Genomic DNA, 144,179 nt, shown 5'->3' on the forward strand with positions numbered 1-144,179 from the left:
GAGCTCTTCACTCTGAGGGATGTGACTCTTTGGAATTCTCGACCTCGGAGGGTTGTGGATGCTCAGTCAGTGAGCATATTCTGAGGTTGATAGATTTTTAGACAATAAGGGAATCAAGGGATAAGATGGGCAAGTAGATTTGACCTGGTAGATCTAGCACGCTCTTAACAAACGGTGGAGCAGGTTTGGGGTGTGATGTGGCCTACTGCTACTCCAAGCTTCCCATGTTGGAAGATATTTGCAGTCACAGTGGAGATAATCCCAGGGGGCCCTCGCCCTGACATTTGTATACCATAAGACATAGGAGTAGAAGCAGGCCCATTCAGCCCATCTAGCCTGCTCAAGCATTTGATGAGATCATGACTGATCTGAAGCGATAATCCTCGACCCCACTTCATTTCTGATGAGCAACCTGGGGCGGAATTCTCCGCAATCGGCGCGATGTCCGCTGACCGGTGCCAAAAATGGCGCGAATCAGTCCGGCATCGCGCCGCCCCAAAGGTGCGGAATCCTCCTCATCTTGAGCGGCCGAGCCCTAACCTTGAGGGGCTAGGCCCGCGCCGGACTGATTTCCGCCCCGCCAACTGGCGGGAAAGGCCTTTGGTGCCCCGCCAGCTGGCGCAAAACTGACTTTGCCGGGCGGCGCATGCGCGGGAGCGTTAGTGGCCGCTCACAGCATCCCCGCGCATGCGCAGTAGAGGGGGTCTCTTCCGCCTCCGCTATGGTGGAGACCATGGCGAAGGCGGAAGGAAAAGAGTGTCCCCACGGCACAGGCCCACCCGCGGATCGGTGGGCCCCGATCGCGGGCCAGGCCACCGTGGGGGCACCCCCCTGGGCCAGATCGCCCCGCGCCCCCCCCCCCCCCCCCCCCCCCAGGACCCCGGAGCCCGCCCGCGCCGCCATGTCCCGCCGGTAAGAGAGGTGGTTTAATCCACGCCGGCAGGACAGGCATTCCAGCAGCGGGACTTCGGCCCATCCGGGCCGGAGAATCGCCGGGGGGGCCCGCCAACCGGCACGTTGCGATTCCCGCCCCCGCCGAATATCCGGTGCCGGAGAATTCGGCAACCAGCGGGGGCGGGATTCACGCCGGCCCCCGCCGATTCTCCGACCCGGCGGGGGGTCGGAGAATCCCGCCCCTGTATCCAGTTCCTGGTTTCAACTCAAAAAGATCACTTGGATCTTGGTAGGCCTCCATTTTAATCTTACACCTGGACGCACCCACCGCCTGTCATCGTTTTCATTATAATTGACAATGCCTGTGTTTACAATGGAAGTGCCTAAGGTACATACTACTGACAGCACAGAAACAGACCACTTAGTCCAATAGATCCATGCTACCGTTCATGCTCCAGCTGAACTCATTCTACACCTCAGTCTATCAGTATATCCATGTCCACATTGACTCTTATCAATTTTTACAGATGCACCATAGAAAGCATCCTATCAGGCTGCATCACAGCCTGGTATGGCAACTGCTCGGCCCAGGACCGCAAGAAACTTCAGAGAGTCGTGAATACAGCCCAGTCCATCACGTGAACCCGCCTCCCATCCATCGACTCCATTTACACCTCCCGCTGCCTGGGGAAAGTGGGCAGCATAATCAGACTCCCCTCCCACCCAGGTTACTCACTCTTCCAACTTCTTCCATCGGGCAGGAGATACAGAAGTCTGAGAACACGCACGAACAGACTCAAAAACAGCTTCTTCCCCGCTGTCACCAGACTCCTAAACGACTGAACTGATCTCTTCACACATCTTCTCTGCTGAGTAGCAGTACACTCCTGCATGCTTCACCTGATACCTGTGTCTTTGAACTTACATTGTATATTTATGTACGTCCTATGTTTTTTTTTCATGTACGGAATGATGTGGCTGGACTGTACACAGAACAATACTTTTCACTGTACCTCGGTACATGTGACTAAAATAAATCCCAATCCTTCTACTGGTTTAGTTCAGTTGGCTGGTCAGCTGGTCTGTGCGAGGTCGACAGAGTGGGTTCAATTCCTGCACCGGATGAGGTTATTCATCAACCTGGCCCCCCCGCCTGAGGTGTGGTGACCCTCGCGTTAAACGGCCACCAGTCTGCTCTCCGCCTCAAAGGGGAAAGTAGCCTATGGTCACCTGGGACTGTGATGAATTTACTTAGCTAGCTTTCCCACACATGCGTCTAAGCTGCTCCATGTGGTGGGGCATTCCACTTTCTAAACACTCTCCATCATGCTAGGGTGGTCCCCTTGTTCTGCTGAGGTGCTGCTGTGCCCCCACTACCAGAAGGTGTAATTACAGAATGCAGTTCCCATGGTAAATGCGGACATGGAATTAATAACGGCAGAATGCATGACAGTATAATGACAAAGGTATTATGGGGGGGTGGCACGGTAGCACGGCGCCGGGGGGGGCGGCACGGTGGCACAGCGCCAGGGACCCGGGTTCGATTCTGGCTTTGGGTGACTGCGTCTGGGTGGATTTCCTCCGGTTTCCTCCCACAGTCCAAAGATGTGCAGGTTAGGTGGATTGGCCATGATAAGTTCCTCCTTAGTGTCCAAAGATGTGTAGGTTAGGTTAAGGGGTTATTGGGATAGGGCAGGGGAGTGTGTTTGGGTGGAGTGCTCTTTCAGAGGGTTGGCGCAGACTTGATGGGCCGAATGGCCTCCTTCTGCCCTGTAGGGATTCTATGTTAGCGCACCATGGTTGCATTGGGTGGGATTCTCCCCTACCCGGCGGGGCGGGCCTTACCGGCGCCGAGGAGTGGCGTGAACCACTCCGGCGTCGGGCCGCCCGGAAGGTGCGGAATCCGCGCCAGCCAGCGTCAAAGGGCTTGGCGCCGAAGGACCTCTGCTGGCCGACGCGAGTTGGCGCATGCGCGGGAGCAGAGCCAGGTCCCGCCGGTACGGACCTGGTGTATTTTACGCCGGCGGGACCCGCCGAAAACGGGCGGCCACTCGGCCCATCGCGGGCCGGAGAATCGCCGGGGAGGCCGCCGGCAACGGCCCCCAACCGGCACGGCGCGATTCCCACCCCCGCAGAAAAAACGGCGCTGGAGAATCCGGCAGTTGGGACGGCGGGGCGGGATTCACGCCGCACCCCCAGCAATTCTCCGGCCCGGGGGGTGGGCGGGGGGGGTGTCAGAGAATCCCGCCCATTATCTCCCTCCCAACATCCCCCAAGGCCTCTTACCTGAAGACTGCAGACGGCCTTAGCTCCCGGTGTACAAGAGCGAGCAGAGACATACATGACCCGAAACATTAACTCTGTTTCCCTCTCCACAGAGGCTGCCAGACCTGCTGAGTATTTCCAGCACTTTCCCTTTATATTTCAGATTTCCAGCAGCCACGGTATTTAGCTTTTATTTGTGTACTGCAGTATGGTTTTTAGTTCAACTTCAACAATAGTTATTTGGCTGGTGTTTCTCTATACTGTTATGCTAAAGAGGCTGTTATTTTAATTTAAGTGGTTTGAAGTAGTTTTGTAGTTCGAGCACATAAACAATAATGGGCCTTATTCACCTTTCCAAATGCTAATCTGTTAATTGCTTGTCTAACTGGGTCACTTTAACAGCTCATTTATTCACAGACTTCTTGTAAATGTCACACTTTGAAATTCTTTAAGTTGCCATAAACTACTTCATTCAGCTTGGAAGAAAGATGGGATTCCGAAGCCAACGTTGCTGCATTCATGCTCTGCCTCTTGAGTCAAGGCACAGCCTGATTAGAGCTGGAGCCGCTCTTTGTGGAGAGTTTTCTTGGTGGTGGAGTGGGGGCGGAAATAGGGCTCGGGGGGCGCGGGGAGTGCGCAAAGCACTTGGAGTACAAACATCAGCTGCCATGAGCAGGAAGTGCTCACGAGGCAGTCCCGAGACAATTAGACAAATGGCAGAGATGCGGAGAATCACAATTGATTGCCACATGTGAGTGCGCACACGCGTGTATGCGTGTAGTGAGAATGTATGTGGGATGGTTCATGCGTTTGTGCATGCGTGGGTGAGTAGGTATAGACACGGTTGCTGCCAGTCCTCTGCAACAGGTCGCATGCTCCTGCCGTCCATACACTCATGTCTTCCCCTCCTCCCACCCCATGCTAAGGCTTATATAGGGTTCAAATCCAGCAATGGGCGGATCAGAGAGGGGAACAATACCACAAAGACAAAAAGGCCCACTCCATTAGTTCTGGTGCTAGTGGTTAATAATAATAATCTTAAGAATCTTCATTAGTGTCACAAGTAGGCTTACATTAACACTGCAATGAAGTTACTGCAAAATTCCCCTAGTCGCCACACTCCGGCCCCTGTTCGGGTACACAGAGGGAGAATTCAGAATGTCCAATTCACCTAACAAGCACGTCTTTCGGGACTTGTGGGAGGAAACCGGAGCACCCGGAGGAAACCCACGCAGACACGGGGAGAACGTGCAGACTCCGCACAGACAGTGTCCCAGGCCGGAAATCGAACCCGGGACCCTGGCGCTGTGAAGCAACAGTGCTAACCACTGTGCTACCTCACTGCTGCCTCACAGCAACAGGAACCCGGGTTCAATTCCGACCTTGGGTGACCGTCAATGAGGAGCTTGCACGTTCTCCCCGTGTCTGCGTGGGTTTCCTCCGGGTGCTCCGGTTTCCTCCCACAGTCCAAAGATATACAGGCTAGCTGGATTGGCCATCCTACATTGCCCCTTTGTGTCCAAAGATGTGCAGGTTAGGTGGGATTAGGCGTATAGGCCGGAGAGTGGGCCTAGGTGGGGTGTTCTTTCAGCCGGTCGGTGCAGACCTGATGGGCCGAATGGCCTCCTTCTGCACTGTAGCACTTTTATGATTCCATGGTGCCTTCACAGGAGCGGGTCTGGTACCTCGACGCCTGACACTGTATCCTGGGATTAGTTAGCATCTGCAACGGGAAGAAAGTAAAAAAAGTTGATATATTTCAGTTCTCTGAACTCACATCCCCTCTTCTTGATGTTTCTGGTCACTTATGAGATGTGGACATCACTGGCAAGGTGGGCAGTTATTGCCCACGGGTAGGCTACGGTGAGGCACCATCTAGAATACAACCGAGCGGCCTGAAATTTCACAGGGCAGTTAAGAGTCAATCACATTGCTGTGGGTCTGGAGTCACATGCAGGCCAGACTGGGTAAGAATGGCAGATTTCCTTCCATTGCACGGCGAGGGGGTTGGTGATGATCATCATAATTGCGTAGACTCTGCAGGGGCACGGGACCTGTAAATTGTATGTTTATTTTTGTAAAAATTAATTTAGAGCGCCCAATTCATTTTTTCCGATTAAGGGGCAATTTAGCGTGGTTAATCCACCTACCCTGCACATCTTTGTGTTGTGGGGGCGAAACCCACACAGACATGCAAACAAAATTACTTTTTATTAATAACATGAGATTTTCAGAAAACATAATTAGTTAACTATTATCTAATTCCATGTTCCCTATTTTAACTTGCCCCCCCCCCACCCTCTACCTATATACGCACACACACAAGACAGAGGGGAGGAATGGGGTAAAAAAAAATCTTAAGTAAAAGGGAAAAAGGGTCTTTCTTCCAGATGGTGTTTTTTTTAGCACCTTTCTCCTCTTCAAACTTTGTTTTCAGTTCAAGGTTTCACTGTAGATTCCTTTGGGTCTCTGTGGTTTCAGAAATACAGCACTCACAGACTTTCTGGAGGGAGAGAGACAGCAGGTTCTTGTCTTTGTTTTCACCTGTAATGGTGTCCCTGTAGATTTGTTCAGTCATTCGGGTTCTTTGCAGCTTCAGGAATACAGCACTCACAGCCTTTCTGGAGAGGGACAGAAAGCAGGTCCTTGTCTTTCTGTGACCAGGACTCAACAGCTCCCTCAGGTCTCTGAGAACCATCCCTCTGGAATAGGATCCACTCACCGCCTGTTACCAGGCAGAGTGTGGCTTTTAGACCAATTCCTTGGCCACCAGCCGATCAATCAAGCCAACTCCCACCCCTACCTCTCTCTGTGGTGCCGAAAAGTCTGAAGCTTCTGTTCAAACCAGCAGAGTGTTCTCTCCTGTAACTTCTGAATTCCTCATTCACTCTCTGCCACTTGATTTAAAGACAAATGTCTATTAATCACCCATGGATCAAAAATGATAACGGCACAATAAAAGAAAGAGGACATAAGGGAATAAACAGGAAGAACCCTTACATGATTTATGGGTTTTGGGCAAGTCCAGCAATTATTTTCCATCCCTAATTGCTCTTGAGAAATGGTGATGAACCGTCTTCTAAAATCGCTGCATCATTGTGGTGTAGGTACATCCACTGTGCTATTCGGAAGGACATTCCAGGATTTTGCTCCAGCGACATTGAAGGAACAGGAATATAGTTCCGCACAAAAGATCACATGGGTTAGGGGCAATTTATTATCTTGGATACGGTAGCACAGTGGGTAGCACTGTTGCTTCACAGCGCCAGTGTCCCAGGTTCGATTCCCGGCTTGGCTCACTGTCTGTGCGGAGTCTGCACGTTCTCTCCGTGTCTGCGTCGGTTTCCTCCGGGCGCTCCGGTTTCCTCCCACAAGTCCCGAAAGAAATGCTTGTTAGGTGAATTGGACATTCTGAATTCTCCCTCCGTGTGCCCGAACAGGTGCCAGAATGTGGCGACTCGGGGCTTTTCACAGTAACTTCATTGTGGTGTTAATGTGAGCCTACTTGTGACAATAAAGATTATTATTATAAGACTGGCTAACTGAGAGAAGGCGGGGAGTCGGGATAAATGGGTCTTTTTCGGTTTGTAAGATGTAATTAGTGGTGTGTCACAGGGTTCGGTCCTCAGGCCCCAACTATTTACAATCTATATTAACGATTTGGATGCAGGGATCAAAGGTACACTACCAAATTTGAAGATGACACTAAAATATGTGGGACAGTAAATTGAAATAAGGAAATAAGAAATTTACAAATGGATACAGATAGGTTAGGTGAGTGGGCCAAAATCTGGCAGATGGAGTCTAACATGGATAAGTGTGAGGTCATCCATTTTGGTTGGAAAATAGAAAGGCAACTATTACCTGAATGGAGAGACACTTCCGAGTGCTTCGGTGCAGATTGGTCTGGGTGTCCTGGTGCATTAATCACAGAAAACTAGTATGCAGTTACAGCATGTAATAACAAGGAAGGCAAATGGAATTTTGGCCTTTATAGCTAAAGGAATAGAGTGCAAAAGCAGGGAAGTGTTTCTACAACTGCACAAGGCATTGGTGAGATCGTACCTGGAGTACTGTGCACAGTTTTGGACCCCTTATTTGAGTAGGGGTGTAGTTGCTTTGGAGGCAGTTCAGAGGAGGTTCCCTAGATTGATTCCAGTGGGTTTGTCTTAAGAAGAGGGATTGAGCAGCTTATACCTACACTCTTGGGCAACACGTAGCACAGTGGTTAGCACTGTGGCTTCATAGCGCCAGGGTCCCAGCTTCCATTCCCTGCAGGCCACTGTCTGTGCGGAGTCTGCACATTCTCCCAGTGTCTGCGTGGGTTTCCTCCGGGTGCTCCGATTTCCTCCCACAGTCCAAAGATGTGCAGGTTAGGTGGATTGGCCATGCTAAATTGCCCTTAGTGTCCCAAATTGCCCTTAGTGTTGGGTGGGGTTGCTGGGTTATGGGGATAGGGTGGAGGTGTGGACTTGGGTAGGGTGCTCTTTCCAAGAGCCGGTGCAGACTCGATGGGCCGACTGGCCTCCTTCTGCACTGAAAATTCTATACACAGATTTCTAATTAGTAATGGGCTGTAGGGTTCTGGAGAATGGGCTGGAAAGCCGGGAACAGATCAACCATGATCGTATTGAATGGCGGAGCGGGATTGAGGGGCCAATTTGTCTAATCCTGCTCCTAGTCCTTATGTTCTTAAGTTAGGATGGTGTATGGCTTGGAGGAACACCCTGTGGTGGTGTTCCCATGTGCCCGCTGTCCTTATTCTTCTAGGTGGTGGAGTTGTGAATTTCGGAAGTGTGGCTGCCACTGTGCACCAGCGGTGGAGGGAGTGAATTTTTAAGGTGGTAGATGGGGTGTTGATGAAGCGGATGTTGTGTTATGTACTCTGAGATAACACAGGCTGCAACTCGATGCAGCTTTGACCAAAAGATACTCCAGACTTTGAAGTAAGTTCAATGTGATTTATTGAACCATTAGCACAGTTCTCTATGAGTTCGACACTCCTGCTAATCTTGCTATAGTAACTCAATCTAACTAACCAGTCTGCTCTAAGCCACGTGGTGGGTGTGATGCTTCTGATCTGCCCCTGTCCTACTCTCGAAGTGTCACCTGTGGAAAGAGACAGAGCATGTGCGCCCTGTCCTTGTATATGGGTTGTGTAATGCCCCCTTGTGGTAGTGTCACCTCTGGGTGTCTTGACTGCCCATTGGTCGTGTCCTACTCTATCTGTTCATTAGCTGTATGTCTGCATGTCATGACATCTCCGGTGCTCCCTCTAGTGTTTACTTAGTTGTAGTGTATTTACATGAACCCCTTGTGTATTTACAGTGATGCATATCACCACAGTGGGCTGCTTTGTCCTGGATGGGGTTGAGCGTCTTGAGTGTTATTGGAGCTGCACCCACCCAGGCAAGTGGAGAGTATTCCATCACACTCCTGGGGCGAAATTCTCCAGAAACGGCGCGATGTCCGCCGACTGGCGCCCAAAACGGCGCAAATCAGACGGGCATCGTGTCGCCCCAAAGGTGCGGAATGCTCCGCATCTTTGGGGGCCGAGCCCCAACATTGAGGGGCTAGGCCCGCGCTGGACGAATTTCCACCCCGCCAGCTGGCGGAAAAGGCCTTTCGTGCCCCGCCAGCTGGCGCGGAAATTACATCTCCGGGCGGCGCATGCGTGGGAGCGTCAGCGGCCGCTGACAGTTTCCCGCGCATGCGCAGTGGAGGGAGTCTCTTCCGCCTCCGCCATGGTGGAGGCCGTGGCGGAGGCGGAAGGGAAAGAGTGCCCCCACGGCACAGGCCCGCCCCCGGATTGGTGGGCCCCGATCGCGGCCCAGGCCACCGTGGGGGCACCCCCTGGGGCCAGATCGCCCCGCGCCCCCCAGGACCCCGGAGCCCGCCCGCGCTGCCTTGTCCCGCCGGTAAGGTAGGTGGTTCAATTTATGCCGGCGGGACAGGCATTTCGGCGGCGGGACTTCGGCCCATCTGGGCCGGAGAATCGAGCGGGGGGGCCCGCCAACCGACGCGGCGCGATTTCCGCCCCCGCCAAATCTCCGGTGCCGGAGACTTCGGCAACCGGCGGAGGCGGGATTCACGCCAGCCCCCGGCGATTCTCCGACCCGGCGGGGGGTCGGAGAATTTCGCCCCTGACTCGTGCCTTGTAGACGCTGGACAGGCTTTGGGGAATCCGGAGGGGGGTTATCCCCTGCAGAATTCCCAGATTCTGATCCCAGCTGTACTGTCATGAGGGTTAGACGGAGACAGAGACGGAGGCTCGCTCAGATGGAAGGAAACAGCAAGGGAATCTACTCCAGTGGCAGGTCCCTTCACGCACCTCTCAATGAGTGGTGTATACACTGAGAGCAGCCACCTGCCTTTCACCCACTGACACTATAAATAAATATTGAACCAGAAATTTGTCACAGACTGCGGGGTGAATTAGTCTTCAAAAGGACAGGGCAGAGCCTCTGTACATGTACGGTAATATAACATTAGCTCAGTACAAATCTCTGACAAGCTCAAGTTCACTACAAGCAGCCCAATTGAATCTGGATAAACCTACAACTCATTTATTGTAACTCCCCAAGCTTCATTGAATGCAGTATTTCCCTCCAATAAATCCAGGCACATTTCCTGAGACTCCTTTAGTCAGCTTTGACCTTGAACTGGAAGAGTTAAAGGAGCTAGGTGCATATTCCTTTCATAGATTGTTGGCGGGGGAGGGTGTAAATTAGAGAATTGTTAACGCTGTGACGTATATTAGAAAATCAAAGAGTGATAGGGTAACGAAGGTCATTCAGTCCCATTATGCCTATGTTGGAGGCATTCAACAATCTCTCCTGTGCTCGCTGACCTACACTGGCTCCCGTTCTGGCAATGTTTCGACTCTCCAATTCTCACCCTTGTTTTCGACCCCAGCCTCTACCCTACCTCTGCAATCTCCTTCAATCCTTCTACCCTTCGAAAACTGTGTGCTCTTCCAACTATGGCCTCTCTGGTGTCTCCAACCTTATCCATGCCTCCACTCTAGATGCCTCTTATCTAGATTTTTGAAAGACCTTTGGAAATGTGCTACCTAATAAATAAGGGGAGGCAGTGACATGTTGGTGTTGTCACTGGACTATTCCAGAGACCCAGGCTGGTGCTCTGGGGACTTGAGTTCAAATCCCACCACGGCGTGAATTTATTGAATTCGATAAAAATCTGGAATTACAAGTTGAATGATGACCATTGTCGTAGATAGCCATCTGGTTCACTAATGTTCTTCAGGGAAGGAAATCTGCCATCCTTACCTGGTCTGGCTGACAGGTGACTCCAGATTCGGAACTGCCCTCTGAAATAGCCTAGCAAGCCATTCAGTTGAAGAATGGTCAATAAATGCTGGCCAGGCCCCAGACGCCCGCACCAATGTGTGGCTTTATATATCAGGATTAGCCAGGTCTCTTTTCTCTTGAAAACAAAAGGTTGGAGTTGTGACCTAATAGAAGTTTTTAAATTATGAAAGGTTGTGACAGAACAGAGACAGAGAAGAGCGTAACTGGAGCCCGTCCGATATAACGTAGTCACCGAGAAATCAGATTGGCCCAAAGAATGTGGAGCTCACTACCACAGGGAGTGGTTGAGGTGAATAGTACAGACGTATATAAGGGGAAACTCGACGAGCATTTGAGTGAGAAAGGAATGGAGGGTTATGATGGTAGATTTAGATGAGAAAAGATGGAGCATAAATGTGGAGCATGGTCTGGTTGGGCCGAATGGCCTGTTTCTGTGCCACATACCCTCAGTCCCTCAAGCAAATCACCCAGAATTTCTGGGAGAATTAATACCTCGAGTCCTTGACTCCAGGCGCATGCAGCATATGGCGACTTCATAACCCATCACACTCAAGTCTCATGTTAATGTGAGGTGCAATAGTACTAATTTTTGTTTTAATTACATACGATTCACATGTAATTCACTGTAACCATCTCTGCCCCCAATTCCTGTTCAATTGCCTTTATCTCTCCCTCCTGACAAGCATTGTGATGCAGCCCGGGGTATTTCCCGATGGAAGGTTTTGCCACTTTGACACACAAAGAATTGACAGGTCCATGTGACAATCAATCAATCAAGCGGCAGATGCAACCTCACCAACACTGGCTGCCCTGCAGCCATTTCACTCTCAGTTGAGCCGCTAGTTGGCTGAGGGTGAGACTTCCGCACCCATTTGTGGAGGGGGACTCCCGCCTTAGAGAGCAACCGGTCAATCTGATTGGCCGGCAGGTTCGAGTGCTGGCCACTGCTGGGGGTACAGGCTGTCCCCCAAGAAGAGAGGAGCGCTGGACTGGGGGTCAGTCCAGGGTAATGGTGGAGCCTGGCTGGTAGGCCCCAGAGATGGGTGAGGTGAGGGCAGGTGTTGTGGGAGTGGGCTGTTTTTGAGTGGGGGGAGGGGGAGGGGGGGGGCGGGTGGTTGTGGGAGGGGTCCCTCCGATGGGTACAGGGGATCCCAAAGGAGGTCCCCACCTTGCCTGACACCAGCGCGCCCAGTAAAAGCTGCCAGACTGCTCACCTGGCAAGGGCTCCACCTGGCATGGTTAAAATAACGATGGGGACAGCAGGACGAGGGAATGAATTGACCAATTAAGGGCTTCAATAAGCCCAAGGTTGGACAGGTTGCCTGGCGCCCCACCCTGCGTCCCCTGCATTTTATGAGAGCTCCCCCCCACCATCAAACCCGCTGGTGGGAGGCCATAAAGATTAAAGGCCCCATATTAAAAGCATTGTTGTAGTTCAGAAGTCGACCTTTCCCAATTTGACCAGCAAAAAAATGTTCCCCAATCTCCTTCTGTGGTGCTGAGGAGTCAGATAAAAGAGTTGCACACAGCAAACTCCAGTGTATTCAACTCAGTTGCAACACGGATATTTTGTGTCCGTATCAGCAGTTCTTGGAGACAGCTCGCATTTAACAAAGCAAACGCAATTCATACACCTCGAGCAATTTACTCACTCACCAATGCCAATATGGCCTAAATTTAAATACTGCCCAATAAGCACAAAATAAGATGTCTTGCAGAAAACTAGCCGAGTGCAAAAGACAAGTCAGACAACAGAGAACAAGTCTAATGGGGAAAGGCAGTCGCTTTCATCATTTAACACAAAGCATATTCAAGCTAGCCTTATTCTGCTGAGAGCATGAAGAGGAGATTTAATACAGGTGTGTAAAATCGGGAAGGGTTTCGATGAAATTAATGCAGAGAAAGCAATGGCTGAAGGGTCGATAACGCAGAAGGAATAGACTGAAGGTAAGAGCCAGAAGCAACATGAGGAAAAGTTGTTTTATCCGATGGATGGTTAAATGGGACTTGGATCTGACATGTTAGCTACAAGGTGCTGGATGCAAATTCAATAGTGCCCTTCAAAAGAGAATTGCATAAATACTTGAAGGAGAATAAAATGCAGCAATAGTTTTTAAAAATTCTTTTATGGGACGTGGGTGTCCCCGGCAAGGCCAGCATATTATAATAATAATCTTTATTGTCACAAGTAGGCTTACATTAACACTGCAATGAAGTTACTGCGAAAAGCCCCTCGTCGCCACACTGCGGCGCCTGTTCGGGTACACAGAGGGAGAATTCAGAATGCCCAATACACCTAACAACACGTCTTTCGAGACTCGTGGGAGGAAACCGGAGCACCCGGAGGAAACCCACGCAGACAAGGGGAGAACGTGCAGACTCCGCACAGACAGTGACCCAAGCCGGGAATTGAACCTGGGACCCTAGCGCTGTGAAGCGATAGTGCAAACCACTGTGCTACCATGCCACCAAACCCTAATTTCCCTTGAACTGAGTGGCTCGCTAGGCCATTTCAGATGGGCAGTTAAGAGTCAACTACGTTGCTGTGGGTCTGGAGTCACATGTAGGCCGGACCGGGTAAGGACGGCAGATTTCCTTCCCTCAAGGACATCAGCGAACCAGGTGGGCTTTTACAACAATCGGCAACGGTCACCATTAGATTCTCAATTCCAGATTTTTGTTGGATTTTAATTCCGCCATCTGCCTTGGTCCGCCAGTCCAGTGAGGTGGGGAAAGGCCAGGGCGTGCGACTAACCAGGTTGCCCTTTGAAAGTGCTGGCAGAGTCTCGATGGGCAGGGCGGCCTCCTTCTCTGCCCTACCATTCTGCGGTGCTATTATTAAGCTGCCTGGACTTGGTTTAATGTGGATGAGTGGACGGGACATGTTTTAACTCGCAGTTGCTCACGTGCTGGGATGTGGGTCGTGTTTGTTTACAACCACCCTTTGCACTAATTGTGTATAAATGAAATAAATGAATGCAACCTTCTTCTGTGACCTAATTAAATGTAGTGTTTGCAGAGAATCCGAAAACCCTATTAATCTTTAATCGCCAGGAGTGAGCTCCTGGGCAGCAGAAATCCTACAGATCTATTGATTATCTTGGTTTAAATTAATTAACGTGATTGTAGCTCACTGTAATATGTCAGCTTCACAAACCCCGGGCAGCCTTCCTCCTTAATTATGAGGTTTCGTGGCTTCAGCCGTAACTACTATTTTCACAATTCAAAATCGTTCTTTATTAATTGAGGATTGCAATTTGCTGAAACATAATTAACCCTCTAAGTGCCGGATGGCATTGTGTCGAATCCAGCTTTGCCCAGCAACGCAGCGTTAATTTCCACCCACTCTCATCCCACTCATTCCCCACCCCCTCCCTCAACATTCCCTTCCTCTCCTGGAGGCCCCCACCTCATCGGCGAAATCACCAGCTCAAAAGGAGCCAAATTAGAAACATTTGGGACCACCGCGTGGGTAAAAATAGGGGGGACGATTCAGGTTGGTGACCGTCAGTGTTCCCATCGCCAGCATCTGTCCAGCCCTGGTGGGCGGCCACTCTCCTGGAACATTGGACTAAGAGTTACTGGGGTCTTTGGCACCCTGGTACTGGGCTGAAAGGTGGGTCATGTGCCTGGCCATGCTGCAGTGGCCACTCTGCATGGAGTCCCGCCACTCCCCCATGGAGTCCAGAAGCCTGGCCATTTGGCATCCACAAATTGAGGAGCAGGACTTGTTGTGTTATGTACTCTGGGATAACACAGGCTGCAACTCGATGCAGCCTTGACCAAAAGATACTCCAGACTTTGAAGTAAGTTCAATGTGATTTATTGAACCATTAGCACAGTTCTCTATGGGTTCGACTCTCCTGCTAATCTTGCTGTAGTAACTCAGTCTAACTAACCAGTCTGCTCTAAGCCACGTGGTGGGTGTGATGCTTCTGATCTGCCCCTGTCCTACTCTCGAAGTGTCGCCTGTGGAAAGAGACAGAGCATGTGTGTCCTGTCCTTATATATGGGTTGTGTAATGCCCCCTTGTGGTAGTGTCACCTCTGGTTGTCTTGACTGCCCATTGGTCGTGTCCTAGTCTATGTGTTCATTAGCTGTATGTCTGCATGTCATGACGTCTCTGGTGCTCCCTCTAGTGTTTACTTAGTCGTAGTGTATTTACATTAACTCCTTGCGTATTTACAGTAATGCATATCACCACAGGACTCTGCTGCCATCTTCCTGGCTTGACTGGGAGTGACCGCTGAGGGAGTGTTTAAAAGCAGCTTAGTTGTAAACAGATACCTGGGGACTTGGGCATGGCGGGATTCATGTGGGGGGGGCTCACCTTTTGCACTTAGTGGGGGTGAATAGTGATCTGGATCGCGCCCATACACCGGACATACCTTCGGGAGAATCGCTCCCACTATTCCCTCCGAGGGGGTGGTCCAGAATAAGGGGGCAGGGAAATCAAGCCTTGAAATTCGGGCTAGGCCTTTCAGGGGTAATGCCATGAATATCTCTTTCCCACAAAGTTGTTGAGGCTGGGGATGACTTGTGCATTTTCAAACTGACCGCTTTGCCAGGCAAGGGGGTATTAAGTATTCTGGGACCAAGGTGAATAAATGGAGTTAAGATACGGCCCTGCCACGTGCTAACTGAAAGGCAGAACAGGCTCGAGGGGCTGAATGGCCTCCTCCTGTTCCCATGTTTCCAGGAGTCAGCACCTTCAGCAGAAAACTTCGGAAAGCCGAGGGAAGAAAACCGAGAGAATTTCTAGATCAAAACTTTGGGATGGCGGTGGGAAAAGTAATTGCCATTTCTCATTTTACTCTGGGAGATTAAAATCCTCCCTCAGTAATCTTGAAGATAAACGTCATGGTAACGGTTCTGCACGGGTTGAGCTGCCGTGAGCAGCTGCTGACTGCGTCACCTTCACTAGAAGTCACCTCTGCTGGGTCCTTTAGTTGCACATTTCGGCTGAAATTGTGCAGATTTGCAGAGTTAAACTGCTCATTTGTCATCGGTACCCAACTGCCCCTCGCACAGCTTCCACAACCTCTCCCCCCACCCCTCCACAGAATCTGTGCTATTCCTCTCCCCCCCACCCCTCCACAGAATCTGTGCTATTCCATCACCTAACACCCGCAGACAGCATTCGATGTACGGCGCTGCCTGAATTCTTCTGGTTTGGGCCAGGCCTCTTGAAGGCGGGAGACTGGCTTTGGGTTGTGATCCCGGGGGCGGTTGGGCACCGGGCACTGCCCCGTCCTGGTCGCCGTGCTGTGACGGCACCCAGGGGTTATGGCTGATGTTGACTTGCGCTCCACCTGTCGTAAACGGCTGTTGGGGACAGTGCTGGTGGATAACTTAACCCTCTGGATAGAATTCTGCTGGCTCTGTGGGGCAGTTCTAAAGGGGGTGCAGGAGCAGAGGGGGCAGAGGGACTTGGCTGTATGTGTACGTAAGTCATTGAAGGTGGCGTCGAAGATGGCACGGCAAGTTGACAGCGCGGTTAATGAAGATTGAGGGGTGCGGGCTTTCTCGATAGAGTGCAAGGGCAAGGTGGTTAAACACTAGCTCACTCTATACTGGAATATCGTGTCTAGTTCTGGGTGCCACATTTAAGGGACGATGTGAAGGCGTTGGAGAGCATGCTGAAAAGATTCCTAAGAATGGTCCCCGGGATGAGGAACTTCAATGATGAAGAAAGATTGGAGAAGTTGGTGTTTCCTTGCTTTGAGAGGAGAAGGTTGAGAGGAGGTTTGATGGAGGTATTCAAAATCATGAGGCCCGGACCGAGTACAGAGGGAGAAATCCTTCCCATTGGGCTCCGGGCACAGATTTAAGATAAATAAAAGTTAGATGCTGGAAATCTGAAATAAAAACAGAGAGCGTTAGATAGATTCAGCAGGTCGACAGCACTGTCCTGTAGAAAGGTCATATTGGACGCTGAACTTGAACTCCGTTCCCCACTCCACAGATGCTGTTGAGTTTATCCAGCATTTTCCGTTTTTGTGATAGATTTAAGGTAATTGGTGAACATAGAACATAGAACATTACAGCGCAGAACAGGCCCTTCGGCCCTCGATGTTGAGCCGACCTGTGAAGCCACTCTAAATCCCATCTACACTATTCCCTTATTGTCCATATGTCTATCCAATGACCATTTGAATGCCCTTAGTGTTGGCGAGTCCACTACTGTTGCAGGCAGGGCATTCCACACCCTTACTACTCTCTGAGTAAAGAACCTACCTCTGACATCTGTCTTATATCTATCTCCCCTCAATTTAAAGGTATGTCCCCTCGTGCTAGACATCACCATCCGAGGAAAAAGGCTCTCACTGTCCACCCTATCCAATCCTCTGATCATCTTGTATGCCTCAATTAAGTCACCTCTTAACCTTCTTCTCTCGAACAAAAACAGCCTCAAGTCCCGCAGCCTTTCCTCATAAGATCTTCCCTCCATACCAGGCAACATTCTGGTAAAGAAGCAATGGAGGCAGTGAGTGGCCAAGATGTGGAATGCTCTGTGTGTGGTGGAGGGAGGTTCACCCGAGGCACTGAGGAGAGATTATTACCTGAAAAAGGGAGGGTTATGGGGAGAAGGCTGGGGACTGACAGTAAGGCTGGGGACTGACAGTAAGTGCATTGCTCATTTGGGGAAACCCACAGACCTGATGGGCCAAATGGCCTCATTCTGCCGTGTAACCATTCTGTCTGGTAGTGGGTTGGAGGTTTGGCGGGACGGGGTGGGTGTTGGGGGGCTAGGAAAGTAGAGGGAATAAGCTGCCTTGGGATGATTTCCTGCTACATTCCCACCACTGGGCAGCTTTCCAAGAGGAGGCGTGTGTCATAATATACGCATCAGTATATGATGGTGCAGAGACACACACTGACTGACACACTGCAAGACCAATCAACACACACAACACAGCAGCCAATCACCAGTTAGGGCACGGTCACTATAAAGACAGAGGGCACTAGTTTTCCCGCTCATTCGGGGTGCAGCCTCTGAGACAGACAGAGCCCGCAGTCAGTAGCACAAACATCCACCATGTGCCAGCAGTATAGGCTGGTCAGGTTAGGCATAGGTCTTCAGTCAATCTAACATAGTGTCGACCCACAGTGCAAGTATGTTTAACAGCTCTTAGTTAAATAAAATAGAGTTGTACTATTACAAGTGTTGGTAGCCTGTCTATGTTACTGCTAAGGTAAACACAGTCTCCACGGATCCGGAGCACCCAACACATCAGCGTGAAATGCACATTGGCTGTCGCTGCCGCGAAGGCAGACAGCCATTTACATAACCAAGGTTCCGATTAGAGCCAATTTCCGGCCTTGCCGATGTTCAGCCACCAGCAGTGGACAGACGCCCTAGCGGCATATGGAGGCCACCAGTTTAATGGAGGACCCTCCCGGAGAAGTCCAGAGGAGTTATCAAAGTTGTACCCTCCACTCCCCAAAGAGGGGGGAGCCAAACGCAGGAGTGGCATCCCCAACAGGTCCAACTGGACTCTCCTGGTCCACGGCACCAGCTGCCTTCCTCCCCTCTAAAATAATTGTTCTTCACTCCTCCAAGCCTGCCTCCAGTTGGAGGTGCCCCTAGGTCTCCTAGCTGCAGCGCCTACCTCTCCGGTTGTTGAGGCTACAGACCAGCCACCCCGAGGATTGGGAGCAACACTGGTGTAATAATCCACAGGAGGCAGGGGTACTGTCACCACACCAGTATTTATTTGCAATAACTATATACAAGAGCAGCTCCAAATAGTGCTGCTAGCATTCCAGTCAACTTAAGACTGCCTCACAAAGCCTACACAGGTGCTTAAATGGGCCCCCTCAATGAGCTATCATTGAGGGAGCTCATACTCCAATTGGCCAACCAATAATGCCAATTGGAGGTCTTTACACCCCTCCCCCCCCAAGTCCGAGGAATTCCTGCCAGCTGGCATTCTTCTGAGCTTCTTCCTGCTCCTCATGTCCGGGTCTGTCACCTCTGTGTCGTCCGCCGGGGCGTTCTCCGACGTGGGTGGGTGTACCTTATAGGTGCCCGTCTTTCATTATCTCATTAGCCTGGGAGAAGTAACACATTCTCTCCACATACTGGGACCAGTCCTCAATATCTGGGTCGAATGCATCTAACTTCCCAAAAAACGGCATTTTTGAAATAGCAAGGCTTACCCTCCGAGTGCGGCAGCTGGTCTCCGCAAGGTCCTTTGTTTACCTCGTCGCCACTGTAATAATCCACAGGAGGCAGGGGTACTGTCACCACACCAGTATTTATTTGCAATAACTATATCCAAGAGCAGCTTCAAACAGTGCTGCTAGCATTCCAGTCAACTTAAGACTGCCTCACAAAGCCTACGCAGGTGCTTATATGGGCCCCCCTCAATGAGCTATCATTGAGGGAGCTCATACTCCAATTGGCCAACCAATAATGCCAATTGGAGGTCATTACAACTGGGATCCCGCCCGCTGTCCTTAATAGGAAAGCGAGCACGGAGCCGATCAATTAGGAGGCCACCTCCTGGATAATAGCTCTGCCGGTCTGGCTCTGGCAAGTGGGAGTATCGGGTTCCCGTTTGACTCTGGGTTGGGGTCCCGAAGCCCACAGAAAAAAAACCCTGTCCCTTGGTGCTCTTGCTGCCGCCATCTTGGTAAAATCTCACAAATTCGAAGACGGGTGCAGGTTGGTCTCTTGTTAAAAATTGACGGAACTTTAAATGTTGCCTCCTTTTTTTGCCCATCAGTCCTATCAGAGATGCAGACGTGAAACCTGCCCCCCAAGTCTCTGCCCGTCCAAATGGCAATGGCGGTGGCGTAAACCGGATTAGGGTGAGGGCGACGACAAGGTCACAGAGAGGAGGGAGGGAGGATACTGTTGATTTGGAGGCGAAGAAGCCATTGCGACAGATTTGTTTACAGCAAGGGCTCAATCAGAATCTAAATTTGCATTTGCAAGTTATTGTTATCATTATTAATAACCTCCCACTTACCTATTGAATTAATCTCAGGGGCTCTCCCTGCCCCTCACTGCCTTGGAGCACCATTGCCAGTGCTCATGACGTCCTTGGCGAGATTTTCTTTTGCAGGTCTGAACCTCCGTGAAGGCCCGAGCCATTCGCGGTTGGAAGAATGCCAGCCAGAGGGATTAGCCAGGGCAGCGGCCCAACATGTCCAACGTGCATCCGTGCCCACAAGCTCCCAAATTATTTTGTGATTGGCAGCAAAACTGATCATTCACAGGGTAGACTATGCAGCGACGGCTTGCTGTTGGCAAAATGGCTGACCGCTAGGAAAGCATGTCAATGAACAGTCTGAATTTGTGACCGGCGAGCAGGGTATAACCCCCTCGGGGGTGGGGCAGGGGGTGGGTGGTTAGTGGGGGGTGTGAATTTCCTTGGAACTTCAGCCATTCCGCGAATGTGATTTCGTCGCAAGTGTGGTGGAAGTGCCGTTTTGTGTGGGCAAATTGTCTTGGGCCACACCTCTGCCAGCGACATGGCAGCAATACGACAGCACTTACTGAACAATCCCGAATGTGCTAAGAATTACACTAACAACCAAGTGAAGATTATCGTTCGAGCTTGCCATGTGACTCAGTTACGCTTTCTGGAGGCTGCACAAATTCAAATGCAACGCCCTGTCACCTGCAAGCAGAAAGAGCATGTCCACGTATCGTGTCTTTTTACAATGAAACAAAGGCATGGGGGCAACTGTTCCCTGGCGCATTCTCCATGGCAACGCCTTGACTAATCAGAGTCAACTTGACAACAAATCATCCCCCTTTTTCTCATGCGGTATAAATTGTTGTTCCCTTTGCAATGTGGCACTCTTGCATCTGTCCTGTTGAGTGCAAGGCGGAAAGCTTCAACAGCATGTCACTTTTTTTTAGAGCAAGGCTCAACAATATGGGCTAAGATGAGAGGGAATTCACTCTCCAGCCGACGACAAGGAAATTTCAGCAGGGGAACAATCTGTGGGTTCTGGATAGAACTAGGAAAGCATTCCAGTTTCACTCTCACCACTCTGAACCTCTCCTGACCTCCTCACTAGGCTTTAGAGAGGGTGCAGAAGAGATTTACCAGGCTGTTGCCTGGTATGGAGGGCATTAGCTATGAGGAGCGGTTGAATAAACTCGGTTTGTTCTCACTGGAATGACGGAGGTTGAGGGGCGACCTGATAGAGGTCTACAAAATTATGAGGGGCATAGACAGAGTGGATAGTCAGAGGCTTTTTCCCAGGGTAGAGGGGTCAATTACTAGGGGGCATAGGTTTAAGGTGAGAGGGGCAAGGTTTCGAGTAGATGTACGAGGCAAGTTTTTTACACAGACGGTATTGGGTGCCTAGAACTCGCTGCCGGAGGATGTGGTGGCAGCAGGGACAATAGCAACAGTAGTGGACTCGCCAACATTAAGGGCATTTAAATGGTCATTGGATAAACATATGGATGATAATGGAATAGTGTAGCTGGGCTTTAGGTTGGTTTCACAGGACGGGGCAACATCGCGGGCCGAAGGGCCTGTACTGCGCTGTAATGTTCTATGTTCTAAGGGCATCTTGACAAATACATGAATAGGATGGGAATAGAGGGATACGGACCCCAGAAGTGTAGAAGTTTTTAGTTCAGGCGGGCAGCATGGTCGGCACGGGCTTCGAGGCCTGTTCCTGTGCTGTACTTTTCTTTGTTTTTGTTCCTCCCCCCCCCCCATGATTGAGGGATGGGCCACCTTGCTCCCTCGAGCAGTTCCTTCCTTCGCTCTGTGCCAGTTTGATATTGATCCAGTAGAGGGGCATTGGCTTCAGTGAATGCTAATATGACAAAAAATATTAATCGTGTCATTATGAATTAGAAATCTCGATAAATCATTTCACCACCAGGGATCAGTCAGGAGGGAGCATTAGTGACGCAAGACGAGCTCCTATTCAGCCATGGCACTTTTAGCAGCTGTGTCCTCCGTCCAGCCTCGTGCAGTTAGTCCATTAATAATGTCATCGACAATCACAAAACCAACCTTGTCAGCCACTCAGAATTGCCCAATTATAGTGGAGAACAGACCATCAGCAGGAAGGGGCCATGATTTAAAGTTAAAATTGCTTTCTGTGCAACTGTTCCAGATCCTTTCCCATTCCCGGAATAAGTGCACAAACGGGGTCAGACTCGTAGTTTGACCCGTCCACCCCCAGGCTCAGTCAGATTTTTCTCTTTCGTGTCCGGCTTCATCCATTTTTCAACTGATTTTGAGCCCGATCATCCACTTCAATTAACTGTGCCGGCAATAGAGGCCTTCATTGAATAGCGCTCACCAGGCCACGCTCCTAAACAGCTCAGGTCCGGTTTTGTACAATGTCCATGGCATCACCTCCCTCAGGTCTGAACCCAAAGCCCCCCACTGCACCCGAGTGGGAATCCGACACACTGTCACACTGAGGTACTGCACCCGAGTGGGAATCCGACACACTGTCACACTGAGGTACTGCACCCGAGTGGGAATCCGACACACTGTCACACTGAGATACTGCACCCGAGTGGGAATCCGACACACTGTCACACTGAGGTACTGCACCCGAGTGGGAATCCGACACACTGTCACACTGAGGTACTGCACCCGAGTGGGAATCCGACACACTGTCACACTGAGATACTGCACCCGAGTGGGAATCCGACACACTGTCACACTGAGGTACTGCACCCGAGTGGGAATCCGACACACTGTCACACTGAGGTACTGCACCCGAGTGGGAATCCGACACACTGTCACACTGAGATACTGCACCCGAGTGGGAATCCGACACACTGTCACACTGAGGTACTGCACCCCCTTTTTAATTCCTGCTTGCATCAATCAACTCGTCGACAAACCACGTGGAGTCCATGGATTGTGTTTGTTCCTAAAACCACAAGGAGCTTGTTCCAGTTCTGCGTTGCCCTCCCTTTTTCAAGTGACGAAGGACAAAGCCAAAAAGCAAAGGAAGGTGATAAAATTAAGTAATTTAGTCACCACCTGTTGTATACTTTATCGTCATGGAATCCATAGAAGCCCGGCAGTGCAGAAAGAGGAATTCCGGCCCATCGAGTGTGCACCGACCCTCTGAAAGAGCACCCTACCTAGGTCCAACCCTTCCCCCGTCCTATCCCCATAACCCCACCTAACCTGTACATCCATGGACACTAAGGGCCAATTTATCATGGCCAATCCACCTAACCTGCGCATCTTTGGACTGTGGGAGGGAACCGGAGCACCCGGAGGAAACCCACGCACACACGGGGAGGACGTGCAGACTCCGCACAGTCAGTGACCCAAGCCGGGAATCGAACCCAGGCCCCCGGAGCTGTGAAGCAACAGTGCCAACCACTGCGCCACCGTGCCGCCCATCGACCTCAGAGCAATGTAGGGATGACACTAGTTTTTGAGACCGGGATTTTCCAGACCCTCCCACAGTGGGTTTACCGGCGGCAGAGGCGGCTCACCATTGACCGCCAGCCGGGTCTTCCAGTGCCGCTGAAGTCAATGGCCATTGGCGTTGCTTGCTAGCCACGTTGCTGGGGAACCAGCTGCAGGGGTTTGCCTTCAGCAAGACCCGAAGATCTCACCCTGCGGAAGGATCGGAAAATCCCCGTCCTAACTGTACAATAGATTTATTTATAAGTTTTAAAATATCTCTGCAATCGCAAAACGTGTGCACTCGTGCTTATAGCTCAGCTCCTAGTAGCTCAGCTCCTAGTAGCTCAGCTCCTAGTAGCTCAGCTCCTAGTAGCTCAGCTCCTAGTAGCTCAGCTCCTAGTAGCTCAGCTCCTAGTAGCTCAGCTCCGCTCCTAGTAGCTCAGCTCCTAGTAGCTCAGCTCCTAGTAGCTGAGTGCTGTCTGTTTACTTTGGTCTGAGTCCACACCCAGACTTAACCAATCAAGGACGGTGAACATAGATCCGTTATCAGACTAACATAATCAAACACAGAGCCGCAAAACATTACACCGCCCATTCCAGTGCACACTGGTGAATGGAACTACTGTTAATTCACCAGTGCATTGTGATATCATGTGACTGCTGTATCGTGTTACGTTATGTGTTTAACCCTGTGGGCTCCACCTATGGGCTCCACCTATGGGCCATTGTACGGCTTCACCCACAGGGGGATATGTCGGGGCATGTACGGGCTCGCCCATGGCTCCACCCCTTACAGGAAGTATAAAGGCAGCTGACCTGCGGGGCCGCATTCATTGTTGTACCGGTCACAGGCAGGCTCAGTTGTGAGCTGATTAAAACCACGGTTTACTTCTCAACGTGTCTCTCAGTGAATTGATGGTCACATCACACACTCCAGTACCCACCAGTGGTGTAGGCCTCCAGCATACCTGGCGGCCCAGTGAATTGCATCTCCAGAGCCACCTGGGTGCAGGCGAGTCCACAGAAGAGAGGCCGGGCAGCCAGAGGAACCATAGCCCGGTGGCCCATGTGCAACCTGGGCCTGTGGCCGGGCACAGGGGCACACCTCAGATTGGTTCGCCCGCCCAGCTCCGCACCGTGTGGCCGGAGAGCAGGAATGCGGGAGTGGTGTGGAGCCAGTGGTTAAGGGGCAGGACTGCTTCAAATGGTGGAAGAGGGGCTGGGACCTGTCACAGAAACCAACCCATGGAACGAGGCCTCGTCAAGGTCACGGAAATTGCAAGCGGGGCCTGAGAGTTGGCGAAAGGAATGAAAACTGTTTGGTGGAACTGTTTTATGCCGTGCTCTCATCCAGATCCCCAGTCGCGAAGGGGAGGACTCCTGCACGCCACCCCTCCCCCCGGAACCCCAACTCGGCAGGACAGCATGGAATATGTGGAAAATGGCCGACTACATTTCTAGGCCCCAAGCCCTTGAATCCTGATCATGTTTTTCTTTGAGTTGGTTAGCTGAGTGTCTATTGGCAGAATGTCAGTGATATATTAATATCATAGCTGATGTGTTGGGTGCTCTGGATCCGTGGAACACATACAGGCCACCAACACTTAAAATAATGCAACACTATTTTATTAAGTTAGAAGCTGTTGAACATACTTTCACTGTGGGTTAACACGATGTTAGATTAAACTAAAGACCTATGCCTGTCCGAACCAGTCTATGCACTCAGCACATGGTGAAGATCTGTGCTGTAAACTGTAAGCTCTGTCCTTCTGAGAAGCTGCATCCCGAATGAGTGGGAACTCTGATGCCCTCTGTCTATATAGTGAGTGTGCTATAACAGGTGATTGGCTGCGGTGTTGTGTGTGTTGATTGGTCTTGCTGTGTGTCCATCAGTGTGTGTGTCTGCACCATGATATACTGGTGTAAATTGTGACATCCCCCCTTTTATAAAAGAATGTATGTGTGTGGCAATAAATAATGTGTGGTGAGAATGTTCCTAACTATGTATGGGGTGCGAAGACATATTTACAGGACTACGTACATGAGAACTAAACTATTTACATGGGAAGGTGCCTGGTACAGAGAAGATGTATGCAACAAGAGTAACGAGATCAACACTATATACAAACCAAGGAAACAATCAAACAAAGCAAAGAACCAATTCAGAGAGTCCATAAATTTGAAAAGTTCATAAATTTGGTCTCTGAGGTGGGTGACGAATTCTGGTTGACCGCCTCAAGGGTGAGTCGAGAGCCGCTGGTTCAGGAGCGGGCTGGACTGCGTCAAAGTCAGGGGGATGCAGAGTGACAGGGAGCTCTGCATAGTCCGTGGCAGGGTCAGCAGGAGGGCGAGGCGACACTGGAGGATCACGTGGCGAGCGTGGAACGAGACGAAGGGCGCGTCGATTGCGGCGCAGAATAGAGCCACCCGGTAGAAGAACCAGGAACGAGCGGGGGGGCACCTGCTGAAGGACAACAGCGGTTCCAGACCAACCACCATCCGGAAGATGGACGTGGACGTTGTCATCTGGAGCCAGAGCAGGGAGATCAGCTGCACGGGAGTCATGAGGTGCCTTGTGCTGTGCACGAGACAGCTGCATCCGGCAAAGGACCGGAACGTGGTCGAGGTCTGGGACATGGATGGATGGCACCGTCGTCCTCAGGGTGCGACTCATGAGTAACTGGGCTGGCGACAGGCCAGTGGACAGTGGGGCGGAGCGATAGGCCAGCAAGGCAAGGTAGAAATCGGACCCAGCATCGGCAGCCTTGCATAGGAGCCGTTTGACGATATGTACTCCCTTCTCTGCTTTGCCGTTGGATTGGGGGTACAGGGGACTGGACGTCACATGGGCAAAATTGTACCGCCTGGCAAAGTTGGACCATTCTTGACTGGCGAAGCAGGAGCCATTGTCCGACATAACCGTGAGCGGGATGACGTGTCGAGCAAAGGTTTCTTTCCATGCACAAATGACTGCAGACGAGGTGATGTCGTGCAACCGTAGCACCTCTGGGTAATTCGAAAAGTAGTCCACGATCAGGGCATAGTCTCATCCCAGCGCGTGGAACAGGTCGATGCCCACCTTGGTCCAAGGTGACGTGACCAACTCATGGGGCTGCAGGGTCTCACGTGGTTGGGCTGGCTGGAAGCGCTGACAAGTGGGGCAGTTGAGCACTGTGTTGGCGATGTCCTCATTAATGCCGGGCCAGTACACTGCCTCTCGGGCCTGTCGGCGGCACTTTTCCACGCCAAGGTGGCCCTCGTGTAGTTGTTCCAGGATAAGCTGGCGCATGCTATGCGGGATGGCAATACGGTCCAGTTTTAGAAGAACCCCGTCTACTACCGCCAGATCATCGCTGACATTATAGAACTGAGGGCATTGGCCCTTGAGCCACCCGTCCGTTAGGTGGCGCATGACACGCTGTAGCAAGGGGTCAGCCGCCGTCTCGCGGCAAATTTGGACGAGGCGTTCATCTGAGTCAGGTAGATTGGAGGCCGCGAATGCCACATGAGGCCTCATCATGTTGGAGGAGCACTGCCCCGATGCCGGATTGACTGGCATCGGTCGGAATTTTGGTCTCCTTTGCTGGATCAAAGAAAGCTAATGATGTGTTGGGTGTTCTGGATCACATACAGGTCACTAACACTTGAAATAGTGCAACACTATTTTATTGAAACTTTAACTATTTAAACATACTCAGACTGTGGGTTAATACGATGCTAGCTTTAACTAAAGACCTTTGCCTTGTCCTAACCAGTCAATGCACTCAGCACATGGTGAATGTCTGTGCTGCAGGCTGTGAGCTCTGTGCTCCTAGCTAGCTGCAGCTCAAATGAGCGGGAACTCTGATGTCCCCTGTCTTTATAGTGCGTGTGCATTACGTTCTTCAACGTCACCGTCCCCTCGTTTGGTGCGTACAAGTGCGGGAGTCCGCGAAAAACGCACGGAATGGCCGCCCTCATCCAGGCTGAGGCCCTGGAGGTGCTCAATCACTTGGACCCGTTTCGCCTGTGGGGACCTTGCCGCGCCGTTTCAGCCGCTTGGATGTGGGAATACCGCCTCGTGGCGTTTTCATGTAGGACACAGGTCTCGATGGCGGTCGCTAGGGTGAGTTGCTTCACTTTGAGGAGTTGCTGACGTAGGGGGTCTGACTGAACACCAAAAACGATCTGGCCGCGTATCATGTAGTCGGAGGTGGGCCCGTAGCTGCAAGATTGCGCAAGGATGGGGAGGTGCATTAGAAAGGATTGGAAAGGTTCATCCTTACCCTGCAAACGCTGCTGGAACACGTAGCGTTCGAAACTGTCATTCACCTCTACGCTGCAGTGAGTGTCAAACTTGAAGAGAACCGTCTTGAACTTCGTCTTATCTTCGTCATCCGCAAAGGTGAGATGGTTGAAAATGTGGATGGCATGTTCCCCGGCCGTGGAGAGAAGAGCATTCTTTCTGGTGTCCGAGAGAGTGAACTCTCTGAACTAGGTTCAACAGCTTGCATGCCTGCGCGCCAAGCAGGGAGGCTTCGAGGAGCCCACAATTTAAAAGGGAAGGATGGCTTTGCGTGACCTGTGCATCACTTCAAGTTGGCATGAGCCGCTGGCATCAATGGCATTGCCATTGTAATCCAATAGCTGGCAGGCTGATGGGAGGATGGCTGGTTTGACACAAAGGCTTTGGAGGTCAGACCGCGCAATGAGATTGGCGGAGGCACCAGTGTCCAGGCGGAATCATATTTGGGACCGGTTGACCGTAAGGGTGGCACACCACTCATCGTCTGGATCGATGCTGTATACCGATAGAGGCTGGATTCTTTGCTTCGGGGGACACCCTGTTTTTTGTAATGATACCGACTCGAAAAGGCGCCTTCGGGTCCTCGGTGTCAATATCGGGTAGCAGGTCCGAATCGGGCTCGGTGACCATGGGTTGAATGGCCCGGACATTCCTGCGAGTCTGGCCGGAGCGATACGAATTGGCAGGTCGAGCTGATCTGCATAAAGCAGCATAGTGGCCAAGTTTGCCACATCGCAGGCATCGTCGGGATTTGGCAGGACATTGCCGCTTTAAGTGGGCGGAGCCACAGTTGCTGCGCGTTGTAGCGTCAGTACATTCGCTGCGCCACCGCGCATGTGCGGTGCGGTCGTACGTGGCGCGCGCCTGTGCAGTACGTTCGTAGACGTCGCCGCCCCCTCGTTCGGTGCGCACAAGCACGGGAGTCCCTGAAAAGTGCACGAAATGGCCGCCCTCATCCAGGCTGAGGCCCTGGCGTTGCTCGATTGCTTGGACCTGTTCTGCCTCATGGGGACCTTGCCGCTTCAGCCGCTTGGATGTGGGAATACCGCCTCGTGGCGTATTCGTGTAGCACGCAGGTCTCGATGGCGGTCGCTAGGGTGAGCTGCTTTACCTTGAGGAGCTGCTGGCGTAGGGGGTCCGACTGAACCCCGAAAACGATCTGGTCGCGTATCATGGAGTCGGAGGTGGGCCCGTAATTACAGGACTGCGCAAGGATGCGGAGGTGGGTGAGAAAGGACTGGAAAGGTTCATCCTTACCCTGCAAACACTGTTGGAATACAAAGCGCTCGAAACTTTCATTCACCTCGATGTCGCAGTGACTGTCAAACATAAGGAGGCCCGTCTTGAATTTTGATTTATCTTCACCATCAGCAAAGGTGAGAGAATTGAAAATGTGGATGGCATGTTCCCCGGCCGTGGATAGGAAGAGAGCGATCTTCCTGGTGTCTGAGGCATCCTCCCGGTCTGTGGCTTCCAGGTAGAGCTGGAAGCGTTGTTTGAATATCTTCCAGTTGACCCCTAGGTTGCCGGTGATGCGGAGCGGCGGCGACGGGCAGACGCTGTCCATTTTGCAGGATGGCTGTATGCTGGTGGAAGGCAGATCACTTGCAGGTAGGTCCAAGAAGTTCTAACATCCCTCAACTACTGGTACCATGATGTGTTGGGTGCTCTGGATCCGTGGAACACATACAGGCCACCAACACTTAAAATAGTACAACACTATTTTATTAAGTTAGAAACTGTTGAACATACTTTCACTGTGGGTTAACACGATGTTAGATTAAACTAAAGACCTATGCCTGTCCGAACCAGTCTATGCACTCAGCGCATGGTGAGGATCTGTGCTGCAGGCTGTGAGCTCTGTCCTACTAGGAGGCTGTAGCTCGAATGAGAGGGAACTCTGATGCCCCCTGTCTTTATAGTGAGTGTGCTCTAACTGGTGATTGGCTGCGGTGTTGTGTGTGTTGATTGGTCTTGCTGTGTGTCCATCAGTGTGTATGGCTGCACCATGATATACTGGTGTATATTATGACAATTGCCAGTTCCATTGTGGCACAAAATGTCAGAAACTGTCGGTTTGATGAATCCAATCCGTTGGAGTATCTGCTCGCATTTTTATCACTCATTTATGTACATAAATCACCAATCCCCGTTAGCCAATCAAATTCACACGATGTTACCTGATAGACCGTCTCTCCGGTTGGTATCAACCCCTCAATTGACCAGTGATCAAACTATCCTTCCCAGCAGGAGATCGCAGCGTGGCTGAATTGAAGATGTCGCCACATTGTCTCCTTGCCAACATCGCCCCAAAGGCAGACCGGTAGCACAGTGGTTAGCACTGTGGCTTCACAGCGCCAGAGTCCCAGGTTCGATTCCCGGCTTGGGTCACTGTCCGTGCGGAGTCTGCACGTTCTCCCCGTGTCTGCGTGGGTTTCCTCCGGGTGCTCCGGTTTCCTCCCACAAGTCCCGAAAGATGCGCTGGTTAGGTGGACTGGCCGTGATAAATTGCCCTTGGTGTCCAAAAAGGTTAGGAGAGGTTATTGGGTTACGGGGATAAGGTGGAAGTGAGGGCATGAAGTGGGTTGGTGCAGACTTGATGGGCCGAATGGCCTCCTTCTGCACTGTCTGTTCTATGTTTCCGTCTTTTGTTTCTATTAGTGGTACAAATGGGCTCTAATTCCAATGGTTTGGGAGTTTGTTAAAACGGGTCCACCTTGCCCTCTTAAGCAAATGCACAAATGTGCAGCCAAAAGCACATACAAAATTAGTTACAGGTCAAACAGACTCATTTGGCTAAATGGTTGCAGTGTGATGCAGAATAATGCCAACACGACTGGTTCCCACCGATACCAATGTGTTAGTTCGTGGAGGCCTGCCTTCTCGCCTTGTCCCATACTTGATGTGGATCGGAGCTGGTATAACCGATTGGTTCTTTCTGATGGAGGGGAATGTCAGTAGTCCTTCATGGACTATGGTTAATTAGCTATCAATGTACACAGAAGTGCTCCAAGCCTCTCACCTTGCTTCACCTTAACTTAGCAACATGTCCTTCCAATCATTTCTCCTTCAAGTGTTTACCGAGGTTCTCCTTAAATACGTCGAGTACCTATCATAGATTATCATAGAATTTACAGTGCAGAAGGAGGCCATTTGGCCCATCGAGTCTGCACCGGCTCTTGGAAAGAGCACCCTACCCAAGGTCAACACCTCCACCCTATCCCCATAACCCAGTAACCCCACCCAACACTAAGGGCAATTTTGGACACTAAGGGCAATTTAGCGTGGCCAATCCACCTAACCTGCACATCTTTGGACTGTGGGAGGAAACCGGAGCACCCAGAGGAAACCCACGCACACACGGGGAGGATGTGCAGACTCCGCAAAGACAGTGACCCAAGCCGGAATCGAACCTGGGACCCTGGAGCTGTGAAGCAATTGTGCTATCCACAATGCTACCTGCATCAGGTCTGAACGCTGACCAAAGGTACAACACATGGGCTGGCATTAGGGGCTGGTTTAGCACAGTGGGCTAAACAGCTGGCTTGTGATGCAGAACAAGGCCAGCAGCGCGGATTCAATTCCCGTACCGGCCTCCCCGAATAGGCACCGGAATGTGGCGACTAGGGGCCTTTCGCAACAACTTCATTAAAGTCTACTTGTGACAACAAGCGAATATTATTATTATTATTTTCAAAGAGATGCTGAGTTGGGACCAGGTGTGGGCAGGCTTTGAAAACCATGATCCCGGATGCTGTTTCGGGTTTCCAACACTTCTAGGAGATTTACCTGCTCATTAAGGCGCCTGTCTGTTGGAGTTTGGTTTAACCCCGCGGAGCCTGAACAGTCTTGTGCTGGTTACCGCATCTATCTAAATCAATTCAAAAAATTATCCTTTCAAAGGATGGGGGTGTCGCCGCCTAAACTGGAATTTATTGACATGTGTTATGGGTCCGGGTTTACAGAACCCCAAAGTGTTTCATGGAGTTCAACCGACCCACAACTTGTAATAGATTGTGGTGTGGGAAGCACACGGCCCACTCTCCAGGTGTGATACAGCAGAAATGGACAAATGTTTTTTCAAACAAAACAATGTTTATTCTATGAACTCAAGTTAACCTTTTAAAAACAAACATTGAATATCTTAACACCCATTACTTCAAAGATAACCTCAAAAGACTACAACACTAAATAATCCTTCAAACTGTTCCTTTAAACATCCAAAAGACTTGAAACCTTCAAAAATAAAAACACATTAGGTTACAGTCAATATATTTATAGTCTTCTGATTGCAGACACCAACAGACCAGCTCTGTGTTTCTTCCTGCAGCTCACAGCAAAACACAGACACTCCCAGCTGCCTTCTTAAACTGAAACGCAAAAAAGCAGAAGTGAGCTCAGCTTCCCCCCCCCACCCTCTGACATCACTTCAGTAATATGATCAGCTCCATTTCTTAAAGGTACATTGCTTAAACATCCATTTCTTAAAGGTACTCTCACATGACTCATGGGTGTCACCGACTAGACTGGAATTTATAGACATGGGTGTCACCGACTAGACTGGAATTTATAGACATGGGTGTCACCGACTAGACTGGAATTTATTGAGCATTTTTCCGTAACATATCATCCATGGCTCCTCTCAACCTCCTGTTCTTCCAATGTGCTGCCTTCTCTTATCAGCAAGGAGGTGCCAGCTCACATTATGCCACCCTTTGCCGCTGGCACGAGGCGGACAACCCTTGTCTCTCCTTGGGTGCTGTGCTCTCATGCTGCCCAAAGAGGGCAAATTTTAAAATAGCATCACGCCATCAATGCGGCTCGTGTGCGTGATCATGCCTTGGAATTCATCAGGGAAAGCAGTCTCCAAAAATGGGTCTATGCCCCTACGCCAGCGTACAAACATTGGAGTTTTACTCTGGAGATTCCTTAAAAATATGAGCAGCTATTCTCCTACCTGCAGGGGGCTGGCTGGGCCCCGGAGTGCTTCTCGCAACTTGCGGATACGGGTCCCCCCACTTCCGGTTCCAAGTCCGTTTCTCCGTCCCCGCGCCAAACGCGATTTCGCCTCGGGTCTGCGGAGAATCCCGCCCCAGGTGTCAGATTCCCGAACAGGTGCTTAAAATCTGACCAATGCAAGTCCGACATCCTTTTCATCCTCACCCGGGTTTGAAAACCCGTTATACTCTTACGGAAGGGAATGTTAATGGAAGAGTAAAGTGTCATCTTATCCAGGCAGTGTTGTGCAAGGTTCTATATTGCGGTTAATGAAAGGAAAGGAGATGACAGCAGGCCTCACCTCAGGCTGTGTCAAAGGTCAGGATTTTTAGGATGGAGGGGTTCACCTTCCCGCTCTCCGAGGAGTTAGTGGAGAACACATTCCCACCAATAGACCCTGCCTTGCAGCCACTGAAAGCTCTAACAAGCGTTAATTAGCTGGAGGTGGGCCTTCAGTCCCTCACTCGAGAGGAATTCAGCCTCAGAGAGCTTCCGGTCTATCTGACTGCCCAGCAGCTCTCTAGTCCCTAGTGGTGCCAGAAGCTATGGTGGACGGCATTGGTACTGCAAGCAGGCCCCAGAGCTGGACCAGACAGGTTTTGAATGTCTCAGGGTGGGGTGGGGAAGATGAGTACCGGGGGTGGGGCAGAGAGAGGCAGAGATGTTGGTGGAGAAGCCAAGTGTTCAGAGGGAGGACCTGTAGGGCCCAATGCTTTTGAGTGGGGGTGCTTTAAAACTAAAAGGAGGCCGTTGATGGGGGTAGGACACCACAGTGACCCAGGGCCGGGATTCGAACCCGGGTCCTCAGCGCCGCCGTCCCAGTGCTAACCACTGCGCCGCATGCCGCCCGCTCACAAACCCATTTCTGGCCAAGGAGACTAAGCATGGTCACATTTTGGCCTTCCACCTGCCCCTGAACTCCTCCCACCAGCCTGCTGAGGATGGGCAGGAAACAGTCCTTGAGTGGTCAATAATTGGCCACTCAAGGGCCTCAACTGGGCAAGGGCGGGCGGGCAGGCGGCCTAGGCCTTGCCCCTCCCATTGTAAAATCGAGGCTGGTAGGAGCCCAAAGGAAAGACCATCCGACACATTTTCGGAGTAACGGAGGAACGTGAATTTCTGCCCAAATCTCTTTAGGATCAGAACTTCCTACTCTTGTGGGAGGGCCAGTTATCACAAAATTAATGCACTCATAGCTGGAGATTGGCGATCCATAAACGGACAATGGAGAAGCTCGGGAAGATGTAGCCTCTTTGCCCAAGGAATGGGACATTTGGAGATTCTGAAATGGTGGACTCCAGCCCAGTACGTGTGGTGGCAGCGTGGGTTTCTTCAGAGATGGCAAGCCAAGTGACTTTGAGGCAAGGGACTCTTTCTCAGAAGGTTAAGGGGCGATACGATGGAAGTTTTCACAATATCAAAGGGACCAGAAAGAGGTGATTGGGAAAAACAAACTCTACTCCTGCTGTTTGCCGGGGTTCCTTCCCCACGAAATCTCGCAAATGGCAATATTGTGAAAGGGTAACATGCTTTTGACTAGGACTCAACTTGCTAGGTTCCAGCATGCAAGGGGAACGTTGGTATGGGCAGCATTGTCATGCAGTACCTGTATACAACAGATGGGGGAGCCTCTGGGCAATATGTTGGTGAAGATGTTACCAGTCAATTTAGCTCAAGGTCCTAACCTCCGTACATTATGTTCCTGACGTGCCCACCCAGAATTTTCATGGGAGGCCCTCCATATCGGCAGCACCTAAGGGGTTGGGTGGGAAAAAGAGTGGGTGCCTCAACATGAAGAAGCGACGATAACCGAACATTGCTAATGCCTGATCAATTGTAAATTGCAAAACTGAGGTTGACAGATGAGGTATCAAAGGACAAGGTGAAAAGGTACCTTTATAAGTTCATAAGATCTAGGTGCAGAATTAGGCCATTCGGCCCATTGAGACTGCTCCGCCGTTCTATTATGGCTGATAGGTTCCTCATCTGCTATCTACAAGAGCTGGATTGCGAAAACAGCCAGAGCATCATGTCCCTGGAACACATGTCCTAAGGTCAGGAGTCGGCAATTTAGCCGCCCGAGCCTAACACCCTTAATGTGATCATGGCTGATCCCATCCTGGCCTCAACTCCACCGTCCTGCCCGTTCTCCATAACCCTTCAACCCAGTACCAATTAAATATCTGTCTAACTCCTCCTTAAATTTACCCACTGTCCCAGCACCCACTGCACTCTGGAGTAGCGAATTCCACAGAGTCACAACCCTTTGGGAGAAGTAGTTTTTCCTCAAACCTGCTTAACATTTGCGACCTCCTATTCTAAGATTACGACCTCTCGTTTTAGAATGCCGCACAAGAGGAAGCATCCGCTCCGCGTCGACTTTATCCAGACCTGTATGGAGTTAGGTTGTACATCAGCCATGGTTTCATTGAATGGTAGCAGAACTGTCTCAAGGACCAGTGGCCTACTCTTGTTCCAAAGCTCCTACACTCAATGTCTGGAGGATTCCAATTCAAAGCCCATGGAAGGAATTGTTCCTCACCACGATTCCTCGCCCTGAGCCACTTGTAGACAGCTGGCAATCACAGCAAAGCCACCAGATACAGTATGTAATTAATAACAATCTTTATTGTTACAAGGAGGCTTACATTAACACGGCAATGAAGTTACTATGAAAAACCCCTAGTCGCCACACTCCAGCGCCTGTTCGGGTACACAGAGGGAGAATTCAGAATGTCCAATTCATCCAACAGACGTCTTTCGGGATTTGTGGGAGGAAACCGGAGCGCCCGGAGGAAACCCACGCAGACGCGGGGAGAACGTGCAGACTCCGCACAGACAGTGACCCAAGCCGCGAATCGGACCCGGGACCCTGGTGCTGTGAAGCAACGGTGCTAACCACTGTGCTACCTTATGCTGTGGAGTTCAGGATCAATTGGTGCTGTTTTAACTTTACGTTAGCTATCAATTCCCACGACCAACTGATCGCAGAGTGACATTGAGGGAGGTCAGTGTCCCATCTTCCTTGGGTGACAGAAAGGAACAGCAGGATATAAAGCAGAGGTGAGCAAAAGCACGAGCATCATAATAATATACTTGGCGCACAGCTATCTTATTAACAGGACACGCACTCTGCATGTACAGCGAAGTACTCCAAACCCCGACAGTGTAGGACATGTCCCTGCACTGAACAGGTTAAACTGATTGGAGAAGGCTGAGAGGGGCTCATCAAATCTAATAACTGAAGCAATAACACACTTTCTATTCAGAGTGTCTTAAGGAGTACACTCAAGCACCCTCTGCTGACTACCAAAGACTGTTGCACATAATCATTCATTATTCCAAGGTCAGCCGTCTCCTCCTGAAGGTGACAGGACAATCTCTCTCTCTCTCTTTCTCTCTCTGTGCTATTCCCCTTTGCCACCTCCACACTGTGCCCTGGGCCAGACTGTACTGCCCAAATCAGACCCGCATTCAGTTCAATCCTTTTTGTGAACAACTTGGGGGTGGGTGAGGATTGGCATTTTGTCCTTCCTACCAATTTCCCCCTCCTCCTGCTCCCCTCCGGGAGGGGTTGAGTCCTCGGCGCAGCACTCGAGACCCTTGGCAGTGAGTGCCGGCCCCCACTCCCCCTCCTGGAACAACTCAGCCGGACCCGGTTCCATTCTTAGCGGGGGGGGGGGGGCCTGGCACCCGACGGAGGGTAGGCTGTGGGCCCACGCCCCACTCCAGCGCCCTGACCGCAACAATCTGAGCACATTACTGAGGGAGTGCTACACTGTTGTCAGCACTGCTTTTTGGAAATGACGTTAAAGCAAGGCCCCGCCTAGCCTCTCTGGTGGGTGGAAACGATGCCAAGATGCCATTTTGAAGACGAGCAGGGGAGTTCTCCCAGGTTGTCCCGGCCAGCTGATTATCCCTCAACCAACATCACGGAAACATATCACCCGGCCATGATCACATTGCTATTTATGGGATCTTGCAGAGCACAAATCAGCTGCAGTGTTTGCTTTGAATCATCATTGTTTATACTTCAAAAGTTAATCATTGCCTCTCCTATATATCTCTCCTATCCGAGTGCACCCATCAGGTGAATACACTGGCAAATGACTGTCTCCCAGGCCCATCGTGAAGGGGATGCTTGATGCTGCTACTGGGTGCAAACAGCAGCTGAAAAACTGGCGTTTGGGTGGGCAAAACGGACATGTGCTTGGAGGTCTGTAGCATGGGCGGGTTGTGATGTCAGCCAGTGTGTAATGCCGATTTGATGCCGAAGGTCTAGCTGACCTCCAACCCTTAACCTCACACAGTTGGACATTCATCAGAAGAAGGAAGGAACCAAAAGAAAAAGAACAAGCGCTATTAACTTAACACTGTGATTTTGTAAGTAATTATACTTTAAGCCAAAATTCCAAAATTCTCCGTTCTATTTTTAATTTTAATCAAGAACCTCACTTTACTTTTGAGCTTCTCTTTTTTAAATTTAGAGTACCCAATTCATTTTTTTTTTCCAATTAAGGGGCAATTTAGAGTGGCCAATCCACCTACCCTGAACATCTTTGGGTTGTGGGGGGTGAGAACCACGCAGACACGGGTCACTTTTGAGCTTTTTGAACGCTCACTTGATTTTCCTGGAACCAAACCAATGAGTGTCTCAGCTCCCTGAAATTCACTGTGGTTTTCCTTTACCCCCCACCCCCAGTTATCTTCCAAGGTGAGGAGCTTCTTGGGAATTCTCCCATTCATTAGCATCCAGCTAGGCGAATCTTCCAGCCCTACTTCAGCACTTCGCAAGTGTTCATTTTCCCGGCCCGAGAACGGGCCTCATTTGCATCCTTGCATAGACCAGATATCCTGGTCCCTGATGACCTTCTTTGTCTTGGTCATTGGCAGCTTCACTTCCTGCTTTCTCCAAGATACCCTGACCAATACAGCCAAGACATATCAAAACGAAAGAACACCTTTCTTACCCTCACGGCCCATCTCCTGTTCCCAGATAGAAATGATAATTCATTATATTCAAAGAAGTGCAGGTTAGGTGGTTTGGCCATGCTAAATTGCCCCTTAGAGTCCAAAGATGCGCAGGTTAGGTGGGGTTATGGGTTTACAGGGATTAGGCCGGGGAGTGGGCCTAGGTATGGTACTCTTTTGGTGGGTCAGTTCGGGTTCTGCACTGTAGGAATTCTATGGTCCTTCCTAACTTTAAGCTGCTCTTTTGATCTTCCTTTGTTTCCCAGGTGCATTCAAAGATTTATTTGATATGGGGAAATCACATGAATAATTTACACCCCCTGGTTTACATCTCACCTTCAAACTCACTCCCAAGATGCCTCCAGACAGATCATCTGCTCATGAGATATTCAGACTGGCCGTTATAATCCTAGGTATGAATATCTCTCACCTTCATCTCAACAACACAACTGGCCTTCCAACTTGATTTATACCTCCAGGCCTATCTGATACACAATCCGGATCAAGCTATAGAGTCATAGAGTCACACAGCACAGAAAAGGCTTTTGGCCCATCGCGTCTGCATTTGTCAAAAATAATCACCTAACTATTCTAATCCCATTCTCCAGCACTTGGCCATAGCCTTGTCTGCCCTGGTATCGCAAGTGCACATCTAAATACTTCTTAAATGTTACGAGGGTCTCTGCCTCCACCCCCCCCCCCCTTTCAGACAGCGAGTTCCAGACTCCCACCCCCCTCTGTGTGAAAAGGTTCCTCACATTCCCTTTAAAACCTCCCGCCCCTTACCTTAAATCTATGTCCTCTGGTCATTGATCCCTGCACCATGGGGGAAAGGTTTCTTCCTGTCTGCTCTATCTATGCCCCTCATAATTTTATACATCTCAATCCTGTCCCCCCTCAGTCTCCTCTGCGCCAAGGAAAACAACCCTAGTTTATCCAATCTCTCTTCATAGCTAACACTCTCCAGCCCGGGCAACATCCTGGTAAATCTCCTCTGCACCTTTCCAATGCTATCTCATCCCTTCTATAATGTGGATTCCAGGACTGCACACAATACTTTAGCTGTGGGCTAACCAACGTTTTATACAGTTCCAGCACAACCTCCCTGCTCTTCAACTCTATGCCTCGGCTAATGAAGTGACATCGAAACAAACCTGTTGGACTTTAACCTGGTGTTGTAAAACTTCTTACTGTGCTCACCCCAGTCCAATGCCGGCATCTCCACATCTTGGCTCATAAAGGCAAGTATACCACATGTCTTTCTTTCATCTATCTCCCGAGCCAGAATAAACCAAAAATTGCACTCCTAAAACATAATCTCAAATTATTTTGCATTTGTAACATGGTTCATTGGTAAGGAAGTGACATGTAGCATTGACTGACCTTTGCCACTTGTACAAGGTCATTAACCTCTTTTTGGCGTTGAATCCGGCCTCTTGGAGCTGGTCTGCTCGCACTGACCGCAATAGGTACCTGCTCCTGCTGGCTTCTTAGTTCCTGCCTGGAGGACGGCCTGGTCCTTTGGAGAAGTGGCTCTTTCTGTGCCTGCGACCTCCTGCACCACGGCCTCCTCACACACAATCTTGCAGAGCAGAAGGAGGCCATCCGGCCCATTGTGTCAGTACTGGCTCTTTGAATGAGCTGTCCAATAAGGGCCCGCAACCGGGCTCTTTGACAGTGCTGCACTGAAGAACCTGCCTGATTTATTTTAGCTCCCACAGCCAAGGTTCTTCCTGCCTGCTAGCTCCTCTTTCTCCAGCCCCCTTGCTTTCAAAAGGTGCGGTCTTGGTTTTACAGAGTACCCGCCTTGCGTCTTGCATGAACCTGGATGCCCATCGCTGAGGAGTGCAGGGCACAATGGCGCACCTGCGTATGGACTGAATTCCAGCACCGTTACAACTAGCAGGCAGCGTGAACCGCGGCTTTCATTGAATGGCCGCAGGTTAATCCCGCGTCGCGATCCTTGCACCCATTTTTGGACGGCATCACAACTGATCTTCCAACGAGTGGCAGCTAAGCGCCAGACCTCAGGAGGCACACTTTTAAACTGGAGGAAAGCGAAATGAGATCCATTTTGTTATCTAATCCACACGGAGAGGATCCGGAGATTGGAAAAACAACGCGAAAGGCCAAAACGGCAGAGCAAGTCAGCCAGCCTGAGGTTGGTTAATATTCCACGAAACTGCCTGGTTGAAGTGATGATCCGCACTTTTTCATTTCAAGTCATCAGCCCTTTCACTTTCGCTTTCTGCTGCAGATGTGATAGCAGCATGTAGGAGTAGGCCATTCAGCCCCTCAAGCCTCCTCCGTCATTCAGTTGGAACACTGCTCTTCCGTATCCGAACTTCATCGGCCGGAAGATTGAAGTATCCTTCAGGCTGGTCCCACATATGGACGTGCGTGTCACTTCACTCCATCACCTGTATCGTTCTGACAAAAAGCCCCAGCATTACCCTTGATGCTTGCGTTAAGAACAAAAGAACAAAGAACAAAGAAAAGCATGGTCCTGTCAGGCAGAAAGTACATTAATAAGCCACTAAGGGCAGTCCAGCACAGGAACAGGCCCTTCGGCCCTCCAAGCCCGTGCCGACCATGCTGCCTGACTAAACTACAATCTTCTACACTTCCTGGGTCCGTATCCCTCTATTCCCATCCTATTCATGTATTTGTCACGATGCCCCTTAAATGTCCCTATCGTCCCTGCTTCCACCACCTCCTCCGGTAGCGAGTTCCAGGCACCCACTACTCTCTGTGTAAACAAACTTGCCTCGTACATCTGCTCTAAACCTTGCCTCTTGCACCTTAAACCTATGCCCCCCTAGTAATTGACCCCTCTACCCTGGGGAAAAGCCTCTGACTATCCACTCTGTCTATGCCCCTCATAATTATGTAGACCGCTATCAGGTCGCCCCTCAACCTCCGTCGTTCCAGTGAGAACAAACCGAGTTTATTCAACCGCTCCTCATAGCTAATGCCCTCCATACCAGGCAGCATTCTGGTAAATCTCTTGTGCACCCTCTCTAAAGCCTCCACATCCTTCTGGTAGTGTGGCGACCAGAATTGAACACTATACTCCAAGTGTGGCCTAACTAAAGTTCTATACAGCTGCAACATGACTTGCCAATTCTGAATCTCAATTTCTCGGCCAATGAAGGCAAGCATGCCGTATGCCTTCTTGACTACCTTCTCCACCTGTGTTGCCCCTTTCAGTGACCTGTGGACCTGTACACCTAGATCTCTCTGACTTTCAATACTCTTGAGGGATCTACCATTCACTGTATATTCCCTACCTGCATTAGACCTTCCAAAATGCATTACCTCACATTTGTCCGGATTAAACTCCATCTGCCATCTCTCCGCCCAAGTCTCCAAACAATCTAAATCCTGCTGTATCCTCAGACAGTCCTCATCGCTATCCGCAATTCCACCAACCTTTGTGTCGTCTGCAAACATATTAATCAGACCAGTTACATTTTCCTCCAAATCATTTATATATACTACAAAGAGCAAAGGTCCCAGCACTGATCCCTGCGGAACAGTTACCAGCCAACGTAGGTTCTGCACCCTCTCTGGGGGATTTGGGGGAGGGTGGGATGGGGGCGGGGGGTGCGAGGTGGGGTGGGGTGGCGGTCTCTGTCTCAGGGTAAGGAGTCATCCACTCAGGACTGAGACAAGGAGAAACCTCTACATGCAGATTGCGATCCTGTCAGATCCTCTCCCTGTGAATTCTCAGTTGCTGAGTATATCCCAGACTGAGATCAATCGATTGTTTTTGGCTAGAAGGGAATCAGGGGCTAGGGGAATTGGGCGGGAAAATAGAGTTAAGGTAGAAATGTGGACAGTCAGCCATGATCTTATTGAATGTTGGAAGAGGCTTCTTGTGTGATTGATAAGATGATTGATGCAGGTAGGGCAGTAGATGTTGTCTATATGGACTTCAGTAAGGCCTTTGACAAGGTCCCTCATGGTAGACTAGTACAAAAGGTGAAGTCACACGGGATCAGGGGTGAACTGGCAAGGTGGATACAGAACTGGCTAGGCCATAGAAGGCAGAGGGTAGCAATGGAGGGATGCTTTTCTAATTGGAGGGCTGTGACCAGTGGTGTTCCACAGGGATCAGTGCTGGGACCTTTGCTCTTTGTAGTATATATAAATGATTTGGAGGAAAATGTGACTGGTCTGATTAGTAAGTTTGCAGACGACACAAAGGTTGGTGGAATTGCGGATAGCGATGAGGACTGTCTGAGGATACAGCAGGATTTAGATTGTCTGGAGACTTGGGCGGAGAGATGGCAGATGGAGTTTAATCCGGACAAATGTGAGGTAATGCATTTTGGAAGGTCTAATGCAGGTAGGGAATATACAGTGAATGGTAGAACCCTCAAGAGTATTGAAAGTCAAAGAGATCTAGGAGTACAGGTCCACAGGTCATTGAAAGGGGCAACACAGGTGGAGAAGGTAGTCAAGAAGGCATACGGCATGCTTGCCTTCATTGGCCGGGGCATTGAGTATAAGAATTAGCAAGTCATGTTGCAGCTGTATAGAACCTTAGTTAGGCCACACTTGGAGTATAGTGTTCAATTCTGGTCGCCACACTACCAGAAGGATGTGGAGGCTTTAGAGAGGGTGCAGAAGAGATTTACCAGAATGTTGCCTGGTATGGAGGGCATAAGCTATGAGGAGCGGTTGAATAAACTCGGTTTGTTCTCACTGGAACGAAGGAGGTTGAGGGGCGACCTGATAGAGGTATACAAAATTATGAGGGGCATAGACAGAGTGGATAGTCAGAGGCTTTTCCCCAGGGTAGAGGGGTCAATTACTAGGGGGCATAGGTTTAAGGTGAGAGGGGCAAGGTTTAGAGTAGATGTACGAGGCAAGTTTTTTACGCAGAGGGTAGTGGGTACCTGGAACTCGCTACCGGAGGAGGTAGTGGAAGCAGGGACGATAGGGACATTTAAGGGGCATCTTGACAAATATATGAATAGGATGGGAATAGAAGGATACGGACCCAGGAAGTGTAGAAGATTGTAGTTTAGTCGGCAGTATGGTCGGCACGGGCTTGGAGGGCCGAAGGGCCTGTTCCTGTGCTGTACATTTCTTTGTTCTTTGTTCTTTGTTTGTTCTGCTGCCCAGTTTTGCAACTGAGGTATCAGGGGCTGGTTTAGCACAGTGGGCTAAACAGCTGGCTTGCAATGCAGAACAAGGCCAGCAGCGCGGGTTCAATTCCCATACCGGCCTCCCCGAACGGGCGCCGGAATGTGGCGACTAGGGGCTTTTCACAGTAACTTCAATGAACACCTACTTGTGACAATAAGCGATTATCATTATTAAGGTTTTATATAGGTTCACCATTCCCTCTCAGCTTTCTTATTCTTTACCACTTGTGATAAAGTTCAGAATTCCATTAGCTTTCTTTCTACAAGTCTTGTGAGCGAAATTAAAGCCCCACAATTGAATCCTGTGGGACGACGTGACCCACTTTCAGCCACTCTGGGAGGCTGCCCCTAACTCTTACTAATTGTTAATCACGTTTGCTAATCTTCTCCTGATTTCATTGCCTTTAATTTCCTCCAGTAATCTCCAGCGTGGCATGTTGTCTGAGGCTTTCTCTAAAATCCATCCAGCTCTCTGCCTATCGACAGCGCCTCACCTGTATCTACCAAGTCCCTCTCCTCCTCGGGGAATTCCGAGATTTATCATCGCGTTTAAAACCCGAGCTGGCTCCTTCCAATCATTCAGCTCAATGTGTGGTCATTTCCACCATAATTAGGGACTCCAGAATTTTCCCTCTCGCAGATGTTAAACTAACTGGCCTGTAATTACCCAGATGAACTGTCTCCCTTTTCAAAAGTGTTTGCCACATTGATCACTCTCCAAATCCTCTGGCATACATCCACGCTCAATAGAACCTTGACTATAATTTCTGGGGCCCGTGCAGTTTGCACCTTGAGATTATTAGGACAGCATTTCTGGTGCACCCCAGGAGTGTTTTACAGTCGCAGAGGCGACCCCGCTTTTGGTTGATGTTAACGGGGTTTCCCATTATTCACAGTATCCACCGCCGGGGGGAGGGGGGGGGGGGGGGGGAATCGCCAATGGCCGACTGGAAGATCCCGCCAGCAGAAATGTCTGGAATCTTCTGTCCACAGATCTACCCCATTAGGGCCTGCTGTATTACTTGCAGTAATATATGTTACTCATTTGCTTTATATCAACATGCTCTTAAACTCGATGTTGATAAACACTCTTTCGTGGCCCAATGAAAGCAAATAATTTATTGAGTAACTAAACCATTAACTTGTGAGTTCGATTCTTCAATACTTTTACCAGCTATTAAATTAAACAAGATAGAATAAGAATAAACTATGATTGACTACACTTGCACTCTGAACTGACTCACTACACCTCTAGTCTCTAGTCACAATACAAACAAAAAGGCGGGAAAGCAGATTGAGTCTGTTTTTATACCCTTTGCTAGTGCTGCCCTCTAGTGATCATTTAACTGTATTGACGATACACAAATCCCTTATGTATGTACAGATACACAGATCACTACAGGCCCTTTAGCCTAACAACAGTAACCAGCATTTAGATAGCACCCTTCAAACAATAAAGGTGACTCACAGGTTTCAAACGGATTTCGATGCTGAGCTACGTAAGACTATTACGCTCAGTCAAATAAATATGTTTGCAGGAGGACTGACACTTAAAATTTTGATTTTATTCGTCACAATGTCACCCTCAATCACTTCGGGCCTGGCTTCCTGGCTGTGATCCTTCCATTTGGAAAGGACCAATGCAAAGTACTCTGCTCGCTGACCGACACGGGTTCCCACTCCGCCAATGCTTCAATAATTCCCATCCTTATTTTTAAATCCCCCCATGGCCTTGCCCCCTGGCTAACTGTATAATCTCCTCGGGGCGATTCTCCGAGCCCTGCACCGGGCCGGAGAATCGCCGCAACCGCGCCACGACGCCCCAACCCGTTTGGCATGGCGCCGGCCACGGGCCGCTGGAATCGGCGGGTCCGCCGATTCTCCGGCCCGGATGGGCCGAGCGGCCGCGCGGATACGACAGAGTCTCACCGGCGCCGTTCACCCCTGGTCGCTGCCGGTGGGAACTCTGCGCGAATGGTCGGGGAGCGGCCTGTGTGTGGGGGGGGGGGGCTCCTTCACCGGGGTGGGGGGCCTCCGATGGGGTCTGGCCCGTGACCGGGGCCCACTGATCAGCGGGCCGGCCTCTCCCCGCCCGGGTCTACCTCCCTGCGCGGCTGGCCCCCGAACACCGACGCCATGTTGAGTCGGGGCCGGCACGCTAAAGAAGTCCCCTGCGCATGATGTGTTGGGTAGGCTGGGTCGATGTGGACTGCACTTGATGCAGTGTAGCGAGAGACAGACCTCCAACACTTGATAAGATGCAACACGATTTTATTTAACATCTAAACTATCATACATGTTCAACTGTGGGTTGACACTATGCTGACTTGACTGGAGGCCTGATACTAGCCTCACCAGACTTACCAGCTACCACATGGTGTTTGCACTGGCCAGCTCTCGAACTCTGACTGTCTCAGAGGCTGGGTCCCGAAAGAGTGGGAAAACTGGTGCCCTCCGGCTTTATAGTGGTCGTGTCCTGTCTGGTGATTGGCTGCTCTGTTCTGTGTGCTTAATGGTCATCCTGTGTGTCAATCACTGCCTGCCTGAACAAAGAGCAAAGAACAAAGAAAAGACAGCACAGGAGCAGGCCCTTCGGCCCTCCAAGCCCGTGCCGACCATGCTGCCCGTCTAAACTACAATCTTCTACACTTCCTGGGCCCGTATCCCTCTATTCCCATCCTATTCATATATTTGTCAAGATGCCCCTTAAATGTCACTATCGTCCCTGCTTCCACCACCTCCCTCTGTAAAAAACTTACCTCGTACATCTACTCTAAACCCCTCGCACCTTAAACCTATGCCCCCTAGTAACTGACACCTCTACCCTGGGGAAAAGCCTCTGACTATCCACTCTATCTATGCCCCTCATAATTTTGTAGACCTCTATCAGGTCGCCCCTCAACCTCCGTCGTTCCAGTGAGAACAAACCGAGTTTATTCAACCGCTCCTCAGCAGGGCCACTGGCTACTGGCAATTCCACCGGCTACTGGCCCTCTGAGAGAAGCAATTTCTCCTCATCCCTGTCTTAGACACCATTTTTAAACTTTCCTTGCAGTTGCAGATTCCCGGTTGAGGAGAAACATCCTTTCAGCACCTGTCAAGCACCCTCGGAATACTTTCTGCTGCTGTAGGAGTCTGCACTCCATTATATACATAGCTCTATATTATGACATCCCCCCCATTTAAAAATTAAAAAAAAAAATTGTTTGTGTCTAGATAATAAATATTAAAGTGCATGTGCGTGTGGAGGTGTATATGTGCGTGACTACATACAGAATGTGTAAAATGAACTTATGTATATAGGAATGTGTCTCTAATGCAGATATAGGGCAGATGAAACGGTAAAAACGATATTTACAGAGGTCAGAACGATAAGGTAACAAAATTGTGCAAAAGTTCAGTCTATAAGTTTACGTCTCTGCAGCGGGCGACGAATTCTGGTTGTCCGCCTCAAGGGTGGATCAGGGGCCGCCTGCACTTGGGTAGGCGGGACCGCCGCCAATGCGGTGGTCGCAGAGGTCGGCAGGATTGCTGGTAGATCGGTGGCCTCGTGATAGGGCACGTCCGGAGGAAGCATTGTGTGAGGCGGGACATCATGGTTAAGTGGCGGGCGTGGAACTCTGCGCAGCGCCCGTCTGTTGTGTCGTAGGAAGGAGCCATCAGCCATGCGGACGAGGAACGATCTCGGGGCCACTTGCTTGACCACCACAGCTGTGGCGGACCAGCCGCCGTCAGGCAACTGCACACGAACACGATCAGTTGGGACCAGCTCGGGTAGATCCGTGGCATGAGCGTCGTACGCTGATTTCTGTCGGGCCCGAGACTGCTGCATCTTTTGTATGACCGTGAGGTGGTCAAAGTCTGGAACATGGATGGCTGGAACCGTGGTTCGCAGAGTGCGATTCATGAGCATCTGCGCGGGAGACACCCCAGTGGACAGCGGGGATGCTCTGTATGCCAGCAGCACCAGGTTGAAGTCAGAGCCTGAGTCTGCAGCCTTGCATAGTAATCTCTTGACGATATGGGCCCCTTTTTCGGCCTTCCCGTTTAACTGCGGGTAGTGGGGGCTGGAGGTTACGTGACGGAAGTTGTATAGGCGGGCAAAATCAGACCATTCCTGACTGTAAAAACAGGGACCGTTGTCACTCATCACCCTGAGCGGTATCCCATGCCTGGCAAACGTTTCTTTGCATGCTTTAATCACCGCCTTCGACGTGAGGTCGGACAGTTTCACCACTTCAGGGTAATTGGAGAAGTAGTCGACCAGGCGGACATAGTCACGCCCCTTGGCGTGGAAAAGGTCGACACCGACTTTGGGCCATGGGGAGGTCACTATCTCATGTTGCTGCAGAGTTTCTTTGGGTTGAGTTGACTGAAATTTCTGACATGTGGGGCAGTTGAGGACCGTGTTGGCAACGTCCTAGCTGATGCCCGGCCAATAGACTGCCTCTCGAGCTCTGCATAGACATTTCTCGACCCCCAGGTAACCCTCATGGAGTTGGCCGAGCAGCATAGCTCGCATGCTCTGCGGAATCACAATCCTATCGAGCTTCATGAGGATGCCGTCCACCACCATCAGGTCGTCCTTGACGTTGTAAAACTGGGGACACTGTTCCTTATGCCAGCCATTCGTGAGGTGCTGCATCACACGCTGTAGCAGAGGATCCTTGGCCGTTTCCTCACGAAATTGGATGACCCTCTCATCAGAGGCCGGAAGGTTGGAGGCACACAATTGCACCTGCGCATCGATTTGGCAGACAAAGTCAATTTGTTCACACGGTGTGGTGATAGACCTGGACAGGGCATCTGCAACAATGAGTTCTTTGCCTGGTGTGTAGACAAGCTCAAAGTCGTAGTGGCGTAGCTTGAGAAGGATTCATTGTAACCGAGACATCATGTCATTTAAATCCTTCTGGATTATGTGGACTAATGGCCTGTGGTCCGTCTCAACCGTGAATTTTGGGAGGCCATACACATAGTCGTGAAATTTGTCGATTCCCGTTAGGAGGCCCAGGCATTCCTTCTCGATCTGAGCGTACCGTTGCTCAGTGGGCGTCATGGCTCTGGAGGCATACGCAACTGGGGCCCATGAGGAGGAGTCATCCCGTTGTTGGAGGAGCACCGCCCCAGTGCCGTCCTGGCTCGCGTCAGTGGATATTTTGGTCTCCTAGGGTCGAAGAATGCCAGAACCGGGGCTGTGGTGAGTTTTGCCCTGAGCTCACGCCATTCGTTCTCATGAGCGGGCAGCCAGTGGAATTCCATCGATGTTTTGACGAGATGGCGGAGGGCTGTGGTGTGGGACGCCATGTTGGGAATGAACATCCCGAGGAAGTTGACCATCCCTAGAAAGCGGAGGACTGTCTTCTTGTCCTCTGGGGTCTTCATGGCGTTGATCGCCGAGACTTTGTCAGCATCTGGCTGCACGCCTTGCTGCGAGATGTGGTCACCAAGGAATTTGATTTCTGATTGACCGAACGCACACTTGGCTCTGTTGAGTCGGAGGCCATGCTCATGGATTCTGTGGTATACCTGCTTGAGGTGTTCGAACTGTTCTTGAGGAGTTGTGGACCAGATTATGACATCGTCAACATACACGCGCACCCCCTCGATACCCTCCATCATCTGTTCCATGATGCGGTGAAATACCTCTGAGGCAGAGATGATGCCAAAAGGCATCCGGTTGTAGCAGTAGCGACCGAACGGGGTATTGAATGTGCACAGTTTGCGACTGGATGCATCCAGCTGTATTTGCCAGAACTCCTTGGAGGCGTCCAGCTTTGTAAAGAATTTGGCATGAGCCATCTCGCTGGTCAACTCCTCTCGTTTTGGTATCGGGTAATGTTCCGTCATGATGCTGCGATTTAGATTCTTAAGGTCGATGCAGATTCAAAGCTCCTCTTTCGGCTTCTTGACGCAGACCATGGAGCTGACCCAGACCGTGGGTTCTGTGACCTTTGATATGATGCCCTGGTCCTGGAGGTCCTGTAACTGCTGCTTGAGGCGGTCCTTGAGGGGTGCCGGCCCCCGACGTGGTGCGTGGATCACAGGGGTGGTGTTTGATTTGAGCAGGATTTTGTATCGGTATGGGAGTGTGCCCATTCCGTCGAACACACTGTGGTACCGCGTGGTGATGTCATCAATTTCAGCCTGGAAGTTCTCATCAGGTGAGGCCGTCGCCTGTGAGGATGACATGGTGTGGACTCGCTGAACCAAGTTCAGGAGTTTGCAGGCCCGAGCACCGAGCAGGGATGCTCTGTCAGGTCCCACGATCTCAAATCGCTGTGTCGCTTTAAATGACTTATTGGAAACTCCGAGTTGGCATGAGCCACTGGCAGCTATGGCATTGCCATTGTAGTCAAGGAGCTGGCAGGCCGGTGGAAGAATGCTTGGTCTGACGCGGATGGTGTCGAGATCGGATTTGGAGATGAGGTTCGCCAATGCGCCGGTGTCCAGTTTCAACCAGATACGAGCCTTGTTGACTGTGAGGACAGCACACCACTTGTCGTCGGGATCCACGCTGAGGATCGGGAGGTGCTTCGCTGTCTTGGAGAAAGGCAGCGCATGCTTCGTAATGATGCCCACCCGGTATGGAGATTTGGGGCACAGGATCTGTTGGGCTGTCGGGGTCGGAGTCTGGCATGGCCTGCTGTATTTGTCGGACGCTTCTGCGCCGCGTCTGGGATCGCTGGATGCTGGGCAGTGGAGCATATCTGCAAAGGGCTGCGTAGTGGCCAAGCTTGCCACACTGTAGACACCGTCGTGATTTTGCTGGACATTGCTGCTTTAAATGGGCGGAGCCACAATTCGGACACGTCATGACGCCAACGTCAGCGCGTTCCGTGCACCATCGCGCATGCGCAGTGCGGTCGAATGACGTACGCACCTGCGCAGTCTGGTCGTCGGTCTCTCCGTCCTCTCGGTCATGGCGCGCATGCGCAGGGGCCCGGGAAAAACGCGCAGAAATGGCCACTCTCGTCGATACTTAGGCCCTGCATTTGTGCGATGGCCTGCACCCGTTCCGCCTCGTGGGAAGTTAGCTTTGCCGTTTCTGCCGCCCTGATGTGGGAGTACCGATTGTTAGCATGTTCGTGGAGAGCGCACGTTTCGATGGCGATGGTGAGGGTGAGCTGCGTGACTTTCAGGAGCTGCTGGCGAAGGGAATCGGAGTGGACCCCGAAAACGATCTGATCCCGGATCATGGAATCAGTGCGCGAGTCATAGTTACATGACTGCGCGAGGATGAGGAGGTGAGTCAGAAAGGATTGAAAAGCTTCATCCTTACCCTGAAGCCTCTGCTGGAAAACGTACCGTTCAAAGCTCTCATTCACCTCAATGTCGCAGTGGCTGTCAAACTGTTTTAAATTTCACCTTGTCTTCGCCTTCAGCGAATGTAAGGGAGTTGTAGATGTGGATGGCGTGGTCCCCGGCTGTGGGGAGGAATAGTGCGATCTTCCTGGTGTCCGATGCGGCCTCGAGGTTGGTGGCTTGGAGAAAGTGTTGGAACTTTTGTTTGAAGATCTTCCAATTTGCACCGAGGTTGCCGGCGATGCGGAGCTGCGGAGGAGGGCGGATGTTTTCCATGTCACCGGATGGCTGTTTGCTGGTCAACGCTGACTCACTCAAGGTAGGTCTGTCAATCACTGGTATCATGATGTGTTGGGTAGGCTGGGTCGATGTGGACTGCACTTGATGCAGTGTAGCAAGAGACAGATCTCCAACACTTGATAAGATGCAACACAATTTTATTTAAGATCTAAACTATTATACATGTTTAACTGTGGGTTGACACTATGCTGACTTGACTGGAGACCTGATACTAGCCTAACCAGACTTACTAGCTACCACATGGTGTTTGCACTGGCCAGCTCACGAACTCTGACTGTCTCAGAGGCTGGGTCCCGAGAGAGCGGGAGAATTGGTGCCCTCCGGCTTTATAGTGGTCGTGTCCTGTCTGGTGATTGGCTACTCTGTTCTGTGTTCTTACTGGTCATCCTGTGTGTCAATCACTGCCTGTCTGCACTCCATTATATACATAGATGTATATTATCACAGCGCATGCGCAGGTTGGCGCAGCACAACTGCGCATGCGTGGGTCTGCGCGCCGCCCATTTGGCGCCGGGAATGGAGGCTGGAGCGGCGTGAACCACTCCAGCGCCGTGCTGGCCCCCAGTGGGGGACAGAATAGATCATACCCGGGCCCGGTTCGCGCCGTCGTGAAACGCAACGGCGTTCAAAACGGCGCGAACACTTGGGCTCCATTTTGGAGAATCGCCCCCCCTTCCAGTCTTACAAACCTTCAGGATCATTGCATCTCTTCACTTCGAATCTCTTTCAATCACTTTAACACAAGGAGCCATGTCTTCAGCTATCTAGGCCCACTTGAAATTCCCTCTCTGAACCTCCTATCAGACACTAGTCCTTTGATCCAGCATTTACCATTCGACCTAATATACGCCTCAGTGTTGTTTAAAAAAATTATTTGATGGGAGGTGAGATTTGCTGGCTCAGCCCACGTTTGCAACCCTCCCGAGCTGCCCTTGAGAAGGTGGTGGTGGTGAGCTGCCTTCTTGAACCACTGCAGTTGTGTGGTGTAGGTACACCCACCGTGCTGTTAGGGAGGGAGTTCCAGGATTTTGTCCCAGCGACGGGGAAGAGACGGCGATATATTTCCAAGTCAGGGTGGTGTGTTGCTTGGAGGGGAACCTCCAGGTGGTGGGGTTCCCAGGTATCTGTTGCCCTCGTCCTTCTGGCGAACCTCAGTGAGTTGCTGCAGTACAACTTGTAAATGGCACAAACTACAGCCACTGTGGGCTAATGGTGGAGGGAGTGACTATTGAAGGGGATGGATGGGGCGCTGACCAAATGAGGCTGCTTTGTCCTGGATGGTGTCGAGCTTCTTGAGTGTTATCAGAGCTGCGCTCATCCAGGCAAGTGGGGAGTATTCCAGCACGCTCCTGACTTGTGCCTTGTAGATGTTGGACAGGCTTTGGGGAGTCAGGAGGTGAGTTACTCGCCACAGAATTCCCAGCCTCTCTGACTTGCTCTTGTAGCCACAGTGGCCGGAATTCTCCGTCAGTTGGGATTCTCTTTCCTCGCTGGCAGCGCACCCCCACCCATGGGTTTCCTGGCAGCGGGGGGTGGCTTGACTGGGAAATCCCGCTGCGAAGCGGCGGACACAGAGAACCCCACCATCTGTGAACAGCACGCTGCCCAGTAACACACGGGGGGGGGGGAAGGAGTAACCCGCGCAGTATTTATACGACTCGTCCAGTTCAGTTTCTTAAGTTTCTATTTGTTTGATAATATTCCTGTGAAATATCTTTGGGATATTTTACTGAAGGCACGCTATAAATGCCAGCTGCTGAGGTTTGTCATGAAATAACTCCTCCATTTTTAAATGAATATTCCTCTCCACTCTGAAATTTCACTTCAATTTAAAAATATTCCTTGACACGTTACTGTCATGATATTCAGGTAAACATCATGGTGCAAACATACATACATACTGATGGACCGATCAACGGACCAATCAATACACACACAACACCACAGTCAATCACAGGCAAGAGCATACACACTATAAAACGGGGAACACGACACTTCCCGCAGATTCCAGCAGGAGACAGCTCAGGGCACAGTGCTCACAGCAAGCCACTCAGACATCCACCATGTGCTGAGTGCCTCTCCAAGATAGTGGTAGGGATAGGTCCACAGATTCAAGGGTAATGAATATTCCTTGGATTTCCCCCAGCGTTACTATATCCTTTATTATATCAGGTAAGGGGACCAATACTGTATGCCGTCTTCCAGTTGACCTTTGCTGGCAGATTTACTTCCTCCCTCTGCCAGCTTATGCACTTATATTAATTGATGTGACATATTGGCTGCCATTCCTCCCAGTGAAGCAAAGAAAAAAAAAACCACAGTCGGCCTTTTATATCTTTTCGTTCCCATACGTTAGAAATAGACTCGAAATGCTGGAGTTCCGTCGAGTGTATTTCATCCTGCTCTCTGCTGATAAGCTGACACATTATTACTTTGCACATGGCTACAGAGCGACAGTAAAATGTGGCACCCCAGGATATATATTTACATAACAATTAGTTCCTATAGCTCATTACGAATAATATAAGAGTATAACAATATAACAAGGCCCCAGTCTACGTGTCACTCTGGCTGGATAATAATTAGTTATTTAGAAGTGCTTAAACAGCAATGATGACTGGAATGCACATTAACCAAACGACCTTTCCCTTTTTGAAACATACGGCTGGAAATAATTTTAGAGGATTTTACAATTGTCACTTCAAATGTCATTAAACATTAACCCCCCTTCACCTGCAAAATTAAAAAGCAGAATCTAAAAAAGAAGTGGGAAGGAAGTGACATAAAGGGCATCTGTGTATTAACTGCGTTCTCGAAATGCATCCATCATTTTAAACAAACAGTCCCCCCACCCCCCGCCATCCCCCACTTCTCTCTGTTTTGTCTTAATGATAACCAATCAAATAATTCCCAGCTTCTAACTCGAGTGCTGTTTGAATTGATATGAGGAGCGGGATGCTGCATTTGGAATCATGACCCAGGAGATCTACCAATCCAAACCAAATCTGTGGATTCTCTGCCGGCGGGATCCTCCGTTTCACCGCCGGCGAATTTCCCGACGGCGTGGGGGTTGCCCATAATGGGAAACCCCCATTGGTCAGCAGGCGGGCTGGCGGGGGCATGCGCCACACCAGAAAACTGGTGCGGCGTGACGGAGAATCCCGCCCCTCGAAGTTTCACAAGTGCTCCCCTCTGCCATCCCTTCCCACTCCTGCTCCCAAGGCATTGACTCCTGCTGTACCACGAGTCCACAGCAACAGGCCTCCTCCAGGAGTAAGTCCATATTGTAGGGGAGTCTTGAATGCTGACAGGCCGTTGAGTCGTGGTGGGCATCATGGTCAAGCCCGTAGAACGGAAAAGCCGGGGAGTTATCCTAAACCTATATCAACCACTGGTTAGGACACACTGTGATACGTTCTGGTCGCAATATTGTAGAAAAAGGATTTAGAAGTATGGGGGAGGATATTTACAAGGACGATACCAGAAATATGTGGGCTTACACGTCAGGAAAAGATTGACAACCTGGGCCTTGTTCATCGTGAAAAAAGAAGGAGGACGGATAACCTAATTGAGTCTTTAAAATTCATGGGGAGAACGTGCAAACCCTCACACAGACAGTCACCCGGTTACAACCTGAGTTGTGGTACAATCTGGTTAATCAGTCCCCTTTAGGGAGGGAAATCTGCTGTCCTTACCCTGCCTGACCTACCTGTGACTCTGGACCCACAGCAGACTTTTGACTGCTCCTCTGAAATGGCCCTAGCAAGACACTCAAGTTCAAGGGAAATTAGGGATGGGCAATAAATGCTGGTGATGCCCACATGCCATGAAAGAATAAAGTGAAACGTATTGTGGCATCCTTCAGAAGGGATGTCAAACTGCAGCCCCATGTGTCGGTTCCCAAGCATTTTAAATATTTTAAATATTGGCAACCAACTTGTGCACAGGTAGCTGACGCAGGTGTGATGTGACAACGACCAAATAATTTATTTTTGTGATGTTGGTTGAGGGATAAATATTGGTGAGGACACTGGGGAGTAACTCCCTTGTTTTTCTTTGAAATAGTACCATACCAGCTTAAAGGGCAGATGCTTGGTTTAGCATCTAGTACTAAAGACAGTGGCCGAAATTTTCCATTTGCCAGCCTATGTTCTCCCACCGGAGATGAATCATCTCTGATTTGCACTCTCTGCTCTTGGACCACATCAAAGACAGTTAAGTGCTCTCATTTCCTCTTTTTCTCTGCAGAAATCACTCAACTATCTTTGATGTGGTCCAGGAGCTGCCAGTCATAGCCAGATGTTTAAAAACCTTGCGGTTATTTTCACAGCTGGCTACTTGAAATCCACTCAAACGTGAAGGGAAATGAGATGAAACAAACAGACAGCTGGCTGTGTGTAGAAGCTGTCACACACAGTAGTAAAATCAATTTCACATTGATGTGAATGAAAATCTTGCATATCCAAGATCCGAGGGGGTTTAAACCCAACTAATGCGGTTTTCTTTTTCTAGGAATTTACAGGTGCTGCTTCCTCTGTCTGAGCCAGCACAGGTGAGTTTTAAAGCAGTGATCCTTTTCACTGTCTCCATCTGGACTGTTCTCTAGCTTCCAGGCAGGGGTCTCTGAAATGGGGGGCTTACAGCAGGGGTCTCTCTTATGGCCGGTTTCCAGGTCGCTGTCTCGCTTCTGGGGTGCTTCCAATAATAATAATAATCTTTTAAAAAAATAATTTAAATAATTTCTTTTCCAATTAAGGGGCAATTTAGCGTGGCCAATCCACCTAGCCTGCACATCTTGGGGTTGTGGAGGCGAAACCCACACAGACACAGGGAGAATGTGCAAACTCCACACGGACAGTGACCCAGAGCCGGGATCGAACCTGGGACCTCAGCGCCGTGAGGCAGCACTGCTACCCACTGCGCCATCATACTGCCCCCATAATAATAATCTTTATTGTCACAAGTAGGCTTACATTTACACTGCAATGAAGTTACTGTGAAAAGTTCCTAGTCGCCACATTCCGGCGCCTGTTCGGGGACACGGAGGGAGAATTCAGAATGTCCAATTCACCTAACAAGCATGTCTTTTGGGACTTGTGGCAGGAAACCAGAGCACCCGGAGGAAACCCACGCAGACACGGGGAGAACATGCAGACTCGGCACAGACAGTGACCCAAGCCGGGAACTGAACCTGGGACCCTGGCGCTGTGAAGCAACAGTGCTAACCACTGTGCTACCATGCCACCCCCAATCTGGGCCCCCAATCCACCCTCGATCTGGAGTCACATGTAGGCCAGACCAGGTAAGTAGGGCAGATTTCCATTAGTGAATCAGATGGGTTTTCAAAACAATCGACAATGGTTTAATGGCCAACATTTGGCTTCATGGGGATCCTGGACCAGACTCCAAAATTGGCTAGGATACCAGACAGGAATCCCAATACCTCTTTAAATTTATAAAACTGAGAGAGAAGGATACTTCCCTCCAAGAATGATTCCACACACAAATGGGGGTACGGTGTATTAAAACAAGCTTTATTATTACCACAAACCCACCTTAACTTCACAGAAATAAAGCTCAATATTACTCGTTAACAATGCTTAACAATAAAAGGAAACACTAATTTCTAATTGCTATCTCATTTATCTCCAATCAAGCAAAACCCATCACATGTCAAAAATCACTTCTAAATAAAGTTAGCAAACACAGGTTTACTTGCCGTTCTCTGGATAGAGAGTTATTTGAAAGGCGGTTTGATGAGAGAGAGAAAGATGCTTTCAGTAAACAGCCTGCAGATCCCTGTCTGACAGATTAATGCTGAACCTAACGGCCTTCTCCAAAATCTCCTGTCCAGCCTACAGCTTCCAGAACCTAACTAAAACTGCCTGCTACAGACCTGGATCCTCCCATTAATAACATCATCTTTATCCCACTGAAATCCCATGACCTACTTGCTGTCTCTAATTATTGACTCCCCAGGAAGTCCCCAGAAATCATAACAAAATCCCATCAGGCCTCTTTTTGTAAACATAAACATGGTTGGAAAGAAAATTGAAAAACTTTTAATACATTTTTTAAAATGTTTGGAAAGAATGATGATCCCATTTTACAACATCTTAATTGCACCTTTTGCTGCCACAAAGTCTGTCTCTCTTTTAAACCAGGATTGTTAAACATATTACTGCAGCTGATATATACACATCCTAACTCAGGCTTTTTAAAACATTACTGCACCAGATACTTATAATACGTTATATATACCAATCTCCGACATTCATCAAAACTTCTAATCGCTGGTGCAATTTTTAATACTGGCACTGCCAGTATTTGTGAAGGGCAGAGTGGCCATGGTGGTAATTGTTGGTGCGAATACCCCGCCTTTCATAAAGATTAATGGGAGGAATGCTGTGAGAGAGTGAGAGGGAGAGAGAGAGAATCCATCTGGCACCTAAAAGATGCAGTCATTGCTCACGCACCTACACAGGACAAATCTAATCAGATGGAAGCAATAACGTAAACTGTATTACACGCGACTGGAATCAAATTGAGTGATGACAACGGAGGAAATCTCATTAATCTACAAGCTGTTCTATGTGTATAAAAGAGTCTCAAACTAATGATGTTGCCGCAATATTGTTACTGTCAGTCTTATCAGTCTAGGTGCAATTCAGTCATTAAAAAAAATTCTGAGCCCCTTTTAACTCTTGCAGCTGTCCTAGTCTTGTGCCAATGTATACACGCCCGGCGTTCCTGTGTCATAAACATCACCCCCTGCATCCCCTCCCCTTTTGTCTTTTCCTCTCTCTAACCACCCCCCCCCCCACCCACCCCCCCACCCCCACCCCACCACCTCACAGTGGGAGTGTATCCAAACAATGCAAAGGACTCTTTTGGTTCCCGCTGCCCCACCACCACAACGCCAATTCCATTCCCTCAAACGCTCCTCGCTGCTTTCACCCTTCCTCTCCCTATTACCGCCGATAGTCTCGCCGAACCAAACCCGCCCCTGGAAGGAGGCATTTTAAAAAAATATATATTTTTGTTCTCCATTTTCACATTTTCTTCAGAATTTACACCCCTCCAACAAACAGTAAACGGTAACGAATACAATGTCAATCCCCTTATCAACGACAACGATCCCAGTCTCCCACCACCCCAAACAACGGCCCACCTGACAATATAAGCCTCGAATAAAACAAACCCTCCCAAGGTGGAAAAAAAAGGAAAAAAGAAAAAGGAATCAGGAATCGTCTTTGGTAACCATTGACATATACAGTCCACCCCCCCAACCCCCCCCCCACTAATATTCAATGACATCCAATCCCCGAAAGAGTACCATGAATGACACCCATGAATTGTAGACACTGCCCCCACCCCAAGCCCCCCTCCCAGACTCCTCCCCATCACTTCCTCTTGTAAACTCCTCCCCGCAACCTCAGCTCCTTCCCCCAACTTTACACCCCGGCTAGACTCACCGGAACCTGTTGTACCGGCTCTGATGGCCACAGCCCCTCCCCCCACCTCACTCCCGTTCACTGGCCGGCTTAAACCGGCCAGCATGGAGGCCCCCGCCCGGGTCTCTTTCCCACTTGCCAGGTCCCAGGAAAACCAAGAAATCCCCTTCAGCACACAACCCCAGCATACACACCCAAGCCCCAAAGAACCATCATTGCAAGTGAAAGTCCCATCTCTTCCCTTGTCCAAATATATACAGCGTCGACTCATTTAGAACATACACCAACACGCAGTGAAAAAATAAAGTTACATGAGGCTACATCGGTACACGACCAATTCTCAATTCTTCCACAGTCCTTCTGCCTTCGCAAACTCCTCCGCTGCTTCCGCTGTCCCAAAATAAAAGTCCTTTGAATTGTAGGTCACCCTCAACTTAGCTGGATATACTATACCGCACTGTGCCAGTGCCTTCTTCACCCGACTGAAGGCAGCTCGCCTCCTCGCCGGCTCCACCGTAAAGTCCTGGTGTATACGTATACCAGCTCCAGCCCACTGCATCTCCTGCTTCTCCTTCACGCTATACCTATGGAAGCACAGAGTTACTACTCTTGGCGGCTCACTCGCCTTTGGTATAGGTCTCCACGACCGATGAGCCCGATCCAGTTCATATCGGGAGGGATCACCCCCCTTCCCCAATAGTTTCGCCAACATCGTGGCAAAATACTCCATCGACCTCGGGCCTTCCACCCCTTCGGGCAGACCCACAATCCTCAGATTCTGTCGCCTGGATCTGTTTTCCAGGTCTTCCATTTTGGCTCGCAGACCCTTGTTGGTCTCTGTCACCCTCCGCAGCTCCTTCCCCATCGAGGTGAGTTGATCACTGTGCTGCGATAATGCCTCTTCCACTTCCTTCAGTGTCTCACCTTGCTCCCGCACCTCCGCCGCTGCGCTTGATAACCACCGCCCTCACCGGGGCAATCGCCTCCTCCACCAGCACTTTCAATACCGCCCCCATCTCCTTCTTCATCGCTTCCATGTGTTTTGTGAACTGTTCCACAGCCATCACCGTGGTCATTTCTTCTGCTGTGAGCGATGCGGCCCCCCTGGTGCTCCAGCCTCCGCTTTCCTTACAGTTCCTGCGCTGACTTCTTCACTCACCGGCAGACTTCCGTTAACCCCCTTTTTCGCGGCCGTTTTTCTCCCAAACTTGGACATTTCTCCTCCCTGTGTGGAAGGAGACATTTAATCAGGTCCCGAACCGTTTGCCCTGCATAAAATCAACCAAATAATTAAATGGCTGGGTTTCAAATTCAAGGGAAGAGCGGAGGATTCTGCCAGTGTCTCGGCCAACATTCCACCCTCAGCCTACGTCACCAGAGAACAGATGGACTGGTCAGTGCCGCGTTGCAGTTAGTGCGATCTTGCTTTTGTGTTGTATGGCTCTGAGGATGTTATTTTTACCTCCGTTCAAGGGCTGTGGATATTGCTGGCAAGGCCGGATTTATTGCCTATCTCTAATTGCCCTTGAGATGGTAGCAGTGAGCCTGCTCGGTGAATAACTGAGTGATCTAGAACGTAGAAAATAGAACATACAGTGCAGATGGAGGCCATTTGGCCCATCAAGTCTGCACCGACCCACTTAAGCCCTCACTTCCACCCTCTCCCCGTAACCCAATAGCCCCTCCTATCCGTTTTGAACACTAAGGGCAATTTAGCGCGGCCAATCCACCTAACCTGCACATCTTTGGACTGTGGGAGGAAACCGGAGCACCCGGAGGAAACCCACGCAGACACGGGGAGAACTTGCAGACTCCGCACAGACAGCGACCCAGCGGGGAATCGAACCTGGGACCCTGGCGCTGTGAAGCCACGGTGCTAACCACTCCGCTGCCCAAATCTGCTCGACCATTTCTGAGGGCAAGTTAACAATGGGTGTATCTAAAGATCAGACTTGGTAAGGATGGCAGACAACCTTCCGTAAAGGGTATGAGGGAATGAGTTTCAACAACATGCTCACCATTACGGATTCCTCTATTTGATTCAAAGTCTGCAGCTACCATGGTGGGATGTTTCCAGATCATTCGTCCAGCCTCATCGATTACTCACCCCTCGGCCTCAGTTCCCCTATGGTGAGGTGGCAAGTAAACAAAGTAAGCATTTTTGCTTCGACCAAACCCGGCGTGGGCTCTTTGTTGTCCTTTCCAAATGGTTCAATGGGATGTAACCAGTATTCTCAGCAGATAGTCGGAGCAAGTGTTTTGTATTTAATTATCACTGAGTACTCAAAGGAGAGAATAAGGATAAAGACCGCTGTCCACTGCCGCCTTGAGGAAATTGTGGGAATCCTAGAATCGTAGAAGGAGGCCATTCAGCCCATTGTGCGTATCCTGTTCTGGTTCTTTCAAAGAGCTATCCAATTGGTTTCACTCCCCTTTGCTTTGTCCCGAGCCCTGCTGCAATTTTCTCCCCTTCCGGTTTTTCTGCCAATGTCTTTTGAAGGTTAATATTGAATCAGCCTCCACCAACCTTTCAACAGTTCCTTCCAGCTCACAACAAATCAATACACAAAGCAAATTCTCCCTCACCTTGCTTCCGGTTCTTGTGCCAATTGCCTTAAATTTGTATCCTCTGGCCACTGACCCTTCCGTTTCCCCTTACTCACCTCATCAAGACACTTTATCGCTTTGAACTCTTCTGTTAAATCTTCCCTTAATCTCTCTGCACTGAGCAGAGCAAGTCCAGAGTCGCTAGGGAGACCCGGTACCCTATTGAGTGGGAAGAATGGTCACTTGACACTTGCACATGAGAAATGGTTGTCTGGATGGGGCACTGGAGGGCTGCCTATGTGCAGTACAGTGTTCAATGGTTTAATTCTGTGTATTAATTGTCTTCATCTGGTAATTGATCTATGTGCTCTTGATTTGCTAAGCCTGGGTGTGGACTCAGAGCAAAGTAAACAGACACCACAGAAACTACTAGAAGCTGAACTGTAGGCGGGAGTGCAGGCATTTTGTAAGTGCAGAGGTATTTTGAAAGTCTTGCAAATAAACCCGTTGCACACACTTAGAAACTAGCGTTACAGTTTAAGGTAGTGCGCAGGGCCAATATGATACGGGCTCGTATGAGCAGGTACTTCCCTGAGGCGGAGGACAAATGGGAGAGGTGCGCAAGGGGGACTGCGGATCATGTCCATATGCTTTGGTCCTGCCCAAAGCTGGGAGGGGAGGGGGGATGATTCTGGGCATCGATTTTCCAGACACTGTTGGAGATTGTGGGGGTGAGGATGTTGCCGTGCCCATTGGTGGCGATTTATGGTGCTTCGGCGCTGCCGGAGCTACTGGGAGGTGAATTAGGGGGTGGGGGTGGGGGGGGGGGGGGCGGGGGGGGGGGGGTGCTGTATCCTTCCCCACTCTGATTGCCCGGCGGTGACCTCGACTGGGTCGGGGGTCAGCGTCGCCGCCGTGGGTGTCGGCGGGGTTGGGGATATGGCGGAGTTCTTACAATTGGAGGAGGTTAAGTTTGCTCTTAGAGGGTCGGAAGAAAGATTTTATATAAGACGATGCACTTTCTGCCAGTTTGTTGCCAGTGGGGGCGGTGGGTGGGGGTGGGGTGGGGTGGGGGGGGGGGGTTTGTGTTAGTTGAGGGGAGAAAAATGTCAAACCATTTGTAACACGGCCGTACCTTTTGTCGATTGATTGATTTATTGATTGTGATTGGAATAATATATATTAAACACAAGAAACGAGTGTCATCTCTACATAGCTCCGAGATATAAAATCCATAACGAACCGGAAAATCTACAATGTTCAGGGAACCCCAGCAAGGTGGCAGATCTTTCGGGGATAAAACCCTGGGGTTGGGAGGCGAGGAAGGACCCCCCCCCCCCCCCCACCCCCAGAAAACATCCAAAGTCTTTTGTTTTTCGAATATTCTCCCTTCCAGTCTGTTTCTCAAACTGTGCCACTTTGAGTGAAGCTGGCCTGCACAGCAGGATGTGCAGGTTTACCACTGAGATGTTGAAGAGCTGTCTGATGGACTGACTGCACTGCTATAAATAAGAAAAATCCGTAGCCGTGTTTGATTAATAAGGTCAGAGAGCTAAGCATTTGGCATTCTGTTGGTACCGAACACTTTAAACAATGTCAGTGTTAATTAAAGGTTTCCAGTCTAATCCTCTTGCTGTTTCCAATATACTCACCTCGTCTCAAGTAACTCCCAGTGACTGTGCACTGCTACTGCTATAAGATTATTAATCTCTTTTCTTTACATCGGGGGCCTGGTGTCATTGGATCAATTGCCGTTTCTATTTAAGTGCTGGGGTTTCCTGACTTCTTTTGTCCAAAGCTCTTTCAGAATAGCATCCAATTCCCCCTTCATTCCCCTCCTGATTTGCTCGCTGGCACAGCTCCAAGGACACTGGGGATTAATCCTGTCGAGTTCCGTAGACCCGCAGCACGGGGGTTAGCACTGTTGCCTTCACAGCCGCCAGGGTCCCAGATTCGACTCCAGGCTTGGGTCACTGTCTGTGCCGACTCTCCACAAGGGGTGATTGGGTTAGGGGGATAGGGTGGAAGTGAGGGCTTAAGTGGTCGGTGCAGACTCAATGGGCCGAATGGCCTCCTTCTGTACTGTATGGTTCGATGTGTCTGCGTGGGTTTCCTCCGGGCGCTCCGGTTTCCTCCCACAAGTCCCGAAAGACGTGCTGTTAGGTGAATTGGACATTTTGAATTCTCCCTCGTGTACCCGAACAGGCGCCGGACTGTGGCAACTAGGGGATTTTCACAGTAACTTCTTTGCAGTTAATGTAAGCCTGCTTGTGACAATAAAGATTATTATTATATTATTATTATTAATGGGCCATTCTCCATTCATGAACTTTGTGTTATTGATAGAGAAATACATTTAAATGCATATAGATAAACAGATAGATGGATGGAGGGAGGGAGGGACGGAAAGATCGATATAAAGATAGAGAGAAGGACGGATGGACAAATAGGCAGACAGATGGACAGATAAGACAGGTAGATAGGTAGGTGCCATTTTCTGCTCACGTTGACATCTTTTGGGGAAGATTTCAAATCCATTGAGCTCACCAATGGATGGTTGACCTCCAGTTGAAGACTAGTGAACTGAATTTCCCTGAAACAGCAGACGTCCTGTTACAGGGACAACCAACCAAGGACGGCGGCCCACCCCGAAGAGCTGCTAGCCCAATCAGAGTGCCAGCACTGGCCTCAGCAGCGCCACTGCCAGCGGTGGCCATTGTTGAAAATGCAGCTGCATGAGAGAGGGCATTTCAATGGGGAGGGGTAAATAGTTTCGGGGCGAGTCGGGGGCAGGCAGAGATGACCCAGTGATTGGGAGTGGGGGGGGGGGGGTGGCAGTGTGTGTGTGTGTGTGTGTGGGGGGGGGGGCGTATGCAGGGGCTTGTGCCGTTGGGGCAGAGTTCGGCACTGTCACAAGTGTGTAATTACGATATCACAGATTTTAAGGACAAAAGGTATGGGACAGACAGCATGGCAGCTTTCTGTGTTAGTTCAAACCCTGTCAGACCCATACTTCTAGAGCTGGTTACAAGAGTGAAAGAATCCTTAGAGACACCCATTGCAACCTCCAAGAAGGTGTGAAAATCCTCTTGGCTTCTGAAAGAACAGGAGCTGGGGAGGGATTTCAAAAGGACCACAACTTCATGAACGTCTTTGCCCGGTGAAACAATCCTTGAAAATTAACATAGCGGCTATTTGGTGTTTAGTGAACATCGTAAAGGAGGTTGTAAGATTGCATATTGCACGGCGGTGCCAGAGACAATAGCCATACAGAGCCCCTGGCTGAAACAGCCAGGAACCCCCAAGAGACACATCTGAGGGGGTTTCCCTCCCACTGGGAGTCAAAGATATCAACTGCTGTCCCGCCGCAAGAGTCCAAGAAATCTTCATGTGGCGGAACCCCAGAACTAATGAGGAACAAGAACCCTTCTTCCTCTCCCAGAACCTGCCTGGCCTGCTGCGTCCCCCTGACAAAGGTTCACATGGATTAGCCAACTGCAGAAGGCATCGCAGCTGCTGAAACCCAACCTCAAGTTCCAAACCCTTCACTTCGGGAAGGTGGAATTCAAGCAATGCGTTCGCAACGCTATCTGACAGGGACTGATTTGAAAGCTTGGGCGAGGTTCCCTGATCTCTCAGCCGTGGGAGACGGCGCGCTGTTTTCTGCCAACGGGACTCACTGCTCTCGCCGCTGCCAGTGGGAACTCGCCTCGGAAACCACCCCGCGCTGCCGGGTAACCAGCGGGTGGGGGGTGCACTGCCAGGGGGCCCAGAGAACCCCGCCGCCACTGAACGGCTGGAGAGAATTCCGGTGCCGGACCGGATTCACTGATTTGGAGGTTTACGTGCCGATGACGGCGTAGGAACTGTGTCGTTTTATTTAAGATATAACTGTGAATATATTGAAGAAAATAAAAGAAGGGTTCTAGACTCCAAGGCATCAAGGGGTGGGGAGAGAGCGGGGGAGGCGACAGAGGATCAGCCATGATCATCCTGAATGGCGGAGCAGGCTTAAAGGGCCGAATGGCTTACTCCTGCTGCTATTTTCATAATTCTTTGTTTCCATGTTTCATCACACTCCATCAACATATCCTTCCATCCCTTTCTCCGTCATGCATTCATCTAGCCTCCCCATGTGTCTCAAGTGCTCCTTGAGGGCAGGGGCTGTTTAGCACAGGGCTAAATCGCTGCAGACCAAGGCAGGCCAGCAGCACGGTTTCAATCCCGTAACAGCCTCCCCGAACAGGCGCCGGAATGTGGCGACTAGGGGCTTTTCACAGTAACTTCATTTGAAGCCTACTTGTGACAATAAGCGATTTTCATTTCATTGAGGTAGCGAGTTCCACATTCTCTGAGGAGAGGGATTTTTCCTGAATTCCCTCTTGGATTTATTCGGGGCCAGCTTATGTTTAATGGCTCCTGCTCCCCAACGGAGAGTGAGATTGGGCGTGGTGGGCCACCAACAATGCACCCAGGTCCTGTCGGTTTTGCAATGGGCATGTTGAGCTGAAGTTGCCCGTCGCTCCGCCAACCGATGTGCTGGCGAAGGCTGCCAACCTCACAGCGGCCGAGAGCCAGGGCAAAAGCACTTCGCGATGTCGACGGGCGGGCCCTTTAAGAGGACGTGCTTGCTGTTTTCCGGGCCGCCCGATGTTCACAACAATCTCCCGGCTCTTCCGCGACTCTGTCACCCTTTTATTCACGCTGTTCCGGGACCCTTTGACCTTCGTGTCAAATCAACTGCACTCATTCTGTGAACCACATTAGAGCTGGTAATCCCTGGAGTCAAACGCCTATACTTCAGAAGAAATGGAAGCTATCAGGACATTGAGAGACTTAAGGCACTTCGACAAAAGACTGTCAGCTGAAGAGCTGAGTGCAATTTAGTCATCTTTCAAACCACCCTGTCAACAGCAGCAAGCAACTCCTCACCTTGGGCAACTCGGCCATCACCATGGCAACTGGAAGAAGCACAAACAAAGTACAGCAAGCATTAAACTATTTATGGAGGAGTGAATGCTCTATCCCTTCGACACATAAAGACAGCTGGTTTGACTGCTTCAGAAAACAATTATCTTTGCGCCTGAACTGGGCTGACATTTGTATCCGATTCGAAGCTTTGTAATCGGGACTTTAAAGTGAATTATTTTCAAGCCCTCGGTTGCCAAAGCTGGTAAAAAAATCTGAAAAGACTGCAAATGGCTGTGGCTCCACACTGCGCAAAGCCCGATACGGGAGAAGTAATTCTTGACCCAGCTGGAACTCCTTGCCAGGAATGATAGATATCCTGAAATGATAAAACTGTGAACGGACCAAATGGTCTCTATTCACCAAAACCGAAACAGACTACGCCGGCTTCTGCAAATCTGAAGTAAACCACCCCCCCCCTAGAAAATGCTGGAAATAATTAGCAGGCCAGGCAGTATCCATGGAGAGAAACAAGAGTCAACAAAACAATGTGAGGGGTGGGGAATTCAATTTCTTTTGCACCCTTTAATGACCAGGGAGCCAGCGATAGGAAGAACATACGGCGGGATTCTCTGTTGGCCGACGTCGAAATCGAGGCGTGTGATCGGGCGGAGAATAACTCCCTACACCGAGATTGCGGCAGGCCGCGGCTTGATGCCTTATCGCAATGCTCCGCCTCCTCGAGAACAGCGTTATTGCGACGCACGCCGCGCGTACTCTAATCACTGTTCGCATATCATTAGTGGGCCGACCCGCGATCCTCTGCCTCCGATGGGCCGAGTTCCCGACGCCGCGGTCCACGTGAGTTCTCACAGATCGTGAACCTGGCGTGGTGGTTGCTGAGAGAGAGAGAGAGAGAGGGCATATGGACAGTGTCCGGCACCGCCATACTTCGCCAACAGCTGTGCCGCTAGCCAGGGGGGGGATGTATTGTTTACGCGCGGCTGCAGCTTGTCAGCCCTGCGAGTGTCCATCACGGACCCGGCGATTCCCGCACCGTTTTTCCTGCGATCCGATGGTGTTCCATGCGGCTCCGATGCTAGCCCCTCACCGGTAACGGAATCGGTGCGGTTTTGGTCCTGATTTTTCAGTTGAGAAATTCCACGGATTCTCCGTTGGCGTCAACACTTAGGGCGGGATTCTCCGTTTCCCACTGCCGATTTCGTCATAATCGGTGATCGGGCGGAGAATCCATTTTTACGACCAAATTGGGGGCGGTGCCTGTTTGACTCAGGTTGCGCATGCTCCGCCTCCCCTCCAAAACGGCACGCGCCGCACGCCTTTGGGACAGCCTCAGCGCGTCACCTGAATGCCCTCCCCCGATGCTCCGCTCCCAATGGGTCGGGAACCCGGCGTGGCGGCTGCAGACTGTGTCCCGTGGCACCACAGTTGGGCGGGAGCCGTGCTGCTGGGCGGGGGGGGGGGGGGGGTTGCGGTGCTATCTGGCAATTCGGGCCCGCGCATGGCCGGCACCGTGTTGTATGGCTCAGCCGCTGCAGGTCATCGCCGTGCTGATGCGCGGCCCCGGACCCGGCAATTCTCCGGCATTGGTGCTGGGGCGTCACCGATCTTTCCACGTAAAACGCCACAAATCCTCCAGACATAGGGCTGGATTGTCCAATTCTGAGGCTATGTGCAGAGCATGTGTCTAGTCTTACAACCAAAATGTCAGCGCCGCCCCCGCACCAATCCCCATCTTGGGGGGGGCGGGGGGCTAGCAGCCGCGCCACAGCCGGCTTTACCTGCAGATACGGAGGGAGAATTGCCGGGACCATGGGCGTGCATTCGCACGGCGACGACCTGCAGTACAGCATGGCACCGACCGCACGCGGACCCAGCCTGCCAGGTAGTGGCGCCCCCTGTAACCCCCTCACCACCCCCAGACCACCCCAAACAGGGACTGGCATGTCGGTTGTCCCAACGGGACTGTGTGATTTAAATAGTTGCATGACCAAGTTCCAATCTCCTTTTGAGATCAAAGATATTCCGTCGTCTTCCCTTATGTCGCTGTGCGTGTTGATGGGTGACGGGGCAGCTTGTCGACCTTCTTCTTCATCAGGATGTGAGCAGTAAGCCCAGGTTCCGATGGGCCTTTCTCCCCAAGGAAATGACGTAAGAAGTCATCGCAGTCCCAGATGACCATCGGCTGCTTTCCCCTTCGAGGGGGAGAGCGGACTGGTGGCGATGTGACCTGGGGATCACCACACCTCAGGCGAGGGACAGGGTTGAGAAGGCGGGGTCTTCACGGATCACCTCAGCTGGTAGATAGTCAGAAACGTTTCCACTTAGCAGAGGGGTCAATAACCAGGGGCATAGATTTAAGGTAAGCAGAGGGAGATTTCGAGGGGATTTAAGGTAAGGCTTTTTCATGCAGAGGGTGCTGGGAATCTGGAACTCGCTGCCTGAAAGGGTGGCAGAGGTGGGAACACTCACAACATTTAAGCAGCATTTAAATGAACATTTGAAATGCCAGAGCACATGAGGCTACGGACCGTGTGCGATGGGCCGAAGGGCCTCTTTTTGTGCTGTAAAACTCTATGGACTATGATTCTATGAAAGGTGCTATGTAAATGTAAGTCTTCCCTTATTAAGGGGCTGGATTTAGTGTCCCCAATGTGGTTCCTTCAGTGGGGGCACTTAAAGAGCCAACATCGGGTCTTCCCTGGGGTTTCGGACCCCAGTAGCTGAAATTATCCAAACTAGGATCTTTATTAAATCACAAGTGGCAAGATAGTGATCTGTTGCAGAGCATGTTATCATGGAGTTTTTTTGTGCTCCCCTGGAACTACCCTTAGGCACGACTATCCTCTTGCCCGTCTTATAACCATCTGCCGATCACCAGATATGGCCGCACTTATACCTGAGTGCCTTGTAACATGACCCCTGTCTCGAGACCGCATGGTGGGTCTGCACCGCCACCTGCTAGTTGGAGGTCGCTCCACCAGCTATCTACAATATTGCTTACAGGCATATCACCACACCAGGCAGCAGGTGACCGAGGGTATCGTCCGACCTGACTGTGTGCCCCTCTACCGCGACCACATTCGCGGTCGAATGTCCCCGGAGAGGGAGTTTTGTTTTTGTTTTTGTTCTAGGCAGTATCCCATAAGGGCCTGCCCCTTTAATTTGACCCTCAATGCATCTGATTCAGTTTAATCGGTTTTGTACAAATTAATGGTCCCCCACATCAGTCCATTCCCACTGCTGGCTTGTGATGGGGAGGGGAGCCGGGGGGGGGGGGGGGGGGGTTTAGTTTTCCCGTCAGCGGGAATGGGATGCGCCACTATCCCTGTGGGGATGGGGGCTGGGTACCACCCAGCCTGCTCTGGCAGACTCTATTAAATCCAGCCCTATGATTCAGAAGTGCTTGATTAATTGTAAAGATGTGCAGGTTAGGTGGGTTGGCCATGCTAAATTGCCCTTAGTGTCCAAAATTGCCCTTCGTGTTGGGTGGGGTTACTGGGTTATGGGGATAGGGTGGAGGTGTGGGCTTGGGTAGGGTGCTCTTTCACAAGCACCCGGTGCAGACTCGATGGGCCGAATGGCCTCCTTCTGCACTGTAAATTCTATGATAATTCTATGATAAAGAACTTTCAATGTGCTGAGATTCTGAACAGTGAGATTCTGAACGGTGCTCTCTCTCTCTCTCTATATATATATATATAAATATATATATTATACGCGCCTAGTCTTTCTTATTCTTCCAGGATTAAGGCCCTTGCAGACTGCAAAGAGAAGAGACATTTGGACAACTGAACCCAGATCCTGAGAGTCAATTTCCTTTAACAGTATGATTGGAAACAAGAAGAAGCTGATTACTTTTCCCAAATAGAAACATTTTGAACAAACATCACTAAGGTTTCGCTGATTACCTCCTGGCAATGTTGATTGTTTGATTGGCGAAGGCCCTTTTTGTCAATTTAAAAAGACTACGTTCCAAATCAGCCCCTTGATCGTTTTGATTGCTGGAATCAATCCTTGATCCGACATGAACTGATTGAACTTTAAGGCAGGTGTTCCTGTCCTTCAGGAATGAAATCAGCCCAATTGTGAAGGAGGCATACTGCTGCCTGCGTGAGAAGGGCCTGCAACACTCCGAGCAGGGAGCAATGGTCCAATCAGCAATGGCCAGTCCTTCTACCGTGTCGCCATTGGTACAAATCCTTTACATCACAGCATTAATTGCTGACTGTGATGAATGGTTACTGTATCCTTAACACCATGTAGGTGATGCCCCTTTAAGACCGGGATTGGAACCCTGGGGGACTCCGCCTCCGGCTCCGCCCACCAGGGAGCCGTATATAAGGTGACGGCCTGTAGGCGGCACCCATTAAGCGCACGTCTTGGCAGCAGGCTAGTTCTCTGCTTATTAAAGCCTTCATTTACCATACCACACTCTTGTGTCGTTATTGAGGGTACTACACTGACAAAATACTCATGGTGAATATCCCCCGGCAACTGGCATGGTGGCTCACCCACCAAATACCTGGAGCAAGCTCTCAATAGGATGCGACATCCCCGAGAAAGAGAAATGTCAGGAGGTATGATTTAGCATTTTGGACCGAGTGCTATATTTGTGAGCTTTCTGAAAGATTGAAGAGGAAGATTCTGGTATAGAATTGGCTGAATCAGTGGAGCCTTCCACCGATCGCACGGCTGTGTGATCAACAACAGATAATAATAATAATCTTTCTTGTCACAAGCAGGCTTACATTAACACTGCAATGAAGTTATGGTGAAAAGCCCTATCGCCATAAGAGGACAAAGTCTGCCATGCGGCTGACTTCGCCTCTCTTGTGTGTAGCAGTGAGGCTTGGATCACCGGCCTGAGGCACCTGTGGGTGCGAGGGAGCTTCCACCAGCATTGCGTCCGCAGGATACTCAAAGTCAAGTAGGAGGACGGGTGAACAAACTCCAGCCTTCTTACCCAAAGTCAATTCTTCCAAGCATCACAATCCTCTAGTGAAAAGGGGACCAATTGACACCGGCCTATGGGAAGAACTTGCTGCAAATTATGGTGGTGTCTCCTCTAGTAGGGCGCCATATAATCGGGAACTGACTGACTAAAAGCGAGGGAGGTGGAGGGAGGGAGGGACAGCAGAACTCTGGCTCGGAAAGATTCCTTCCCCTCTCTGTCCAAAGACCCGTGGCTCCGGGATTGGAATGCCGAGTCACTGGAGGACACTCGAATCATCAGGCCTGGCAGACACCATCCTCGTTTTGAGGGACTAGTGGCAAATGGTGTTGAAATCGGCCATTGTCGGTCACCCACAAGGGCAACAGCACATCGACAACTGTTAAGACAGCAATTATCAAGTCGGCAGCTCCCAATTTGTGTCATCATTCGTGCTTTGCAGTCAATGAAGTGGCTCAGAAATGTAATTGCTGCTGGACACACAGCAGTCAATTCACACACAGGAAGGCCCCGCAAACAGGCGATACGAACTTGGTTTGGAGGCCCCACTGGGCCCACAGTCAGAAGCAGTTAAAGAAGTCATACATAGGCCAAACTGGGAGAGGACGGAAGATTTCCTTCTCTGCATAGGGACATTTAGTGAACCAGATGATAATGACAGCGACTATCAGGTAATAGTTTTATTGTCACCGTCACTGATACTAGCTTTCAATTCCAGATTTATTTTACTAGCTGTCATGGTGGGATTTGAACCCATGTCCCCAGAAGGTTAGTCTGGACCCCTGGGCCAGTGTCATTACCAATAAGCCATCATCTTCCCTCCCTAAAGGGTAATGCCCTGAATTCGACACAAACTCCAGCTGAGGCTGAATCAGTGATTTATAAAGATTTGCTTTTCATTCTATTTATAAAGCCCAGTGTCCCATTATTAACCATTTTCTCAGCCTGTTCTGCCATCTCAAAGAATTGTTCACATACACACTCTGCTCCCTCTGCACCTGCACCCCCTTTAGAATTGCTTCCTTTATTTTACATTGCTATCAATTAAAAAAAATATATTTAGAGTGCCCAATTCTTGGGCGGTCGCCGTGCACAGTTGTGGCCGCACAGTCTGGCTAGCAAGGCCCCGCCGGCAGTCAGCGCTGTGGGACGTAAGCCGGGGTTCAGCCAGCCCCCTGGAAAACAAAGAATCATCCTGGATTTTCGAGGAAAAATTCGGGAGTGATTCTCGCCCGTTTTCCGGCGGGCGTGCGGACTTCGTCCCCAAAAGGGAGAATCCCGGCCCTTTTTTTTCCCAATTAAGGGTCAATATAGCGCGGCCAATCCACCTACCCTGCACATCTTTGGGTTGTGGGGGTGAGACCCACGCAGCCACAGGGAGAATGTGCAAACTCCACACGGACAGTGACCCAGGGCCGGGATTCGAACCCAGGTCCTCAGTGCCGCAGCCCCAGTGCTAACCACTGCGCCACGTGCCGCCCTGGTCTTTTTGTGATTCATGTGCAAAGACACCCAGATCCCTCTGCACTGCCGCACTCGGCAGTCTCTCTCCATTTAAATAATATTCTGTTTTTCTATTCTTCTTTCCGAGTCGACAATCTCACATTTTCCCACATTGTACTCCATCCGCCAAATTTTTGCCTGTTTTAGTCTTTCCTATTATTCCTGGTACCATTCACTGCCTCCCTTTCCAAGGACAGCGGAAAGGACGACTATTAGTATCCTTGGCTAGACCACACTTTGAGTAATGTGAGCAGTCCTTGGAATGAGCACCCTACTTAAACTTATGTTCCACCCTATCCCCATAACCCAGTAACCCCACCTAGCCTTTGGGCACTATGGGACAATTTATCATGGCCAATCGACCTAAACTGCACATCTTTGGACTGTGGGAGGCAACCGGAGCACCCAGAGGAAACCCACGCAGACACGTGGAGAACGTACAAGCGCCACAGTCACCCAAGGCCAGAATTGAACCCAGGTCCCTTGTGCTGTGAGGCAGCAGTGCTAACCACTGTGCCACCATGCCGCTGCCGTGAGTTGTGCGTGAGTAGTTGGAGAGAGAATGTTTCCAACTAAACTATTGGCTATCAATGTAAGATACCGTCAACAAGATCCAGTAGGAAATTCAGAAGAAACTTTACAGAGATTAAGGTTGACAACTGTGACTAAATGTTTTCCTTGAGGTCTCCTCACATGACTTGCACCCCCACCCCCCCCCCCCTCCCACCCCCGTCGGCCAACACATCCATCTGTTGCTGATTTATCTCTACTACTAGGTCTTTTCTGTGGCTCTGTTCCAATTAGGGCAATCAGTGAATTTGCCTTCTTTCTATATTGTCTATGTCCAAATGCTTAGAGTCGCCAGGTATCGAATGATACCACCACAAGTTTAAACCGGCTATTGATCAAAGAGCCAAACACCAGTTAGCTAGTTCATGGTCAAGGGTACTTTATTTATTTTTTAATAAATGTTTTATTAAAGTTTTTCCAATCAGCGTTTTTACAAAACAAAAATAGAAATACAGATAGTAATAAAAAATAACAATAAACATAGCTCAAAGTTTACAATAAAACTTCTTACAAAACAGAACAAGGTGGGTTTTGTCTCCATGCTCAACTCACATTATATTAACAGTACCCCCCCCCCCCCCCCACCTGACACCCCCCCCTCCCCCCCAGGATGCTGCTGCTGCTGACACTTACTGCTCCCCTAGAAAGTCAAGCACAGGTTGCCACCGCCGGGAGAACCCCATCAAGGACCCTCTCAAGGCGAACTTTATTCGCTCCAGGCTGAGGAACCCCGCCATATTGCTAACCCAGGTCTCCACACTCGGGGGTTTCGAGTCCCTCCACATTAACTTATTGAAACATATAAAATTATGAAGGGAATAGATAGGATAGATGCGGGCAGGTTGTTTCCACTGGTCGGGGAAAGCAGAACTAGGGGGCATAGCCTCAAAATAAGGGGAAGTAGATTTGGACCGAGTTTAGGAGGAACTTCTTCACCCAAAGGTTGTGAATCTCTGGAATTCCTTGCCCAGTGAAGCAGTTGAGGGTCCTTCTTTAAACGTTTTTAAGAAAAAGATAGATGCCTTTCTAAAGAATAAAGGGATTCGGGGATATGGTGTACGGGCCGGAGAGTGGAGCTGAGTCATCAAGATCAGCCATGATCTCATTGAATGGTGGAGCAGGCTCGAGGGGCCAGATGGCCTACTCCTGTTCCTAGTTCTTATGTTCTTAACAGAATCAGTCTCCGGGCTACTAGGGAGGCAAAGGCCAGGACCTCCGCCTCTTTCGCTTGCTGCACTCCCGGATCCTCCGCCACCCCAAATATCGCTACCGCTGGACTCGCCTTCACCCGAGCGTCCAAAACCCGAGACATCACCCTCGCAAACCCCTGCCAGAATCCTTTAAGCGCCGGGCATGCCCAAAACATCTGGGCATGATTCGCCGGACTCCCTGCACACCTCGGGCACCTGTCCTCCACCCCAAAAAACCTACTCATTCTTGCCGCCGTTATATGCGCCCGATGCACCACCTTAAACTGGATTAATCCGAGCCTGGCACATGATGAGGACGAGTTCACCCTGCCCAGAGCATCGGCCCACAGGCCCTCATCCAGCTCCTCACCCAGCTCCTCCTCCCACTTATCCTTCACCTCCCCCACTGAGACTTCCTCTACCTCCTGCAGCTCCTGATACATGTCCGACACCTTACCCTCCCCTACCCAGACACCAGACACCACCCTGTCCTGGATCCTTCGTGGGGGCAGCCACGGGAATGTCCCCACCTGTTTTCTAAGGAAGTCCCGAACCTGAAGGTACCTGAACGCATTCCCCGGGGGCAGGCCGAACCTCTCCTCCTGCGCCTGCATGCTGGGGAAAACCCCGTCTATAAACAGGTCCCCCATCCTCCTATTACCTGCCCTATACCAGCCTTGGTATCCCCCATCCAACCTACCCGGAGCAAATCTGTGGTTATTCTGTATCGGGGTCCACACCGAGGCCCCCTCCTCTCCCCTGTGTCTCCTCCACTGCCCCCAGATCCTCAGTGCCGCCGTCACCACCGGACTAGTGGTGTATCGCGCCGGTGAGAACGTCAGCGGAGCCGTGACAAGTGCCCCTAGACTGGTGCCTCTACACGATGCCGTCTCCAGCCGCCCCCATGCCCATTTCCTGATCATGGCCACATTGGCCGTCCAGTAATAACTGCAGAATTTCAGCAGAGCCAGTACCCCCCCCCACCCCCCCACCCCCCCACCCCCGTCCCCCGAGGGCTACGCTCCAAGAACATCCTTTTCACGGGGTTTTATTTGCCCACACAAATCCCGTAACAATCCCATTCACCCGCTTAAAGAAAGACTTGGGGATGAAAATGGGGAGGCACTGAAATACGAAGAGGAACCTGGGTCATCTTCACAGTCTGCACCCGTCCCGCCAAGGAAAATGGGCGCATATCCCACCTTTTAAACTCTCCCTCCATCTGCTCCACGAGCCGGGTTAAGTTGAGCCTGTGCAGGGCATCCCAGTTCCTGGCCACTTGTATCCCCAAGTACCGAAAGCTCCTCTCCACTATCCTGAGCGGGAGCTCCCTCAGTCTCTCCTCCTGGCCCCTACCGTGGACCACGAACTGCTCACTCTTCCCCACATTCAACTTATACCCCGAGAACATCCCAAAGCCCCCCAGGATCCGCATGACCTCCCCCATCCCCTCCGACGGGTCCGAAATATACAACAGCAGGTCATCCGCGTGGAGGGAGACCCGGCGCTCCTCCCCTCCGCGCAGCAGCCCCCTCCAATCCCCCGAAGTCCTGAGCGCAGTGGCCAGCAGCTCAATTGCCAGGGCAACAGTAACGGGGATAGGGGACACCCCTGTCTCGTCCCCCGGTGCAGCCTGAAATATTCCGACCTTAGCCTGTTTGTGGACACACTCGCTACAGGGGCCTGGTACAGTAGTTCAAGGGTACTTTATTTATGGGCAGCACGGTGGCACAGTGGTTAGCATTGCTGCCTACGGCACTGAGGACCCGGGTTCGAATCCCGGCTCTGGGTCACCGTCTGTGTGGAGTTTGTACATTCTCCCCGTGTCTGCATGGGTTTTGCCCCCACAACCCAAAGATGAGCAGGGTAGGTGGATTGGCCACGTTAAATTGCCCTTAATTGGAAAAAATAATTGGGTACTCTAAATTTAATTTAAAAAAAGGATACTTTATTTACACACAATTAGGCATGCAACATAAACACTACTAGTTAACTGCACCTATCGACTAAGACAACCTGTACTTAACTTCGGGCACCCGGCTTAGGTCAGAAAACAGTGGCCGCTGTTCAATTCTGGATCTATCGGGTTCGAAGGAGTAGCTGCTGCTCAGCTGGGCTCATCCGTCTGGTAGTGGGCGTTGAAGTCGAACTTGCCTCTGGTGTTGCTGCAGTTGGCAATGGCCGTGACCGGGGTACCAAGGCCAAAAGAGAGCGAGCATATGGCAAACTCTTCCTTTATACTGGGGGGGGGGTTTCGCGCTCTTTTGGGCGGTCTTTGATTTGGGCCTTACTAATTGGATGATCCCTGATCACTCCTTTCGATTCCTTAGCCAATAAATGGGCGGGGATCTGGATGACTGGGCGTGTCCCAAGCGGTCACTGACCCCGTTGTTTCTGTTTCCCTTGGACTGGGAGTGGCGCCGAAATGTCTGGGACTGTCCCGGCTGCTGGAGTACCAGTCCTTTGTGTTGGGGGAGATGGACCATCACCTGCTTATCGGCCTGATTAACATGCTAATGGGACGGAGTTTCGATGCCGTCTGGACTTTGCTGACAAATATGCATTCCAGGCTCAGAACCTGCCTGAATCTTGGCTTGTCCATTTTACCCATCAGTCTTTGCGAGTTGCTCTGTGCTCAGTTGGAAGTGGCCATCCCAGATGGCTGCACTTCCTTGTGATGCACGGCCATTTGGAAAGCCAAAAGATTCGCGACTCAATTGGATGATGCTTGTCCGTCAGCCAGGCAGCTTTTATTCTCCCCCGTTTTCAATAGTTTTTTCTGGTGAAGAGGGGTGTCCAGAGAAAATGACAAAAGAATCGCAGAATTGTTGCAGCACAGAATGAGGTAATTCGGCCCATTGAGTCTGCACCAGCTCTCCAAACGAGCCTCATGATTCGTGCCATTCTCCTTACTGTTCCCCGTCCACCTGCATATTATTTGTTTCTATTCAAATAATCATCTGATCCCCCTCTTGAATGCTTCGATTGAACCTGGCTCCACCACACACTCAGACAGTGCATTCCAGACAGGAACCGCTCACTGTGTTTTTTTCCCCCCATCACATTTGTTTCTTTAAATCACCTTCAATCTTGCGCCCTCTCGTTCTCGATCCTTTTACGAGCGGGAGCAGTTTCTCCCTCTCTACTCTGTCCAACCCCCCCGCCCCCTCATGATTCTGAACATCTCTATCAAATCTCTTCTGTCTTCTTTTCTCCAGGGATAACAGTCCCAACCTCTCCAATCTATCCTCATCACTGAAGTTTCTCATCCTTGGAAACATTCCTGAAACTTGACGATTTTTCTAGGAACGTAGGAAATAGGAGCAGGAGGGGGGGGGCATTGGGCCCATCGAGCCTGCTCCGCCATTCGTGGGTGATCATCCACCATTTTTCCATTGTCGAGAATGTGGGATTCGCGACGGCAGGGTGTAGAATCCAGCGAATGGCCCTTTAAGTGGAGGCGGCTGAAGCACGAGGGATTGAGGAGTGGGGTGTCCCGCTGGTAGGCCTCGACGAGAAAGGATGGGAGGGAGGTTTGAGTGGAGCAAATATACTGCCATGGACTGGGTGGGCCGAATGGCCTGTTTCCGCGGCACGAATTGCAGTTCGTTTTGAACAACACTTTTTAACAGGCTGAAAGTAGTTCAGGCCCCCAAAGATGGCTGGAATGACTCCTGTTACACCCTGCACCGTCACAGCAAGAACAGGCCTGCATGAGCAATGGATCCACAATGCAAAGCGGCAAACCGTTCGTGCCAATCTCAGCACCATTTCTATTTCAAAATTGTAAAATAAACCAAATTGCAAATATGAGCGGTAAAAACCCAGAATCTAAGAACAGGTTTCACTGTAAGAAAAATAATTGGCCCATTCTGAGGCACTTGTCCTGAAATGAGATGCGTTTGTCTGCCTCACCCCACGCCCATTTGTGGGTAGTGAATTCCGCAGGTTCACCACCTGCTGAGTGAAGACATTTTTTGCTCATCTCAGTCCTAAATGGCCTGCCCCGTATCCTGAGGCTGTCCCCCCTAGTTCTCGATTCCCCAACTGGTGGTGGGGGGGGGGGGGGGGGGGGGGGGGGGGCGGGGGGGGGGGGGGGTGAAGGAAACATCCCAGAAGGGAAAGGATTGGCAGGGCTGCGGCTGAAGGGCGAGGAATTGAACCAGCAGCAGAGAGGCTCTTGCGGAGAGCTGGCAAAGGCCTGATGGGTCGAATGGCCTCCTGGTGTGTGGGAACTGTCCGATGATTTTTACCTTCCCATTTCAAACAATCCGGAGCCCGCAGCAGGTCCTGTTCCAGGGAATCCCAGAGCCTTGCAACACAGATGGAGGCCATTAAACCCTTCATGATCCTGCTGACCCTTTGAAAGAGCCATCCAATTAGCCCCAACACCATGGTCCTGAATTTCTCTCTCTTTCGAGCACTTGTCCAACTCTCTTTGGAAAGTTACAACTGAATCTTCCCTTCAGGCAGATCTCAACAGCTCACTTCAAAAAAAAATTCGCATCTCCCCACTGGTCCCTCTGCCAATTACCTGTTGTTCGCTGGGAAAATAAATCTGTCAGAACTCAGTCGGAGCTGCCAATGGGTTTTCCTTTCAAATTACTTTCTCTTTTTTTTCTAGCCTTCTGCTTTAACGCATTTTCATGTCTCAATTGTGTGCCTGGGCCCCGGTGTGGGAACAGGCTCCACGCTGAGTGACGCGCTCTCCATTTCCTGCCCCGGCCCGTGGCCTCGCTGAGCCAGGTTGCAGGTGGAATGTTCGAATGGGCCCCGGCTTCCCTGCTGTCGATCCACGCTCACCAGGACCTGTGATTGCTCAGATTCCTTGCACCGAGAGCTGCCTTTTCACACCCATCAATCCCGGCTGAATGTGAAGCCAGCTCCCCCAGAGATGAAAGAGCAATTGTGTCTCCTCTCTCCACCCAGGGCTGAATGGCCCCCAAGCTGACCTTGGAGATGGGCTCAATAGAATTGAGACTGTAATTGTTATTATCTCCCTGCTCAGTGGGTACTCAACGCTGGAGCTCATTAGCAAGGCACCACCTACCCAGTGATAAGCTTAAATCTCGATCAGCTTCAGCAGGTATCCGCTTGAGCAACCTGCTAGAGTTGGAAGTCAAGTTTCTCGCGTTGGATTCTTGTATCTTCCCTCCCTCTTCCTATTCTGGAACCGTGTACAGCGCGGGGTATTGCGTTCCAAGCTGTAGGAAGGACCATAACTAAAGGCGTGGTTTACTGGGTACTCCAGTATGCTTCGGAGACATGGATAGCATATAGCCGAGACCTCAAAGCACTGGGGAAGTATCACCAGCGGAGCCTTCGCAAGATCCTCAGAATCCAGTGGTAAGAAGGTGGTTCAAAAGCCATCTCCATTCCCAAGACAACATGCTCGCCAGCGAGGTGCCGATCAATCAAAGCCAACTCCGCAGGGTGGGATACATCGATCGTGTGTCTGACACCAGAATCGCAAAGTAACTGCGCTACTCGGTTGGGGTAGGAGACTCTAGAGGACATAGGAAACTCTTTAGGGATGCCCCTCAAAGCAACTCCCAAGAGATCAAACATACCTGTCAACTCCTAGGGGATCTTGGCCTGTGATGGACCAAATGGAGAAGGTTCGTTCAGGAAGGCACCGAACCCTTCGAGGGACTTTGTCAGTAACGCGCGGCGATGAAGTCGCCAGAGAGAGCGCACAAACCTCCAAACAACTCAGCTAGCCCAACCCTTCAAGCAGCAACTGCCCTCCCCCATGTGGCAGAGTCTGTGGATTGTGAGTTGGACTCACCAACCTCCTCAGAACCCATCAGATTGGAGTGGGAACAGGTCATCTTCAACCCTGAAGGCCTACCCAAGAGATAGGAAAGCTATGGATGCTTTAAAGTTGGTCTCTTGTGGATTTGTTAAGAAGTTGCCTGGAGGGCAGCACGGTGGCGCAGTGGTTAGCACTACTGCCACACGGCGCTGAGGTCCCGGGTTCGATTCCGGCCCCGGGTCACTGTCCGTGTGGAGTTTGCACATTCTCCCCGTGCCTGCATGGGTTTCGCCCCCACAGCCCAAAGATGTGCAGAGTAGGTGGATTGGCCACGCTAAATTGCCCCTTAATTGGAAAAATATATAATTGGGTACTCTAAATTTATTTAAAAAAAGAAGTTGCCTGGAATGAGGAAATGTGAGGAAAGGTTTGAAAAGTTGGGGCTTTTTGTTAAAACAACACAGATTATGGAGGAATATAAGAACTTGGAATGATGGAACGGATGGGTCAGCTGCCAATCGGGTGGCAATTTTCCCACACCTCCATCACAAAGCTGTGAGTTCAAGTCCTACTTCAGACCCTACTTCAGAACCCCTCCCCCCAGTGTCCTGGCCAATATTTATCCCTCAATCAGTATCACTGAACCAAAACAGATTATCTGGGTCATTGCCACACTGCTATCTGTGGGAGCTTGCTATGCACCCATTAACGGCTGGCTGTAAAGCGCTTTGGGGGTGCTCTTAGGTTGTGCGAAAGGCTCTATGCAAATGAAAATTGTTTGAGGAGGAAGCAGTCTGTTTCCGGTGGGCGATGGGGCAAAGGAGGAAATGTTAATGCCGGAGAAAAGAAATGAAGGGAGGAGTTGCATTTGTACAGCGCCTTTCCCAATCTTGGGATGATCCAAAGTACTTGACAACCAATGAAGCGCTTTTTGAAGTGTAGTCACTGTTGTAATGTAGGAAACGTGACGGCCACACCGCGGACTGCAAGTTCCCAGTGACAGCAATTAAATAATCCTTTAGATTTTGGCTAATTGGACATAAAAGATCCCACGGCCAAAAAAGCGGGTGGAGCATTTCGCCCATACTCCGGGTCAGTAATTATCTGTCACTGGAGCCCGCCATTCGGTGTTTAACATTTTGCAGTTTGCGGGATTGCGCTCTCACAAACTGACTGCGGCCTTTCTTACTTTGCAACAGCGGCTACCCTTCAGAAAATAACAAACAGGCTGGACGCTGCTTTGGGCGACTCGGAGATTGTGGAAGGTGCTACATTAATCCCGGTACTCCAGTTTGTCTTCTGAAGGTTGGGAAGCAGGGTCCTCGCAGGTACTCCCCCAGCACTCGCTGCGCTCAAATGGAACTTTGGTCGCAAAAATAGGAAGGCAGATCATTATTTCAATGGGTGTAAATTGAGAGAGGTGGATACTCAGCGAGACCTTGGTGTCCTCGTGCATCAGTCGTTGAGAGTAAGCGCGCAGGTACAGCAGGCAGTAAAGAAGGCAAATAGTATGTTGACCTGAATAGCGAGGGGATTTGAGTACAGGGATTGAAGTGTTGGGTACTCTGCTACACAGACAAACCAACACGGTTGCGAATGGTACAACTCAGTTTTATTTCAAACATCTATTTACAGTTGTATACTGTTTACTGAGGTTCGATCATAACCCTTGAATCTGTGGACCTATTCCTAATTCTATCTTGTAGCGGCACTCAGCACATGGTGGATGTCTGAGTGGCTTGCTCTGAGCTCTGTGCCCTGAGCTGTCTCGTCCTTGAGTGCCCAGGAAGTGTCGCGTTCCCTGTTTTGTACTGTGTATGCTCTTGCCTGTGATTGGCTGTCGTGTTGTGTGTGTGTTGATTGGTCCGTTGATCTGTCCATCAGTATGTATGTATGTATGTGCTATGATGTATACCTGTATATCATGACAGGGATGTGTTACTGCAATTGTATACGTCATTGGTAAGGCCATATCTGAGTATTGTGCACAGTTTTGGTGTGGTTATCTGAGGAAGGATGTCCTTGCTATGGAGGGAATGCAGCGAAGGTTTACCAGGCTGATTCCTGGGATGGTGGGACTGTCATATGAGGAGAGACTAAATCAGTTAGGATTATATTCATTGGAGTTCAGAAGAGTGAGAGGGGACCTCATAGAAACTTACAAAATTCTAACAGGATTAGACAGGGTAGATTCAGAAAGAACGTTCCCGATAGTGGGAGGAGTCCAGAACTAGGGGCCATAGTTTAAGGATAAGGGGAAAACCTTTTAGGACTGATGTGAGGAGAAATTTCTTCACCCAGAGAGCAGTGAATCTGTGGAATTCACTCCCACAGAAAGTAGTTGAGGCCAAAACATTGTGTAATTTCAAGAAAGAATTAGATATAGCTCTTAGGGCTAAAGGGATCAAGAGATATTGGAGGCTGCTGGGGAGTTGGGATCAGGGTACTGAACTTGATGATCAGCCATGGTCACAATGAATGGCGGAGCAGGCTCGAAGGGCTGAATGGCCTCCCCTGCTTCTATTTTCTATGTATGTTTCTATGTATGAACTGAATATAGCCCAGAAATGATTTTCGGCAACAGTAACAGACAAAACACCACCATCTTCAGCCCTTAACTGCTTAGCATGGTAATGCAGTGGCTAGCACTGTTGCTTCACAGCGCCAGGGTCTCAGGTTCGATTCCCGGCTTGGGTCACTGAGTGTGCGGTGCATGCACGTTCTCTCTGTGTCTGCGTGGGTTTCCTCCGGCTGCTCCCACAAGTCCCGAAAGACGGGTTTGTTAGGTGAACTGGACATTCTGAATTCTCCCTCCGTGTACCCGAATGGCGCCGGAGTGTGGCGACGAGGGGATTTTCACAGAAACTTCATTGCAGTGTTAATGTAAGCCTACTTGTGACAATAATAAAGACTATTATTGTTATACTCTACTCCAATACATGTCATGGCTCATTTCGAATAACAGATCTGAGCCAACATATTGAGGAGCTTGTTTGCTGACGATTGTTTCCAATGACATGCTCAGGTGTTACGTGGCGGGGAAATCTCGCGTCGCTTTAGCTGGGCGGCCATCGCGGTGAAGGTGAAACATTCAGCTGCGCTCACTGTTCCACACTCTCAGCACCGAGCGTCAAGCTCGCATCAAGCGTCATTAATCATCCTTGCCAAAGGCCGAGCCCCATCGCACATTTCTCATTAATCAGCGAACTGATCGGAGCTGCAGTCAACTTCAGCCAGATTTGCTTTGTCTTGTTTGCATCTTTCAATAGAGATAAGATTATCGTGACATCCATGACACTGGTTCAACAACGATGTGGCTTCCTCGAGAGGAGGATGTGGGGGGGGGGGGGGGGGATGGGCGAGAGATGTGTTTCATTGAGTTGGCCTTTTTTTGACAGCATGTCTTCCGCTGTCACAATATGCCCTTTTCTCTGGGCATTCAGCTTTTAAAATTCAATTCTGTCAGGTAAAGCGAATCTTTAAGAATCTCCGTGTGCCCTTAAAAGCTTTTTTTTTTACTTTATCAAATGATGACTCAGAATGCTTTACCCTTTGACTGAAAGCATCTTAAAATGTTAAACACCTCTACATCAATTCACCATGGCCAAAGTGGCAAGGTATTGTAGAAGTCTTTAAAAACAATAAAAGGACCCAGAACTGACAAATCTCTCCAGCTTTCCATTAGATCTCTCAATATCATTGATCATCATTACAATAATAAGCCTGCTTCAGAGGATTCGCTCCCAATTAATTTTTACCCTATATGGTCCATTTAAATTCAAAGTGCATATGTATTTAAATTCCCTCTCTCTCTAGTTCCTTAAAGGAATGGGGGGGGGGGGGGGGGCTCGTCATAAAGCTCGTGGCAAAGCTTGTATTAATGTGAGGTGGGTGTTCCGTTGTCACTACCACCCGGTTCTGGCTGACCAGGAACTCTCCCGCACTTATCGCTTGCCTGAGGGGCAAATTTACAGCCCAATCACCTTAGGGAGGCGGTGGCCTGGTGCCCTTGTCAATGGATTGTCAATAATACAGCGACCCAGAGCCATGTTCCAGGAACCTGGGCTCGAATCCCACCACAGCGGATGGTGGAATTTGAATGTAATAAAAATCTGGAATTAAAAGTCAAATGGATCCATTGTTGTTAAAAAAAAACCTCCCACTTGGCAGCACGGTGGCGCAGTGGTTAGCACTGCTGCCTCACGACGCCGAGGTCCCAGGTTCGATCCCGGCTCTGGGTCACTGTCCGTGTGGAGTTTGCACATTCTCCCCGTTTTGCCCCCACAACCCAAAGATGTGCAGAGTAGGTGGATTGGCCACGCTAAATTGCCCCTTAATTGGAAAAAAAGAATTGGGTACTCTAAATGTATTTTAAAAAAAAAACATTCTTGTAATAACCTGTCCACTGATGTCCCTTTAGGGAGGGAAATCTGCCGTCTTCGCCTGGCCTACATGTGACTCCAGACCCACAGCAATGTGGTTATCTATTCAATGCCCTCATAAATGGCCTAGGTTCAAGGACAATGAGGGATGGGCAATGAATGCTGACCCAGACAGCGACGCCCATATCCCCATGAATATATACATTTGTTTGTAAAATCTGGTGCTAACAAACACAACATCTGTGACAATGAAGTCCTGAAGTGGGGCTTGAACTCAGGGCTTCTGACTGGGAGGTTGGGACGTCACTCACTGCGGGACAAGACCTCCGCATTTAAATACACAGAGGGTTGAAGCTTCGTGGGTGTGAATGGTGCTTGTCGTTAACTACAGTTCAGATTGGACCGGGAAGAGTGGGGAAAAGGAGCGGGGAGGGGAATGACAGGAGGGGTGTGATGCACGATCAATTACACAAAGACGAGAGTTGAATGCAACTGAGGCTTTATTGGCGAAATGGCTGCTGTATGGGGAGCACACATATTTATACTCCGCCTACTGGGCGCAGCCAGCAGGTAGGGAACTACCCCCGTACCTGTAGTACAGGGCCTTACCACAAATCACCTAATATATACATCAGTGGTGACTAACACAGGGAGGGGAAGAATAAAGGGTGGCGGGGGGGTGGGGGGGGGGGGCGGTGGCTGTACAGGAGAGGGGAGTGACAGAAGGTGAGGGGAATGACAGGAGGGGAGGGGAAGGAGAAGGGGTGGTGGGGTGAGGGGGTGTACAGGTGAATGGAGGGGAGAGAGGAGGAAGGAGGCAAGGTGAAGAGGGGCAGACAAGGGGAATGGGACGTTCAGTGGTTCGAGTACACTATCGAGCCAGAGCTGATGGCTGAGATTTTAACTCATTTGACCCCACCCCCTTGCAGAGCTAAAGTCGGGCCTGGCAGAAGCTGGACATCTGAACTGAAAGTTGGCAATTTTGGAAATACTCCACAGGCGAGGATGTGAGGGGAGAAAAACATTTTTAGGTGGGTGACGATTCGTCAGAACTTTTATGTAACGTTGGAAACACAGCGACCAACTTGTGCACAGCAAGATCCCACAGATAGCACTGTGATAATGGGGTGGAGCTGCTGCCCTCCGCCGCCCATAGCTGGGTCCCCAATCCGGCGGGCAATTGAGCGTTGGGCTAAAAATGGGCTCGGGTTGGACTCCAATCCCGTTCCGATGCTCCCGATGGAAGCCCGATTCTCCACGTTCCCAGTGATGCTCCCACCCTCTCGGGATTCACGTGGGCGTGCATTGGTATTTTCAAGCGTGGCGTTGACGCAGTGGACCCTGCGGTAGGTCAAGGTGGTAAATACGTAATGCGGGTATCCCCAAAGCCCATCAGAGGGCTCCCGTCCCCCCACAATGCAAATCCTGCCCACCCCTGCCCCCATCAGACTTCCAACAGAGACCCCCATCAGACCCCCAAGAGACCCCAAACAGAAATCCCCCATCAGACGCCCACTAGAGACCCCCCCATTTGACCGCCAACAGAGACTTTGCACTCCCTCCCCGTGTCTGCGTGGGTTTCCTCCGGAGGCTCTGGTTTCCTCCCACAGTCCAAAGGGATGCAGGTTAAGTGCATTGGCCATGATATATTACCCCTGAGTCTCCAAAAGGTTAGGTGGGGTTATAGGGATAGGGTGGGGGAGTGGGCCTAGGTATGGTGGTCTTTCAGAGGGTCAGTACAGACTTGATGGGCTGAATGACCTCCTTCTGCACTGTAGGGAATCTATGATTCCCTGAGACCCCAACAGAGGCCTCCCCATCTGACCCCTAAAAGAGACCCCCAACAAAAACCAAATACTGCCCTCCGGGCCATCCCCTGGCCATCCCCCACCAGTCCCCCCAGTCCTCGGGGGAGCCCCCCCTGCCAGCAGTATGGCTCCCGGTCGACGCAAGCCCATCGGGGGCGGAGCATCGGGGGAGGGCCTTCAAAGGCGTTCCAACAGCGTGCACGCGACGCGATGATGCCATTTCGAGAGGGCGGAGGATATAAAACCGACATCCGATTTGGGCGTTGGAAGGGATTCTCCGCCCAATCGTCGATTATGATATCGGCGTCGGGCAACGGTGAATCCCACCCCCTATTTTTGTCATGGTGATTGAGGGATGAATATTGGCCCGGACACCAGCGATTACTCCCCTGACCGCCTTCAAAATAATACCAATGGGAGCTTTTATGTCCACCCTTGAGAGTAGGCAGGTCCTCAGTTTAATACCTCACCTGTAGCATTCATTCAATACTGCACTGGGGAATCAGCTTGGGTATGTACAGATAAGTCCTTGACTAGGATTTGAACCCACTGTTGCGTTTGGTCCTTTGTACTTCATGAAGGAACTCACCAAACACTTTGCCTTGTCCAAACCGAAATCTTTTAGTGAGTCTCATGTGGTAAGATAGCAAAGAGAGTTGGAGATTAGAAGGGGCAGGTTGGAAGGTTGGATTGGCAGCCCTGAGGTTTCTCTCAGCACACCCTTTGATAGGTATTCTAGCTTTGGTGAGCTGCTGGCGCTGACTTGCTGTGGTTAGACATGCTGGACAACTGAACTGGACACGCAACGTCCTCAGAGGACTCTGGCACAGGGTCATGATCAATGGGTGTTCGTTTTCGTACTTCAGCATCAAGCCAGACACCCTTCAGGACATCTGCTCGGTCCCAATATTCTCCCCCGCTCGTCTACCAACATCTTCTTGGGTGAGTCGGAAAGCAACGTTCGTCCTATTGTTTGGCAGCGATACCCACTGATTGACTCCTCATTTACATATGAAGATATCAATTAGGAGCAGGGGTAGCCCACTCGGCCCCTCTCGCCTGCAACACCATTCAGTACGATCATGGCTGACCCCAACCCCAACCCCACTGGCGGGATTCTCCGACCCAGCGCCGGGCCGGAGAGTCGGCGGGGGCGCGCGAATCACGCCACGCCGCCCCCGACGCGATTCTCCGCAGAGTGGAGAATTGACGCCATTGGGGCCGGCGTGGTCGGCGCAGCGCTGGTCGGGGGCCGCTCTACGGCCCCCCCCCCCCCACCCCCCGTGATTTTCTGGCCCGGATGGGCCAAGCGGCCGTCTAAAAAATGCCGAGATCCCGCCGGCTCAGAGCAGGTTAGAATGGTGGGACTCGGGTTTTTTTGTTTTGGCCGCTTGGCCCATCCGGGTCAGGTGGCGGCCTGTGGGGGGGGGGTCCGATCCCGGGGGGGCCTCCGATGTGGCCTGGCCCACAATCGGGACCCACCGATCAGTGGGCTGGCCTCTCTGTCTCCTGGCCTCCTTTCTTCTGCGCCGGCCCCTGTACTCCTGCGCCATGTTGGGTCGGGGCCGGCACGGACGAGGGAGACACGCGCCGGTGGGGCTGCGCATGCGCAAGTTCGCGCTGGACCCACAGCGCATGTGCGCATCCCCCGGCGTCCATTCCATGGCCGGGATCAGCAGCTGGAGCGGCGTGAACCAGCGGCGTGCTGGCCCCCTGTAGGGGCCAGAATTGCTGATCCTGAGGCCGTGTTGACGCCGTCAAGAAACGCGACGGCGTTTCCGACGGCGTCAACACTTAGCCTCAGGATCAGAGAATTCCGCCACACATTCCTGCTTCACCCCCGATAACCTTTCATTCCCCCCACCCCTTGTTGATCAAGAATCTATCCATCTCTGCCTTCAAAAATATTCAAAGATTCTGCGTCCGCCGCCTTGTGAGGAAGAACGTTCCATAGACCCACGACCCTCTGAGGGAAATCATCCAGCCAATCAGAATGGCAAGACAGCCAAGTAATGGCGAGAAGCTCGCGGGGGCTCATTTTTGGCGCTAAGTGTCGTTAAATACGGGCGGCGATCTCACCAATGCAGCCGTTGGGAAACACCCTGACAATCGCGCCCAAAATGTCACTTTGAAATCTTTCCGTTGAATCGCGCCCCTCATCTCTGTCTTAAATGAGCGACCCCTTATTTTTAAACAGTGACCCCCAGTTCTAGATTCTCCCACAAGAGGAAACATCCTCTCCACATTCACCCTATGATCACAGGATCATAAAGGTTTTGATCATGTTGCCTCTTCGTCTTCTAAACTCCAGCAGATGCAAACCTATCCTCTCCAAGCTTTCCTGATGAGACAATCCGCCCATTCCTGATATCAGTCGAGTAAACATCCCCTGAACTGCTTCTAATGCATTCAGGGCGGGATTCACAGACCCCCCCCCCCCGCCGGGCCAGAAATTCCCCGGGAGCGGCGTCAATCCCAGCCCGCCGCTCCAACGCCGGCTGCCGTATTCTCTGGCGCCGGGTTTTGGGCGGGGCTCACTCCACGCCGGTCGGGGGCCGTTGGCAGTGGCCTCTCCCGCCAATTCTCCGGGCCCCGATGGGCCGAGCGGCCGCCCGTTTTTGGCCAGTCCCACCGGCGTGGATTGGACATGGTCCCACACGGCGGGAACTGGCAGGCAGGTTGGCTGGTGCGGTCCTCGGGGCGGGGGGGGGGGGGGGGGGGGGGGGGGGGGGGCTGGCCCGCGATCGGGGCCCACCGATCTGCAGGCGGGCCTGTGCCATGGGGGCACTTCTTCGTTCCGCACCGGCCCCCGTAGGGCTCCGCGATGGCCGGCGCGGAGAAGACACCCCCCTGCGCATGCGCCAAAATATGTCGGCCGGTCTGTGCATGCGCTAACTTGCGCAGTCCCTTCGGCGCTGGTCTACGTGGCGCCAACCCCTCCGGCGACAGCCTAGCTCCTGGAAGTGCGGAGAGTTCCGCTACTTCCGGTCGGCCTGACGCCGGAGTGGTTCGTGCCGTTTTCTACGCCGGCGTCGGGTCATCGCGCCGATTCGGGAGAATCCCGCCTCACATCTTTGCAGGAACAGAGCAAAATGATTCAAATACAACTATCTCAGTTAGGCACAGGAAGCCTATTATTGTAGCATTGATGCCCTTCTTAACATCAAACATCCCTCACCATCAACATCCTGGGGGTTACCATTAACCAGAACCTAAACTGGACCAGCCATATAAATACTGTGGCTACAGGAGCAGATCAGAGGCTGGGAATCCTGCGGAGAGTAACTCACCTCCTGACTTCCCAAAGCCTGTCCACCGTCTACAAGACACAAGTCAAGAGTGTTACGGGGTGCTCTCCACTTGCCTGAATGAGAGCAGATGCACTCACCTTCAGAAGGAGGAGCAGAGAGGCTGACCTCACAGAATCACAGAATAATACAGCACAGAAGACGCCATTCGGCCCATCGAGTCTGCACCGACACATGAACAACTGCCCGACCTGCCTACCTAATCCCATTTTCCAGCCCTTGGCCCATCGCCTTAAATGTTGTGACGTTCCAGGTACTCATCCAGGTACTTTTTAAAGGATGTGAGGCAACCTGCCTCTATCACCCTCCCAGGCAGTGCGTTCCAGACCCTCATCACCCTCTGGGTCACCCTCTTCCTGTGGGAGATACTCGTGGAGGGGAGAGGCTGACCTGTGGGAGGTACTAGCGGAAAGGAGAGAGCATAAATACAGCCCGGGGAACATGGCCTATATCACTCACTTTGGGGAGAAGCTGTGGCGAGGTGGACCTGCGGGAGATTCCCGTGGAGCGGCGGGAGAAGCTCCCAAGAGTCTGGGAACGCTTAGAGTTTTAAAACACAGTGATCAGCGACATCGCAGGAAAGCTATAAGTTGATTGGTTGAGAATGATCTTGCCCTGCTGCAGGTGTAGAGGCTACAAAAAGGAGAGAGCGGATTGGTAACTTGTGGGTAAGTCATTTCTATTCAATTTCAAGTTCCATTAAGGCAAGGTAAGAGTTCTATCTTTTAAAAAAATAAAGTCAATAATTTTCTACAACTAGCACAAGTAATTATAACAAGTAATACAGGATAAGTAGGGCAAAGTACAATTAGAAATGGAGACTAAGTTGAGGTAAGAGGAATATCTTGTAAGATGAAGTCATTTGAAATGTTAGCAAGTAAGACAAAGTATGTTTAAATTTAAGACATGGCAGGTGAAGTCAGCTGAGTGGAAGGTATGACCTGTTATATGTGGGAAATTGTAGACCATATTGGCATCCCAAATGATCACATGTGCAGGCAGTGCTCCCACCAGCAGAAACTTGAGCTCTGGGCTTTCGAAGCTCGAGTGTTGGCTGGAGACACTGTGGCGCATGCACGAGGCTGAATGTTACATGGATAGCGTATTTAGACAGGTGGTCACACTGAGGCTCAAGGGACTGGAGGAAAGAACGGATGATCACCAAGCAGTCCAAGAGAAACAGGCAGGTAGTGCAGGATTCCCCTGGGGCCCCACTCTAGGTATTCCATTTTAAAAGCTAATCTGTTTCCTCAAGGGAGTGCAGTCAGACCCATGCTTCTGTCTCCACAAGCGGCCTGACTGTACAGGAGGGGATGAAGGAGGAGCGATAATCATTCATTAGTTCGGGGAACAAACTGGTGTTTCTGTGGCCGCAGACGCGACTCCAGGATTGAGTGTTTGCCTCCCTGGGGCCAGGGTCAGGGATGTCACTGAATGGCTGCATGGCACCCTAAAAGGGGAGGGTGATGGCTCAGAGGTTGTGGCGCACGTTGGTATTAATGAATGATGATATCGCGCCTCAAGAATTCAGGGAGCAAGGCAGCAGATTCAAAAGCAGGACATTAAAGGTTGTAATCTCTGGATTACTCTGGGTGCCACGTGCTAGTGAGTACAGGAATAGGAGAATAGAGCAGATGAAGGCGTGGGTCAAGAGTTGGTCCAGGAGGGCGGGTCTTAGATTCCTGGATCACTGGGACCGTTTCTGGGGAAGGTGGGACCTGTACAAATGGGGCAGTCTGCACCCAAATGAGAATGGAACCAACATCCTTGCGAGTGGGTTTGCTAGTGTTGTTGGGGGGAATTTAAACTAGTTCAGTCAGGGGAGGGGACACAGTGACAAAGCATACTGTAGTAAAGGTACCAAGACAGAGGGAGTTCAGCCATGTTGAGTTCCAAGGGAGTAAGACAAGGTTGGGAGGCCTCTACTTTAATGCTGGGAGCATCATAGGTAAGTTGATGAGATAAGGGTGAGGTTTGACAGTGGGAAATTGTGATATTGTTGCTGTCACAGAGACGTGGTTGAGGGAGGGGCAGGACTGGCAACTCAACAGCCCAGGGTATAGGATCTTCAGGCGAGTCAGGGGAGTCAGGGGAGGGTGTAATGTCACATTATGAATTAAGCAGTCAATTACTGCAGTAAGGAGCGATAAGAAGGGACCTCAAAAGAGACTTTATGGGTAGAAACTAGGAATAACAAGGGGGACGTCACATTGCTGGGAGTGTATTATAGGTCCCCAAACATTCAGTGGGTAATAGAGGAGCAGATATGTAGACAATTCAGTTAGGTTTTTAAAAATAATAATAATAGAGTAAGTATGTTAGGGGATTTCAACTTCCCGAGCATAATTTGGGATAGTCATGGTGGCCACAATGGCCGCTGCATGTGGGTGCTGGGCTGGGGCCGCGGAGCGTGCCGCTGGCATGGGCAGCACCAGCCACTGGTACCCCCGAGAGCAGGGACGGGCGCCAGGGCTAGAGGCCGCCATGTAGCCCATTGGACCTGGTTGGGCATGGGGGCACGCACCATGCTGAAGGCGTCTGACTTTCACCCCCTGCAGACAATGGATTTTGGAATCTAACCAGGAATGGTGGCCTTCCCGCTAGTCGCCGCAGCGCTGGGGGAATGCACAGAGGCTGTACGAGCTGGAGCTGCCCGGGGAAGACCCACCAGGAGCAGGAGGTAGCCGGTGCGGATGGGGTACCAGCCGCCCGACAGGCGGTGGTGGGGGGGGGGGGGGGGGGGGGGGTGGGGGGTGGTAGTGGTGGTGGTGGTGGAGGGGGTAGGGGGTGGTAGAGGGTGGTGTGTTAGTGGCGGAGGGGGTAGTGGCACACGAGCCACAGGGAGTCACAACTCAGCAGGGTCTCCCCTCCCACCCTGGGGTACAGGGTAGCCCGCCTCTCCTCCATGGCATCCAGCGGGGTCTCGAGTTGAGCGCCAGTGAGCCGGGGTGGCGCTCTTCGCGCTGCCGTCTTGCTGGCTGGGATGGTGGGTGTGGGGAGTGGGGTGCCAATACGCGGCTGCAGCTTGTCAGCCTCTCGAACGTCAATCCCAACCGCGCGAATCAGACACCGTTTTTCATTGGAATCGATCGTTTTCCGCGTGCTGCTGGACCTAGTCCACTTTTCATGGTTGATGGACTGGACCAGGAGTGGCACCAACTCTGTTGCCGTGGAACACGACCGATTCAGTCCCAGCGTCAGCACTGACTGAAATGGGGAATCCCGCCCGCTGTCTTTCAGGTGGGATATTAAACCAAGCCTGCTCAAATGAGCGTAAAAGATCCCAAAGTATTGTCTGAAAAAGAGCCTGCCATTCTCCCAGTGTCACCGGTCAACATTACTCCTTTAAGCAACATCAATAAGAATGGATTTTCAGCTCATTCGTATGTTTGGTGTTGGTTCCTGGGACCTTGTTCTGTGCAGATTGTCTGTAACATTTACTCAGGTAACAGCACAGGCTGTTTTCAGAAATAATCCATTCGTTGTAAAGTTTTATGGACACCAGGCAATGCGTAAGATACTGAATAAATGTAGAAAGTATTTACAGCACAGAAAGAAGCCATTCACCCAATAGGTCCATGCTAACGTTTATGCTCCTCTTCCCATCTTACTTCACTGTACCAAAAGGAATGTCCTCCTATTCCTTTCTGTCTTGGGTGCTTAGCGAGTTTCCCCTGAGTGTTTTGTTATTCGTCTCATCGACATATTCCACTGTCTACTTCCCTTCGCCCCAGTGTGGTCAGCATTGACGAGGCCTCACATCCTCAATCATTTTAGCTGCCTGGGAACATAGAACATAGGACAGACAGTGCAGAAGGAGGCCATTCGGCCCATCGAGTCTGCACTGACCCACATTAAGCCCTCACTTCCACCCTATCCCCATAACCCAATAACCCCTCCTAACCTTTTTTGGACACTAAGGTCAATTTATCATGGCCAATCCACCTAACCTGCATGTCTTTGGACTGTGGGAGGAAACCGCAGTGCCCGGAGGAAACCCACGCAGACACGGGGAGAACGTGCAGACTTTGCACAGACTGTGGCCCAGCGGGGAATCGAACCTGGGATCCTGGCGCTGTGAAGCAACAGTGCTAGCCACTGTGCTACCGTGCTGCCCGAGTAGGAGAGGCTGACGGAATCTGTCGGAATCCAAACCAGGGAAACTTTGGGGGGCCCAAAGCTGGGCCTCGATCCAACCAGCCAAGCTATCGAGCCTCATTGAAAGGCAGACAGCGGTTGAATCGCTGAACGTCGATATTAAAAGAATCAAACAGCTGGCAGACAAATGCGTTCCCATACTCAGCTGAAAAGACCAAGTAGATAACTCTGTCAAGAAAGATTGACGGTGATGATGTCCACCCACCTCTACTGCCCGGGGTGGGGGGGGGGGGGGGGGGGGAATTGCAAACTCACTTCACTTAGCCATTCAGTTCCTTGACTAGATAATCGTGCTCCATTTACACAGGGCCAAATGAGTGATAAGAATCGCTGAAGCAGCTGATGCAAGAGCAGGAATGTTGAAGAGGGTTTAAGATTGAACGTCACATTTGACAGCTTCAACACTATAGCAATGCCTACATCGTCCTGACGCCGATACCTGTGTCTTTGATAATGCTCCTCTGAAAAGCGATGGAACATTAATGGTGCCACATAAATGCAATTTGCCTTTGTTGTACCTGGCTGGGGTGAAAGACTTTGGGGGAGAATTCTGGAGATGGAAATTGATTGCCTTTGTTGAGCACTGTGGTGACCTAAAGTTAGGTCGAAACATGGCCTTCCCATCACCTCCACATCCCCTCCCCCGCCATGACCTCTTATTTGAGGCGCGCCATCTTTCCATCTTTCTCAAACAGTCAGTGGGGGTACGACTGGGAATGGGGGAAACCACAGGATAGGCCCCAGGGTTTCTCCATCCCTGGTCTGATAGAGGAATGCGCAGGATGGTGAGCCAAGTGAGAGCTGACAGAGTGGCCTGGTGAAAGCTGGGCCCAGCAGGGCTCCATGTCAGAGTAGCGGCCCTGGAGTTTTGCATTCAGCAGCCTTACAAAGGCAAGACGCCCTGTTCTAAACCAGAAAGCCAGTCAGTAAAGGATAGAACTGGAGCCAATATTTACTCCTGCATCACTGCAGGATCCATCACTGTAGAATCATGGAATCGTAGAATGGTAGCGGCACAGAAGGAGGACAGTTGACCCATTGAGCTCTCTTCAACGACCATTGATTAGCCCCTCACCCATTCCATTTCCCTGCAGCCCTGCAAATTGCCCTTTGAAAGCAGTGATTGAATCTGCCTCCATTTTTATATTTATTTACAGTCTGGAATATTGCAAGCATGCAACTCCTAACCCAACAACCCCAGCTTTGGTCTGCCTATTTATCCTACTTTGTGGTCAATCAGTAAAACTAAATGAATGAATTAAGGGACACAATAACAAGGCAGACCCTTAAAGGGACACTGCATCAAACAAAAAACAAATTCCAAAGGAAACTTTAAAACATTAAAACAAAAGGTGATTGAAGCCATTGACAAGCACCCCAAGCCCCGCTGTGCCCACCAGGCATGGACGGCTCTGTCTATTTATAGTAAGTGCCCATCCACCTGCACACGATTAAATCAATGAGGGTACAATTAACAGCACTCCCACAATCTTTCTAGGGGTGCACCTTCCACTGTCCCTCTACACACTTACCACAGAGTGGGAACTCCCTCCATGGTCTCAAAGTCATTTGTAGCCTTCGATCTGTTCTCATGAGGGCATCAGATCAGCCTGAAATGTTAAATTGATGTGATCTCCCAGGACCGAAATGAGAGAGGATCACGAAGTTAGAAGGAGAAAGGTACGGGCGATCGGTAGATTGAGTTCAGAATCACTCGAAAGCAGAACAGACACAGAGCATCCAAGAGGATGGCCAGACCAGAATGGTGCGGACAAGAATGAAAGTGACACAGGAGTTAAGTGAAGCAAAAAAACGTCGTCACTAACATGGTATGAATTTGAAGTGTAGAGAAAAGAGGATGTGAAACCGATCAAGAGTTACAGTCAAAAATGGAGGTTAGGGGAATAATAGAAGAAATATCACACTCTCGTACAAATGTACTCAAAGCAAACAGCTGGAGATAGGAAACTGTGTGATCATCGAAATATCTCCAAGGTAAAAAGATAACATGAGAACAAGGGATAGTGAATTAATTCTGGAGGGGTCCATGGCAGCACGGTAGCATTGTGGATAGCACAATTGCTTCACAGCTCCAGGGTCCCAGGTTCGATTCCGGCTTGGGTCACTGTCTGTGCGGAGTCTGCACGTCCTCCCCGTGTCTGCGTGGGTTTCCTCCGGGTGCTCCGGTTTCCTCCCACAGTCCAAAGATGTGCAGGTTAGGTGGATTGGCCAGGATAAATTGCCCTTAGTGTCCAAAATTACCCTTAGTGTTGGGTGGGGTTACTGGGTTATGGGGATAGGGTGGAGGTGTGGACCTTGGGTAGGGTGCTCTTTCAAAGAGCCGGTGCAGACTCGATGGGCCGAATGGCCTCCTTCTGCACTGTAAATTCTATGAATCTATGGCAATCTCTCCAGCAGGAATGTCGAACTCCCTGGGCCAACGGAGGGATTTTAAATTAAATACATATTTTGGACGAGATGAATAGAATGATGAAATTGAAGGAAGGCATCGAACCTGTCATATGTCAAATGGCCTTCGCATAATTGTACATAAAGACACGGCGGGCAAAGTCAATCATATCCTTTGCAATCTCACGGGATCTTTTACATTTGTCTGTGGAGGGGAGACACAGCCTCAGTTCAACTTCTTATCTGAAAGACAGTGGGCGGGATTCTCCGTTAACCAACAGCGAAATCGTAATGGGCGATCGGGAGGAGAATCGATTGCGACGGCGGAGTCTGGGCCGGCACCGGTTTGACACCAGTTTACACTTCCCCGCCCCCTCCAAACCGCCGTCATCGTGACGCGCGCCGCGTGCAGTTGTAATGTCATTGGCCGGCCCACTTGCGATGCTCTGCTTACGATGGGCCGAGTTCCCGACGGCACGGGACACGTGCGGTCCGAACCGGCATGCCAGCCGTGGCCTGTGACCAGCGGCGCCACACGCAGCCGGGATCCATGCCGCTTGCCGGGGAAGCGTCTGTCAGGGCTGGGGGGGAAGGGGGGGGGGGGGAGAACGGGGGGGACGGGGGAACTGGTGGGGGGGGGGTGACCGGGGTGGTGACTAGGGGGTGGGCTGTGTGGTTGCGGTCGTTGGGTTAGGTTTAGCGCACGGCCGGCTCCATGTTGTACGGTGCGACCGGTGCAGGGTGTCAGCCGTGCGCATGTGCGGCCCGGGACCTAGCCATTCTCTGCCTATTTTCAGCGCAGGCGGCGGGTGTTTCAGTCGGCGCCGGTGCTAGCCCCTCACCCATACCCGGAATCGTTGAGGGGTCGGCGCTGAATTTCCTGTAGTGCTAAGTCGACACTTTCTACGCTGGTGTCAGCACTTAGTCTTCAGAAAGGGGAATCCAGCCCAGCAGCCCCAGCAGTGCGGTACTCCTGCATTACTGGACTGAATAATCAACCTCAAATCTGGGAATCATAGAGTGATAGGAGGGTCCCTCCTGCTTGTTTTCTGTTTCCCCCCTTATTTTCCCTTTCTTTTATTTTGCTATCACCATTCTGATCTATGGATGAGAAATGGACCTGTGTCTTTAATGCAGCCGGTTACTTTAAGGCAAAGAATGAGTCTGTATGCAGCCTTTAATTCAAACAAGCAGATTCCAGAAGGCTGTGCTGTTTTAGACTGATGTCAGTGATGACTCGGATTGATGGACTTGGCTGGTGGCCAATGAATTGGCTCAAATGTCTGTGCCCTGCTGGGTGGCCAGGGGTGATTGGTTTTCTGGTCCCACTCACGTGTTCTCAGAGTCACATGACTGGTTTTCTAGTTTTGCTTTAGTTCTGAAGCCTAGATGGAGTTCCTACTCTCTCTCTCAACGATCTGATGAATTCTCTCTGGAAATCCAGGGCGGGATTCTCTCATCCCGCGGCAGACCCGACGACTAGTTCTGCCCCGCAAAAGGGGCCAGCATGGGCGCGGCGAGAGGCGTGGGGGGCTGTGGCGCCATACCGGTGTCGTTCGCGCGACGCCCCGATGACGCGGCGCCGCGTCGCATAAATTGTGCCCCGAGACCGGCGAGATGGACGCCCCCCCACCATGCCGCCCCGAGGTTCAGGGGCCATGACCTCGAGACGCTGCTGGTAGAGGAGAGGAGGGCAATCCTGTGCCGTAGGCGTGGTCACCGGCAACCTGCCAGCACCGTCCGGAGGAATTGGCGTGAGCTGGGCAATGTGGCAAGCACAGTGGGGCACACCCCACGGACGGGCGAGCAGTGCCGCAAGAAGACACACGACCTGACGAGGGCAGCCAGAGTGAGTACACCGAGACGTGCTCCTGGCATCACCCAACCCCTACCACCCATACATGTGACAGTAACCCCCTCCGGAGGGGTGCCAAACCCCCCACTTGACCCTCGTGGGCTGCACACACCCCTGAGAGCCCTCGTGCCGGGTGCCCAGTGTGCCCATGCCATCATCTAGGCGACATCTGCACGGGATGCTGTGTACCCGCCTAACTCTGATGCTTTGCTGCCCCCCCCGGCCCGAGGAGAAGACCGCCCACACAACCACAGGGGAGCGTGCGAGAAATGGGAGGGGGTTCACCTGTACTGCACCCCCTCACAGCACATGAGCAGAGGGCACGGGACCTCATTGGCAGAGCCGAGGACCAGGAGGTTGCCCCTTGTCAGGTCAGAGGCACACCAGCAAGTGAGACTCCTCTGCCTGGCTCACACCCCCTCCCCCCATTCCCCCCACCCACTACACCACCTCACCCCCATCCTCCGCCCAGTACACCCCCCTCCCCCACACTCCCCCCACACCCAGTACCCCCCTCCCCCCCCATTACACCACCTCACCCCATCCTCCCCCCAGTACACCCACTCCCCCCACTCCCATCCCACCCAGTACCCCCCCTCCCCCCACTACACCCCCTCACCCCCCATCCTCCCCACAGTACACCCCCTCCCGCACTCCCCCCCCCCCACCCAGTACCTCCCCCCCCCCCACTACACTCCCTCACCTCATTCCCCTGCCTGGCCACCCGTCCCCCACTACACCCCCTCCCCCCCATTCCCCCCAGTAGCCCCCCCACTACACCCCTCCCCCCATCCTCCCCCAGTACACCCCCAACCCCCACTCCCCCCCCACCCAGTACCCCCCTCTCCCCACCCCCCCACTACACCCCCTCACCCCATCCTCCCCCAGTACAACCCCCCCACTACGCCCCCTCACCCCATCCTCCCCCCAGTACACCCCCTCCCCGCACTCCCCCCCCCCCCACCCAGTACCTCCTCCCCCCCACTACACTCCCTCACCTCATCTCCCCTGCCTGGCCACCCGTCTCCCACTACACACCCTCCCCCCATTCCCCCCCAGTACACCCCTACCCCACTGCCCCCACCTAGTACCCCCCCTCTCCCCACCCCCCCACTACACCCCCTCACCCCATCCTCCCCCAGTACACCCCCTACCCCCACTCCCCCCCACCCAGTACCCCCTCTCCCTACTACAACCCCCTCACCCAATGCCCCTACCTGGCGACACCCCCTCACCCCCCCCCACTACACCCCCTCACCCCATTCCCCTACCTGGCGACACCCCTCACCCCCCCCCACTACAACCCCCTCACCCATCTCCCCCAGTACACCCCTCCCCCCCACCCAGTACCCCCTCCCCCCACTACACGCCATCACCCAATTCCCCTACCTGGCGACACCCCCTCCCACCCCCCCCCCCACTACACCCCCTCCCCCCAGTCCGCGGTGTGTAACGATGCATGCTGCATTGTGTGTTTCAGGACCTGCCGCCGATCGTCCCGGACCGTCTGCCGCTGCTCGCCCCCAACGAGTGCCAGGTCCAGATGTCCCCAGGGACGCACGCCAAGGCGGGAGGGCAGACAGCAAGGAAGGCCTCCCTCCGTCACTGGGACACAGGAATCGGACGCACAGAGGACTGAGACCCAGGACATTGATGAACAGAGGACGGACACCCAGGACAGCGACAGCCCCGAAATGGAGGACGATGGACACTGACGCGCACGACAGTCAGGACAGTGACGCACAGAGGACGGTTAGACCGGACAGTGCCCTCAGATGGGGGCGACAGAAGGAACACCGGCCCTGGGCTCGACGCAGGAGCCCCCAGACTTTTGGGTCCGATGACGACCTAGACTTCGCGTCACTGCACTCACCCACACCCCCCACCATCGCAGAGACTCGCACCTCGTTGGGCATTTTAGTGATGAGCCTTCTGGGCCACAGACTGGTGCTCACCACACAGCCATACACAGCAGGTGGAGGTAGGAGCAGCCGAGGGGCTGGACGGTCGGAGGGCAGCCCAACCCCTGCAACCAGCTGCCACCCAGATGGTTCCCGGGTCCCTGGACTTTCCAGTCCCACCCATAGAGCCGATGCAGTTAGAAACCCAGGGACTAGACAACGGGATGACGGCCGGCTTCCAGCAGCTGCAGACACAGGTGGAGGAGCCAATCCGCGTCCAGGAGCAGGGCGTGGTGCCGGTCATGGCTGCCACCCCAGGCCGACGCCGCACGGGTGGCGTCCGCAGTGGAGGCAATGGTGCAACGGTTTCGGCCATGGGTCAGTTAATGCAAGGCATGGGGCTTCATGTGCATGCGTCATCCATGGCCCAGGACAGGGCTGCCTGTCACAGCAGCCATGTTCCAGAGCCAACTGACACCCCAGCCGCGCTCCGCAGTCTGGCCGAGTCTCAGCAGACCATCGCTGAGAGCATCAGCGGCATTGCCCAGGCGATGGCTCAGCAGGCTGTGGTGATATGCATCAATGTAATACATGTAGGCTAGCTAGACACTAGAGGGAGCAAGAGACATCACACACACACACTCAACCAATAGATCAAGTAGATAGGACACGACCAATAGACATTCACGATACATAAGGAGGTGACACGACCACAGGGGATTACACCAGCCCATATATAAAGGGCACCACACACGTGTTCTGCCTCTTTCCAATGGAGACAGTCAGTGAGTACAGACACAGGGTTGATTCAATATTACACCCACCACGTGGATTGCAGCAACTGGTTAGTCAGTCTGGGTAGCTACAGTAGGATTAGCAGTAGTGTCGAACCCGAGTAATAGAAGTGTAAATAGTTTAATAAACGTGTTGAAGTTATCTCCACGTCTGAACCTTCCTTTGTCAAATGCACCACAAGAAAGCCGCTTTCTATGTTATGTTACAAATCATAACATAACAACATAGCAAATCATGATACCAGGAGTGAACTGTTTCAATCCACATAGCCATACCTCAGCGTACAGTGACAACCAGCAACGATACCCAGGCAAGATGTTAGAGATCCGGGTTCCGCAGCAGCTCCAGTGCCGCGGCGATCTCCGCGAAAACTGGCGGGCATTCCGGCAAAGGTTTGAAATCTTCCTGGTGGCAGCCGAACTAGAAGAAGTGGCCGATCCTGAAAACCAGAGCTTCTCCTCACCATCGCCAGTGCCAGAGCAGAAGTAATCTTTTAAAAATTCAAGTTCTCCAAGGGGCAAAACAGAAGCGACTTCCAGGCAGTCCTGGACAAATTCGGCAAATACTGTGAGGAAAACACACTCCAACCAGCAAGAAAAGGTAAGAGAAGCGCCAGTACTCACCACGCGGCCGAGATCCCGGAGCAGAGAACAGTTTTGATCGGCGGTCATCTTTCTAAAGGGACTGCAGTTGCACAGTTACGCGAGAAGCGCGCAGAACGGGAAGGTTCTGTTTGCGCATGCGCAAGACGCCGCGCATTACGCAATCACAAAAACGGCCATCAGTAAAGGAACAGTGATCTGCACATGCGCAAACGCTTCCTACGCGCTCTGTCACATGCGTTATGACATCAGAGGTCCTGGACCACGCCCATTTAAAGGTGAAACGTCCCAAATCATAGAAAAAAATGTTTTAAAGCTGTAAAACAACATTCCTTCACCTGGAATGATAGCACAATGCCTCAAATTGAACCAGGGAATGAAATAAACCTCCGAAGAACCCTGCAACAAGCAGTTAGCTACCCCCAAAACTGAGTCCGATTCCGACCTTGAATATTTCGATACCGACCTTTACATTTTCTCTGGACCTCGCGAGCCCAATGCCAGCTCCGACGCAAACAGTGGTGATATTGTCCTAGAAGACTACGACTCGGACGAACCTTTCACCTTGGGAGGCTACCCCAGTACCAAATCCGAACCGCAACTAGACGTGTTGCACATTGGCGACCCCCGTACTGAATCTGACGCAGACGCGGATTAGTTCTTCGGATTTGAGGATCTTCAGCCCAGCAGATATGACATCCCGACTCGTGAGTGCAGGAGGATGCTGCAGCCTGAAACCAAGAGACAGAGAGCGGTACAAGCCCACAAGAGAGCGGCTGCTGCCACACAGAGCGCGGTCCACGCACCGCTCAGTGTTCCCAACTCTACGAAAGAAGACACGCAAGACTCCACACCGCAGTCCTTGCATGAACAAGACGTGACTCCAGTGACACAAGCCTCCGCAGCGAGCTCGTGGACCAGCCTCCATGATAGAAGCAACGCAAGACTCCGACACGCAATCCTTGCAGGAACAAGACCATGAGGGTCTAGCAACCTCCTGTGACCAACTAGCGGCAGACGATGCAAGTCTGCCATGCTCAAGTAAACAGCAAGAAGACTATGACAGTCTACCACACTCCAGTGCACAGCAGGATGACCATGACGGTCTATCATGCTACAGTGAAGAACAAAGCGACGATGACAGTCCAAGCCCAATGCAGGACAATAGCAAGACAATGACAGTCCACACACATTGTTTGCACCACCAGATGAAGACTCTGACAATTTACCCAACCCAAGTGCACAACAAGCAGCTACTGAGGATCTACCCACGGTGTGTGAGACGAGTGACGACAGAATCCCACTTCCCATGCAAGATGTGCAAAGTGACAGATCTCAGCTAGTGTGTACAGAGGCACTTGACGATCACTGTGAGACCACTGGTGACTCCGGTGACACCATGAGACTTCCACCCTCATTCGCTCGAACCTCTCCACAAGTCAATGCATTCCTGCATGTTCTGACTCCAGCTGTGCAGCTTCAAGAAATCTCAGCTGATTCCAGTGAACCTGCTAAGACTCCGGACAGGGAGCATCACAAACCAACACTGACTCAGTTAAAACAGGCCAGACTCCAGATGGGGAGCAACCAAACGCCGGCTCTGATTCACGGAAACAGACTTTACTCCAGACAGGGAGTGCCGCAACCTCGGTGATGGCACGCTCAGGGTGACAGCAGATGCCACAACGACAGGAGATGGATCACTTAACAATTACACTGGGTCAGTAATAACAAGCAGCGGCTACAGTCCAAGAGGAATACACCAATATTCACCACAGCTATATCCACACATTTTTTCCACACCAGCAGTGCAGCCAATGACAGCTCATGCTGGACAAACCCAGTATTCAGGCATGCAGCAGCCAGCAGTCTATGCAGCATATTCTCAAACAGGCCAGCACTACGGATTGCCCACTAATGGAATCAAGACCAAAGGAGGACTACCGCCAGCGCAATCTGCACTACAGACTGGATGCCTTAGTTACAGGCCAGGATTTGCTGCACCCCAGCCTGGCCAGAAGGCATATTCCTATCAGATGCAATGTTCGAGCATCCGATAGGAATATGGATTGCGCCAGGATAAACACATCATGTACACTGTCCGGGTACAGGGCGCAGACTTGCAGGATATTCATGTGGTGGTCACAGACCACCTGAATGTTCATGAGTAGGTCCCCTTCCTGTTCATGAAGATGTCTCTGTTCTCCGCTGGAGGCCACATGGCGACGTGCACCCCATCGATCACCCCCTGTACCAAGGGTATCCTAGCCACGGCAGCGAATCCCGCAGCCCGGGCATTCTGGTGGGCGCGGTCCACTGTGAATTGTATGTACCGGTCCCTGATGGCTTAAAGGGCGTCCGTCACTGCACGGATGCACCTGTGCACCGATGGCTGGGAGATGCCAGACAGCTCCCACTCGGCGACTGGAACGACCCCGTCGCATAAACGTTCAGGGCCACGATAACCTTGACGGCCACCGGGAGAGCAATGTCCTCCTCCCAGTGCCACGCGGTGCCAGGTGTGCCGTAAGGTGGCACATATGTGCGACCGTTTCCCGACTCATCTTGAGTCTCCTCCTGCATGCCCTGTCCGGCAGGTCCTCGAAGGACATGCGGCACCGGTAGACACGTGGCCTCACGGGGCGCTTCCGGCGCCTTGGCGCCGCCACCACCTGCTCCTCCTCCTGCTCCCCCTGCCCCTCATCCACATCGGTATTGTCATCCTGTGCATCCCCCTCGTTGTTCTGGTCGTCGTGCCCCTCAGCCTCCTCCTGCGCCCGTTGGGCAGGCGGCCCTGCAGCCTGAGCGGGTGCCACCTGGCCCTCTGCAGCCCGTCCCTCTCCTGCAGCTGCCGCTGCCGCAGCTGCTCTGAGCCGACGCTGCCACAGGGCCACATGCAGGGCAGCGGCTCCCGCCACGATGGCCAACATCGCTGGCTGGTGCCCAAACATTATGATCTGCAGGGGTTGGTGGGTATACAACATGTTTAGGGACGGCGCATGGCCCCCTCTACAGCCCTGTGCCATGGGCTACATGATGCCCCGGTTTGCTGATTGCGCCACAGCCACGCATGCACCCAGACCCCTGCCCACACCTTCCGTGCTCCACCCAGTACTACCCGTCCCTCCTAATAGTGCCATCATTGGGGTCTGTACATGGGTGCAGACCTGCCCCTTCCCGCCAATGGTTGCCCGCTGCTGGGAGGTCTGCCCCTGTGGGGGTTCCGCACCCATGGACAAGGCCCGGGGCCGTGCGGGCAGACTGCGTCCGGGCCGGTGCCCATCAGCCTGGCACGCCGTACTGGCGGCAGTGGCTCTGGCAGTGACCTGCCCTGGCAGGCCGGCTGGCATGCCGTCCCCACTCCCCCTCCCCGAACATGGAGGAGCCCTACCCAACCCCCCCCCCCCCCCACTCCACCCCGAACTTGGAGGCCCCCCCCGCCTTCTCGCCCGCAGCCCCGCCCGTGTCCGTCCCGAGAGTCTCAGAAACGCAATATGCCGGCTGCTCACCTCCTCTCCCGCACCGTCAGCCGGCACGACTGGCTGACGATTTTTATTTGCAGGTGTGAATGGCGCCGGCGTGACCTGGGGTCACGCCGTCGGTACTTCAGCCCATCCGAGCCGCAGAATCAACGGGACCCCGGAGAATCGCGGGACTTGCCCCCTCGGCCGATTCTCCGGACGGCGCGGCGCCGTTCACGATGACACCGTTCACGCCGGTTGGGAGAATGGCGGAACGGCGTCGGACTGGCCACGCGTAAAAAATCGGCGCGATCGCCGATTCTCTGACCCGCCGCGGTCCGAGAGAATCCCGCCCCCAGCGCCTGACCTCACTCTCTCTCCAAAGAAGGCTGAGGTGAAGCAAAGACCAGAATCTGATCGCTCTTTCTTCAAGAAAGGGGCTGACAACTCTCTCTAAGAACAGGTTGAAGTGAAGCCAGTGGCCTCTCCTGGAATTGCTGTGAGTGGGATATACTGCTCAGTTGCATAAAAGGCATGCTGTATTCCAGAGATTTTAATCGACACTCATGCTGTGAAGGAAGTGCCCTGAAGGACTCAGGATCCTATGGCGAAGTCTGTATGGCCTCTCCTGTCTGATAAGATATTACGGTTACGCCGAAATAAACGGCAAATGAAATGGCACGCCACTTCCACCAGGGGAGTCACACACTGGCAGGGTGGTTAAATCTTGGCCTGAAGACAGGTGGGAACTTCACAAGGGGGAGAGACAGAGGCGGACGTGCATTATTGGGGGCTCTGCGCTGTCCCTCTTTGCAGGACCCCCCACGTCAGGTTCCGCCCTCTGGTCACGTGGCCCACCCCAAATGACATCAAGCCCCTCCCCAAATGGAGTAAAGCCCCTCGCCTAATGCCCTCCTGATCCCACCCACCCAGTCAACCGAGGACCAATTCTCATTTACTAATGACCTCGCCCAATGTGGAAATCACACAGCGATAAGACAGAAAGAAAGCTAGAAGCAAGAGGGAAAACAAAACTGGCATCTAATACTCCACAACAACAACACCTCCTTTCCTCTCCTCTGTCGTTGAGGGGCCCGCTCGAGCGGGAGGTTTTAATTCGCAATGTTTGCGAGACGCTGGCTGGTGAACCATTTCATTCTCTCGGGACATTTCCCGTGAAACAGGTTCTGCAAAGAGACGCAGTCTAATTCGCAGCCTGCTCAATAGCCAAACCCTGAATCTCCCATGAGTCTATCTGAAGATAGCCCACAATTCCACTGTGCAGCATCGTCAGCTTTCAACACCAAGACAATTGTGAACACTTTTTCAGAATGAGAAAACCAGTTCGAACTGACAGATCCCGGGTTGCAACTCCATCTACAAGTTCCAACTCCATCTACAAGTTCCAACTCCATCGACAAGTTGCTGACGATACGACCATAGTGGGCCGGATCTCGAATAACGACGAGTCAGAATACAGGAGGGAGATAGAGAACCTAGTGCTTCCGCTGATTGGTACTCCCACAAGAACCATCAGCCACCTCTCGATATGCCCCCCCCCCCCCCCACCGCGCTGCAGCACTGCATGGTAAGTCCGCCGCTGGGGAGCGATGAGTTGAATTACTTTACGCAGCAAGTTGTTAAGATGTGCAGCGCTCTGTCTAAAAGGGCGGTGGAAGCAGATTCAGTGGTCCCTTTCGAAGGGAATTGGATAAACCCTTTAAAAGGAAAGGTTTGTAAGGCCACGGGGAAAGAGTGGAGGGTTGGGGGGGGGGGGGGTGGGGGGGGGGGGAGCGGTGTTCGCGGGGCCCAGTTGGCCAGCTCCTTCGAAGGGCCGTCACAGGCACGATGGGCCGAGTCGCCTCTTTCTTTGTTGTAAGACTCTACGAGCGGAGAGAATTGTTGCCTCGGGTTTCATCTTCTGCACATAGGAGTTTAAAAGCAAAACACCACCACCTATGGGGCTCAGCAAGATTTGCAACATTGTGGGCAAGAAGGAATACAACAAATTTCAACATGGTGGTGAGTGAGTTACCTACGGAAGCACTTTACGTGAAGGGAAATGTCCACACACTACTCCCACTGGTGTAAATTACCATCAACGCTCAATTTTTAAAAGTAGTTAATACTATTTTTTCCACGGGATACAAAGTGGAGAAGTGTTAATTTATTCTCCTGTAAGGAAACTGTCGTGTTGGGTGTTCTGGTTCACAAACAGGCCAACAATGCGAGAAGTGGTGTAACGCTATTTTATGAACTGTTCAACTATGCTAACATACTGTAAACGTGGGTATAAACAATACCAGCTTAACTGTGGACCCTTTTCTATTACTAGCTATGGTGAGGCACTCAGCACATGGTGAATGTCTGTGTTGCAGGCTGTGAGCTCTGTGCTCTGAGCTGGCTGCTGCTAGAATGAGCGGGAACTCTCCTGTCCCCTGTCTTTGTAATGCTTGTGCTCTCACTGGTGATTGGCTGCGGTGTTATGTATGCTGGTTGGTCCTACTGCATGTCCATCAGTGTGTGTATGTGATTGCACCATGATGTACTGATGTATATTATGACAGAAACTATATTAACTTTGGCTCCCTCTTAACGGAAGCAATCAATGTTCCACTTTCACGCCACTGTTAATTCCAGACTTGACTATGCCAAGGCATTACTGACCAACTTTCCATGTTCCACCCTCTATAACGTCAGGTCATCCAAAGGTCTGTTGCCTGTGTTCTAACTCGCATCATGTCTCGTTAACCCATTAGCCCTGTGCTCACTGACCTACGGCCACTCCAGATTGAGAATTCCCCAATATTAAAGTTCTCATCCTTGTTTTCAAGTATCTCAATGGTCTCTTCCCTTCCCTACTTCTCTCCCACCCTCAAAGATATCTGTTACGAGCTCAAAGACTGCAGTCTTTCTGGCCTAGTGTCTTTATAGAACTGAATGCAACATGCCTGGCACCAGCCATTCCCTTGTTGCAAAGGTGCCATGACTATGGAAAACCAGTTAGGACGCTAATTCCATTTCAAAACACAAACATTCACCCTTTACACAATGAACAACAGACAACTTTGCAAGAACTATCATGTATAACTGTGAGTTACCCATGACACCGCACTCATACATTAACAAACTGTTTGTGACAATAATAATCTTCAGTACTGCCACAAGTAGGCTTGCATTAACGCTGCAGTGAAGTTACTGTGAAAATCCCCTAGTCGCCACATTCCGGCGCCTGTTCGGGTACACTGAGGGAGAATTCAGAATGTCCAATTCACCTAACAAGCACGTCTTTCGGGACTTGTGGGAGGAAACCGGAGCGCCCAGAGGAAACCCACGCAGACACGGGGAGAACGCTCAGACTTCGCACAGACCCAAGCCGGGAATTGAACCCAGGTCCCTGGCGCTGTGAAGCAACAGTGCTAACCACTCTGCTACCATGCCACCTGCATATTCATTAGTCTCTGCAAATGCATTGCATACATAGTCATTAAATAATGCAGGTCACTAAATGGTACGCGAGCACATTGTCATTGGCTGTTCGTCTGGACGATGTGTCCCCGTGGTAACTGTTGTCATTCCATTTCCATTGTTGGGTGTCAGTGAGCCTCTGGGAGCAAAGGTCATTCTATGCTCTGTACGGCTGCCATGATCCCATTTTCTGGATTAGCTGCCTTCAGGGAAGGGACAGCTTCTCTAGCTGTGCGTGTTTGTCTGCGGTACGGTCAAAGGCACAACTGCACTACGCATGTCCCAAGTTGCCATGTAGGCAGATTCATGTTGAGAGCGTTGAAGGTTTGCACCCTGACTCCAACACTCAGCTCTGGCAATGTTTTGGCAGTTTTGTCAAAATAAGCTTTTGATCTCGAATTGTTCACTCGCGCCTTTTACAACGTCTGGCTTTGGTAGTCTTTTTAGCTATTGGAAGAGTAATTTGGATGCAACATAACATTAGCTCTTGGACTGACTAGATAGCCAAAGACTTTTTCCCAGGGCTATCACGAGGGGACATAATTTTAAGGTGATTGGAAGAATGTATAGGAGAGATGTCAGCGGTAGGGGGCGCGATTCGCCGAGGCCGCACCGGTTGGGAGAATCGCCGGCCACGCCATTATATCGCGTGACACCGGTCCGACGCCGTCCCACCATTCTCCCAACCGGTGAGAACGGCCCCGTCGAGTTCTGCGCGCGCCAGCCGGAGAATCGCCCGAGGCACTCACAACGGGGATTCTCCGGTACACCCACTATTCACCGGCCTGGATGGGCCGAGCGGCCGCTCCGACACGACAGGTTCCCGCCGGCGCCGTCCACACCTGGTCGCTGCCGGCGGGAACTATGCGGGAACGCTGGGGGAGGGGGGGCGGCCTGTGGGGGGGGGGGGGGGGTTTCCTTCACCGGGGGGGGGGGGGCCTCCGATGGGGTCTGGCCCGCGTTCTAAAGGTGGACCACCTTTCCTCCGCCACCCCGCAAGATCCATCCGCCATCTTCTTGGGGGTCGGCCTCGGGGAGGACGGCAACCGCGCATGCGCGGGTGACTTTGTTTACGCGACGCCGGCCGCGTCATTTACGCGGGAGAATAGGGGCCTGTGAGCGGGCCTCCGACGCCGGAGTGAAACAATCCGGTTTTCACTCCGGCGCCGTTACTTTGTCTCCCTTTGGGGGAATCGCGCCCAGGTTCTTTACGCAGAGAGTGGTGGGTGTGTGGAATGCACTGCCAGCGGAGGTGGTGGAGTCAGAGTCATTAGGGACATTTAAGCGACTCTGAGACAGGCTCATGGACAGCAGTAAATTGAAGGGGTGTAGGTTAGGTTGATATTAGATTAGGATAAATGGTCAGCACAACATTGTGGGCGGAAGGGCCTGTACTGTGCTGTACTGTTCTATGTTCTAGGTTCTATGACTACTTCCCATGCCTTCAGGTCAGTGAGTTTCTCCACTCGAGGACTACCTTGTTGACATCTGTGCTAGATTCTCTTGATTTCTTGATGATTCTTTTGGTGGTTTTCACTGCTGCCTCAGCCTTTTCATTCAACTGGGGATAGTGCAGAGATGATGTATGGTGTTGAATTTCCCAATCCTTTAGTGAAGCGGCTGAATTCTCTCTCGTGAACTGAGGGCCATTGTCATTCATCACAATGTCTGGAATGCCGGAATGACTGAAGTGTGCTTTCAAGCATTCTACCATCCCTCCTTTCATCGTTGCAGTCAGCTGGTCTAACTCCCAGAATAGTAGTCCTCAGTGACAAGATAATCAATTCCTGCTTTAGTGGATTGGCCTACTCCCAATTTCACCCATGGTCTCTCAGGGACGTCATGCGTCACCACCAATGGCTCTCTCGCTCGTTCGGCTCGGTACTCGCGACGCACACCGCACAGACCAACGTGGTCTTTAATTTCTTTGCTCTTGTTTGGCCAATAGAGCATATCTCTTGCCATTCTCACAGTCGATTCGATTTCTTGATGGTTTTCAGGGATGCGTTTCGGCATCTCTTCTCACACCTCCTTACGAATGGTGATTCTATTTCCTTTGTACAAGGTGCCATCTTGGCCTGTCACTGTTGTTGGGTGGGGTTACTGGATTATGGGGATAGGGTGGCGGTGTTGACCTTGGGTAGGGTGCTCTTTCCAAGAGCCAGTGCAGACTCGATGGGCCGAATGGCCTCCTTCTGCACTGTAAATTCTATGATTCAAATCGGTATGTTAAGTGTACTCATGTGACCACAGGTTTGTCCCTGATGCTCTCAGGCCATCCTTACTTCTTACAGTACTTTGAGAGTTGCATCTTATCGTAGAATCATAGAATTTACAGTGCAGAAGGAGGCCATTCGGCCCATCGAGTCTGCACCGGCTCTTGGAAAGAGCACCCTACTTAAGCCCACACCTCCACCCTTTCCCTGTAACCCAGCAACCCCAGCTAAACCTTTTTTGGACACTAAGGGGCAATTTGGCATGGCCAATCCACCTAATCTGCACGTCTTTGGACTGTGGGAGGAAACCGGAGCACCCGGAGGAAACCCACGCAGACACGGGGAGAACGTGCAGACTCCGCACAGACAGTGACCCTGCGGGGAATCGAACCTGGGACCCTGGAGCTGTGACCCAACAGTGCTAACCACTGTGCTACCGTGCTGCCTATTGGGTAGTTGCTTGATTTGAGCAAGGTGCTTGCCTGTCAAATTCTCTGCTTGGTTGAGGAATTCCAGGCCATGTCAAGTTGTTGCGTCACATTGAATCTGGAAGATTTCACATTCTGCTGCTGCCTCCTCTCGTTTCTTCATGACGAGTGCTGTTCTCGTCAGCATGTCTGCAATGTACATCGGTGTCCCTTGCTTGTCTGTCAAGTCCAGATAATATCTTTGTAAACAAAGCAATATTCTTTCATAGAATCACAGGATCATAGAATTTACAGTGCAGAAGGAGGCCGTTCGGCCAATCTAATCTGTCCCGGCCCTTGAAAAGAACACCCTACTTAAGCCCACACCTACACCCTATCCCCATAACCTCTCCTAACTTTTTTTTTGGACACTAAGGGGCAATTTATCATGGCCAATCCAACTTAACTTGCACACCTTTGGACTGTGGGAGGAAACCCACGCAGACACGGGGAGAACGTGCAGAGCCGTTGGCAATGATCTTTTCGTCCTCACTGTCAACAGGGGTGGTACCAGGGGATTGGAGAGTGGCAAATGTCGTGCCCCTGTTCAAAAAAGGGACTAGGGATAACCCTGGGAATTACAGGCCAGTTAGTCTTACTTCGGTGGTAGGCAAAGTAATGGAAAGGGTACTGAAGGATAGGATTTCTGAGCATCTGGAAAGACACTGCTTGATTAGGGATAGTCAGCACGGATTTGTGAGGGGTAGGTCTTGCCTTACAAGTCTTATTGAATTCTTTGAGGAGGTGACCAAGCATGTGGATGAAGGTAAAGCAGTGGATGTAGTGTACATGGATTTTAGTAAGGCATTTGATAAGGTTCCCCATGGTAGGCTTCTGTAGAAAGTAAGGAGGCATGGGATAGTGGGAAATTTGGCCAGTTGGATAACGAACTGGCTAACCGATAGAAGTCAGAGAGTGGTGGTGGATGGCAAATATTCAGCCTGGATCCCAGTTACCAGTGGCGTACCAGTTACCGCAGGGATCAGTTCTGGGTCCTCTGCTGTTTGTGATTTTCATTAATGACTTGGATGAGGGAGTTGAAGGGTGGGTCAGTAAATTTGCAGACGATACGAAGATAGGTGGAGTTGTGGATAGTAAGGAAGGCTGTTGTCGGCTGCAAAGAGACATAGATAGGATGCAGAGCTGGGCTGAGAAGTGGCAGATGGAGTTTAACCCTGAAAAGAGTGAGGTTGTCCATTTTGGAAGGACAAATATGAATGCGGAATACAGGGTTAACGGTAGAGTTCTTGGCAATGTGGAGGAGCAGAGAGATCTTGGGGTCTATGTTCATACATCTTTGAAAGTTGCCACTCAAGTGGATAGAGCTGTGAAGAAGGCCTATGGTGTGCTCGCATTCATTAACAGAGGGATTGAATTTAAGAGCCGTGAGGTGATGATGCAGCTGTACAAAACTTTGGTAAGGCCACATTTGGAGTACTGTGTACAGTTCTGGTCACCTCATTTTAGGAAGGATGTGGTAGCTTTGGAAAAGGTGCAAAGAAGATTTATCAGGATGTTACCTGGAATGGAGAGTAGGTCTTACGAGGAAAGGTTGAGGGTGCTAGGCCTTTTCTCATTAGAACGGAGAAGGATGAGGGGCGACTTGATAGAGGTTTATAAGATGATCAGGGGAATAGATAGAGTAGACAGTCAGAGACTTTTTCCCCGGGTGGAACAAACCATTACAAGGGGACATAAATTTAAGGTGAAAGGTGGAAGATATAGGAGGGATATCAGAGGTAGGTTCTTTACCCAGAGAGTAGTGGGGGCATGGAATGCACTGCCTGTGGAAGTAGTTGAGTCGGAAACATTAGGGACCTTCAAGCAGCTATTGGATAGGTACATGGATTACGGTAGAATGATATAGTGTAAATTTATTTGTTCTTAAGGGCAGCACGGTAGCATTGTGGATAGCACAATTGCTTCACAGCTCCAGGGTCCCAGGTTCGATTCCGGCTTGGGTCACTGTCTGTGCGGAGTCTGCACGTCCTCCCCGTGTCTGCGTGGGTTTCCTCCGGGTGCTCCGGTTTCCTCCCACAGTCCAAAGATGTGCAGGGTAGGTGGATTGGCCATGATAAATTGCCCTTAGTGTCCAAAATTGCCCTTGGTGTTGGGTGGAGGTGTTGAGTTTGGGTGGGGTGCTCTTTCCAAGAGCCGGTGCAGACTCAGGGGGCCGAATGGCCTCCTTCTGCACTGTAAATTCAATGATAATCTATGATTAATCGAGGACAAAGGTTCGGCACAACATCGTGGGCCGAAGGGCCTGTTCTGTGCTGTATTTTCTGTGTTCTATGTTCTATACCCTTGGCAGTGAGCTTGTGCAATGGTTCACATTACAACGACAAATTCCAGGCAGCGATTCAGCCAACTAGTTCACAAATCCAACAAACTGTTACACTGCTTTCATAGCTGTCGGTCGCTACATTGCTGCTACGGCCCTCAGCCTGTCAGGTTCCAGGCGAAGACATTTTGTCATCAATACATAACCCACGGACCTGACTTGGGGCATCTTCAAATGCAATTTGTTCCAGTTCAGCTTCAGGTTCATTCGGCACGCTCCCTCTCCAGCTGTCGTACCAACTTCGGGTCGTGATCTGCTGTGGTTTCACTCATTGCGTCTCTACATCTAACAGGTCACCCATTACGGCCTCCACTCCGGGGAGGTCACTGACTACCTCATATTGTCTGTGCCAATACGCTCCTGGAGCTGTAGAAATGCCAAACGGCATGAGCAGCCATCTGTATCACCCCGAACAACACTTTGAACGCTGCTGCCTTCATCCAGCTTCACTTGCCCGTCACCACCCTGCGCGTTTCGGGTCGCAAAGATCTTTACCATGGCAAGTTGCGGCAAAATTCCTTCAATAGTTAGAATGGGAGCGCGGCAAGGTGGCGCACTCATCCCCCGGCCACTGTCCGTGTGGAGTTTGCACATTGTCCCCTGTGCCTGCGTGGGTCTCACCCCCTCCCCCCCCCCCACCCCCCCAACCCAAAGATGTGCAGGGTAGGTGGATTGGCCAGGCTAAATTGCCCCTTAATCGGAAGAACATAGTTGGAATGGGGTTGTGAGATCTCATCAGTGCTTTACTTAGATCCTTTGGGTGGAAGCATACTTGCAACGTTCCACGTTGTTTCACTCACCATGCCGCTAGCCCAGTCTGTCACCTTTTGATTACTCCCCTCTATTCCAGCTCTTCCATTTTGTCCCTTAGGGTTGACCAGAGGGCAGCTGGAACTCTGCTCGGCAGTTGCTGAATTGGTCTTCAATTCTCACCTAATTGTAGACGATATTCTCCTTGTAGCTTTCCCAACCCTGCGAACGCATCTCTGTAGTCCTCTGGGATCTGTTCAGCCGTCAGTGGTTTTGAGTGCAGTGACACGCTGTGAATCTCTGTCGGCGCCCACAGGGTTACCAGCCCAAGCGTTAGACTTGCTTCAGCTGAGATGAGTGGCTTTTACGTACCATCTATGATCTGGAACTCTAGATCTTCATTCTTGCCTTTGCACTGGGCTCGCAGCTTAATTTGTCCTCCCAGTATGAGTATCGCACTATCATCCCGCCTCAACCTTACTTTCCAGGGCTCCATGTTTGGACCACCATGTTGATCCACTTCAAACGGGTCTGCGAAAGTCAGGGGGCGGGATTCTCCGTTGGCCGACGCCGAAATCGGCAACGGTGATCGGGTGAAGAATAGTTCCCAACGCCGAAATCGCGGCGGGTGCCGGTTTGACGCCGAACGCGATGTGCCGCCCCCTCCAAAACGGGGTCATTGGGATGCATGCCGCACGTAGTTGCAACTCCGTTCGCATCACATTAGTGGGCCCACCCGCGATGCTCTGCCTGTCTCCTCCTTTATCTCCCCTTTCTTTTATTTTGCCATTCTTATTTTGATCCATGGAGGATTCATGGAAATGTTGGTTTAAGGCAAGCAGAAGAATCCAGAAGTTACAGGAGAGGACACACTGCTGGTCCCTGCTGGTTTAAACAGCAGCTGTAGACATGTCGGCAGCAAAGAGTGAGAGGGATGAGGTGGGACTCGGTTTGATTGATTGGCTGGTGGCCAATGAATTGGCCCAAAAGGCTTTACTCTGCCTGGTTACAGGTGGTGATTGGATCCTGCTCCAGTGGAATCCTTTCCAGTGTCCCAAGGAGTTTCAGTTTGATCCTGGGAGCACGAGAAAGATCCTGCTACTCTTTCCCCTCCATTCTATTTACAGGAGAACCATTACAGGCTGTGCAAATAAAGATAAGATAAAGATAACGCTATCTCTCTCCAGAAAGCCTGTGAGTGCTGGACTGCAATTTCTCTCACTCCAGAAAGCCTGTGAGTGCTGTGCTGCTATCTCTCTCTCTCCAGAAAGCCTGTGAGTGCTGTGCTGCTATCTCTCTCTACAGAAAGCCTGTGAGTGCTGTACTGCTATCTCGCTCTCTCTCCAGAAAACCTGTGAGTGCTGTGCTGCTATCTCTCTTCAGAAAGTCTGTGAGTGCTGTGCTGCTATCTCTCTGCCCAGAAAGCCTGTGAGTGCTGTACTGCTATCTCTCTCTCCAGAAAGCCTGTGAGCGCTGTACTGCTGTCTCTCTCTCCAGAAAGTCAATGAGTTTGTACTGCTGTCTCTCTCCAGAAAGCCTGTGAGTGCTGTGCTGCTATCTCTCTCTCCAGAAAGCCTGTGAGTGCTGTGCTGCTATCTCTCTCTCCAGAAAGTCTGTGATTGCTGTACTGCTGTCTCTCTCCAGAAAGCCTGTGAGCGCTGTACTGCTGTCTCTCTCCAGAAAGCCTGTGAGTGCTGTACTGCTGTCTCTCTCCAGAAGGCCTGTGAGTGCTGTACTGCTGTCTCACTCCAGAAAGCCTGTGAGTGCTGTGCTGCTCCCTCTCTCTCCAGAAAGTCTGTGAGTGCTGTACTGCTGTCTCTCTCAAGAAAGCCTGTGAGCGCTGTACTGCTGGCTCTCTCCAGAAAGCCTGTGAGTGCTGTACTGCTGTCTCTCTCCAGAGAGCCTGTGAGTGCTGTACTCCTATCTCTCTCTCCCTAGAAAGCCTGTGAGTGCTGTACTGCGATCTCTCTCTCTCCAGAAAGCCTGTGAGTGCTGTACTGAGATCTCTCTCTCTCGCCAGAAAATCTGTGAGTGCTGTACTGCTGTCTCTCTCGCCCTAGAAAGTCTGTGAGTACTGTACTGCGATCTCTATCTTTCTCCAGAAAGCCTGTGAGTGCTGTACTGCTGTCTCTCTCTAGAAAGCCTGTGAGTGCTGTACTGCTATCTCTCTCTCTCTCTCCAAAAAGCCTGTGAGTGTTGTACTGCTGTCTCTCTCCAGAAAGCCTGTGAGTGCTATACTGCTTTCTGGAGTGAGAGAAATTGCAGTCCAGCACGCACAGGCTTTCTGGAGAGAGATAGCTTTATCTTTAACCTATATTTATTTGCACAGCCTGTAATGGTTCTCCTGTAAATAGAATGAAGGGGAGAGATTAGCAGGATCTTTCTGTGTAACCAGGCAGTGTACATCCTTTTGGGCCAATTCATTCGCCTCCAGAAAGCCTGTGAGTGCTATACTGCTATCTCTCTCTCTCCAGAAAGCCTGTGAGTGCTGGACTGCTATCTCTCTCTCTCTCCAGAAAGGTTGTGAATGCTGGACTGCTATCTCTCTCTCTCTCCAGAAAGCCTGTGAGTGCTATACTGCTATCTCTCTCTCTCTCCAGAAAGACTGTGAGTGCTACACTGCTATCTCTCTCTCTCCAGAAAGCCTGTGAGTGCTGTACTGCTATGTCTCCCACTCCAGAAAGCCTGTGAGTGCTATACTGCTATCTCTCTTCTCTCCAGAAAGCCCGTGAGTGCTGTTCTGCTATCTCTTTCTCTCTCCAGAAAGCCTGTGTGTGCTGTACTGCTATCTCTCTCTTTCTCCAGAAAGCCTGTGAGTGCTATACTGCTGTCTTTCTCTCTCCAGAAAGCCTGTGAGTGCTGTACTGCTATGTCTCCCACTTAAGAAAGCCTGTGAGTGCTGTACTGCTATATCTCTCTCTCCAGGAAGCCTGTGAGTGCTGTACTGCTCTCTCTCTCTCTCCAGAAAGCCTGTGTGTGCTGTATTTCTGACACTACAGAGGCCTGAATATAAACCATGAACTGAAAGCAAAGCTTAAAGAGAAGTAAGGTTCCGGAAACAACCATCTGAAACAAATCTCTTTTTCCTTTTTACTTGTGATTTTTACCCCTCTTCACCCCTCTGTGTTTGTCTGTCTTGTGTGTGTGTGTGTAGAGGGGGGGGGGGGGGGGCAGGTTAAAGTGGGGATTAGGAATTAGCTAATAGTTAACCAGTTGTATTTACTGCATATTTAATGATTGTTCTTGGGATAAATAAACAGTATTTGTGTGTACATTTACAAACCAGGTGAGTGATTTAATACATGTGTGAGTGATTTAATACCTGTGTGAGTGATTTAATACATGTGTGAGTGATGGAATACCTGTGTGAGTGATGGAATACCTGTGTGAGTGATGGAATATCTGTGTGAGTGATGGAATACCTGTGTGAATGATTGAATACCTGTGTGAGTGCTGGAATACCTGTGTGGGTGATGGAATATCTGTGTGAGTGATGGAATACCTGTGTGAGTGATGGAATACCTGTGTGAGTGATGGAATACCTGTGTGAATGTTGGAATACCTGTGGGAGTGATGGCATACCTGTGTGGGTGATGGAATACCTGTGTGAGTGATGGAATATCTGTGTGACTAATGCAATAACTGTGTGAGTGATGGAATACCTGTGTGAGTGATGGAATATCTGCCTGGATGATGGAATATGTGTGTGAGTGATGGAATACTTGTGTGAGTGACGGAATATCTGTGTGAGTAACGGAATACCTGTGTGAGTGATGGAATATCTGTATGACTGATGGAATACCTGTGTGAGTGATGGAATACCTGTGTGAGTGATGGAATACCTGTGTGAGTGATTTAATACATGTGTGAGTAATTTAATACCTGTGTGAGTGATTTAATACATCTGTGAGTGATGGAATACCTGTGTGAGTGATGGAATACCTGTGTGACTGATGGAATACCTGTGTGAGTGATGGAATACCTGTGTGAGTGATAGAATATCTGTGTGAGTGTTGGAATACCTGTGTGAGTGATGGAATACCTGTGTGAGTGATGGAATACCTGTGTGAGTGATGGAATACCCGTGTGAGTGATTTAATACCTGTGTAAGTGATTTAATACCTGTGTGAGTGATTTAATACATGTGTGAGTGATGGAATACCTGTGTGAGTGATGGAATACCTGTGTGAGTGATGGAATGCCTGTGTGAGTGATGGAATATCTGTGTGAGTGATGGAATACCTGTGTGAGGGATGGAATACCTGTGTGAGTGATGGAATACCTGTGTGTGTGATTTAATACCCGTGTGAGTGATTTAATACCTGTGTGAGGGATGGAATACCTGTGTGAGTGATGGAATACCTGTGTGAGTGATTTAATACCCGTGTGAGTGATTTAATACCTGTGTGAGTGATTTAATGCATGTGTGAGTGATGGAATACCTGTGTGAGTGATGGAATACCTGTGTGAGTGATGGAATACCTGCGTGAGTGATGGAATATCTGTGTGAGTGATGGAATACCTGTGTGAGAGATGGAATACCTGTGTGAGTGATGGAATACCTGTGTGAGTGATGGAATACCTGTGTGAGGGATGGAATACCTGTGTGAGTGATGGAATACCTGTGTGAGTGATTTAAAACCCGTGTGAGTGATTTAATACATGTGTGAGTGATTTAATGCATGTGTGAGTGATGGAATACCTGTGTGAGTGATGGAATACCTGTGTGAGTGATGGAATACCTGCGTGAGTGATGGAATATCTGTGTGAGTGATGGAATACCTGTGTGAGTGATGGAATACCTGTGTGAGAGATGGAATACCTGTGTGAGTGATGGAATACCTGTGTGAGTGATGGAATACCTGTGTGAGTGATGGAATACCCGTGTGAGTGATTTAATACCTGTGTGAGTGATTTAATACCTGTGTGAGTGATTTAATACATGTGTGAGTGATGGAATACCTGTGTGAGTGATGGAATACCTGTGTGACTGAGGGAATACCTGTGTGAGTGATGGAATATCTGTGTGAGTGATGGAATATCTGTGTGAGTGATGGAATACCTGTGTGAATGATTGAATACGTGTGTGAGTGCTGGAATACCTGTGTGAATGTTGGAATACCTGTGGGAGTGATGGAATACCTGTGTGAGGGATGGAATACCTGTGTGAGTGATGGAATACCTGTGTGAGTGATTTAAAACCCGTGTGAGTGATTTAATACATGTGTGAGTGATTTAATGCATGTGTGAGTGATGGAATACCTGTGTGAGTGATGGAATACCTGTGTGAGTGATGGAATACCTGCGTGAGTGATGGAATATCTGTGTGAGTGATGGAATACCTGTGTGAGTGATGGAATACCTGTGTGACTGAGGGAATACCTGTGTGAGTGATGGAATATCTGTGTGAGTGATGGAATATCTGTGTGAGTGATGGAATACCTGTGTGAATGATTGAATACCTGTGTGAGTGCTGGAATACCTGTGTGGGTGATGGAATACCTGTGTGACTGAGGGAATACCTGTGTGAGTGCTGGAATACCTGTGTGGATGATTGAATACCTGTGTGAGTGATGGAATATCTGTGTGAGTGATGGAATATCTGTGTGAGTGATTTAATACCTGTGTGAGTGATTGAATACATGTGTGAGTGATGGAATATGGTGAGTGATGGACTGGCAGGACTGTAACCAATGTCCTGGGGGTAGGGGGGGGGGGGGGGGGGAGGGGGTTGCTAGTGCTGTTGGGGAGGGTTTAAACTAATGTGGCAGGGGGATGGGAACCGATGCAGGAAGTCGGAGGGAAGTAAAACGGGGCCAGAAACAAAAAGCAGTAAGGGGGAAAGTGTAAGGCAGAGAAGCCATCGTCAAAAATCAAAGAGTGCCACAGTACAGGGTACAGTGACTGAGGAGAGTGTGAAAAGGGAGGTGGTCAATTATTCAGGATTGAGGGTGTTGTACCTAAATGCACGCAGTATACGGAACAAGGTAAATGAGCATGTTGCGCACATTGAAATTGGCTGGTACAATGTTGTGGGCATCACAGAGACGTGGCTGCAAGGGATCAGGGCTGGGATCTAAATATCCAGGGATATGTGTCCTATCGAAAGGACAGGCAGATGGGCAAAGGGGGCGGGGTTGCATTGTTAGTAAGGCATTAAGTTAAATCGATAGCAAGGAGCGATATAGGATCTGAAGGCATAGAATCTCTGTGGGTAGAGTTGAGGAATTGCAAAGGTAAAAAGACCCTGATGGGAGTTATGTACAGGCCCCCTAGCAGTAGTCAGGCTGTGGGGCAGAAAATAAATCAGGGGATAGAAAAGGCATGCAAAAAAGGCAATATTACAATAATCATGGGGGACCTCAATATGCAGGTGACTGGGAAAATCAGGTTGGTAGTGGATCCCAAGAAATGGAATTTGTGGAATGTCTAAGAGATGTTTTTTTGGAGCAGCTTGTGACAGAGCCTACTAGGGAACAGGCAATTCTGGATTTGATGATGTGTAATGAGGCAGACTTGATTAGGGAACTTAAGGTGAAGGAACCCTTAGGGAGCAGTGACCACAATATGATAGAATTTACCCTGCAGTTTGAGAGGGAGAAGCTGCAATCAGATGTAACAATATTACAATTAAATAAGGGTAACTACAAAGACATGAGGGAGGAGCTGGCCAGAGTTGATTGGAAAATGAGCCGAGCAGGGAAGACAGTGGAACAGCAATGGCAGGAGTTTTTGGGAGTTATTAGGGAGTCATAACAGAAATTCATACCAAGGAGGAGGAAACATGCTAAGGGGAGGACAAGGCATCCATGGCTGATGAGGGATGTCAGGGACAGCATAAAGTCTGAAGAAAAAGCATACAAAGTGGCGAGTATTAGTGGGAAACCAGAGGATTGGGAAGACTTTAAAAGCGAGCGGAGGACAACTAAAAAATGCAATAAGGGGGGAGAAGATGAAGAATGAGTGCAAGCTAGCTAGCAATGTAAAGGAAGATAGGAAGAGATTTTTTCAATATATAAAAGGTAAGAGCGAGGCAAAAATAGACATTGGACCACAAAAAATGTGGCTGGAGAAGTAATAATAGGAAACAAAGAAATGGCAGACGAACTGAATAGTTAATTTGCATCAGTCTTCACGGTGGAAGACACCAGTGGGATGCCAGAGCTCCAGGAGAACCAGGGGGCAGAGGTGAGTGCAGTGACCATTACGAAGGAGAAGGTTTTGGGGAAACTGCAAGGTCTGAAGGTGAATAAGTCACCTGGACCGGATGGACTGCACCCCAGGGTCCTAAAAGAGATAGCTGAGGAAATTGTGGAGACATTAGTGATGATCTTTCAGGAATCACTGGAGGCAGGAAGGGTCCCAGAGGACTGGTGGCTAATGTAACACCACTGTTTAAGAAGGGAGGGAGGCAGAAGATGGGAATTATAGGCCGGTTAGCCTGACTTCAGTCATTGGTAAGATTTTAGAGCCTGTTATTACAGATGAGATCGCGAAGTGCATGGTAAAATAGGACTGAGTCAGCACGGCTTTGTCAAAGGGAGGTCGTGTCTGACAAATCTGTTAGAGTTCTTTGAGGAGGTAACAAGCAAGTTAGATAAAGGAGAACCAGCGGACGTGATTTATTTAGATTTCCAGAAGGCCTTTGACACGGTGCCGCATAGGAGATGTTAAATAAGTTAAAAGCTCATGGTGTTCAGGGTAAGATCCTGGCATGGATAGAGGATTGGCTGACTGATAGAAGGCAAAGAGTGGAGATAAAGGAGTCTTTTTCCGAAAGGCAGCCAGTGACTAGTGGTGTGCCTCAGGGGTCTGTGCTGGGACCACAACTTTTTACAATATACATTAATGATCTGGAAGAAGGTACTGAAGGCACTGTTGCTAAGTTTGCAGATGATACAAAGATCTGTAGAGGGACAGGTAATATTGAGGAAGCAAGGGGGCTGCAGAAGGACTTGGACAAGCTAGGAGAGTGGGCAATGAAGTGGCAAATGAAATACAATGTGGAAAAGTGTGAGGTTATGCACGTTGGAAGGAGGAATTTAGGTTCAGACTATTTTCTAAATGGGGAAATGCTTCGGAAAGCAGAAGCACAAAGGGTCTTGGGAGTCCCTGTTCACGCTTCTCAAGGTTAATGTGCAGGTTCAGTCGGCACTTAAGAAGGCAAATGCAATGTTAGCATTCATGTCAGGAGGGCTAGAATACAAGACCAGGGATGTACTTCTGAGGCTGTATATGGCTCTGGTCAGACCCCATTTGAAATATTGTGAGCAGTTTTGTGCCCCATATCTAAGGAAGGATGTGCTGGCCTTGGAAAGGGTCCAGAGGAGGTTCACAAGAATGATCCCTGGAATGAAGAACTTGTCGTATGAGGAACGTTTGAGGACTCTGGGCTGTACTCGTTGGAGTTTCGAAGGATGAGAGAGGATCTTATTGAAACTTACAAGATAATGCGAGGCCTGGATAGAGTGTATGTGGAGAGGATGTTTCCACTTGTAGGAAAAACTAGAACCAGAGGACACCATCTCAGACCAAAGGGATGATCCTTTAAAACAGAGATGAGGAGGAATTTCTTCAGCCAGAGGGTGGTGAATCTGTGGAACTCTTTGCTGCAGAAGGCTGTGGAGGCCAATTCACTGAGTGTCTTTAAGACAGAGATAGATAGGTTCTTGATTAATAAGTGGTTCAGGGGTTATGGGGATGAGAAAAATATCAGCCATGATTGAATGGCGGAGCAGACTCGATGGGCCAAGTGGCCTAATTCTGCTCCTATGTCTTATGATCTTATGGTCTTGTAATATCTGTGTGAGTGATGGAATATACATGTGAGTGATGGAATATACGTGTGAGTGATGGAATATACGTGTGAGTGATGGAATATACGTGTGAGTGATGGAATATACGTGTGAGTGATGGAATGCCTGTTTCCCTGGGTTTCTGTGGCTAAGACTTATCCTTCATTCTCACTCCACAGTATAAATATTTCCCATTTTCTCTGTCTTATAGCTTTGACAAAGGGTCATCTGGATTCGAAACGTTAGCTCTTTTCTCTCCCTACAGATGCTGCCAGACCTGCGAGATTTTCCAGCATTTTCTCTTTGGTATTATATCACTGACACAAAAATTCCAGCTCTCGCACATCAATCACTCACGCAGTTATTGTGTCATCACACATGTATTCTCCCTCTCACACAGATATTCAATCACTCACACAGGTATTCCATCACTCCCACAGGTATTCCATCATTCACACAGGTATTCAATCATTCACACAGATATTCAATCACCCACACAGATATTCCATTACTCCCACAGGTATTCCATCACCCACACAGGTATTCCATCACTCCCACAGGTATTCCATCATTCACACAGGTATTCAATCATTCACATAGATATTCCATCACTCACACAGATATTCCATCACTCACACAGGTATTCCATCACTCACACAGGTATTCCAACACTCACACAGGTATTCCATCACTCACACAGATATTCAATCACCCACACAGGTATTCCATCATTCACACAGGTATTCCATCACTCACACAGATATTCAATCACTCACACAGGTATCCTATCACTCACACAGGTGTTCCATCACTCCCACAGGTATTCCATCACTCACACAGGTATTCCATCACTCACACAGGTATCCCATAATGCAGACAGGTATTCCATCACTCCACAGGTATTCCATCACTCACACAGGTATTCCATCACTCACACAGGTATTCAATCGTTCACACAGGTATTCCATTACTCACACAGATATTCCATCACTCACACAGGTATTCCATCACTCACACAGGTATTCCATCACTCACACAGGTATTCAATCACCCACACAGGTATTCCATCACTCACACAGGTATTCAATCATTCATACAGGTATTCCATCACTAACATAGATATTCCATCACTCACACAGGTATTCCATCACTCACACAGGTATTCCATCACTCACACAGATATTCCATCACTCACACAGGTATTCCATCACTCACATAGGTATTCCATCACTCACACAGGTATTCCATCACTCACACAGGTATCCCATAATGCAGACAGGTATTCCATCACTCCACAGGTATTCCATCACTCACGCAGGTATTCCATCACTCACACAGATATTCAATCATTCACACAGGTATTCCATCACTCGCACAGACATTCCATCACTCACACAGGTTTTCCATCACTCACACAGGTATTCCATCACTCACACAGATAGTTCATCACCCACACAGGTATTCCAGCACTCACACAGGCATTCAATCACTCACACAGATATTCCGTCACTCACACAGGTATTCCATCACTCACACAGGTATTCCATCACTCACACAGTTATTCAATCACTCACACAGGTATTCCATCACTCACACAGCTATCCCATCATGCAGACAGGTATTCCATCACTCCACAGGTATTCCATCACTCACACAGGTATTCAATCACCCACACAGGTATTCCATCACTCCCACAGGTATTCCATAATTCACACAGGTACTCCATCACTCACACAGTTATTCAATCACTCACACAGGTATTCCATCACACACACAGCTATCCCATCATGCAGACAGGTATTCCATCACTCCCACAGGTATTCCATCATTCACACAGGTATTCCATCACCCACACAGGTATTCAATCACTCCCACAGGTATTCCATCATTCACACAGGTATTCAATCACTCACACAGATGTTTCATCACTCACACAGGTATTCCATCACTCACACAAATATTCCATCACTCACACAGATATTCCATCACTCACACAGATATTCCAAGACTCACACAGTTATTCCATCACTCACATAGATATTCCATCACTCACACAGATATTCCATCACTCACACAGATATTCCAAGACTCACATAGTTATTCCATCACTCACACAGGAATTCCATCATCCAGGCAGGTATTCAATCACTCAAACAGGTATTCCTTCATCCAGACAGGTATTCAATCACTCACACAGGTATCCCATCACTCACGCAGATATTCAATCACCCACACAGGTATTCCATCACTCACACAGGTATTCAATCATTCACACAGGTATTCCATCACTAACATAGATATTCCATCACTCAGACAGGTATTCCATCACTCACACAGGTATTCCATCACTCACACAGATATTCCATCACTCACACAGGTATTCCATCACTCACATAGGTATTCCATCACTCACACAGGTATTCCATCACTCACACAGGTATCCCATAATGCAGACAGCTATTCCATCACTCCACAGGTATTCCATCACTCACGCAGGTATTCCATCACTCACACAGATATTCAATCATTCACACAGGTATTCCATCACTCGCACAGATATTCCATCACTCACACAGGTTTTCCATCACTCACACAGGTATTCCATCACTCACACAGATAGTTCATCACCCACACAGGTATTCCAGCACTCACACAGGCATTCAATCACTCACACAGATATTCCGTCACTCAGACAGGTATTCCATCACTCACACAGGTATTCCATCACTCACACAGTTATTCAATCACTCACACAGGTATTCCATCACTCACACAGCTATCCCATCACGCAGACAGGTATTCCATCACTCCACAGGTATTCCATCGCTCACACAGGTATTCAATCACCCACACAGGTATTCCATCACTCCCTCAGGTATTCCATCATTCACACAGGTATTCGATCACTCACACAGGTATTCCATCACTCACACAGATATTCCATTACTCACACGGGTATTCCATCATTCACACAGGTATTCCATCACTCCCACAGGTATTCCATCATTCACACAGGTATTCCATCACCCACACAGGTATTCAATCACTCCCACAGGTATTCCATCATTCACACAGGTATTCAATCACTCACACAGATGTTTCATCACTCACACAGGTATTCCATCACTCACACAAATAATCCATCACTCACACAGATATTCCATCACTCACACAGATATTCCAAGACTCACACAGTTATTCCATCACTCACATAGATATTCCATCACTCACACAGATATTCCATCACTCACACAGATATTCCAAGACTCACATAGTTATTCCATCACTCACACAGGAATTCCATCATCCAGGCAGGTATTCAATCACTCAAACAGGTATTCCTTCATCCAGACAGGTATTCAATCACTCACACAGGTATTCCATCACTCACACAGGTATTGAATCACTCACACAGGCAATCCATCACTCACACAGGCATCCCATCACTCACACAGATATTCCATCACTCACACAGGTATTCCATCACTCACACAGGTATTGAATCACTCACACAGGCAATCCATCACTCACACAGGTATACCATCACTCACACACGTATTCCATCATCCAGGCAAATATTTCATCACTCACACAGATATTCAATCACTCGCACAGGTATTCCATCACTCACACAGGTATCCCATAATGCAGACAGGTATTCCATCACTCCACAGGCATTCCATCACTCACACAGGTATTCCATCACTCACACAGGTATTCAATCATTCACACAGGTATTCCATTACACACACAGATATTCCATCACTCACACAGGTTTTCCATCACTCACATAGGTATTCCATCACTCACACAGATAGTCCATCACCCACACAGGTATTCCAGCACTCACACAGGTATTCAATCACTCACACAGGTATTCCATCACTCACAAAGATATTCCATCACTCACACAGGTATTCCACCACTCACAAAGGTATTCCATCACTCACACAGATATTCCGTCACTCACACAGGTATTCCATCACTCACACAGGTATTCCATCACTCACACAGATATTCAATCACTCACATAGGTATTCCATCACTCACACAGCTATCCCATCATGCAAACAGGTATTCCATCACTCCACAGGTATTCCATCATTCACACAGGTATTCGATCACTCACACAGGTATTCCATCACTCACACAGATATTCCATTACTCACACAAGTATTCCATCATTCACACAGGTATTCCATCACTCCCACAGGTATTCCATCATTCACACAGGTATTCCATCACCCACACAGGTATTCAATCACTCACATAGGTATTCCATCACTCACACAGATATTCAATCACTCACACAGGTATTCCAAGACTCACATAGTTATTCCATCACTCACACAGGAATTCCATCATCCAGGCAGGTATTCAATCACTCAAACAGGTATTCCTTCATCCAGACAGGTATTCAATCACTCACACAGGTATCCCATCACTCACGCAGATATTCAATCACCCACACAGGTATTCCATCACTCACACAGGTATTCAATCATTCACACAGGTATTCCATCACTAACATAGATATTCCATCACTCAGACAGGTATTCCATCACTCACACAGGTATTCCATCACTCACACAGATATTCCATCACTCACACAGGTATTCCATCACTCACATAGGTATTCCATCACTCACACAGGTATTCCATCACTCACACAGGTATCCCATAATGCAGACAGCTATTCCATCACTCCACAGGTATTCCATCACTCACGCAGGTATTCCATCACTCACACAGATATTCAATCATTCACACATGTATTCCATCACTCGCACAGATATTCCATCACTCACACAGGTTTTCCATCACTCACACAGGTATTCCATCACTCACACAGATAGTTCATCACCCACACAGGTATTCCAGCACTCACACAGGCATTCAATCACTCACACAGATATTCCGTCACTCAGACAGGTATTCGATCACTCACACAGGTATTCCATCACTCACACAGTTATTCAATCACTCACACAGGTATTCCATCACTCACACAGCTATCCCATCACGCAGACAGGTATTCCATCACCCCACAGGTATTCCATCACTCACACAGGTATTCAATCACCCACACAGGTATTCCATCACTCCCTCAGGTATTCCATCATTCACACAGGTATTCGATCACTCACACAGGTATTCCATCACTCCCACAGATATTCCATTACTCACACGGGTATTCCATCATTCACACAGGTATTCCATCACTCCCACAGGTATTCCATCATTCACACAGGTATTCCATCACCCACACAGGTATTCAATCACTCCCACAGGTATTCCATCACTCACACAGATATTCCATCACTCACACAGATATTCCAAGACTCACACAGTTATTCCATCACTCACATAGATATTCCATCACTCACACAGATATTCCATCACTCACACAGATATTCCAAGACTCACATAGTTATTCCATCACTCACACAGGAATTCCATCATCCAGGCAGGTATTCAATCACTCAAACAGGTATTCCTTCATCCAGACAGGTATTCAATCACTCACACAGGTATCCCATCACTCACGCAGATATTCAATCACTCACACAGAGATTCCATCACTCACACAGATATTCCAAGACTCACACAGTTATTCCATCACTCACATAGATATTCCATCACTCACACAGATATTCCATCACTCACACAGATATTCCAAGACTCACATAGTTATTCCATCACTCACACAGGAATTCCATCATCCAGGCAGGTATTCAATCACTCAAACAGGTATTCCTTCATCCAGACAGGTATTCAATCACTCACACAGGTATCCCATCACTCACGCAGATATTCAATCACCCACACAGGTATTCCATCACTCACACAGGTATTCAATCATTCACACAGGTATTCCATCACTAACATAGATATTCCATCACTCAGACAGGTATTCCATCACTCACACAGGTATTCCATCACTCACACAGATATTCCATCACTCACACAGGTATTCCATCACTCACATAGGTATTCCATCACTCACACAGGTATTCCATCACTCACACAGGTATCCCATAATGCAGACAGCTATTCCATCACTCCACAGGTATTCCATCACTCACGCAGGTATTCCATCACTCACACAGATATTCAATCATTCACACAGGTATTCCATCACTCGCACAGATATTCCATCACTCACACAGGTTTTCCATCACTCACACAGGTATTCCATCACTCACACAGATAGTTCATCACCCACACAGGTATTCCAGCACTCACACAGGCATTCAATCACTCACACAGATATTCCGTCACTCAGACAGGTATTCCATCACTCACACAGGTATTCCATCACTCACACAGTTATTCAATCACTCACACAGGTATTCCATCACTCACACAGCTATCCCATCACGCAGACAGGTATTCCATCACTCCACAGGTATTCCATCACTCACACAGGTATTCAATCACCCACACAGGTATTCCATCACTCCCTCAGGTATTCCATCATTCACACAGGTATTCGATCACTCACACAGGTATTCCATCACTCACACAGATATTCCATTACTCACACGGGTATTCCATCATTCACACAGGTATTCCATCACTCCCACAGGTATTCCATCATTCACACAGGTATTCCATCACCCACACAGGTATTCAATCACTCCCACAGGTATTCCATCATTCACACAGGTATTCAATCACTCACACAGATGTTTCATCACTCACACAGGTATTCCATCACTCACACAAATAATCCATCACTCACACAGATATTCCATCACTCACACAGATATTCCAAGACTCACACAGTTATTCCATCACTCACATAGATATTCCATCACTCACACAGATATTCCATCACTCACACAGATATTCCAAGACTCACATAGTTATTCCATCACTCACACAGGAATTCCATCATCCAGGCAGGTATTCAATCACTCAAACTGGTATTCCTTCATCCAGACAGGTATTCAATCACTCACACAGGTATTCCATCACTCACACAGGTATTGAATCACTCACACAGGCAATCCATCACTCACACAGGTATCCCATCACTCACACAGATATTCCATCACTCACACAGGTATTCCATCACTCACACAGGTTTTGAATCACTCACACAGGCAATCCATCACTCACACAGGTATACCATCACTCACACACGTATTCCATCATCCAGGCAAATATCTCATCACTCACACAGATATTCAATCACTCGCACAGGTATTCCATCACTCACACAGGTATCCCATAATGCAGACAGGTATTCCATCACTCCACAGGCATTCCATCACTCACACAGGTATTCCATCGCTCACACAGGTATTCAATCATTCACACAGGTATTCCATTACTCACACAGATATTCCATCACTCACACAGGTTTTCCATCACTCATATAGGTATTCCATCACTCACACAGATAGTCCATCACCCACACAGGTATTCCATCACCCACACAGGTATTCAATCACTCCCACAGGTATTCCATCATTCACACAGGTATTCAATCACTCACACAGATGTTTCATCACTCACACAGGTATTCCATCACTCACACAAATAATCCATCACTCACACAGATATTCCATCACTCACACAGATATTCCAAGACTCACACAGTTATTCCATCACTCACATAGATATTCCATCACTCACACAGATATTCCATCACTCACACAGATATTCCAAGACTCACATAGTTATTCCATCACTCACGCAGATATTCAATCACTCACACAGAGATTCCATCACTCACACAGATATTCCAAGACTCACACAGTTATTCCATCACTCACATAGATATTCCATCACTCACACAGATATTCCATCACTCACACAGATATTCCAAGACTCACATAGTTATTCCATCACTCACACAGGAATTCCATCATCCAGGCAGGTATTCAATCACTCAAACAGGTATTCCTTCATCCAGACAGGTATTCAATCACTCACACAGGTATCCCATCACTCACGCAGATATTCAATCACCCACACAGGTATTCCATCACTCACACAGGTATTCAATCATTCACACAGGTATTCCATCACTAACATAGATATTCCATCACTCAGACAGGTATTCCATCACTCACACAGGTATTCCATCACTCACACAGATATTCCATCACTCACACACGTATTCCATCACGCACATAGGTATTCCATCACTCACACAGGTATTCCATCACTCACACAGGTATCCCATAATGCAGACAGCTATTCCATCACTCCACAGGTATTCCATCACTCACGCAGGTATTCCATCACTCACACAGATATTCAATCATTCACACAGGTATTCCATCACTCGCACAGATATTCCATCACTCACACAGGTTTTCCATCACTCACACAGGTATTCCATCACTCACACAGATAGTTCATCACCCACACAGGTATTCCAGCACTCACACAGGCATTCAATCACTCACACAGATATTCCGTCACTCAGACAGGTATTCCATCACTCACACAGGTATTCCATCACTCACACAGTTATTCAATCACTCACACAGGTATTCCATCACTCACACAGCTATCCCATCACGCAGACAGGTATTCCATCACTCCACAGGTATTCCATCACTCACACAGGTATTCAATCACCCACACAGGTATTCCATCACTCCCTCAGGTATTCCATCATTCACACAGGTATTCGATCACTCACACAGGTATTCCATCACTCACACAGATATTCCATTACTCACACGGGTATTCCATCATTCACACAGGTATTCCATCACTCCCACAGGTATTCCATCATTCACACAGGTATTCCATCACCCACACAGGTATTCAATCACTCCCACAGGTATTCCATCATTCACACAGGTATTCAATCACTCACACAGATGTTTCATCACTCACACAGGTATTCCATCACTCACACAAATAATCCATCACTCACACAGATATTCCATCACTCACACAGATATTCCAAGACTCACACAGTTATTCCATCACTCACATAGATATTCCATCACTCACACAGATATTCCATCACTCACACAGATATTCCAAGACTCACATAGTTATTCCATCACTCACACAGGAATTCCATCATCCAGGCAGGTATTCAATCACTCAAACTGGTATTCCTTCATCCAGACAGGTATTCAATCACTCACACAGGTATTCCATCACTCACACAGGTATTGAATCACTCACACAGGCAATCCATCACTCACACAGGTATCCCATCACTCACACAGATATTCCATCACTCACACAGGTATTCCATCACTCACACAGGTTTTGAATCACTCACACAGGCAATCCATCACTCACACAGGTATACCATCACTCACACACGTATTCCATCATCCAGGCAAATATCTCATCACTCACACAGATATTCAATCACTCGCACAGATATTCAATCACTCGCACAGGTATTCCATCACTCACACAGGTATCCCATAATGCAGACAGGTATTCCATCACTCCACAGGCATTCCATCACTCACACAGGTATTCCATCGCTCACACAGGTATTCAATCATTCACACAGGTATTCCATTACTCACACAGATATTCCATCACTCACACAGGTTTTCCATCACTCATATAGGTATTCCATCACTCACACAGATAGTCCATCACCCACACAGGTATTCCAGCACTCACACAGGTATTCAATCACTCACACAGGTATTCCATCACTCACAAAGATATTCCATCACTCACACAGGTATTCCACCACTCACAAAGGTATTCCATCACTCACACAGATATTCCGTCACTCACATAGGTATTCCATCACTCACACAGATATTCAATCACTCACACAGGTATTCCATCACTCACACAGCTATCCCATCATGCAGACAGGTATTCCATCACTCCACAGGTATTCCATCATTCACACAGGTATTCGATCACTCACACAGGTATTCCATCACTCACACAGATATTCCATTACTCACACGGGTATTCCATCATTCACACAGGTATTCCATTACTCACACAGGTATTCCAACATTCACACAGGTATTCCATCACCCACACAGGTATTCAATCACTCCCACAGGTAATCCATCATTCACACAGGTATTCAATCACTCACACAGATATTCCATCACTCACACAGGTATTCCATCACTCACACAGATATTCCATCACTCACACAGATATTCCATCACTCACACAGATATTCCAAGACTCACAGTTATTCCATCACTCACATAGATATTCCATCACTCACACAGATATTCCATCACTCCCCAGATATTCCAAGACTCACATAGTTATTCCATCACTCACACAGGAATTCCATCATCCAGGCAGGTATTCAATCTATGAAGCAGGTATTCCTTCATCCAGACAGGTATTCAATCACTCACACAGGTATTCTCCCTCTCACACAGATATTCCACACTCACACAGATATTCCGTCACTCACACAGGTATTCCATCACTCACACAGGTATTCCATCACTCACACAGGTATTCAATCATTCACACAGGTATTCCATTACTCACACAGATATTCCACCATTCACACAGGTATTCCATCACTCACACAGGTATTCCATCACTCACACAGGTATTCCATCACTCACACAGATATTCCATCACTCACACAGGTATTGAATCTCTCACACAGGTATTCAATCATTCACACAGGTATTCCATCACTAACATAGATATTCCATCACTCAGACAGGTATTCCATCACTCACACAAGTATTCCATCACTCACACAGATATTCCATCACTCACACAGGTATTCCATCACTCACATAGGTATTCCATCACTCACACAGGTATTCCATCACTCACACAGGTATCCCATATTGCAGACAGGTATTCCATCACTCCACAGGTATTCCATCACTCACACAGGTATTCCTTCACTCACACAGATATTCAATCATTCACACAGGTATTCCATCACTCGCACAGATATTCCATCACTCACACAGGTTTTCCATCACTCACACAGGTATTCCATCACTCACACAGATAGTCCATCACCCACACAGGTATTCCAGCACTCACACAGGCATTCAATCACTCACACAGATATTCCGGCACTCACACAGGTATTCCATCACTCACACAGGTATTCCATCACTCACACATTTATTCAATCACTCACACAGGTATTCTATCACTCACACAGCTATCCCATCATGCAGACAGGTATTCCATCACTCCACAGGTATTCCATTACTCACACAGGTATTCAATCACCCACACAGGTATTCCATCACTCCCACAGGTATTTCATCATTCACACAGGTATTCGATCACTCACACAGGTATTCCATCACTCACACAGATATTCCATTACTCACACAGGTATTCCATCATTCACACAGGTATTCCATCACTCCCACAGGTATTCCATCATTCACACAGGTATTCCATCACCCACACAGGTATTCAATCACTCCCACAGGTATTCCATCATTCACACAGGTATTCAATCACTCACACAGATATTTCATCACTCACACAGGTGTTCCATCACTCACACAAATATTCCATCACTCATGCAGATATTCCATCACTCACACAGATAATCCAAGACTCACACAGTTATTCCATCACTCACATAGATATTCCATCACTCACACAGATATTCCATCACTCACACAGATATTCCAAGACTCACATAGTTATTCCATCAGTCACACAGGAATTCCATCATCCAGGCAGGTATTCAATCACTCAAACAGGTATTCCTTCATCCAGACAGGTATTCAATCACTCACACAGGTATTCTCCCTCTCACACAGATATCCCATCACTCACACAGGTATTCCATCACTCGCACAGGTATCCCATCACTCACACAGGTGTTCCATCACTTAAACAGGTATTCCATCACTCACACAGGTATCCCATCATTTACACCGGTATTCCATCACTCACACAGATATTCCGTCACCCACACAGGTATTCCATCACTCACACAGGTATTCCATCACTCACACAGGTATTGAATCACTCACACAGGCAATCCATCACTTACACGGGTATTCCATCACTCACACAGATATTCCGTCACTCATACAGGTATTCCATCACTCACACAGGTATTCCATCACTCACACAGGTATTGAATCACTCACACAGGCAATCCATCACTCACACAGGTATTCCATCACTCACACACGTATTCCATCATCCAGGCAGATATCCCATCACTCACACAGGTATTCCATCACTCACACAGGTATCCCATCACTCACACAGGTATTCCATCACTCACACAGGTATCCCATAATGCAGAGAGGTATTCCATCACTCCACAGATATTCAATCACTCACACAGGTATTCAATCATTCACACAGGTATTCCATTACTCACACAGATATTCCATCACTCACACAGGTATTCCATCACTCACACAGGTATTCCATCACTCACACAGGTATTCCATCACTCACACAGATATTCCTTCACTCACACAGGTATTCCATCACTCACACAGATATTCAATCATTCACACAGATATTCCATCACTCACACAGATATTCCATCACTCACACAGGTTTTCCATCACCCACACAGGTATTCCATCACTCCCACAGGTATTCCATCATTCACACAGGTATTCCATCACCCACACAGGTATTCAATCACTCCCACAGGTATTCCATCATTCACACAGGTATTCAATCACTCACACAGATATTCCATCACTCACACAGGTATTCCAAGACTCACACAGTTATTCCATCACTCACATAGATATTCCATCACTCACACAGATATTCCATCACTCACACAGATATTCCAAGACTCACATAGTTATTCCATCACTCACACAGGAATTCCATCATCCAGGCAGGTATTCAATCTATCAAACAGGTATTCCTTAATACAGACAGGTATTCAATCACTCACACAGGTATTCTCCCTCTCACACAGATATTCCATCACTCACACAGGTATTCCATCACTTAAACAGGTATTCCATCACTCACACAGGTATCCCATCACTCACACCGGTATTCCATCACTCACACAGATATTCCGTCACTCACACAGGTATTCCATCACTCACACACGTATTCCATCATCCAGGCAGATATTCCATCACTCACACAGGTATTCCATCACTCACACAGGTATCCCATCACTCACACGGGTATTCCATCACTCACACAGATATTCCATCACACACACAGGTATTCCATCACTCACACAGGTATTCCATCACTCACACAGGTATTGAATCACTCACACAGGTATTCCATCACTCACACACGTATTCCATCATCCAGACAGATATTCCATCACTCACACAGGTATTCCATCACTCACACAGGTATTCCATCACTGACACAGGTATTCCATTACCCAGAAGGTATTCCATCACTCACACAGGTGTTCCATCACTCACACAGGTATTCCATCGCTAACACAGATATTCCATCACTCACACAGGTTTTCCATCACCCACACAGGTGTTCCAGCACTCACACAGATATTCCGTCACTCACACAGGTATTCCATCACTCACACAGGTATTCGATCACTCACACAGATATTCAATCACTCACACAGGTATTGCATCACTCACACAGCTATCCCATCATTCAGACAGGTATTCCATCACTCCACAGGTATTCCATCACTCACACAGGTATTCAATCACCCACACAGGTATTCCATCACTCCCACAGGTATTCCATCATTCACACAGGTATTCGATCACTCACACAGGTATTCCAACACTCACACAGATATTCCATTACTCACACAGGTATTCCATCATTCACACAGGTATTCCATCACTCCCACAGGTATTTCATCATTCACACAGGTATTCCATCACCCACACAGGTATTCAATCACTCCCACAGGTATTCCATTATTCACACAGGTATTCAATCATTCACACAGATATTCCATCACTCACACAGGTATTCCATCACTCACACAAATATTCCATCACTCACACATATATTCCATCACTCACACAGATATTCCAAGACTCACACAGTTATTCCATCACTCACAGAGATATTCCATCACTCACACAGATATTCCATCACTCACACAGGTATTCCAAGACTCACATAGTTATTCCATCACTCACACAGGAATTCCATCATCCAGGCAGGTATTCAATCTATCAAAGAGGTATTCCTTCATCCAGACAGGTATTCAATCACTCACACAGGTATTCTCCCTCTCACACAGATATTCCATCACTCACACAGGTATTCCATCACTTAAACAGGTATTCCATCACTCACACAGGTATCCCATCACTCACACGGGTATTCCATTACTCACACAGATATTCCGTCACTCACACAGGTATTCCATCACTCACACACGTATTCCATCATCCAGGCAGATATTCCATCACTCACACAGGTATTCCATCACTCACACAGGTATCCCATCACTCACACGGGTATTCCATCACTCACACAGATATTCCATCACTCACACAGGTATTCCATCACTCACACAGGTATTCCATCACTCACACAGGTATTGAATCACTCACACAGGTATTCCATCACTCACACACGTATTCCATCATCCAGGCAGATATTCCATCAGTCACACAGGTATTCCATCACTCACACAGGTATTCCATCACTGACACAGGTATTCCATTACTCGGACAGGTATTCCATCAGTCACACAGGTATTCCATCACTCACACAGGTATTCCATCAGTCACACAGATATTCCATCACTCACACAGGTATTCCATCACTGACACAGGTATTCCATTACTCGGACAGGTATTCCATCAGTCACACAGGTATTCCATCACTCACACAGGTATTCCATCACTCACACAGATATTCCATCACTCACACAGGTATTCCATCACTCACACAGATATTCCTTCACTCACACAGGTATTCCATCACTCACACAGATATTCAATCATTCACACAGATATTCCATCACTCACACAGATATTCCATCACTCACACAGGTTTTCCATCACCCACACAGGTATTCCATCACTCCACAGGTATTCCATCACTCACACAGGTATTCAATCACCCACACAGGTATTCCATCACTCCCTCAGGTATTCCATCATTCACACAGGTATTCGATCACTCACACAGGTATTCCATCACTCACACAGATATTCCATTACTCACACGGGTATTCCATCATTCACACAGGTATTCCATCACTCCCACAGGTATTCCATCATTCACACAGGTATTCCATCACACACACAGGTATTCAATCACTCCCACAGGTATTCCATCATTCACACAGGTATTCCATCACTCACACAGGTATTCGATCACTCACACAGATATTCAATCACTCACACAGGTATTGCATCACTCACACAGCTATCCCATCATTCAGACAGGTATTCCATCACTCCACAGGTATTCCATCACTCACACAGGTATTCAATCACCCACACAGGTATTCCATCACTCCCACAGGTATTCCATCATTCACACAGGTATTCGATCACTCACACAGGTATTCCAACACTCACACAGATATTCCATTACTCACACAGGTATTCCATCATTCACACAGGTATTCCATCACTCCCACAGGTATTTCATCATTCACACAGGTATTCCATCACCCACACAGGTATTCAATCACTCCCACAGGTATTCCATTATTCACACAGGTATTCCATCATTCACACAGGTATTCCATCACTCCCACAGGTATTCCATCATTCACACAGGTATTCCATCACCCACACAGGTATTCAATCACTCCCACAGGTATTCCATCATTCACACAGGTATTCAATCACTCACACAGATGTTTCATCACTCACACAGGTATTCCATCACTCACACAAATAATCCATCACTCACACAGATATTCCATCACTCACACAGATATTCCAAGACTCACACAGTTATTCCATCACTCACATAGATATTCCATCACTCACACAGATATTCCATCACTCACACAGATATTCCAAGACTCACATAGTTATTCCATCACTCACACAGGAATTCCATCATCCAGGCAGGTATTCAATCACTCAAACTGGTATTCCTTCATCCAGACAGGTATTCAATCACTCACACAGGTATTCCATCACTCACACAGGTATTGAATCACTCACACAGGCAATCCATCACTCACACAGGTATCCCATCACTCACACAGATATTCCATCACTCACACAGGTATTCCATCACTCACACAGGTTTTGAATCACTCACACAGGCAATCCATCACTCACACAGGTATACCATCACTCACACACGTATTCCATCATCCAGGCAAATATCTCATCACTCACACAGATATTCAATCACTCGCACAGGTATTCCATCACTCACACAGGTATCCCATAATGCAGACAGGTATTCCATCACTCCACAGGCATTCCATCACTCACACAGGTATTCCATCGCTCACACAGGTATTCAATCATTCACACAGGTATTCCATTACTCACACAGATATTCCATCACTCACACAGGTTTTCCATCACTCATATAGGTATTCCATCACTCACACAGATAGTCCATCACCCACACAGGTATTCCATCACCCACACAGGTATTCAATCACTCCCACAGGTATTCCATCATTCACACAGGTATTCAATCACTCACACAGATGTTTCATCACTCACACAGGTATTCCATCACTCACACAAATAATCCATCACTCACACAGATATTCCATCACTCACACAGATATTCCAAGACTCACACAGTTATTCCATCACTCACATAGATATTCCATCACTCACACAGATATTCCATCACTCACACAGATATTCCAAGACTCACATAGTTATTCCATCACTCACGCAGATATTCAATCACTCACACAGAGATTCCATCACTCACACAGATATTCCAAGACTCACACAGTTATTCCATCACTCACATAGATATTCCATCACTCACACAGATATTCCATCACTCACACAGATATTCCAAGACTCACATAGTTATTCCATCACTCACACAGGAATTCCATCATCCAGGCAGGTATTCAATCACTCAAACAGGTATTCCTTCATCCAGACAGGTATTCAATCACTCACACAGGTATCCCATCACTCACGCAGATATTCAATCACCCACACAGGTATTCCATCACTCACACAGGTATTCAATCATTCACACAGGTATTCCATCACTAACATAGATATTCCATCACTCAGACAGGTATTCCATCACTCACACAGGTATTCCATCACTCACACAGATATTCCATCACTCACACACGTATTCCATCACGCACATAGGTATTCCATCACTCACACAGGTATTCCATCACTCACACAGGTATCCCATAATGCAGACAGCTATTCCATCACTCCACAGGTATTCCATCACTCACGCAGGTATTCCATCACTCACACAGATATTCAATCATTCACACAGGTATTCCATCACTCGCACAGATATTCCATCACTCACACAGGTTTTCCATCACTCACACAGGTATTCCATCACTCACACAGATAGTTCATCACCCACACAGGTATTCCAGCACTCACACAGGCATTCAATCACTCACACAGATATTCCGTCACTCAGACAGGTATTCCATCACTCACACAGGTATTCCATCACTCACACAGTTATTCAATCACTCACACAGGTATTCCATCACTCACACAGCTATCCCATCACGCAGACAGGTATTCCATCACTCCACAGGTATTCCATCACTCACACAGGTATTCAATCACCCACACAGGTATTCCATCACTCCCTCAGGTATTCCATCATTCACACAGGTATTCGATCACTCACACAGGTATTCCATCACTCACACAGATATTCCATTACTCACACGGGTATTCCATCATTCACACAGGTATTCCATCACTCCCACAGGTATTCCATCATTCACACAGGTATTCCATCACCCACACAGGTATTCAATCACTCCCACAGGTATTCCATCATTCACACAGGTATTCAATCACTCACACAGATGTTTCATCACTCACACAGGTATTCCATCACTCACACAAATAATCCATCACTCACACAGATATTCCATCACTCACACAGATATTCCAAGACTCACACAGTTATTCCATCACTCACATAGATATTCCATCACTCACACAGATATTCCATCACTCACACAGATATTCCAAGACTCACATAGTTATTCCATCACTCACACAGGAATTCCATCATCCAGGCAGGTATTCAATCACTCAAACTGGTATTCCTTCATCCAGACAGGTATTCAATCACTCACACAGGTATTCCATCACTCACACAGGTATTGAATCACTCACACAGGCAATCCATCACTCACACAGGTATCCCATCACTCACACAGATATTCCATCACTCACACAGGTATTCCATCACTCACACAGGTTTTGAATCACTCACACAGGCAATCCATCACTCACACAGGTATACCATCACTCACACACGTATTCCATCATCCAGGCAAATATCTCATCACTCACACAGATATTCAATCACTCGCACAGATATTCAATCACTCGCACAGGTATTCCATCACTCACACAGGTATCCCATAATGCAGACAGGTATTCCATCACTCCACAGGCATTCCATCACTCACACAGGTATTCCATCGCTCACACAGGTATTCAATCATTCACACAGGTATTCCATTACTCACACAGATATTCCATCACTCACACAGGTTTTCCATCACTCATATAGGTATTCCATCACTCACACAGATAGTCCATCACCCACACAGGTATTCCAGCACTCACACAGGTATTCAATCACTCACACAGGTATTCCATCACTCACAAAGATATTCCATCACTCACACAGGTATTCCACCACTCACAAAGGTATTCCATCACTCACACAGATATTCCGTCACTCACATAGGTATTCCATCACTCACACAGATATTCAATCACTCACACAGGTATTCCATCACTCACACAGCTATCCCATCATGCAGACAGGTATTCCATCACTCCACAGGTATTCCATCATTCACACAGGTATTCGATCACTCACACAGGTATTCCATCACTCACACAGATATTCCATTACTCACACGGGTATTCCATCATTCACACAGGTATTCCATTACTCACACAGGTATTCCAACATTCACACAGGTATTCCATCACCCACACAGGTATTCAATCACTCCCACAGGTAATCCATCATTCACACAGGTATTCAATCACTCACACAGATATTCCATCACTCACACAGGTATTCCATCACTCACACAGATATTCCATCACTCACACAGATATTCCATCACTCACACAGATATTCCAAGACTCACAGTTATTCCATCACTCACATAGATATTCCATCACTCACACAGATATTCCATCACTCCCCAGATATTCCAAGACTCACATAGTTATTCCATCACTCACACAGGAATTCCATCATCCAGGCAGGTATTCAATCTATGAAGCAGGTATTCCTTCATCCAGACAGGTATTCAATCACTCACACAGGTATTCTCCCTCTCACACAGATATTCCACACTCACACAGATATTCCGTCACTCACACAGGTATTCCATCACTCACACAGGTATTCCATCACTCACACAGGTATTCAATCATTCACACAGGTATTCCATTACTCACACAGATATTCCACCATTCACACAGGTATTCCATCACTCACACAGGTATTCCATCACTCACACAGGTATTCCATCACTCACACAGATATTCCATCACTCACACAGGTATTGAATCTCTCACACAGGTATTCAATCATTCACACAGGTATTCCATCACTAACATAGATATTCCATCACTCAGACAGGTATTCCATCACTCACACAAGTATTCCATCACTCACACAGATATTCCATCACTCACACAGGTATTCCATCACTCACATAGGTATTCCATCACTCACACAGGTATTCCATCACTCACACAGGTATCCCATATTGCAGACAGGTATTCCATCACTCCACAGGTATTCCATCACTCACACAGGTATTCCTTCACTCACACAGATATTCAATCATTCACACAGGTATTCCATCACTCGCACAGATATTCCATCACTCACACAGGTTTTCCATCACTCACACAGGTATTCCATCACTCACACAGATAGTCCATCACCCACACAGGTATTCCAGCACTCACACAGGCATTCAATCACTCACACAGATATTCCGGCACTCACACAGGTATTCCATCACTCACACAGGTATTCCATCACTCACACATTTATTCAATCACTCACACAGGTATTCTATCACTCACACAGCTATCCCATCATGCAGACAGGTATTCCATCACTCCACAGGTATTCCATTACTCACACAGGTATTCAATCACCCACACAGGTATTCCATCACTCCCACAGGTATTTCATCATTCACACAGGTATTCGATCACTCACACAGGTATTCCATCACTCACACAGATATTCCATTACTCACACAGGTATTCCATCATTCACACAGGTATTCCATCACTCCCACAGGTATTCCATCATTCACACAGGTATTCCATCACCCACACAGGTATTCAATCACTCCCACAGGTATTCCATCATTCACACAGGTATTCAATCACTCACACAGATATTTCATCACTCACACAGGTGTTCCATCACTCACACAAATATTCCATCACTCATGCAGATATTCCATCACTCACACAGATAATCCAAGACTCACACAGTTATTCCATCACTCACATAGATATTCCATCACTCACACAGATATTCCATCACTCACACAGATATTCCAAGACTCACATAGTTATTCCATCAGTCACACAGGAATTCCATCATCCAGGCAGGTATTCAATCACTCAAACAGGTATTCCTTCATCCAGACAGGTATTCAATCACTCACACAGGTATTCTCCCTCTCACACAGATATCCCATCACTCACACAGGTATTCCATCACTCGCACAGGTATCCCATCACTCACACAGGTGTTCCATCACTTAAACAGGTATTCCATCACTCACACAGGTATCCCATCATTTACACCGGTATTCCATCACTCACACAGATATTCCGTCACCCACACAGGTATTCCATCACTCACACAGGTATTCCATCACTCACACAGGTATTGAATCACTCACACAGGCAATCCATCACTTACACGGGTATTCCATCACTCACACAGATATTCCGTCACTCATACAGGTATTCCATCACTCACACAGGTATTCCATCACTCACACAGGTATTGAATCACTCACACAGGCAATCCATCACTCACACAGGTATTCCATCACTCACACACGTATTCCATCATCCAGGCAGATATCCCATCACTCACACAGGTATTCCATCACTCACACAGGTATCCCATCACTCACACAGGTATTCCATCACTCACACAGGTATCCCATAATGCAGAGAGGTATTCCATCACTCCACAGATATTCAATCACTCACACAGGTATTCAATCATTCACACAGGTATTCCATTACTCACACAGATATTCCATCACTCACACAGGTATTCCATCACTCACACAGGTATTCAATCATTCACACAGGTATTCCTTCACTAACACAGATATTCCATCACTCAGACAGGTATTCCATCACTCACACAGGTATTCCATCACTCACACAGATATTCCATCACTCACACAGGTATTCCATCACTCACACAGATATTCCTTCACTCACACAGGTATTCCATCACTCACACAGATATTCAATCATTCACACAGATATTCCATCACTCACACAGATATTCCATCACTCACACAGGTTTTCCATCACCCACACAGGTATTCCATCACTCCCACAGGTATTCCATCATTCACACAGGTATTCCATCACCCACACAGGTATTCAATCACTCCCACAGGTATTCCATCATTCACACAGGTATTCAATCACTCACACAGATATTCCATCACTCACACAGGTATTCCAAGACTCACACAGTTATTCCATCACTCACATAGATATTCCATCACTCACACAGATATTCCATCACTCACACAGATATTCCAAGACTCACATAGTTATTCCATCACTCACACAGGAATTCCATCATCCAGGCAGGTATTCAATCTATCAAACAGGTATTCCTTAATACAGACAGGTATTCAATCACTCACACAGGTATTCTCCCTCTCACACAGATATTCCATCACTCACACAGGTATTCCATCACTTAAACAGGTATTCCATCACTCACACAGGTATCCCATCACTCACACCGGTATTCCATCACTCACACAGATATTCCGTCACTCACACAGGTATTCCATCACTCACACACGTATTCCATCATCCAGGCAGATATTCCATCACTCACACAGGTATTCCATCACTCACACAGGTATCCCATCACTCACACGGGTATTCCATCACTCACACAGATATTCCATCACACACACAGGTATTCCATCACTCACACAGGTATTCCATCACTCACACAGGTATTGAATCACTCACACAGGTATTCCATCACTCACACACGTATTCCATCATCCAGACAGATATTCCATCACTCACACAGGTATTCCATCACTCACACAGGTATTCCATCACTGACACAGGTATTCCATTACCCAGAAGGTATTCCATCACTCACACAGGTGTTCCATCACTCACACAGGTATTCCATCGCTAACACAGATATTCCATCACTCACACAGGTTTTCCATCACCCACACAGGTGTTCCAGCACTCACACAGATATTCCGTCACTCACACAGGTATTCCATCACTCACACAGGTATTCGATCACTCACACAGATATTCAATCACTCACACAGGTATTGCATCACTCACACAGCTATCCCA

This window comes from Scyliorhinus torazame, chromosome 12 (assembly GCF_047496885.1).
Source record: "Scyliorhinus torazame isolate Kashiwa2021f chromosome 12, sScyTor2.1, whole genome shotgun sequence".
In the NCBI taxonomy this organism is placed as follows: Eukaryota; Metazoa; Chordata; class Chondrichthyes; order Carcharhiniformes; family Scyliorhinidae; genus Scyliorhinus; species Scyliorhinus torazame.